The sequence below is a fragment of the Tamandua tetradactyla genome, chromosome 11, assembly GCF_023851605.1.
Source record: "Tamandua tetradactyla isolate mTamTet1 chromosome 11, mTamTet1.pri, whole genome shotgun sequence".
In the NCBI taxonomy this organism is placed as follows: domain Eukaryota; kingdom Metazoa; phylum Chordata; class Mammalia; order Pilosa; family Myrmecophagidae; genus Tamandua; species Tamandua tetradactyla.
Window position 1 is genome coordinate 29,053,546 of NC_135337.1, and position 144,179 is coordinate 29,197,724.

The following is a 144,179-nucleotide window of genomic DNA, read 5'->3' on the forward strand; positions in this document are numbered from 1 at the left end:
GGTGAACTCAACCTATTCTATTCTGCCAACTTCCCAGAAGTCTACTGGAGCCCTTTATAAGAGGATAAAAGAACTCTAATTGCAAAACCATGGTCTACATAACTATAAAATAGTTATTTCATCAATTTTAACAAATGTACCACACTAAAGCAAGGTGTAAATAGGGGGTATATAAGAATTCTGTATTTTCTGCAAACCTGCAACTTCTCTAATAAAAATAAAAGGAGTACAGTTAATATTTACAAATTCATTAGAATGCAAAGTAAGTTGTTTAACTGGTTAAATTAAAATAATTTAAGTAGAATTTTCACTGTATTTCAAGTTACAAAAGTCTGTAGGTTCCAGAGGAGGAAATACAGACTCCACCCTCTCCATGGGGTATGCAAACGCCACACTGTAAGAAAGCATGCAGGATGGAATATATAATCATGTGATCATCTTTGTAAAATACAATGTCACAAAGATGAATGTACAAAAATCAATTGTATTTCTAAATAGTAGTAACAATCAGAAAATGGAATGCTATAAAATGCCATCTGTAAATATAATCAACAAACATCAAATATCTAGGAATAAAGCTAATGAAAGATGTGTAACACCGTTACACAGAAAACTAGAAGACATAAAAATTAAAGAAGACAAATAAATGGAGCAATCTATCATGTTCAGGGATTAGAATTCTGCAGTTGTTGGGTACTTATGTCAATTAGGTCAAGTTAGTAGTGTTGATCAAATATTCTTTATCTCTGATTTTTTTGGTCTGTTTTGTAAATTACATGAAGTATATTAAAGTGTCCCTCTACAATTCTAAGTTTGCCTACTTTTCCTCTAGATCTATCAGTTTTTGCTTTATGTGTCCAGAGGCTATGTCATTAGGTACACAAAAACGAAGAACTGTTACAAACTACTCTTTGGCCCTTCTAACACTATGAAATGCCCCTTTTTATCTGTGAAAGTGTTTATTATATTAAAGTCTATTTACTTTGCCTGATATTAGAACACTTCTCTGAGGACTCATATCCAGAATTATATATATAAAGAATCTCTATAAACTCAATAGGGCAATTAAAAAGGGGGGGACGGTGGCACTCTTAAATGCGTACTTCAAAAAAGAGTATATACAACTAACAAATAAACATGACATAAGTTCAACCCCATTGGTTGCATTAGGGAACTACAAAATGAAATCACAATGATTTATCATTATGGCAAAAACCAACCAACCAAACAAACAAACAAAAACCCCACAAAAACACCTGAATAAATAATTTTGATGGGAACGAAAAATGGTTCAATTACTTTGAAAAACCGGTTGGCAATACATAACAAAGCTGAACACATTCCATTCCAAAAATGTATATTATGTACACCAACAGAAATGTCTAAGAATGTTTATAAGACTATGCATAGTATCTTCAAACTGAAAATAACCCAATGCCCAACAAAGGTAAAATGAATCAAATAATGTCTAATAATAATTAAATATTACACAGCAAGAAAAGTGAAGTAACCATTGCCACACTTACAATGGATCAGCCTCTCAATTTGGAGGGAAAGAAGCCATACATGAAAGGGCATCTAATACATATGAAGTTCAAAACAGGCAAAACTATTTTGTGAGAGAAATTAGAATAGTGGCTTTTAGGGGCTAATTATAGAAAGAAAACATGGAAGAAGCTTTTGAGGTGTGGCAATGTTTTCTTTGATTTGGGAGGTTTTTATGAACGTGTACATTTTACAAAATTCCATTGGGCTGTACCTTTAAGACTTTCCATATATATATTTTTATATATATGGAATTTATGAATTGTACATTTTACAAAATTCCATTGGGCTGTACATTTAAGACTTTCCATTTATATATATTTCATATATATAAAAACATTATATAAATATATATAAAAATATAAAATATGTATATTTAGTTTATTTTACAAATTTAAAAAATCATTTAACCACATTGAGAGGATATGACAGGAACACAGACCAGTAAGGAATGCGTAAAATTGATAAATCAAGGAATAGCTATATAGGAATAGGATTTTAAAAATGAGAAGTAACTACCACAAAAACAAAGAGTCAAAAACGTTGGTAGCAGAACTAGGGGCATGTAGGGGGGACTATCTTTCAGTATTTTGGTGCTAGATTTTTTAAGTGACATGAATATCAAGTTTATGGAAGAGCTCAGATGTTTCATTTCTTCATGCCCAAAAATGAATGATGTAGGTAAAAAAATAAACAGCTTCCTACAAAAGTGTTAGTTGATTTTAAAATCAGCATAAGTTGCAGTTTAAAAGTTAAAAAATCATATAAGGCAATGATAAACTTATCACCAGAGGTTAAATCAAATATTAATCATTAAGTGGGGACGGATGGGAGTGAAGAGGCAAAGCCTTGATACAATGTATCCTACTAACAGGTAACAAACAACCATAGCTGTTTAATCTCTATTTTTTTCATTATATAAAAAGTAGAAGTTAGATAGTAGAACACAAAATGATATACATTTGGCATACAGTGTACTGCCCATGGATGAAAATTCTTTTTCTTTAGTTTCATTCTCCAAGTTAAACCATTTCCCAGTGTAGTCTATGGAAGATATTAATAGGAATTATGTGGAAAAAAAGTGTTTCATGGTCAAATATATTTTGGATACACTGGATTTCTTTACTGTACGTCTTAGAAACTTCATTACGTTAATGTGCATTGTGATTCTGCAAGAGAGGAAGGTCTTCCTCTATGCCTCAAATAGTGGGGCTTTAATATTTGTTAAAGAAAAAGAAAACCAAAATGTCTTTTGATGGCAAGAATTTATTAAAGGAAAATTAGGAGACAGCTAGCAGAATACTTCTATCAGTACGTTTAGCGTAACTCAGAAATCTGAAAATCTCCAACTTCCCCATGCCTTAACATCTTTCCCAGGATTGATACTATTTTTTAAACTCTCCTAGCTATTTGTTAGCATTTGAGAGGTGTAGTGAGTTTTATCTTGCTTTTCTAAAAGAGAAATTCATACAATTAAAAACCACATTTGATGAAACATTCTTTTTTAAAGACAAAGTGGGTGTTAAGAGGACTTTCTGAATGTTAATTTATTTTGTTTTTCAAGTCAAGATTGTATGAACTACTCAGTAGTATGAACTACCAGAATAAAAAAGAACAACCAAAAGTTGTACAGGATATCTGATATTTTTTAATCCAAACAGAAATTCAATAAGTATACAAATTTGCTAAAGAATAGTGGTAAAAACCAAATGTTATGCATTATAGAATCAGTATGTCAAGTTTTACTTTGGTAGTTGGTGATTCTTACAGTTAATTCTGCAAAAACAAAAACAAAAACAACCTAGTTGTACAGAAACAAGAATATAAAATGCCCCTTTCTGAACCCCAATTTGATAAAAATGATTTCATATCTAGCTTATTGATTATACTTAATTTCAGTTCTCCCTGTGCAAATCATACATGTAATCATTAATGGTGGTTTGGTGAGCTGAAATCAATTCTCTTAGGATAGTTTAACAATAACCCAAATATAAAAAGGTTATTCAAGATTCATAGAGATAAACCAGTGCCTAAGAAACAGGTAATTCTCCCATGTGCATAATAATTTTATAACATATTTTTAAAACATAAAACCACAGTCAAAGATAGTGATAACACTGCATACTCAGTGCATTACTTCATGTAGTGCATTCCTGTAACTCATCTGGAGTTTAACACCGCATCACCACCACCCATTCTTTAGTAAACAGGCTACTAACATACACAAATCTGTCCAATTCTTTTAAAAATGTAAAAGTCTTGTAAGACTTTAAGCTTGACATGTAAAAATTTGTTTTAGTATCCCAAACAATGAGATTAGGTATGACATATAGTAACTTCCTCTTGTAAGTAAAACTGCACATAGACTTTTGCTAGCATCACTACAAAGAACCCTCAAGACAACCGATATAGCAGACTGAGAGGCACACATTTATTATTTAGCCAAAAAAAAAAACTGTATGGCTTTCTTGGAGCCAAATGTACTCCAAGATATAAGGAATAAGTATAACTGGCAGCTAAAGAAATTTGCCACTGTATAATAAATGCCATTATGCAATGATGTCAAACATTTTAATAACACATTATGATTTGTTTTGTCCCAGTACCACGGGGCACAAGAACATGAAACCCAAGAGTATCTTACTAGAATAGGAGAAGTGATGATCCTAGTTTTAAAGAGGGTTCTTCATTGAAGGAAAAGACAGAGCCATAAAAGTCAAATTAGCTGACTTCAAATGGTTTACACATCCCAGGATGAATCAGGTTACACTGATTTAAGCCCAATTTAATTTAGGCAGATTTTTAACCACAAGAATAAGGACATTCTTAGTACATATTAATAATTAAAGCAACATATACACAATTAGCAATATCCTATATAATATTAAATGTTTTAACAATTTCTTCTGGATTATTCTATATTTAGTTAATTTGTTGCCTTGTTTTTTAAAAAAACAAGCTGAATTTATTTTACATTGTACTTTGTATTTCTAAGTATATTCTGAAATTATTTCATTGAAGCAGGTAAAGTTCTTCAGATTCTAAGAGCCGAATTCAACTGTATCTTCTGTTATCTGTTTGAATTCATAATTGCCTCTGCCATCTATATGCAGGTAGTACTATGGAAAAGAAGAAAAAAAAATTCAGTAATTAAGAGGATTTCCTTTCTGTCAGGTTTTTATTAGAGGTTATTGCACAAGAAAATGGCTGAAAATGATTATTTAAGCCACTAAAAGCATCAATAGCTTATATTCTAATGCATACAATTCTCCAAGGTAAGGCTAAATGCCAACAATATAATTCTGCTTGGCGTAGATATAATACTTTACTTTACGAGAACTAAAATATAGCCTTTCTCATTATTTTGAAAGAACTGAATCCATAAGCAATCCATAAATTAGAATTTTTCCATAGTTTCATGACCAAGGAGCTATGCTAAACTGTGCCAGGTGGTACACTGCCCAGTAGCAGCCTTCATTACTCCCTCTAGCTGACTTTCTAGATCACTTCAAAACTGATTGTTTTATGATTTAGCAGGGTAGGGGGGAGCTATACAGTATGCCAACATAACCACTTCTCTGAAGACACTTAGCAAAACAGTTACAAAACCTTTTGTTTTATATTTAGTGGCTTATTTACAGAAAAGACCTAATGTCTTTCCACTTTCTGTACTATTTCTTAGTTATTTGACCCCCCAGTATCCTACTTCTTCACGTCACCCCTCCTTTCTATGACGGTTATTTTACTTTGCATCTGTACTTCCAAGTTCATAAACTTTTAAGAAACACAAAGGCTTAGCTATATTTTGAACTGACTTGATTTCTTGTTACTGAATTTCTCCATCAATTAACAAAAAAGGGACAAATTAGAATGTCATAAAATAAAAAAAAAACTATCTTTAAAAATCATTGTTTGACTTCTTCAGAACTGAAGGAGGCAAATTTCAAAGTGAACAACTCTTCAATGAAAATACTTTCCCTTATCTCTAAGATTTTTGAGCCTAGAGTCCAATCAGAAGGTGGCTGAACAGAATGCCTTTAAATATTGTTGAATTTAACTTTCAGGTATACACAAGATCTCTCTATAATAAGTGACAGCTATATATAACTTTGTTACATTTTATTAAGTTCTTTCATACAGGCTATCTCTTTTGATTCTCATGATAATTTATGAGGTAGGTAAGTAAAGAATAACTTTATTGATGCAGATATTCTAAGAAATGGTCATGATGATGAATATATAACTATATGACGATAGTGTGAGTTATTGATTATATAACAAGAATGGAATGATCATACGATAAGACTGTTTGTATGTGGTTATGTATCATAAATAAAAAATAAATTAATTAAAAAAAAGAAAGGGAGGGGTAAGGAGTATGTGTGAATTTTTTTCTGTAGTCTTTTTCTTTTTCTGAATTGATGCAAATGTTCTAAGAAATGACCACGATGATGAATATACAATTATGTGATGATAGTGTGAATTACTGATTATATATGTAGAACGGAATGATCATATGTTAAGAATGTTTGTGTTCTTTGTTGTCATTTTTTTAAATTTAAAAATTAGTAAAAAAAAAAAAAACAATAACTTTATTATACAAAGGAAGTAACTGAGGTTAAACACATTGGTGCTTGAACCCAAGTTTCCTGACTTCAAATGCCATGTTCTTCATTTTATCACTTATTTTATATTTATAATCTAAACCATAAGGATCTTGAGGATAAAGATGGTATTTTGTATTTTTTGCAACAGTTAGCACAATACTTCGCAAAAAAGATGCTCAATTCTGTATAAACCTTGTGGCAAGAGATATCCCTTACCATTGTTTCATTTTTTTCTAAAATCCTTTTACCTAAAATTGTTGTATCATTAAGGAAGGGAGGGAGAAAGGGAAGGGAGAAGGGAAAAGGAAAGAAGGAAAAAAGAAACATGTAAAGGAGGAAAGAATAAAGTGAATTAAACTGGGTTTATTTTTAGGGTTTGAGCATTTTACAGTAGAACTGAAAGGAACTGCCACACAGAGATGGGCACTGTTAGAGCCACAGAATAAGTAAGACATTTGTACCAATGTAACCTTACCATAACATCATCTTTGTAAATTACTAGACTATCTAAGGAATCCTATTTTATTACAAAACTGATAAATTACCTGAAAATATTAACTTTCCCCCTTTCACTCCTAACCTCTAATAAAAATATCCCTAAATCTTTGGCCATTTAATCCTTTTTAAAACTCAACCTTTCTGTCCATACTGCATTGGGAAAAAGCTTGTGATAAGATTATACAAATTTTAGTTACTTACTATATGATAATCATTTGTAAAACTGGAGAAACATTAACTGATTCTCTAATATCTTTCTTATATAACATTGGATTATTTATGTACTTTATGACTGTTTTGTAGCTTTCAAAACTGACAACTATAATAATATTTAAGAAAATCATAAAGTATTTTATATAAAACCAAAATACTGACAAAATCACCTTTCTTCCTTAAAAATATAAGGGAATATATATATCAACAAATCTAAATCCATATTCACCTGAATACACATATTTAAATAAAGCAAACTTCCACTGTACCATATATTTCTTCAACATAAGAAATACAAACCTCGTGGTGTTTCCAAAGAGACTTTCTATGTGACACAGTGAAGAGGGTGATGCCAACCTAATGCAAAGAAAACAATTAAGGCTTACATCAATAACAGAGATTCATGAATTAAACTAGTTACATATTTTACACTGTGAATAATGATCCTCTTTAGTGGCTAAGGACAAAAATCAAGGTCAAAAGAGAAAAAAATTGCAACTGATACCAAATGTTTACAATAATGCAAACATCTGGGCCTTCAACCCCATAATAAAGTAGGTGCTGGTATTAAGTGTATTATTTCGTTTTGGGCAGGAAATATATATCCTAGCACACCTCCTATTTTATTAGGACAAGTATGTGAAAAGAGTACAAGGATGATAAAAGCACTAAAAAGCCAAAATTGATAAAAATTAACTCAGTGTAGCACTCTCTATAGTCAATTTGCTTTTCAAACACAGTCATAATCTTTTCTAAGAAATCTTATTTTGGAGTTTTAAGATCTGGAAATGTATTATTTAGTACCCCTAGAGGGTTCCAGGGAAGAATCCTGTGATATAACATGCTTCTGCAGCTACATATGTTCATTCATATTAACTGAGATGAACAGGTTAAGTATCTCTCTGGAACTTTGTGTGTGTGTGTGTATGTGTGCATGGTCCGGGAACTGAACCCAGGTCCTCTGCACGGAAGGTGAGCATTCTACCACTGAACTACCCGTGCATCCATAAATATCTTCTGTTAGTTCAGGCCAGGCTTTGCCACCCAGTGAATTTGCTTCTAAATTATGAAAAGAGCTTTCTGGATTTTGGATTGTAAGGGTTTATAGCTCCATACTTTAGATTTTCAAAAAAACACTAACAGACACAACTGCAGACGCAGTGCTCTGGACCAGTGGTTCTCAACTGAGGGGGTGGGGGTTGACTTGGGGGGAAATTTTGCCCCTCGGGGGTATTTTGGGCAATACCTGGAGGCATTTTTGTTGTCATCACCCAGGGTATTACTGGCATCTAATGGGTATAGGTCAGAGATGTTGCTAAAAATCCTACAATGCACAAGACAATCACTCACAACAAAAAATTCTCCAGCCCAAAATGTCAACAGCACCTAAGGTGAAAAACCCGGCTCTAGATCACTGTTTCTCAAAATGGATCCCTCAGTACTGACAGATACACACTAGGGTATTTCCATTGTGATTTCTAAATCGTATTTTTATCTTGATGATAATCTTTGAAAGATTAGCATAAGGATATTCTGCCACGGGATTTAAGTACACATATACTGACACCAAGTGATGACGAAGTGACATCACTTAAAACTTTTAAGTGACAGAAGTTGTCTGACTTCCTTGTGATATAGTTCTGAAATTACTTAGGAACTGTATGATAAAATAAATATATTATCAGTATTAATAAAACATACATTTCACTGTACCACATTTACCTAATTTTCAAAGCGTTAATTGTGAGAGCATATTTAGCTTCTATTTTTAAAAACTTAAATGGGTTGAATCAATATTATAATGGATAGATGTTATATTCCAAGTCGAAGACAAAATAGAAGCAATCATACAAAAGTAGAAATAATGATCAAAACATTTTCAAAATGGTGTGAAGGGGTCATTTTTAGTACTAACTAGTTCCTTTTAGAAGCCTAACAACAAACTGTTTTGCTGAATTTAGAATTTTTTTCCTGACATCTTCAAAAACAGAAAGCTCACTTCAAATATTTTTTATACATAGTGTTAATAATAATTGGATCAGATCTCTACTTAAGGCAGGGACTCTTTATATTAGCATTATTTAAGTCACAACAAAAAGCAAAACTCAAAATATAAGATTTGAACCTCAGACTACATCCTTCCATGTTTAGACCTCAAGAGATGGTTTAGTTTCAGAAAAATAGTATCAAACCTCTCTTTAATGCTGCAATTTTGAAATTGTTTAAGTTCTATCTGCATTTAATTTGTAAATTTATATTGGTTGTGTAGTTGGAAATGACCTCTGTGCTTAAGGAATTTATACCTCATTTAGGTTTGTGCAGGTTCCACTGGGAGTCCCATAAGGATTTTCTTCCTTTAAATGGAACCTGTACTTTACAGGAGAATTGCAATTTTATGAGGGCATTTATATCTATAGTTAGAGCATAAGAGAACATTGCATGGTCAAAATTGCCACTGAAGATCCGCTAAATCACTGATCAAATATAGACCACATGGTTTTAGGCATACAACCCTTGAAGTCTACATTTCTAAACTTTCTCAGTTCAGAGTGCTCTTAGTATTAACAGTAATTTTTTTTTTTTTACATGGGCAGGCGCCGGGAATCGAACCCGGGTCCTCTGGCATGGCAGGCAAGCGTTCTTGCCTGCTGAGCCACCGTGGCCCAACAGTAATTTTTTTAATGGTATCCCTAAGCCAAAAGAATTACCTAACAGTTACATTTATTAAGTAGTTAGACCCATACAACTTAATAATAGTAGTTCACATGGTATTTAACCTCAAAAATGTAAACGATCCTTAAATGAAATAAACTAGACAAAAGAGGACAAATATTGTATGATCTCACTAATATGAAATACTTAGAATATGCAAATTTAGAGTAAGAAATTAGAATACAAGTTACTGGGGCAAGAGTGGGGAGGGGAGTGGGAGAGTTAATGCTTAATTGGTACAGAGTGTCTGTTTGGGGTAATGGAAAAGTTTGAGTAATGGATAGTGGTGATGGTTGCACAAGATTGTAAATGTAATTAACACCACTGAATTATACAATTGAAAGTAGTTAAAAAGGAAAATTTAAGGTTGTATATATGTTACCAGAATAAAAAATTTTAGAAACAAAACTCATAGAATTATACGACAAAAAGAGTGAACCCTAATGTAAACTATGGACTATAGTTCAAAAATTATAATATTGTTTCATCAGTTATAATATAGATACACACTAAATCAAAATTAATAATGGGGAAAACTCTGCATATGAAGTGGAGAGGGGGGTGTGTTAAATGAGAACCTGGTACTTGCTACATGATTTTTCTGTCAACTTACCAATGCTGTAATAAATAAAATTTTTTAAAGTAACTATCCTGTAGCACCTATGCAGGATACAACATACAGCACTATGACACACATATTAGGAACCTCAGCCTAAAAGTAAATGCATAAATGGAAAATGGTTATAGTAATAAATAGAAAATAATTCCATATAGATACAGAATTCAGAAATGAAAGAATTCAAGGGTTTTCCAGTTTAGAATACTTAAGGAAACTGAAAATTCCAAATTGCTGGCCTTTCCTGTTCGTTCTTTTTATTACTTCTACATATACAGTCAATTCTTTTTTTCTATTTTTCATAGTCAATATTCCCCAGTAGTCCTCAAATAATTCTAATTTCTTTCTCAAGGGCATCAGCAAAGCCAACATCATTCAATTAGCCAGTAACTTTTTTTTTACCTTTTTCAAATGAAAACATTTCGCCATAATGTAAATTTTTTTTAATTAATTAACGGAAAAAAAGAAATTAACCCAACATTTAGAAATCATACCATTCTACATATGCAATCAGTAATTCTTAACATCATCACATAGATGCATGATCATCATTTCTTAGTACATTTGCATCGGTTTAGAAGAACTAGCAACACAACAGAAAAAGATATAGAATGTTAATATAGAGACAAAAATAAAAGTAATAATAATAGTAAAAAAAAGACAAACAACCAGACAGACAAAAACAAAACAAAACAAACAAACAAAAAAACCTATAGCTCAGATGCAGCTTCATTCAGTGTTTTAACATGATTACTTTACAATTAGGTATTATTGTGCTGTCCATTTTTGAGTTTTTGTGTCTAGTCCTGTTACACCGTCTGTATCCCTTCAACTCCAATTGGCCATTATCTTACCCTGTTTCTACCTCCTGCTGGACTCTGTTACCAATGACATATTCCAAATTTATTCTCGAATGTCTGTTCACATCAGTGGGACCATACAGTATTTGTCCTTTAGTTTTTGGCTAGACTCACTCAGCATAATGTTCTCTAGGTCCATCCATGTTATTACGTGCTTCATAAGTTTATTCTGTCTTAAAGCTGCATAATATTCCATCATATGTATATACCACAGTTTGTTTAGCCACTCGTCTGTTGATGGACATTTTGGCTGTTTCCATCTCTTTGCAATTGTAAATAATGCTGCTATAAACATTGGTGTGCAAATGTCCATTTGTGTCTTTGCCCTTAAGTCTTTTGAGTAGATACCTAGCAATGGTATTGCTGGGTCGTATGGCAATTCTATAGTCAGCTTTTTGAGGAACCGCCAAACTGCCTTCCACAGTGGTTGCACCATTTGACATTCCCACCAACAGTGGATAAGTGTGCCTCTTTCTCTACATCCTCTCCAGCACTTGTCATTTTCTGTTTTGTTGATAATGGCCATTCTGGTGGGTGTGAGATGATATCTCATTGTGGTTTTGATTTGCATTTCTCTAATGGCCAGGGACATTGAGCATCTCTTCATGTGCCTTTTGGCCATTTGTATTTCCTCTTCTGAGAGGTGTCTGTTCAAGTCTTTTTCCCATTTTGTAATTGGGTTGGCTGTCTTTTTGTTGTTGAGTTGAACAATCTCTTTATAAATTCTGGATACTAGACCTTTATCTGATATGTCATTTCCAAATATTGTCTCCCATTGTGTAGGCTGTCTTTCTACTTTCTTGATGAAGTTCTTTGATGCACAAAAGTGTTTAATTTTGAGGAGCTCCCATTTATTTATTTCCTTCTTCAGTGCTCTTGCTTTAGGTTTAAGGTCCATAAAACTGCCTCCAATTGTAAGTTTCATAAGATATCTCCCTACATTTTCCTCTAACTGTTTTATGGTCTTAGACCTAATGTTTAGATCTTTGATCCACTTTGAGTTAACTTTTGTATAGGGTGTGAGATATGGGTCTTCTTTCATTCTTTTGCATATGGATATCCAGTTCTCTAGGCACCATTTATTGAAGAGACTGTTCTGTCCCAGGTGAGTTGGCTTGACTGCCTTATCAAAGATCAAATGTCCATAGATGAGAGGGTCTATATCTGAGCACTCTATTCGATTCCATTGGTCGATATATCTATCTTTATGCCAATACCATGCTGTTTTGACCACTGTGGCTTCATAATATGCCTTAAAGTCAGGCAGCGCGAGACCTCCAGCTTCTTTTTTTTTCCTCAAGATGTTTCTAGCAATTCGGGGCACCCTGCCCTTCCAGATAAATTTGCTTATTGGTTTTTCTATTTCTGAAAAATAAGTTGTTGGGATTTTGATTGGTATTGCATTGAATCTGTAAATCAATTTAGGTAGGATTGACATCTTAACTATATTTAGTCTTCCAATCCATGAACACGGTATGCCCTTCCATCTATTTAGGTCTTCTGTGATTTCTTTTAACAGTTTTTTGTAGTTTTCTTTATATAGGTTTTTTGTTTTTTTAGTTAAATTTATTCCTAGGCATTTTATTGTTTTAGTTGCAATTGTAAATGGGATTCGTTTCTTGCTTTCCCCCTCAGCTTGTTCATTACTAGTGTATAGAAATGCTACAGATTTTTGAATGTTAATCTTGTAACCTGCTACTTTGCTGTACTCATTTATTAGCTCTAGTAGTTTTGTTGTGGATTTTTCCGGGTTTTCGAGGTATAGTATCATATCATCTGCAAACAGTGATAGTTTTACTTCTTCCTTTCCAATTTTGATGCCTTGTATTTCTTTTTCTTGTCTAATTGCTTTGGCTAGAACCTCCCACACAATGTTGAATAATAGTGGTGATAGTGGACATCTTTGTCTTGTTCCTGATCTTAGGGGGAATGTTTTCAATTTTTCCCTATTGAGGATGATATTAGCTGTGGGTTTTAGCCAGTAACTTTTTTTTTTTTTTTTTTACATGGGCAGGCACCGGGAATCAAACCCGGGTTCTTGGGCATGGCAGGCAAGCATTCTTCCCTGCTGAGCCACCATGGCCCACCCAGCCAGTAACTTTTTGACTTATGACTTTCATTTCATCAATTCATGGTAAAAACAAAAGCAAAAAAATGTCAATATCATTCATATTTTATCCACAGACTTGTGTTGACTATTTTCAGGTTTGACCACATGTCCTATTATGAGCCACACTTAAAGAGAGTAATGTATCATTTGCATTATTATTTTTCTCTCTCTTTCCTTTAATAGTGCATGTAATTGAATGCCTGGTATTATATGCTTGTTTAATACAAAGGTATTCTAATCAGAATGTGAAACATTGGTTTAGAAATGAAAATTAGAAATAACTAACATGCAGCAAAAAGAAAATACTACAAATATTACTAATGCCTGTAAATCTGAAAAACAATATGGACAAATATATAAAAATTATAAATTACTCAAATTGATTCAGGAACAGAAAATAAACTATTAAAGAAATAAAATCAGTAGTTAAACCCTTCCTACAAAGATGAATGTAGCAAATATCACTCTTTCATCATTATACTTATGATTCTCAAAGTTTAATGTGCATTTGAATCATCTGGGAATTTGGTTAAAATGCAGTTTCCATTCAATAGGGCCTCAGATTCTACATTTCTAATCAGATCCCAGCGGATGCTGATGCTGTTGATATGTAACCACACTTTAAGTAGTAAGAATTTATACTACAGATACATTCAACAAGAATTTGTATATTATTGTAAGTTTCCAAAGTCCTAAACAAAATGCATTGTCTTTACAATGTTCCTAGTAACCCATTTACTTACAAAGAAACTATAAAACGGTTAAAACATATAATGCTGACATTCTCAAAATCTTACAGAGTACAGGTGTTGGTGACAATTCCTCACAGAAAAAAATCTCAGACTATGATAAATTATTAGGAAGTGGAATCAATGTAGACAGCCTTAGACTAGGCTACCAAAAAAAGAAGATTTGGTAAAATATTGTCCAGGCAAAAGAAGAAAATGGATAAAATTACACAAATTGCCAAATGATTATTGTCAAGTTTCCTTGATAAAAACCAAGTGATGTTTATGTAAAGTTACTGGAACAAATTAAGACAGAACAGTATGGTAACTATAGGTAATGAGGTAAAAGGGAAATAGATTTAAATATATTATTTGTTTCATCTTTAAGAAGTGGCTAAAGAGAATTATATGTAGAATTCAACTATTATAATTGTTTTTCAATTTCTCATATTTATTAATTATCAGTTAAGAATCTTTATAAGGGCAGGTCACGGTGGCTCAGCAGGTAAGAGTGCTTGCCTGCCATGCCCGAGGACCCGGGTTTGATTCCCAGTGCCTGCCTTAAAAAAAAAAAAAAAAGAATCTTTATAAAAGCAAGATCTCATCCTTTGAGAGTAAATTTGTTATTTAGCATTTTTGGGATTTTCTCTTTGGCTAGACATCTGGATGGACACAGAGTCAAATGGGAGGGGTGAGGTGAACCCTCAAACTGAGAACCTGTCACACTTACCTTTCGACAATGACTATAAATGTAGCCTTCCACATCCACACTAACCGCACTTGTGCATTCGTCCAAAATGGCAAACTGGGGTCTGTGATAAAATAATCTTGCCATCTGAAGCATTGAAAGATAAGTATTTTGTGTAAGTTTATGCAAACCTAAAATGTAACGAGCTAAACTAAATTTATTTTTAATTAAATATGTATTTACAGTCATGTAAAGCAAATATGAAAATTATTACTCAACTATCTGCTTTTCAGAAACAGAAACTGTATACATAAACCTAATTGTTTAATTGTCCTGAACAAAGGGGAAATGTAATACATGGGAAATATTTATTGATAAGAGGAAAACAAAATCTCATTGCTTAAGATTGACCTGAGATAAAGTGGTTTTTAAACTAACATTGAAGAAAGTCACTAAATAACAAGTTTGGAGGGTATATTATTTAATCAAATCTTAGCATCCAGACTATATAGATGGATTTCAGGTACAAAAAAACATTTTATTACTTGAGTAATGGTACAAATTAATATTCCCACCAATAATTTTTTAGTTCACCTGTTTTGCAGCCGGGGGTCAGTACTGGGTTTGCTAATTTTTAAAAGCCTTTCTTAATCTCATAAGAGAAAATTAATATCTTACATTTCTTCGATGTATCAAAAATGCTGAACACTTTCCCATGTTTTTTCCCATAAGCATTTTATTTTCTGAGAATTGTTTATTCTGATCCTTCGTCCAAAATATTTCAATTTATCATCTGCTCCAGACAATTATTTCCATGCTTCTAAAACTAATGGACACTTACTTATTCTTACCCAATTTATCTTCTCTGTAATTTTCAACTAGTGACCTCTCCCTCATTTCTGAGAAGGTAACTATGCATTTCATTTTCCTCTCACTTCTTAGGCTACTTTCTCAGTTTCTTTTGCAGCACTTTCTTTTCTACTTAAACATTAAATGTTGGGGTTCCTCAGAGCTAATTCCTAGATCACTTTCTCTTTTTTCTGAAATAGTGCTGCCAAGTGTGCCGCACCCCCACCCCCAATTCATGTCTACCCCAAATCTCAGAATGTGACCTTATTTGGAAAAAGGGCCTTTCTAGAGGTAATTAGTTAAGAAAATATCACATTGGATTAGGGTGGGCCCAAATCTAACAACTGATATCCTATAAAAGGCCATGTGAAGGCACAGAGACATAAAGGGAGAAAGCCACTTGACAAAGGAAGCAGAGATTGGATTAATGCATCTAGAAACTAAGGAATGCCAAGGATTGCCGGCAACCACTAGAAACCTAGAAGGATTCTTCCCTAGAGCCTTTGGAGGGTACATAACCCTGCCGATACTTTGATGTCAGAGTTCTAGCCTCCAGAACTGCAACAGAAAACATTTTTGTGGTTTCAAGCCACCCAATTTGTGGTCATTTTTATGATAGCCCTAGGAAACCAATAAACTAGTGATTTCAAGTCTATTTATATTACATTCTTCCAACTCTCAATATATATATATCTAGCCCATACTTCTCTTCTAATTTCCAGATTGATATATAAAAATTCCTATTTGACCTTCCTACTTACTAGATTCCCAAACTTTAAAGTCTAAAATTCAAATGGATTTTCTAGATTTTTCCCTCTATAATCCATTCTTTCCCTTACCTTTGAACATTTCTGAAAACCCTCCTATCAAACAAGCTAGAAACCAGGGGCTCTTCTTTACCCTTCCCTTCCCCTTCTCTCTCCAATCTCCCTCCAATTCTTACCCACCAGTTTTCAGTCCATCCATCAGTAAATCCTGTGCAGTTTAAAGTCCACTCACTTTTTCCCATCTCCACAATCATGCACTTAGCCCAGAACACAGTCATCTCCTGCCTGAATGACTTCAAATAGCCTCCTACAGCTGCTTTAGCTCTTTTTTAATCCATTCTCCACATAACCAGAGAAAACCATTTGGAAAATGTAAATCAGAGAATTTCATTCTTCCCCATTTCCCAAACAACACTATTATGGTTCATCTGTTTTGCAGGATCCACTCCCACCTTACTCTTTTTTCAAAATATTCTCTCATTTCTATAGTCACAGCCTTACATTTCTTATCTTCTCATAAAATCTACTATATCCATACCTTCATACAACAGTCACAGGATCCTTAGTTAAGGAAATTTATTATTCTTTCTCTGAGTTTCCATTGTGTCCATTTATGAACCTTGACTTATCGTTCTATTTCCTTTGAAGTCATAAGTACAGGAATTTAAATTTGTTTTCTTGGAAGTCATAAGTACAGGAATTTTAATTTGTTTTCTTGGAAGTCATAAGTACAGGAATTTTAATTTGTTTTCTTGGCTTGTAGCTATTTCTACATTCACCTTCTAAACTGACCCTAGAAATATTCAATCATTTAACATATTTATCCCTCAGATCAACCTCCATTTTGAGCATGGTTGACATCTCTCTCTCCATTTTGATTCATTCTTTACTCTAGATTCATCTCATGTTACAGCACTAGCCAGGAAAACTAGAATATTAGGTTCATATCAAGCTCATATAGAATGGCTATGGTTTTTGGAAAAACAATATACAAAATCAGGGAATAGGAGGCAACAAAAAAGGGAAACAATTCAACCTGAAAATAAAGGGTGCGCAATTCTGCTATAATCCATTTCTTTTAATTTTTTTTTTTTTGGCTGTAGTTTTCTCTAACTTTGAAAAATAAAAAATTCTCTGAATATACTCAAGCTATGGTATGTCATGTGTAAAAATGACCCTCAAAATTATACCTCTTAACAGGGTACCCAAAGTATCATTCTTAACATGTAGTGTTTAGTAGTCATGTCTTGTCATCTCTGAACTTTTATTATCATCATTTGAGTGAATCCACAATGTAACAATTGCTAAACAAAAAGACTGAAATACAACTTTGTGCTTTCATTAATCAAAATATTAGACTACAAGAGTGACTTCATGCAACTAGCTATATTTATGAACAATTCTTCTGAGCACACTTACTGCCATTCTTTGTTTTTCTCCACCACTGAGTACATCCATCCAATCCTGAACACTGTCCCAGCCTCCTTCACGTTCAAGGATGTGACCCAACTGGACATTGTCTAAGTATTCCTTCAGTACCTTTCAGGAAAATGATTGAAGATGAAACTAAGCTTAAGATAAACCAACTTTCTCCACCTTGCTTTATAATTCTATTGTTAATATCACTTTGAGGCACATTTCACAAAAGAATATGACACAAAGGTAGCACTGAATCTTTCAGTTCCTATGTACATTAACTTTGACAAAATATATGTAGCAGCTTAAAGAGAATAACATCACTATGCAACACTAAAGGACTGGGACAACTAGAAAACAAACCACAGTATAATGATAAGGTTAAATACTTTAAGCAAAATGGTTATCATCTTACCTCAACCTGGAAAGTGGTAATTAATGAGAAGCTAGGATAAACAACCTAGTGTTTAAAATACTACTGATTAAGATAAAGAATCTGAAATAGAGTATTTCTAGTAGGTCTAGCATATAAACACTCCCTTACCAGGTCAGATATCCCCTTCCCTTTCTGATCTTCTCTTCCATCTGGATATATCACTTGATCTCGAAGTGTTCCAAGGGTCATATAAGGTCTCTGACAGTAGTAGAGCAAAAGTCATTAGAAGTGAATTTTTTAAAAAATAAAAAAGATCTTTAAATCAAAGATTTTGAAATAACTTAAAGTTTTACCTGAGGCACATAAAATAACTTTCCTCTTTCAGGTTTAGTTAGTCGTCCTCCAAAGAGAGGCCATAACTATAAAAGTAAAGAAGTGGAGATAAGCGTTTGTGAATTTAATGATGTGGTAGATAATTCATTAAAATAAGACCAGAAAATTCTGAAGCCAATCTGTACTTACTTCACCAAGAACACGGAAAAGTGAACTCTTTCCACATCCATTTGGACCACAAATTAGAACATTGGCCCCAGATCGAACCTGAAATGGAAATTAGTCTATGAGTTTACTTATTTTACTAAATAAGAGTGAATATATAATCAATGGACATTTTCTCAGAGTCAAATGGCTCTCTGATAATTATAAGCTTTCTATTTTGTTTGTAAACATGCTATTAAATGGTAGAAGCAGTGGAGGGATATGGTAGTGGAACCTTTTAATTTTGTTTACTTCTAATTTTTATTCAGTTACATTTTTTTTAAGTGAAGATGTATTATTTCTTAACTTGGTGAAGATATATTTAAAGTTTTTTGTTGCTGTTGCTGTTGTTGTTTCTTTGCACAGGCAGGCACCGGGAATTGAACCTGGGTCTCCAGCATGGCAGGTGAGAACTCTGCCACTGCACCACCATTGCCTGCCCAAGACGTATTTAAAAGCCACGATTACTTGATGTCATCAATTTAATCTCAACCTGAACACAAAGAGCTAAAGCTTAAAAAAATTCCTTGTTATTTTAAAAAATAATAAATATAGGTATATATACAAACACAAATTTAATTTTTAAAAGAAAGCTGAATCATACTATATATATATATAGTATATATACATATACATACTAGATATACTCCAACAGTATATACACATACATATATACTCCAACAATATATATACAATATATATACATACGTACATATATATATATATATATGTACGTATGTATATATACTGTTCTACAACTTGTTTTTATTATTTAGTAATATATTGCAGAAATTCTTTCAGGTCAAGTATATTCAGATCCCTTCACCCTTTTTTTAATGCCAGCAGTACATTCCATAGTAAGGATAACTCATAATTTATTGAAATAGTCTCCTTTTGATAAATATTTAGATTGTTTGCATTTTGCTCTGCTTTTAGATAATACTGCAATGGATCTCTGGGCAGTAAATTAACTTATGCACTAATGGGAAATGTTTCTACAAATTAGATTCCTAAAAATTAGAATATTTACAAGTGCCACCAAACTGATATGTAACAATGTAAAGAAAAGAACAAATGAGAAAACATGTAAAGAGTATATAAATGCTAGGCTATGGATGATCTTATAACTGTCTAATCAGCCCTGGAAAGGATCATTAAACTTAGGTTCTCATTCTAGCTGACACCATTAAGCAGCAGTGTAGTACAGCAGGAAAGAAGATGTCAAAAAGATATGAGTCACACCAGCTATATAATCTGCTGTTGACAAAAATTTTAAACTGTCAAGTCTCAGATTCCTATTATTCAATAAATGCTTACTGAATGTTCTGTGTCAGGCTCTGTTCCAGGCAACAGGCTTTACACTAGTGAATAAAGGAGACAAAAAAATCCCTGCCCTTATCAGTTTACCATTGTAGTGGGAAGAGACATACAATAAGAGAATACTTGTCAACCATAAGTATATTCCTAACATATTATTTAATTAAGTGCTATGAAAAAAAAAGCAGATCAAGGTAGTGGATGGGTAGAAGTTGCATTTTTAATCATGGTGGTCAGAGTAGGCTTCACTGAGAACTAAGTAAAACTTTGAAAGAAATAAAGGAGTGAATTAGGACTTTATCAGGAGGAAGACTGAGCCTTCCTCATCTCCATCCCCCACCCCCAAAAAAGCCAATCAAAAGGCACTGAGGCAGAATAGGCAAAAGTGTGTCTAGTTTATTTAAAACAAAAAAACAAACAAATAAAAACAGAAAGGAGGCTGATTTGGCTGGAAAACAATGAAGAAGAGGGAAAAGTAGCAGGAAATGAGCTCAGGGAGGTAGGGTGGTGGCAGGCAAATCCTATAAGGCATTGTAAGCTACTGAAAGGTCTTTGGCTTTTACTCTAGTAAAATGGAGATCAGAAAAAAATACATATATTTGGCAAAGGGGTGAATAATTAGGTCCATGTTTTAACAGAAAGGACAAAGCGGAAAAAAGGCTTGGTAGAGGGGACTATGAATCCCAATCGAGGCATATTCTTGGCCCTGATTCACAGGCCCTGATTCACAGTCCTGTGGTGTGAACCCACTGTAAATAGGATCTTTTGGAGATATTATTTTAGTTAAGTACAGTCCAACAGAGTGAGGTAGGTCTTACTCCGGATTACCAGAGTCCTTCAAAAGCAGAAGAAATTCAGACAGAAAGAGAACGCCATGGGAAAGAGTTGGAAGTCGTCAAACAATGGAACCTGGAAGAGAAAGGAGAGGACATTGCCATGTGACAGGAAAGCCAAGAACCAATGTCAGCGAAAGAAATGTCAGCCAGCCAGAACAGTACAGACCCTAGAAGAAAGCAAGCCTCCTGGTCTCTGAAACAATGAGACAATATATTCCTTTGTTTAAGCTAACCCATTGTGGGGTATTTGTTATGGCAGCCTGGTAAATTAAGACATACAGAGGTCAATTAGGAGGCCAATGCAATATTGGCAAGAAAGGATGGCACTTTAGAACAGGAAGTAGCAGTGGATATAAGATATGATTAGATTCTTAATGCACTCTATTTTGGAGGTAGAGCCAAGATTATTTTCTGATGGACTGTTGTGGATATGCGAAAAAGAGAGACATCAAGGACAATGCCAAGGTTCTTCATTTGGAAGAACAGAGTTGTCATCAACTGAGCTAATGAAGACTGAAAATAGAGTAGATTTTAAAGGTGCAGGCAGAAGTTCTGTTCTGGACACATTAATTTTGAGATGTCCGTTAGATGTACAAATGCAGATGCTGAGTTGCAAGTTGGATGTAAAATTCCTAGTCAGCTCTAGTTTCAAGATGTAAAGTCATCAGCACAAAGTAGGTGCTTAAAGCCAAAAGATATGATTAAATTACCAAAGAAATGAGTATAAAAGAAAACAAAAGAGCTCTAGATGAAGATTAAGTGAGGAAGAGTTCGTAGAATTTCTATCAGTTGTTTCAATTCTTTCAGTGAGGGAAAAAACTAGATCATCAGCTGAGAGTAAAGAAGGAGCTGGTGATACTGGAAATTTGAGAATCAGAGAGGAAAAGATAAGAAGTAGTGGTATTGAAGGGTGAGAGAATATATGAGCTAGAAAAATTAGTATAATTATATAAAATCAGAATAACAGGATATCTCATGGAGATATTTCAAAAATAAAATAAGACTTTTTTTAAAAAAATAAAGGATCTAGCATAGTGTCTTACTCATAGAAGATAGTTAATAAACAGTAATTTCATTATTAATTAGCTGGGTAACCTCTCTAGGTCTATTTTCTTATAAGCAAAAGGGGGGGTTGGAGTAGTTGATTTTTAAAGTATCTCCTAGCTCCGAAGTTCTGACTATAATCCATGTATAAACACAAGAACCAACATTTATCTAAGCCAGTCAATTTAAAAGTCAATGTTGGTCTAGCTGAGAAAGTATGACTGAAAATATTACTTTACAGGTAAAAATCATACCTTAGACAGTGATCATCAGATTCTCAACATACCACAGCATACTAAGACCAAATAATAGGGTTGTGAAATCTGTATCTGTACACAATTGAGGAAACTACACATTTTCAAAATAAAGCTTTGATGATTTTTCTGTTGTCTTCAATATATAGTAATTAGGAGTCTCAAATTTTATAAATTAGATGAATAAAGGGGAAAAATTTAGTTAACTAGATAATGAAGATGTTATCATTTATAAGTTCTACTATTAGTGAGATTACTTTAAAAGTCATCTTGAAAGATCATATTACAATATTAATTCATAATTACTTTTCAAATGACAGTTGAAGTTATTGATGCTTTCAGAATAAAACAATCAATAACATTTACATTGTTTACACTGCTATATATTATAACTAAGTTTGTTCAACTTTGAGAAACATTTTTTAGTTTACTTTTCAATGTGCTGCCAAAAAGTTTTATTTCAGAATAAGCCTCCACAAAAAGGTTTTGACTTACAAACCTACTGTAAGTTTATGTGTCAACTTGGCCAAGATATGGTACCCAGTTAATCATTTGGTCAAGCAAGCCCTGGCCTGACTTTTACTGTGAGGATGTCTGTGTACTTAAATTATCAGTAGGAGGACAGCATCTATGGCTGATTACATCTACAATCAACTGAGGAGACTGACTTCAATAATGAGAGAAGTGTGATTCAATTAATTGAAAGCTTTAAAAGGAGAGTGATGATTTCAGCACTCAGAGAATTTCCATCCGTACTTCAGTCAGCCAACTTCTACTGGGAAATTCATCAGAAACCATCATCGGAGTTCCCAGTTTGTAGCCTGCCCTATACAGAGAATTTGGACTTGCCCATCTCCACAGCCAATGAGACAATTCTTATAAAAAACTCATAATATTTATAGGTATCTCCTGTTGATTCTGTTTTCCTAGAGAACCCTGACTAATACACCTCCCTTAAAGTTTAACTATAATGCCACAACTTACACAAACCAATGTTAGAGAATAACCTATTCTGAATGACTTTTTTTTTTATTATTAATTAAAAAAAGAATTAACAAAACAATTAGAAATCATTCCAATCTACATGTACAATCAGTAATTCTTAATAACATCACATAGTTGCATATTCATCATTTCTTAGTACATTTGCATCGATTTAGAAAAAGAAATAAAAAGACAACAGAATAAGAATTAAAACAATAATAGAAAGAAAAAAAACAAAAAAAACAAAAACAAAAAACCTATACCTCACTCTGAATGACTTTTTAGCTAAGTGAACTGATCCTTTTTGTAAGAAACTCTTTAAAGGACTCATTTTGAGGGACTTCTTTCTAAACTATTACATATTTCCTTGTCCTGTAAAATTGAATATACTGAATATTACTATTTTTGATAACACAAAATTATTACAGATTCAGAAAACTATTAATTAAATGGCTCCCTACTACTACACTTTACTTGAGTAATGTCAGCTGCTACCTGAATTATGGTTTCTATGTGGTTTTCACTGGTATTAGTGTTATTGCCTCCAACAATATCTCTCCACACTATTTGTTATAATATACTAGGAAACCAAAGCCAACTTTGTTCTTATGTGTGTAAGTAGTAACTAAACTTACTGAAATCCTTAGGTATTCTTTTCTACTCAAATGTCTTAGACTCAGCATTAACTTTTCTTTATGCCAAGACTTTTGGCAGTGCTGGCCAAAAACCTTCAATTATGACATCAGCCATGGTAAGCCAGTGATGATTTTTTCATATTAAAGACTTATAAAAACATATCTTTTCCTGCGTTGAATTAAGAGTAAAATCCCAGGGTAAGTGAAACTGAAAATTAAGCTCTTAATAACAGTGTATCATAGGGACTCCTGGATCACTTTACTGGGATTAACAATGCTTTGAACTATCACATTTTTACCAATAAAAATCATCCCTGAGACATAATACTCTTTGGTAAGTTCTACTTCCCATGAAATTTACTATAATAATCATCATCAAAAAATTCTACCTATAATGGTTAAGTAAAAGAGAAATTATATAAAAGCATATTTCTTATTAAGACAATGAGTTCTTTAAACACTATAAATACATATTACTAAAATGGTAAAAATTCAATAAGTTTAAGAACATTATTTTAATCCCCACATTATAATCTATAAATTGTTATCTCTTAGGGTGTCATCAGTCTATATATCTCAGAGATGACTTTCTAGATACATTTATGTCTGTACTAAGAAATTTTATAAAGGAATAAGATATCAAATCTATTTTCCCAAAGAAGTTTATTGAATAAGGTAACCAAAAAGTCACATGAATCATAAAGTAGTAAACATTTGTTTTTGGTTGCAAAGTCTCAGTTTTGTCACACCTCTTTCTAGCCAAAAGAAATCATCATCTTCAAGTGAGCCAGATGGGTAGAAAATAATTGAAGTTACAAAACATTGAAGGATGTATGTTGAATAAAGGAAGGTTATGTTAAGAAAGACAACAGGAGAGGGAGGCAGTGCAAGATGGCAGCATAGGTATATGTGAGTTTTAGACTATCCTCTAGTAAACAGGCAGGAACTGTCTGGAACAACTGTTAGCGGTCTCCTGTGACTGGATAACATTGCACTCCAGTTTGGAAGAAGTAGAAGGGCCAAGATCACAGCACAAAACTGTTAGTCTTCTGAGCCCTGGAGGCTGATGGTCACCCCCCACTGGTACTGTGGCCTGTCTTGGAATTACTTCACCCCCACCAAAGGAAAAGAAGCAGTTTTTACTAGGATCAAGGGAAGGTAGTTCAACCAAGCTCCAATTATGGAATTAATCAACAAATCAGGACTGCCAAATACAAGCTCTGAGCACAAACAAACCCTGGAGCAAGCATGAAAGGAACCTGAAGGTTTCTCCCTAGCAGAGAGGAGGTGGGGCTGAAGAGAAAGAAACAGAACAAAACAAAACAAAAACAGAGGCTCTGGAGTTGGTCCAGAATATGGAAAAGGGCTGTGCCCAAGAAAAGGGGCACAAAGAGACAGGTACCAACTTCAACTCTTGACTGGCAAACCCAGAGGGCTGGGCACTACTTTGCCAAAGGAGCACAAAAGTGATTGGAACAAGTAGAGCTAAGGAAACACTTCTGTGATCTCTGGAGCCAGCCTAAATAGTAACTTCTAGGTCTGTAATAGTCTGACACCTGATCATATAAAAACACTCATTTTACCTTTTCTTTTTAATTTGGCCTGTCATCTTCCCATCCGGTTAATAAAACATATTTAATCATTATCAATACTCAATTGACATGAAACTTGGGTGAGTGGGCATCTTTAGTGCTACTGTATGGCTCTTTCAGTGTTTTAACCAGTATTAAGTTTCTATTTTGTTTTTATAGTTATATATATATACTCTTGCACTGTTAAAACAATAACATGTCTTTTTTTTTTTTCAGTTAAAGAGACTAAAATTACATTTAAGTAGTCATTTTAAATTCGAGATTTCAATGAACTATATCTTTTACAGCTTTTTCAAGTGGGACTTTTTTGGCAAACATTTTTAAAATAATTATGTTTAAATTTTCAAAGTCCCGTTAACTAAGAAAAATATATTTCTAAGAATTTCAAAGACTTGCTGTTGAAAGCAATTCTGGGGATTCAGAAACTAAGTCTAGCCTTAATATTATTTTAAATATTTAGAAAGCAGTTTTTAGTGCACATTTTCAAAAGGATTTAAGTTTTTATAGGATCATTCAACAACTTACTTCAAAATTAAGGTCTCTGATCAATATATCTCCATTTGGCGTTGCTAAAGGTACATGATCAAATCTACAGAGAAAATTAACAAAAAGTTTTACAGTAAACAATAAACAAATGTAACCTGAAAGAGAAAGGCTACTATAACAATAAATGTTTATAGTGCCAAAGAACTTTTTCTGTACATACTTTATAATGTTATCTGCAATGATGATTTCTCCAGCACCAGGTATTAAGGGAATGACTTGTGATCCTTCAACACCTTAAATGGAAAATGAGTATTAAAGTATTATATTATGTCAGCAAAAACTTAAAATTATAACCTAATATTCATATTTACCCCTTTCCTGTTGTGAAACCATTGTGCGTTCATATTTGCCACGATTTAAATCCTTTAATACTTGCATCAATTCTGTAATCCGAGCAGTAAAACTAAAATTAAAAGAAAAAAAACCATAATCAATACTCCAAGGAGATCATACCTGCTATTTCATGTAAACCTAACTAAAGTTTCTAAAATTATAATTTAGCTTAAATGAAATAACCTAAAAGAATCTCATAAACAAAAATTATTAATGATGATATACTTACGTTTCAGTAGGAGGGTAGAGTATAGAAATGAGAGAAATTATTTCATAGGATTCCCCAAATCAACAGATACTTCATTAACAGACATATCAAGCAGGTTGTTTGCAGCTGGAATTTTTAGGAAGTTTCTAAACGATCCTACAAATAGACTGGTGCATTCCATAAATCCAAGAAGTATGGATCCTGAGTTCTGGTTGGAATAACCTAGGAAGCCATGTATACAACTGGCCTATTTGAGAAATTCATTTATTATGTGTACACAAAATGTATGTTGCCTCTCTACAAACATGAAAGAATTACACTGGTTCTCACTTTGAAGAGGGGGAAAGATGAAGAGTTCTTAATATTAGATGTAATACCCTCTGGCATAGAAAGGTATCAAAACTAATATCAAGAGGTTGGTGAGAATAAGAATGACATGATGGTCAAAGAGAAGACACTGCCTCAGAAGAGCAAAACCGGATTTTTCTGTGAACAACAAGCAGGAACCTCCTAAAGGAACAGAGGCACTCTATGTGCCATGATCAATAAGGCAAATAGCAATAGGTGGGAAGAATATTAGCATTCTCATGAGGAAAAAACTCCTCATAGTAGTTTACAATTCCCTCTATCTTTCCCTGAAGACCTTAACTGCCAGAGGGAGAGAAGAGGGAATAAAGAAGAGGAAATATGAAGATCAATCACAGACCTGGGAGAGATCTTAGGCTACTGAATTTCTTCAGGTGACCCAAGAGAGCCTCTTTTGTTGCTCAGATGTGGCCTCTCTCTCCAGCCAACATGACGAGCAGTCTCACCACCCTCCCCCTCTCTGCGTGGGACATGACTCCCAGGGGTGTGGACCTTCCTGGCAATGTGGGACAGAAATCCTGGAATGAGCTGAGACTCAGCATCAAGGGACTGAGAAAAACCCTAGTATGAGATGAGAATTAACATCAAGGGATTGAGAGAACCTTCTCGACCAAAGGGGGAAGAGTGAAATGAATCTCAGTGTCAATGCCTGAGAGATTCCAAACAGAGTCGAGAGGTTATCCTGGAGGTTATTCTTACGCATTAAGTAGATATCACCTTGTTGTTCAAGATGTAGTGGAGAGGCTGGAGGGAACTGCCTGAAAATGTAGAGCTGTGTTCCAGTAGCCATGTTTCTTGATGATGATTGAACAATGATATAGCTTTCACAATGAGACTCTGTGAATGTGAAAACCTTGTGTCTGATGCTCCTTTTAGCTACTACATCAACAGAAGAGTAGAACATATGGAATAAAAATAAATAATGGGGGGAACAAATGTTAAAATAAATTTAGTTTGAAATGCTAGTGGTAAATGAAAGTGAGGGGTAAGGGGTCTGGTATGTATAATCTTTTTTTTCTCTATTATCATTTTATTTCTTTTTCTGTTGTCTTTTTATTTCTTTTTCTAAATCGATGTAAATGTTCTAAGAAATGATGAATATACAACTATGTGATATTAAGAATTACTGATTTATATGTAGAATGGAATGATATCTTAATGTTTTGTTAATTTTTTTTAATTAATAAAAAAAATTAAATGAAAAAAAAATCTCTTCAGGTGACAGAAAACCTGAAATTTATGGTGCTTTTTACATTGTGTTTTTTAGGCAAGTGCCATACTCTTTATATTAGAGCTTGAAATAACAAAATATTTAATTCCACTGAATGGTCTAGAACAATTTTACTACTAGCCAATACAACAATATTTACAATTGCTCCTACAGATACCACAAGTTGAGTACCACTGACTTCCCATTTTTTCCCATTCAAGTCAGTATCATATTTGTTCATCTGTTTGGCTAGGATACTAGTATCAAATATCTAAGAAAAAAAATTATGTGGGAGAGGGGATCTGTTCATTAACTGAATTTTCTGTGAATTAAGAAAAGATTGGTGTGATTCAATACTTCTCAACTCATCAAACACCAGTGTCCATGGAACAACAGCTTGAGAACCACCACTTTAGCTCAAAATAGCCGTCTTACAGAAACATGAAAAGTTCACTGTCAGAAAAAAATATTCTTCAATTTTCTATCAAAACCAGATTTCTGAAGTAGGAAATGAGGCTTCAATAGTTCCCTTATCTTAACCTCAATTGGGTGCCTTCATAAGGGATACTATATTTTTAAAAATAGTTCTTTACAATTGTTCATTATTACTAAAATCTTACCCAGCCAATCTAGTCATTTCACGACCAGCCAAAACTATTCGACCCAGAGCTTGAGACATTCGTAAAAGCATTCTTCCACTCTGGTAGTAATCCTTAAATAGAAATAAATGTGGTTTTCACTTACATTTCTAAGATTAAAAACAACGTGCTAAGCTTTCTTTACTTTTATTTTAAAGTTTTCGTTACATTATTACTGTGATCTTACCTCCAGAAGTTCCGAATGTGTGCTCTCGACATGTCGAGGATGAGATAAATCCAGGAAAGGACGACTAACAACAAGGTAACCCACTACAGTGGCAAGGTCTGAAACCAACAGTAAAGATTCAAAACGTTAAAAAAAGTTCACTTTCTCCACAAATCTCATTCCAGCATCTCTTTTAAAAGATACTTACACTTAGCAATTATGCTATCAATGAAGCCCATAGAGAACCGAAACAAAATGAAATTATGTAGGTGCTCCACCTGGCAAAAAGCAAAAACAACAATAAAAATGTATTTTTTCTCTATATAAGAAAACAAATGAATCTACTATGAAGCTAAAACAAACTTGTGTTAATCATTTAGTCAACAAATATTTACTGAGTGCTTATGATTTCTAATTATAATGTACATCAATCACTCTTTGTTGAGCACACTGCTGATTTGAATGGCAGGTGTCAAACACTTCTTGAAACCATTTTTATGCAGAGTAGAAATTACACAGATTGTAATAATGTGGTGTTCCTTGCATGTAATGGTACAAAGCCACTGTATTCATAATACTGTCAGATATATATACCCCCAAATTGACAAACAACAAAAGCAAAGAAGAATGGAGGGATAAGTGAATTTGAGATCGGTACTCAATGTTTTGCTTTATTTGGAGACACCTTATCTGTGCTTTCTCTAAGAAAAAGAGTTTGCTCTGAACTGAATGATAATGTAAATTAATGCCATATAGCTTAAATCTCCAGCTTTAATCTGAGAATGCATTATCTCAAAAATACAAATCAAAAATGGTTTTTTCATTCTGGATGTTTAATGTTCTTCAATCTTTCACCTTATCACATTTATTAAAGGCCCTGCATGGTCGGGTACTGGACTCCTCCTTCAGCCACATCTGCTTCTTCTTTGCTCCTTCTCACTGAACTGCAAAAACACTGGTTTCCTAAACATGACTTAAGACTTTCTTCTTGCTGGAATAGATTTTTCCTCGTGCTGGAATAGTTTCTTCCTAGATTTTAACATTTTATGACTAACTCCCTCACTTCACACAGATTTCAGATGAAATGTTATCCCCTCAAAAAACACCTCCTTGGCCATCCTATTTAAACAACAGCCCCCATCATAAGCAATTCCTTTATCTTGGTCTATTTTTTATCACAAAATTTAGTACTACCTGAAGTTATATAAAATATCCAGTTTTTTACATACTTACTGTCTCTTCCACTAAAATGTGGGCTTCCTGAGAACAGAATAATTTGCTCTTAGTATCCTCCACAACTAGAACAGTACCTGGAACATTTATTCAATGAATATCATGTGCCAAGTATTGTGCTCAATGTTGCAGATAAAACAATGAATTGAACAGATCAAGTCCCTGAGCACAAGGAGATTAAATTCTAATGAAAGAGGCAAACAAGCAAACACACAAGATAACTACAGATTGCAATATATGCTCTTAAGGAAACAGATGACTACGACGGAATAACTGAAGGAGGCCATTTCAGATAGGTTAATCAAAGACAGCAAGGCTCAATAAGTTGTTAACATTTGGGCTGAAACCTAAAGGAGAAGAATAAGCAAGCCATGTGAAAAGCGAGCTGATGACCAGCATTCCTTAGGAACATTACCGTACGCATTTTATCAGTGAGCACTCTAAAAATCAGAAAGTTCAGTCATGTTAAATATTGATAAGGGAAAAACCCAGTTCCTGAAATAATGTAAAACAACTTTTTAAATCTTTTTTAATCAACTGAAATATGTTTTTAATTTCATAAACTTCCACTAAAGTGTAAACTCCTTGAAGGATAAATTTTGTTCTTTGTGTTCAACACAATATCATTAGCACCTAGAACAAGCATTGGTACCTACCTGGCATGAATAATGAAAACAATGTTTATATTCTAAAACAGGGGTCGGTAGACCACAGTCCATTGTCCAAATTCAGTCTCATGCTTATTTTTATAAAATGATATTAGAACACAGTCATTTCCCATGTCAGTGTTGAAATCATCAGAGACTGTATGAGGAGCAAAGCTTAAAATATATACTAGCTTACCCTTTATAGAAAAAGTTTGCTGATCCTACTCTAAATAATAATCTTCACTGATTATTATTGTCATTAATGTTACAAGAACAAATTCTTTGTGTGAGAATCACTGAATTTATCACTGAGGACTCCTAAGCAATCTTTTCAAAGATACACAGATGATTATTTTAAAACCTACCCAATTATCCCAATTGTATAGATTAATAAATTCATATGATAGTTTTTAATCTCTCATTTTTTTATTAAAAGCACCATAAAATCCTTTATAGCTATTTAAAAATAAATATCTTAAAGATATGTATTATATGCATATGTATACATACATACATATATATATATTTTTTATTAGGCATGTGTAAACAGATTGTGCATAAGCCAAAAAAAAAATGTCCGTAAATACCATGAGCTTCAAGCATGTAATCTTACCAGTTTTCGGAAGACTGAATGGATTGTCTGCTGTTCTCTTTTATTCCCATTGTAAAAAGCAATTTCTTCACTATTAAAGAAAATAATTTCATAGTTAATTATAATATTACCTAAGCCTGCAAAAATATTTGATATAAAGTGTTTAATGATTGAATGTTTGCATTTAATTGGATACTTTTTGACTAATAGCTTACCTGGTACATATTTTACCAACATAAAACTGAAGAATTATTCTTTATGAACTTCACAACATATTTCCACTGGCTAAAATACAAAACTACAGATTTCCTATCTGCCTGAACCCCTCAGAGACACTGAAATCATACTTCCTGGTATTTGTGCCTGGATCAGTGTTACTGAGTTCTGCTTAGGATAGAAATCAAACTAGTTACATAGTTGCAAAAATCAATGTTTCAAATACATTTCACACTTTTGTGTGATGCGGGTAAAGAGGCTCCCCTTTTTTGAAGGGGTTAAAGAGAGTCTCCTTTCATAAGACACTTCATAATTAGTATTTAAAATATAAAAGCAATTCTTAAAAATTACATAGCTCCCTCCCCCTTGGATCCAGAGAGAAGAGGGGAAAAAAAGGAAATTTTTCTATTTGGTTCAATTAATGTTATATAATTCCTAAGCTTGAGGTATTATACTCGGGTTCACTGTATTTACTTATAATTACCACATATATTTTAAGAAAAGTATTTTCCTCAAAAAAGTATATACATGCTTTTTTTTCCTTTGTTGAAATAACCATGAGTAACAGAAGAGACTTTCCTAAATTAAATAAAGTTGATTTAAAAGAGGAAACAACTTGTCAAAGTTATCTCCATAGTTAAATGAGATACTCTATAATAATGATAAGCTACCATTACAAAATACCTACCAAGTGCCAGGAATGTCTTAAGTACTTTTTATATAAACGGCTCTCAATTCATGCTTCAACTCTCTCAGGTAGGAATGTTAAACATAGCTAATGACACCCGCCTGTCTGATTTCAGGGGGAAATCTCTGCCCATGCCTCCTACTGGCCAGTATGGCCATGTTTTGTTTTGAAATCCTGCTCCAGCTCAGCTGATCAGAGCTCAGAGATGCACACCAGACTCATAGATTGCACAGCAATCTAGACCACAAGTAGCCTAGCTGGAAAAGATGTGCTCAGCTAATTCTTAGGAATCTGAAATAAGGCATGGAAAGAAATCGCCATGACATACTGGAAGGCAGAGCTGGGACAGGCATTACAAACTACAATAGACCCAGAAAGGAGGAAGAAGAGAAGACAAAAGCTAGAAAAATAGGTAGCAATGCCATGACATATAAAAATTCAGACAGAAATGTAGGTAAGTCCTGACTGTTTCACAGTGCCAGTTCCCAGGAGGCCTGGGTGCACAGTCGTTCTTATTCTTGGGACCCCCACAAACTCACAACTACGCTTTTTTTGAGGTGGCTTGAATGGGTCCACAAGAGCCACAAGAATCTCGACTAGAAAAAAGGGCACTTAATAACTGAAAAAACAGGTTCCAAGTAAAGTAAATTTACAAAGCTATCAAATGAAGGAGCCAAGGTTACAACTCATAACTGACCCTAAAGTCACAGTCTTTCTATTATACTAGTATGATATAACCTTCCCAGCAAAGTACCTATTACAACAGAGGAAAGTAAATATTTACATAGGAGTCTAGAAGACATGGCTGAAGCAGACTTCAATAAACACCCATTATTTCTTTAAAGCATCTTTTTTCCCTTAAAAAATTTTATATGAATTTAAACTAAGTGATGATACTGTGAACCACTGATTGCATACTTCGGATGCACTGCATGGTGTGTGAAATATAACTAAATAAAACTACATTAAAAACATTCATGTGAATTTAATATTCTACTCAACAGGTAACCAAATTTTTCAGACAAAAACAAGTTCCATACAACCTAACCCTTCAAGTAATATTAACTTTCCACAAAGATGTATAATGTTTTCCCTCTGCTTCACATTTTCCTTAGCACAGTGATACAGTTCCCCAGGGTATGAGAACTCCAGGTTAAGAAGCACAGTTCTCTATCTATAATTACTTTTCTTGTATCATTGTACCTTCTCTGCACATCTAATCATATGGAAGATGAGGTAAACATTCTCTTTCCCCTGAAATGAGTCATTTTAGCCCCAATCCAAAACCTGAAAGAAACCTTTTAAACGACATAAATACACAAGTCAAAGAAGCTCAACGAACTCCAAATAGAATAAATCCAAATAGGTCTTCTCCAAGACACATACTAATCAGTCTCTCAAATGTTGAAGAGAAGCAGAAAATCCTGAAAGCAGCAAGAGAAAAACAATCTATTACATACAAGAGAAACCACATAAAACTGAGTTCAGACTACTCAACTGCCACTATGGAGGCAAGAAGGCAGGGTATGATATATTTAAGATTCTGAAAGGGAAAGACTTTCAGACAAGAATTCTGTACCGAGACAAGTTGTCCTTCAAACCTGACAGAGAGATTAAAATTTTCATAGATGAACAAAAGCTAAAAGAATTTGTCAACAAGAGACCAGCCCAACAAGAAATACTAAAGGGAGTTCTGCCAGTTGAAAAAAAAGACAGGAGAGGGAGGTCTGGAGGAGGGCACAGAATTGAAGAGTACCACTAAGGGTAACTTAAAAGATGAGAAAGAGGGAAAACAAATAAAATCCAAAAGAGAAGATGGTGGATTCAAGAAACACTTTTCAGTAGCAATTTTGAACACTAACAGACTAAACTTACCAATTAAAAGATGCAGATTGGTAGAATGGGTTAAGAAATACAATCCAGCTATATGCTGCTTACAAGAGACTCATCATCTTAGATACAAGGATACAAAGGGACTGAAAGTGAAAGGATAGAAAAAGATGTTCCACTCAAGTTGTAACCAAAAGAAAGCAGGAGTAGCTATATAACATCAGACAAAATAGACTTTAAATGTAAAGATATAACAAGAGACAAAGAAGGACACTATATATTAATTACAGTGACAATTCACCAAGAAGAATTAACAATCATAAATGTCTATACTCCCAATTAAGGAGCTCCAAATTACATGAAACAGACACTGGCAAAACTCAAGGAAGTGATAGATGTTTCACCAATAATAGTAGGGACTTCAGTACACCACTCTCCTCTATAGAAAGAACAACCAGACAGGAGATCAACAAGGAAACAGAGAATTTAAACAACTTGATAAATGAATTAGACCTGACACATATATAGATCATTACACCCCAAAGCACCAGATAGACATTTTCTCTAGCACTCATGGAACATTCTTCAGGATAGATCATATGCTGAGGCACAAAACAGGTCTTTACAAATTTGAAAATATAGGAATTATTCAAGGCACTTTCTCTGATCACAATGCAATGAAGCTGGATCTCAATAACCACCAAAGAATGAGAACATATGCAAATATATGGAGATTAAGTAACACACTCTTAAACAACCAGTGGGTCAAAGAAGAAATTGTTCTTAAACAATTTTTTTTTTTAATTTAAAAAAAAAGAAGAAAATGTTAGAGAAATCAGTAGTTATCTACAGACTAATGAAAATGAGAATATAACATATCAGAACTTATGGAATACAGCAAAGGCTGGGCTGAGAGGGAAATTTATTGTCCTAACTACCTATATTAAAAAACAAGAAACAGCAAAAATCAATGACTTAATTGCTCATCTGGAAGAACCCAAAAAAGAACAGCAAATAAACCCCAAAGCAAATAGAAGAAGAGAAATAGCAATGATTAAAGCCGAATTAAGTGAATGGGAGAACAAAAGAACAACAGAATGTATTAATAAAAACCAAAAGTTGTTTCTTTGAGAAAACTGATAAAATTGATGGGCCTCTAGCAAGACTGACAAAGGAAAAAAAGAGTGAGAATACAAACGGAAAAAAAAAATCAGAAATGAGAAGGGGTGTGTTACCACAAACCCTGAGGAAATAAAAGAAATCATAAGAGGCTACTATGAACAACTATATGCCAACAAACTAGACAACTTAGATGAAATGGACAAATTGATGGAAACACACAAACACGCAACACTGACTCAGGAAGAAACAGAACTCAACAAACCAATCACAAGAGATCCAATCAGTCATCAAAAATCTTACTACAAAGAAAAGCCTAGGGCCAGATGGCTTCACAGGGGAATTTTATTTAACATTCCAAAAAGAACTAACACTAATGCTGCTCAAACTTTTCCAAGAATTTGAGGAAAAAAGGAACACTACCTAACTCATTTTATGAAGATAGTATCATTTTTAGACCAAAACCAGGTAAAGATGCTATAAGAAAGGAAAACTTAAAGCCAATCTCTCTAATGAACATAGATGCAAAAATTCTAGCAAATTGAATCCAACAATGCATTAAAAGAACTATATACCATGACCAAGTGTGGTTTATACTGGGAATGCAAGGATAGTTCAACACAAGAAAATGAATTAATGTAATACAACACAATAACAAATCTAAAGGGAAAAATTACATGATCATCTCAATTGATGCTGAAAAAAGCATTCGACAAAATTCAACATCTTTTTTCTGATAAAAACACTTCAAATGATAGGAATCAAAGGTAATTTCCTCAATATGGTAAAGGGCGTATATGACAACCAATAGCCAGCATTGTAGTCAATGGAGACAGACTGAAAGCATTCCCTTTAAAATCAGGTACAAGATAATGATGCCCACTGCCCCCACTGTTATTCAACATTGTGCTAGAAGTTTCAGCTACAGTAATCAAGCAAGACAAAGAAAGAAAAGACATCGAAATTGGAAAGGAAGAAGTAAAACTTTCATTATTTGCAGATGACATGATAGTATACTTGGAAAATCCTGAGAAATCTACAACAAATTTACTTCAGCTAATAAATTCAGCAAGGTGGTGGAATATAAAATTAACATGCAAAAATCAGTAACATTTCACAAGCAATGACTGAACTGAGGAGGCAGTTAAGGAAAAACTTCTAATCAAAATAGCAACTAAAAGAAGCAAGTACTTAGGAATGAACTTAACTAGGGATGTAAAGGACTTGTACACAGATAACTACTTAACATTGCTAAAATAAATCAAAGAAGATCTAAATAGGTGGAAAGACATTCCCTGCTCATGCAGAGGAAGGTTAAATATGGTTAAGATGTCAATTCTAGCCAAATTGATCCACAGATTCAAATACAGTACCAATCAAAATTCCAACAATCTATTTTAAAGACTTGGAAAAGCTAGTTACCAAATTAATCCGGAAGGGAAAGAGACCCCAAAGAGCTAAAAGCATCCTAAAAAAGAAGAACAGGGGGACTTCCTGGAAGATGGCGGCTTAGTAAGACGCGCGGATCTTAGTTTCTTCTCCAGGACACCTACTAGGGGAGTAGAAACGATACAGAAAGCGCCCAAAGCCACAACAGAGATAAAAAAGACAGCGTACCCCATCCTGGAACGGCTGGCTGGCTGAGAGAAGCAGCTCGGGTGAGATCGCCGAGGCGCGCGGGCCTTACCGGGCGGGGTGGCAAGCGGCCGGAGTTACTCCCTTCCCCCTTCCCGGGCCGGCTGGGAGAATTGGAGAGGTGGTCCCCTGAAACCAAGGCGACTGCCGCCCACACCACGCGCAGCCCCCGGACCAGCTGAGAGAATTGGATCGGAAACCCCCAGGCCGCGGAGAACGGTGACGGGTGGGGGAGGCCCCTTCCAAACCCGTGACTCCCGGGGAACGTGCACTCTCTCGGGCGGGCCGCTGCCGCTGGCGCCCTCCCGCCACGCTTGTTGCCCAGGGCCGACTAGGAAATTCGGACGGGCTCTTTCCCTGGCTGCGGCGACCAGCAACCCTCCCTGCGTTCGGACCCCGGGCCGGCTCAAGCCGTTTCGGCTAGCGAACCCCCCGGACGGCGAGAGTTTTCCAAAGTTTAAGGTCCCACAGCACCTTTTACTGGTGGGACCCGCAGACAAACGTGTGCCACGAGCGCCACCTACTGGGCAGGATAAGAAAAACAGAACCCAGAGATTTCACAGAAAAATATTACAACCTTGCTGGGTCCAACACCAAGAGAAATCTGAATAAATGCCCAGACGCCAGCAGCAGAAGATAACTGTCCACGCTCAAAAGATTGAGAATATGGCCCAGTCAAAGGAACAAACCAATAGCTCAAATGAGACACAAGAGCTGAGACAACTAATCCTGAATATACGAACAGAAATGGAAAACCTCTTCAAAAATGAAATCGATAAATTGAGGGAGGACATGAAGAGGACATGGGCTGAACATAAAGAAGAAATAGAAAAACTGAAAAAACAAATCGCAGAACTTATGGAAGTGAAGGATAAAGTAGCAAACATAGAAAAAATAATGGATAGCTACAATGATAGATTTAAAGAGACAGAAGATAGAATTAGTGATTTGGAGGATGGAACATCTGAATCCCAAAAAGAAACAGAAACTATCGGGAAAAGAATGGAAAAATCTGAACAGGGTATCAGGGAACTCAAGGACAATATGAACCGCACAAATATACGTGTTGTGGGTGTCCCAGAAGGAGAAGAGAAGGGAAAAGGAGGAGAAAAACTAATGGAAGAAATTTTCACTGAAAATTTCCCAACTCTTATGAAAGACCTAAAATTACAGATCCAAGAAGTGCAGCGCACCCCAAAGAGATTAGACCCAAATAGGCGTTCTCCAAGACACTTACTAGTTAGAATGTCAGAGGTCAAAGAGAAAGAGAAGATCTTGAAAGCAGCAAGAGAAAAACAATCCATTACATACAAGGGAAACCCAATAAGACTTTGTGTAGATTTCTCAGCAGAAACCATGGAAGCTAGAAGACAGTGGGATGATATATTTAAAATACTAAAAGAGAAAAACTGCCAACCAAGACTCCTATATCCAGCAAAATTATCCTTCAAAAATGAGGGAGAAATTAAAACATTCTCAGACAAAAAGTCACTGAAAGAATTTGTGACCAAGAGACCAGCTCTGCAAGAAATACTAAAGGGAGCACTAGAGTCAGATACAAAAAGACAGAAGAGAGAGATATGGAAAAGAGTGTAGAAAGAAGGAAAATCAGATATGATATATATAATACAAAAGGCAAAATGGTAGAGGAAAATATTATCCAAACAGTAATAACACTAAATGTCAATGGACTGAATTCCCCAATCAAAAGACATAGATTGGCAGAATGGATTAAAAAACAGGATCCTTCTATATGCTGTCTACAGGAAACACATCTTAGACCCAAAGATAAACATAGGTTGAAAGTGAAAGGCTGGGAAAAGATATTTCATGCAAATAACAACCAGAAAAGAGCAGGAGTGGCTATACTAATATCCAACAAATTAGACTTCAAATGTAAAACAGTTAAAAGAGACAAAGAAGGACACTATATACTAATAAAAGGAACAATTAAACAAGAAGACATAACAATCATAAATATTTACGCACCGAATCAGAATGCCCCAAAATACGTGAGGAATATACTGCAAACACTGAAAAGGGAAATAGACTCATATACCATAATAGTTGGAGACTTCAACTCACCACTCTCATCAAGGGACAGAACATCTAGACAGAGGATCAACAAAGAAATAGAGAATCTGAATATTACTATAAATGAACTAGACTTAATAGACATTTATAGGACATTACATCCCACAACAGCAGGATACACCTTTTTCTCAAGTGCTCATGGATCATTCTCAAAGATAGACCATATGCTGGGTCACAAAGCAAGTCTTAACAAATTTAAAAAGATTGAAATCATACACAACACTTTCTCGGACCATAAAGGAATGATGTTGGAAATCAATAATAGGCAGAGTGCCAGAAAATTCACAAATACGTGGAGGCTCAACAACACACTCCTAAACAACGACTGGGTCAAAGAAGAAATTGCAAGAGAAATTAGCAAATACCTCGAGGCGAATGAAAATGAAAACACAACATATCAAAACTTATGGGACGCAGCAAAGGCAGTGCTAAGAGGGAAATTTATTGCTCTAAATGCCTATATCAGAAAAGAAGAAAAGGCAAAAATTCAGGAATTAACTATCCATTTGGAAGAACTGGAGAAAGAACAGCAAGCTAACCCCAAAGCAAGCAAAAGGAAAGAAATAACAAAGATTAGAGCACAAATAAATGAAATTGAAAACATGAAAACAATAGAGAAAATCAATAAGGCCAGAAGTTGGTTCTATGAGAAAATCAATAAGATTGATGGGCCCTTAGCAAGATTGACAAAAAGAAGAAGAGAGAGGATGCAAATAAATAAGATCAGAAATGGAAGAGGAGACATAACTACTGACCTCACAGAAATAAAGGAGGTAATAACAGGATACTATGAACAACTTTACGCTAATAAATACAACAATTTAGAGGAAATGGACGGGTTCCTGGAAAGACATGAACAACCAACTTTGACTCAAGAAGACATAGATGACCTCAACAAACCAATCACAAGTAAAGAAATTGAATTAGTCATTCAAAAGCTTCCTAAAAAGAAAAGTCCAGGACCAGATGGCTTCACATGTGAATTCTACCAAACGTTCCAGAAAGAATTAGTACCAATTCTCTTCAAACTCTTCAAAAAAATCGAAGTGGAGGGAAAACTACCTAATTCATTCTATGAAGCCAACATCACCCTCATACCAAAACCAGGCAAAGATATTACAAAAAAAGAAAACTACAGACCAATCTCTCTAATGAATACAGATGCAAAAATCCTCAATAAAATTCTAGCAAATCGTATCCAACAACACATTAAAAGAATTATACATCATGACCAAGTAGGATTCATCCCAGGTATGCAAGGATGGTTCAACATAAGAAAATCAATTAATGTAATACACCATATCAACAAATCAAAGCAGAAAAATCACATGATCATCTCAATTGATGCAGAGAAGGCATTCGACAAGATTCAACATCCTTTCCTGTTGAAAACACTTCAAAAGATAGGAATACAAGGGAACTTCCTTAAAATGATAGAGGGAATATATGAAAAACCCACAGCTAATATCATCCTCAATGGGGAAAAATTGAAAACTTTCCCCCTAAGATCAGGAACAAGACAAGGATGTCCACTATCACCACTATTATTCAACATTGTGTTGGAGGTTCTAGCCAGAGCAATTAGACAAGAAAAAGAAATACAAGGCATCAAAATTGGAAAGGAAGAAGTAAAACTATCACTGTTTGCAGACGATATGATACTATACGTCGAAAACCCAGAAAAATCCACAACAAAACTACTAGAGCTAATAAATGAGTACAGCAAAGTAGCAGGTTACAAGATCAACATTCAAAAATCTGTAGCATTTCTATACACTAGTAATGAACAAGCTGAGGGGGAAATCAAGAAACGAATCCCATTTACAATTGCAACTAAAAGAATAAAATACCTAGGAATAAATTTAACTAAAGAGACAAAAAACCTATATAAAGAAAACTACAAAAAACTGCTAAAAGAAATCACAGAAGACCTAAATAGATGGAAGGGCATACCGTGTTCATGGATTGGAAGACTAAATATAGTTAAGATGTCAATCCTACCTAAATTGATTTACAGATTCAATGCAATACCAATCAAAATCCCAACAACTTATTTTTCAGAAATAGAAAAACCAATAAGCAAATTTATCTGGAAGGGCAGGGTGCCCCGAATTGCTAAAAACATCTTGAGGAAAAAAAAAACGAAGCTGGAGGTCTCGCGCTGCCTGACTTTAAGGCATATTATGAAGCCACAGTGGTCAAAACAGCATGGTATTGGCATAAAGATAGATATATCGACCAATGGAATCGAATAGAGTGCTCAGATATAGACCCTCTCATCTATGGACATTTGATCTTTGATAAGGCAGTCAAGCCAACTCACCTGGGACAGAACAGTCTCTTCAATAAATGGTGCCTAGAGAACTGGATATCCATATGCAAAAGAATGAAAGAAGACCCATCTCTCACACCCTATACAAAAGTTAACTCAAAATGGATCAAAGATCTAAACATTAGGTCTAAGACCATAAAACAGTTAGAGGAAAATGTAGGGAGATATCTTATGGATCTTACAACTGGAGGCGGTTTTATGGACCTTAAACCTAAAGCAAGAGCACTGAAGAAGGAAATAAATAAATGGGAACTCCTCAAAATTAAACACTTTTGTGCATCAAAGAACTTCATCAAGATAGTAGAAAGACAGCCTTCACAATGGGAGACAATATTTGGAAATGATATATCAGATAAAGGTCTAGTATCCAGAATTTATAAAGAGATTGTTCATCTCAACAACAAAAAGACAGCCAACCCAATTACAAAATGGGAAAAAGACTTGAACAGACACCTCTCAGAAGAGGAAATACGGATGGCCAAGAGGCACATGAAGAGATGCTCAATGTCCCTGGCCATTAGAGAAATGCAAATCAAAACCACAATGAGATATCATCTCACACCCACCAGAATGGCCATTATCAACAAAACAGAAAATGACAAGTGCTGGAGAGGATGCAGAGAAAGAGGCACACTTATCCACTGTTGGTGGGAATGTCAAAGGGTGCAACCACTGTGGAAGGCAGTTTGGCGGTTCCTCAAAAAGCTGAATATAGAATTGCCATACGACCCAGCAATACCATTGCTAGGTATCTACTCAAAGGACTTAAGGGCAAAGACACAAACGGACATTTGCACACCAATGTTTATAGCAGCATTATTTACAATTGCAAAGAGATGGAAACAGCCAAAATCTCCATCAACAGAAGAGTGGCTAAACAAACTGTGGTATATACATACGATGGAATATTATGCAGCTTTAAGACAAGATAAACTTATGAACCATGTAATAACATGGATGGACCTAGAGAATATTATGCTGAGTGAATCCAGCCAAAAACTAAAGGACAAATACTGTATGGTCCCACTGATGTGAATGGACATTCGAGAATAAACTTGAAATATGTCATTGGTAACAGAGTTCAGCAGGAGTTAGAAACAGGGTAAGACAATGGGTAATTGAAGCTGAAGGGATACAGACTGTGCAACAGGACTAGATACAAAAACTCAAAAATGGACAGCACAATAATACCTAATTGTAAAGTAATCATGTTAAAACACTGAATGAAGCTGCATCTGAGCTATAGGTTTTTGTTTTGTTTTGTTTTGTTTTGTTTTGATTTTACTATTATTACTTTTATTTTTTTCTCTATATTAACATTCTATATCTTTTTCGGTTATGTTGCTAGTTCTTCTAAACCAATGCAAATGTACTAAGAAATGATGATCATGCATCTATGTGATGATGTTAAGAATTAATGATTGCATGTGTAGAATGGTATGATCTCTAAATGTGGGGTTAATTTCTTTTTTTCTGTTAATTAAAAAAAAAAAAGAGAAGGGATAATTGGAGATGAAGGGATACAGACTGTACAACGGGACTGGATATAAAAACTCAGAAATGGACAGCACAATACTACCCAATTGTAATGCAATTATGTTAAAACACTGAATGAAGCTGCATGTGAGGTATAGGTTTTTTGTTTTTGTTTTTTTTGTTTTTTTTTCTTTCTATTATTGTTTTAATTCTTATTCTGTTGTCTTTTTATTTCTTTTTCTAAATCGATGCAAATGTACTAAGAAATGATGAATATGCAACTATGTGATGTTATTAAGAATTACTGATTGTACATGTACATTGAAATGATTTCTAATTGTTTTGTTAATTCTTTTTTTAATTAATAAAAAAAAAAAAATAGATGCAAAAAAAAAAAAAAAAAAAGAAGAACAAAGTAGGAGGATTAACCTTTCCCGACTTCAAAAAAACTTTTACAGCCACAGTGCTCAAAACAGCATGGTACTGGCACAAAGACAGAAGTATTGGAGTGCAGAAGTGGACCACCAAATCTACAGTCAACTGCTTTTGACAAGGCCCCCAAATCCACTGAATTGGGACTAAATAGTCTTTTCAATAATTTGGCATGGGAGAACTGGATATAGCCAGAAGAATGAAAGAAGACCCTTGCCTTACATCCTATACAAAAATTAACTCCAAGTGGATCAAACACCTAAATATAAGAACTAGCACCATAAGGCTTCTAGAAGACAGCAGGTAAACACATTCAAGACTTAGTAAGAGGAGGTAGCTTCCTAAACTTTACACCCAAAGCACAAGTAACAAAAGAAAAAAATAGATAAACGGGAACTTCTCAAAATCAAATGCTTCTGCACCTCAAAAGACTTTGTCAAAAGGCAAAAAGGCAGCCAACTCAATGGGAGAAAATATTTGGAAATCACACATCGGAAAATGGTTTGATATCTTGTATATACAAAGAACTCAACAAAAGAACAAACAATCCAATTATAAACTGGGCTAAAGTTATGAATAGGCATTTTTCTGAAGAGCAAATACAGATGGCTCAAAAGCACATGAAGAGATGTTCATTTTCTTTAGCTAGAAGGGAAATGCAGATTATGACTACAATGAGATACCATCTCGCACCTATAAGAATGGCTGCTATTAAACAAACAGGAAACTATAAATGTTGGAGAGGATGTGGAGAAATTAGGACACTTATGCACTGTTGGTGGGAATATATAATGGTATAGCCACTATGGAAGACTGTTTGGTGGTTCCTTAGAAAACTAAATATCGAATTGCCCTATGAGCCAGCAATAGTACAACTTGGCATACACTCAGAAGAGCTAAAAGTAATGACACAGACATTTGCACACCAGTGTTCATAGCAGCATTATTCACAACAGATAAGTGGATTAACAAAATGTGGTATATACATATGATGGAATATTATGCAGCAGTAAGTTCAAATGACATCCTGAGCACATTGACAAGATGGAGGAGCCTAGAGGACATAATGCTGAGTGACAGACGTAAAAGGACAGATACTATATGACTCCACTTTTATGACCACTGTAATGATAAAATCACAGGCTTTTAATACAGAATATATGGGACTTAGAGATACATAAAAGATAGAGATGGGTGAATGGTTAGCTAATGAGTTTGAACTCTAATAGATATAAGTGAAGGTAGTTCTCTAGTAGGTCCGTAAGTACTATAACCATATTGAAGATGAACAAGATTGAAAGGGGTTGTATAGACGTAGCACTAGAAATATAAATTAGGTCTTGCAAAAACTACTTCAAAGGTATTTTGTGTACAAAGAGTGTTTAAGTCCAGGGTAAAGGGAGAAAACTGCTATTGCATGCTATGGGCTATGTTTAACAGGAAAACATCAGCAGTACCACAGTGACAGCAGGGGTAAATAATAGGATGAGGGACAAGAGTTAAGGGAAAAGTAACAAAGGCATTATACCAAAACTGAATGTCAAGAGGTGGGGAGACTGGAAAAGGGGAATGGATTCTGTGTAGAAGAAAAGGAAATGTCTTCAGATACAGTATGGTAGCAAAAGCATGTCAACACAATTAGGCAAGATTGTATGATGTTAAAAAAACTGTTTAAAAATGAACAGAGAAAAACATGTGCTAGAGAGAATGTGGAGAGAGATGTACCTATATTCACTGTTGGCAGGGAAATGAGAGGTCTAGCCCCTTGGAGGGCACTGTGGTGGTTCCACAAGAGGCTAGGGTTGAGGGTGCCATACGATCTTGAAACCTGGTTGCTCAGTATATACCTGGAGACCTGAGCGTGGGGACACGAGTGGACATTTGCACACTGGTGTTCCGTAGCAGTGTTTCAGATCCACAATGAATGGAGGTGGCCTAAGGGTACAATAACTGAAGAATGGAAAGGGAACTATGGTATATACATACAATGGACTACCGAAAGGGCACAAGAAGGAATGAATTTGTGAGGCATACAACTAGATGAATGAACCTTAAGAGCTGTATGTCGAATGAAATGTCAGGACCAAAAAGACAAATATTATCATGCCTCAACCATATGGAGTATAATATAAAAATTTGGTGAACTAAAGTCGAGAGCATGTGTTATCAAATTGAGACAAAATAAAGTGTCAGTGGTTCAGAGATTTCAAACAGAGTTAAGAGGTTATCCTGGAGGTTATTCTTATGCATTATACAGATATCATCCCCTTTTTAGTTTCTGGTGTATTGGAGTGGCTAAAGGGTAGTACCTGAACTGTAGAGTTATGTTTCAACAGCCCTGTTTCTTGAAGATGATTGTTTAACGATATAGTTTTTACGGTATGACTGTGTGATTGTGAAAACCTTGTCTGATGTTCCTTTTAACGAGGGTATGGACATTTGAGTAAAAAATATGGATAAAAAATAAGCAAATAATAGGGGGAAAGGTTATAATAAATTGGACAGATGGAAATACTAGTGGTTAATGAGAAGGAGGAGTGAAGGGTATAGTATTTATGAATTTTTTCTTTTTTATTTCTTTTTCCAGACCAATGCAAATGTTCAAAAAATGATCATGGCGATGAATACACAATATGTGATGATATTGGGAGCCACTGATTTTATATCATGTAGGGAATGTTTGTAGATGAGGAATGCTTGTGTATTTGTATGCTGTTTTATTAATAAAAATATTAAAAATAAATTAAAAAAAAGAGTTAAGGAGAGGTTTAGATGTCCTATTTGGTGAGGGTGTGTTTATTGGTAATCTCTTGGGAACAATGAAATTATCTAAAATGGAGAGTGCTGATGGACTGTGACCTTTGGACATTATACATGATGCCCAATGAATGGAAGTGGCTGAAGGATACACTGGCTGAGAAGTTAGATTAGTGAACAATGGTGTATACACATGATTAAATATTCTGCTGCTACAAAAAGGAACAGACATGAGGCATGCAAAGATGTGAATGAACCTATGGGACATTTGCTGAGGCAAAATAAGCCAGAAATTAAAGAACAATTTTTGTATGCTCTCCTTTAGAAAATGCTTATAAGAAAACAGGAGCCTAATTGTAAGCTTTTACAGCAAACATTTAGTCTAAAGAGATAATTATTATTTCTGGATTTTGAGAGGCTGTTTTATATATCTATAACCTGGTATTGAGGGATAAGAATGAAGCTGATCAGGTTGGGATTAAAGTAATTCAGAACACAGGGGTAAGGAAGACATTGTCTATATTTTAGAAATGTACCTATTCTTTGAGGACACAGGAAGAAAGGTTTATTTTGTCCAGAACCTCCATTTTCTGTAGCACATAATCTAACTCAACCTACCTGTATAGCTCATTTGAACAACTGAAACACAGGGAATCCAGAATAAGAAAGAGGTCCTTTAATCCTGTATAGCTTACTGTAATGCCTGGACACATCCTAGAATACATTAAGCAGAGAATCAAAAAGTATTGGCAAAGTCCCTTGAGGGATGGAAGAAAAAATATGGAACTATTAAATTTTACCATCAGGGAATTCCCTGATACTGTGTCAAACTTGTAGGGACACCCAAACCAACAGGCCAAGCCCTTGATCTTGAGGCTTACTCTTGTGAAGCCTACGTTACTTAGGTAGTGGAGAAGCTTAGACTACCTACAGGCATGTCCAAGAGTTACTTCTGGAGGACCTCTTTTGTTGCTCAGATGTGGCCTCAGTCTCTCTAAGCCCAGCTCTGCAAGTGAAATCATTGTCCTCCCCCCTATGTGGGACACAACATCCAGGGGTGAAAAGTTTCCCTGGTGGTGTGGGAAATGACTTCCAGGGATGAATCTATCTCTGGCACCATGGGATTAGAATTCCATTCTGACCAAAAGGGGGAAAACAAGTGTAACTAATAAAGTATCAGTGGCCGAGAGAGTTCAAATAATCAAGAGGTTGCTCTTAAGCAAGCATCAGTTAGACACTGCTACCTATCATAACATGCCAAACCCCAACCAGGACCATCCAGCCAACCCTAAAAAAACACCTAGGCAATATCTAAGATTCCACATACTAGAGTAACTTTCCAGAAACCTACAACCTCCAGATGGGTCCCTAAACAGGTAAGTCCCGAAACCAAGGGGGCCCAGCCTCTCTAGGACATCAGCTATTTCCATCTCCCTACCCCATATTATTGATAGACCCTTCCAACATGAAAAAATTAGAATGGCCATAGTCCAAATACCCCTAAAGAGAGGGACAGAAAGATTAAAGGTGATGGTGGAATTATACACAGAAGGTAAGATTTAACAAATGAATATGATTGCTGAATCATTAAATTGATGTCTCTTTTAGTCTCCAGAATCTTAAGAGTAGCCGGAAGTAAAAACCTAAAATTGTGGAATTACAACCCATGCCAAACGCTGAAATATGTTCTACAATTAATGATAGTGCTATGCTTTGAAATGCATTGTTTTTTTTTTTTAATATATGCTATTTTTCACAGAAAAGAAAAAAAAAGTCGATTTGTGATGATGAAAAAATATTTGTTCCTTCTAGCCTCCTATATTGTGGAACAGCTGGAAGGAAAAATCTAAGAGGTTCATATGAGCCCATGAGAAACTCAGGGATCTGTCCTATAATTACTTGTTGAAGAGTGCTTTGAAAACTGTTGCTTTTTTCTTTCTTTGCTTTGTATATATATTATATTATACAATAAAAAAGTTTAAAAAATTTGTGGGTGAGTTTAGATATTTTCTTTGAAGAAATAGCGTAAGTAAATTTGAATTTGCATTGTATTTTCACTATGTTTAAAGAAAAATTAGTCAGTAAAAGATATGAAGAAGTCAATCATGGATACTAAATAGTTATCAAGAAGAAGGGTTAGAAATGTGGAGGATTACTGTCCTCCATAAAACTGTCATGGTCAAGTTCATGTGTCAACTTGGCCAAGTGATGGTACCTGTTTGTCTGGTTGGGCAGGTGCTGGCTTGTCTGTTGCAATGAGGACATTTCATAGAATTAAATCATGATCATGTCAGCTGCATTCAAAGCTGATTCCATTTGCAGTCAGCCAAGGGGGAGTGTCTTCTGTAATGAGTGATGCTTAATCTAATCACTGAAAGCCTTTTAAGGATTCAGAAGAGACAGGCTCTCTTCTTGCTTCAGTTGGCAAGCCTCTCCTGTGGAGTTGGTCCAGACCCTCCATTGGAATCCTTAGCTTCACAGCCTGCCCTGCAGATTTTGAACTCGGCGTTCCTGTGGTCATGTGAAACACTTTTACAAATTTTATATTTGCGAGTGTTCCCTGTTGATTCTGTTTCTCTAGAGAACCCTAACTAATACATAAAACTAACACTGTTGTGCTGGTTTGAAAGAATTATATGCCCTAGAAAAGCCATGTTTTAATCCTGATTCCATCTCATGGGGGCAGCCTTTTCTTCTAATCCCTATTCAATAATGTAGTTTGGAATCTTTTGATTAGCTTATCTCTATGGAGATGTGACCCGCCCAATGGTGGGTATTAACCTAGGATTAGAGAGAGCTGTGACCCCACCCATTCCAGGTGGATCTTGATTAGTTTATTGGAACCTTTTAAAAGAGGAAACATTTTGCAGAGAGTTTTTTGAGAGAAACAGAGCCATGAGAAAGCCATAAGAACCATGACAGCCCATGCAGCAAGAGACCTTTGGACATGAAGAAGGAATACATCCCTGGGGGAGCGTCATGAAACAAGAAGCCTAGAGAGAAAGTTAGCAGATATTCACCAAGTGCCTTTCCGGTTGAGTGAGAAACCCTGAACTTCATTGGCCTTTCTTGAGTGAAGGTAACTTCTTGTTGGTGCCTTCATTTCGACATTTTTATAGACTTGCTTTACCTGGGACATTTTCACGGCTTTAGAACTGTAAACTTCCAAGTTAATAAATTTCCCTTTTAAAAGCCATTCCATTTCTGGTATATCACATTCCAGCAGTAGCAAACTAGAACAATCCTTCATAATGTATATTTCCAAAACAGGTAAATACACACACACACACACACAATACCTCAGTAAAAGCTTTACTAAACTTCTAGAGTCAACTGAGATGGCATCAATATTCATAAAAATGAACTTTTAATACCACTTTAATACATTTCTCCTTACCTGTTTGTGATGAGTCGGGAATTAACATATCTATATTCTCCTTCATACTTTTGCTCAGTTATTGTCATCTTACCAATGGGTCTTCTAATTCGAGTTAAGAGTAGCCCAGAGATAAGCAAGTAGGCCATCATACTTGCTGGGCCCTATAATTTTTAGGAGAGGAAGATATATAGAGTTCAAGGAAATTGTAGCAAATTCACTGGATGCAAACATGTACAATTTCTAATAATTAACCACAATGACTTTGAGAGAAATTGTTTCTTTGATTCATAATTTCCCCTCGGTTGTTTCCTTTATGCAAAAATACACACTGGGCCTCTTTACTTTTATTACTTATATCCTTCTCCTCCTCCAATCACTATAGCCCATTTCTGGCTATGCTGATTTGCTCACCTAAAAACTGCTAACTGGGTGAGCCACGGTGGCTCAGCAGGCAAGAATGCTCGCCTGCCATGCCAGAGGACCCAGGTTTGATTCCCGGTGTCTGCCCATGTAAAAATAAAACAAACAAAAAAAAACTAGCTGTTATTAAAAAAAAAACAAAAAAAAAAACCTCTGCTAACTGCAGCCTTAACTACTCTAGAGTATCACTTAATACTCTTCTGTTGGAACCCTTCTCGATATTCTCCTAAGATTCCACAACAATTCTCAGGTCTCTTTTGTATTATCTCTTTAAATACTAATATTCTCTGAGGTTCCTTTCTGAGCTCTATTCTCATCTGAAATTGACATCTCTGATCCCATGATTTAAAAACTAAAGACACTATATTCATATGAAACCTTTATATCTTCACCTGACTTACTCCACAGATACCTCAAGCTCAATTCTCAAAAAAAGTTCTATCTGCTCTTTCCTTCTTGCACATCTTGCCTCCACCTGTTGTACTTTCCATAACTTAGTAAATGACCTCATCACCCCTTGACCATTCCGAAAGAAGCTTCAAGCTTATGTTTACAATCTTATCATAGGCCCTTCTTTCATTCCCATACATATCCTATGCTCTGACAAAATGAGCTGTTTCCAGAACATGCCATTAATTGAGGTTGTTCTTATGTCCAACAACAAGCCTGCCATACTTAATGGATGTCTATTCATCTTCCCTAGAGCAGCTCAAATATCACCTCCAATTCATCTGGGCACAAAATATTTTATTCAAACTTCTTATATTAGAACTTATTACACTGAATTAAAATTGAATATATATCTCTTTCACTAGATTGTGAATTCCTAGTCACAAGGAATTGTGTTTTATTTATTTTTAGTTCTAAACTGCCTAGCACAATGTGTGTGGCACATGGAATGTGCTTGAGATATTTTTAAATTAAATACAATGACTCAATGCATTTCAACAACTACTACAAATATAGGCCGACTAAACATGATCTCTACCTTCAAAAAATGCAGAATGATAAAACGGGAATACATGGAGACACTCAATTTTAGGTATTAGAGAAATGTAATAAGTAACATAAACACATTATAGCACAGAAGCAAAGGGATCAGGCCTATTCACTTTCTTATAGCAAAAGAAGCTATGAGAATGATTAAATGTGGATCATGGGATAGTAAAGGATTAGAAAGACAGATGAGAAAATTTAAATAAACTGCTTTCTACAGAATTTTGAAAAGTCACAAAAACCACTATATAAATTATTAATCAACTCTGAAATGCATATACATGCAAATATACATATATATATAAAAAACACACCATCATGATTGTGTTATAAACATATAACAATATTACATATTAAATGACTAAAGTTAAACTTCAATGAGAATGCTCACAGAAAATATAAAGATCATTCTTACTATCACAAATATCAGAGATGGGATGATAAGGCTCACGGATAGTCAACCATTCATATATTCTAAAATATTCTTGAAACTCTTATAGTAACTCTACAGGTATTCCTGATATTTTTAACATTCAAATCTCATATTAAAATGGTTGTCTCTAATCTCTTTTGAGGCGTTACTTTGCAACAATAAGCGTATGTATGCTTAATGTTTAAGCACCCCTGGTTATTAGCACCACAAAATTTTTCCAAGTATGTGACTTAAGGGAAGTTAAAATCAAATTGGAACACTGTTTAAAATCTGTAATATTAGTTTATAAATGATCAGACTTTGTAAATACATCTTATAAAAATACATTCTTTAAGATATACTAAAGTCCTTATGGATCATCCAAGCTATTCATAACACAGTATTATAGTAATTCAAAAGACAGAATAAAACTCACCTGAGCCCCAATCGCACTCGTTAACCTGAAGATATATAAAACTATGTCTAGAAATGGCTGCAAAATAAATATTAAAATGCAGAGATTTAAAACCAAAGAACTAGACTGCCTAAACTGGTAGTTAATATACATTAAATAAGTTACTGAACATTTAACTAACATCATAAACATGTAAGTTCCCACTGTATAAAATACCAGTAAGTACATAACAGACATAGTTCTTGTTCTCAAGAAACTCAAAATGTAGTGGGGGAAAAAAATAACATATTTAGAACCTGAACAATGTCTACTGACCATCAAGTGGGAAAAGCATTTATCACTATCCACCAATAAAAGTAGCTCTACTGTGATAATTAATCACTAGTGACATAGTAAATTCTCAATGTAAAGGCATTGAATAAAATGACACGAGTCATCTGCTATCAGTTTTTTGATTCTTATGCATCTTCACATGTAAACTGAGACTCTTCCTGCTTTAATATTGTTCAATCCTATTACACAATTCAGATATATGACAACATCTGTATATTTGAATAACTGAGTAAGTCTATGAGTCTAATTTTCTGGTAGATAAATGGCAAGGTTCTAAAACTAAAATAATACAATAATGGACTACCCCTCACACATGGAGATAATTCTACTTATGCACCATCCCTGGCATGTATCTTGAAGTGTTTTTCAAGAAGTTCAAATTGTGTTCATTGTTTATAGTTTAGTCCCTTTCTGACTAATAACCACACACTAGGAAAGATGCTTGGTCTATTAACTGGTTTGTACTAAGATCAAACCTTTTGGGGGGGGAGGAGGGCGGTATTATAAATTATCAAGAAGTTAGACATACTTGTAAAATTCAAGTATATTTAAACATTGACAAAAATGATGACTCATAATTTAAGTCATAGTTCAACTAGATGTTTAAAACAATAAACATACTGTGATACAGAAGCATCAAATTAATTGTTAATATTCTTCTCTATTGCAATTTTGAGAAGACATGAGCTATACACTTATTCAAGTGTCAAAATATAAAAAATACCTAAAAATGTCTACAGAATTACATAGAAAGTTTTATATACACCATCCCCGACATACACACACAGAGAAAATACTTTAAAATGTAATAATGGGTGAGAGAAGAAAACTGAATTACTAAACTATAGTTGTCAGAGTTCCTATGGTTTAGAATCAGTTAGCAAAGGCTTCTGGACTGCCTTATTAAGAAGAAAGTTTGGCACAAAATGGAAAGGTATCTTAGTAGGGGGCATGTACATGTTGGGGGAAGCTCTTATAGATACTGATCACCTTTCTAAGAATTGCCCACCTTCCCTTTAGCCACATGATTGAAGGAAGAGCAGTCCTGTCCTTACAATGTGACCAAGCTCCTGGCATATAGTTTTTTATCCCAAGACTGGATACCTGGCTTAAATATGCCAGAGGTAAAGATACTATAATTGGTCCACTTTGAGACTGACTCCCATCCCAGACCAAGGGCAGGTTATGTGGATTGGAAAGGAAAGTGGGACATTTCAGATGAAATATGGAGGGGAAGCTGGGTAGACGATCCTATAGGTTCCCACTACATGTCCTAGTCAAAGCAGGAGGTAATGGCAAAGACAGTAACTTAATAGTAGACTATAGCAAAAGTTGTAAGGGTATGTAGGATAAGATGAGTAAGGCAATTAAGAACTGGAAAAATTAGCAGAAAGAGCCATATGCTAAGAATGAAACCAAATAAAATTAGAAAACTGAAATAAATTAATACCATGTGTGATGGTTAGGTTCATGTGTCAACTTGGCCAAGTGATGGTACCCAGTTGTCTGATCAAGCAAGCACTGGCCTAAGCATTACTGCAAGGACACTTGATGGCTGGTTAATAACTAGAAAGTCAACTGACTGTATCTGTGGCTGATTAAGTCTACCCTCAACTAAGAAGTGTCTTCTACAATGAGAGAATCCAACCAGTTGGATTTAAACCAATCAGTTGTAGACTTAAGTGAGAAAAGAGAATTTCTTCAGCCAGCCAGCCTCTCTTGGAGAGTCATCAATGCCCTCATCAAAGTTGCCAGCTAGTGGCCTGCCCTACAGAATGTGAATTCATGCATCCCCACAATTGCATGAGAAACTTTTTATAAAATCTCATATTTACAGATATCTCTTGCTGGTTCTGTTTCTTTAGAGACTAATGACTAATACACCATGTGAAAAAAGTTTTAACTACTATTAAAGAATCTATCAGGAGTATTAGAACTAGATCTATTAGAATACAGAGGAAGAGAAATGGGCAAGAAGGAAGTCCTAGCCTAATGTTATGGATAAGGAATCAGATAGTTATCTCTAGCACTTGCCAGAAACACACAGATCAAGAGATGAAAAAATCAAATTTCTACTGTTTAACTAAAACAACCTGCAAAATTCTTAGTAAATCTTTATGACGCTACAAAGTACCCCACAAAAATAATCTACCAAGAATAAAATACACTTAAATAACTGTAATTAGAACTATTACAACAACTAATTTTCTTATAAAAACATTAAATATTATATGTTCCTCTTGGATCTACCAAGTCAATTCTATTTAAATGTGCTTAGATTCAGAATTCAACAAATTAACAAATATTTCTTTAAAAAATAGAGAGACTTACCTTACTAAGATTTGAATACAGATCAACTACACTGTTACAAAACTTTTCTACATCTTGTGTCAGCAGCTGGTCTGGATTAGCTATTCTGTTGTCCAGATTTCCCATTTTGTAATATGTGAACGCTCTAAAACAGCAATAAGGAAATAATTTTTAAAAACAAAAAGAAAATCCACATTACACTAGTGCAAAGTCATAAAAATAGAAAGTTTGGAGACAGAAGAGGCCCTAAAAATTGTTCTAATTTAGTTTAGAGATGAGGGAACAAGTCCAGAGAAAGATGACTTGATAAATAAAGGAAGCAGGTCTAGAATCCATATATCATCTCTGCTTAGAGATTGCTCCCTATATACTTTTGCCTCTTACAGCAGGTTTCTTGGAAAATACATGCAATAAAAAGAAAAATGTTTCTATCAGTATCATAAATATTATTGTTCAATTTAAGTACTTTTAATATAAAAAATAGGTAATCACTTACTGGAGATATTCCTCATAGAGGTATTTAGTGAGTCTTACTCGGAAGCACAATTTGAGTTCATTTAGCCCAAACTTCAAAAAGTTATTAACCAGGGAGATCTAAAACAAGCAACATAAACAAACAAATATTATTGTTTTACTTCATTTCTAACCTATTAGATTATAATTTATTTCTTTATCATTTTTTATGCCCCAAATCCTATGATTTTTATAACTACTAGCTCAAATTAATATTGTTCAGATCTGTTTTACTTAGAATTTTCAAAGATAGCGAGAGTATGCTAAACCAAAAGCAACTGCTTCAATGATCCTGATACGTTGCAAACTTTACTTGAAACTTAATTTTAGAACATGCTAATATTATTATTTTGAGAAGCATCTTGCCAATTCTTTTTTTCTTTTTTTTTTGTAGACAAATAGACAAATCTGTTGCCTATCATCCAATGTAAAGACTTGCTTTGGGGTGTCTTGACATTTATGTTTTTATTTTCTCTTTCCTACCTCAGCACTGTAACCCCAAGAAAATGGAATTATATACACACTTTATTCACACTTAAAAAAAAATGTTGTTTACTAGATTATTTTTAGACCCATCGTTACAACTTTTTTCCATTATTATATTAAAATGAATCTTTCTATGGTTCTGAATTCATGTTCACAAAAAATTTTCTCGAGTAGTTGTTATAAAACACAAATGATTCATAACCTAACTAATATAAGTGTTTCCAAATTCCTATTAGTTGATTTCCCATAGCATTAACAATGAATAGTTGCTTCTTTCTTTTTGACATAAATTAATTTATTTAGCATTTCTTGCTGGATCTACTTTTGAGTCCAAATTTTTCCTGCAATTATGATGAGGGATTTCACCCACACCCATGCCCCATAACGAAAATCTGAAACGCTATCAAGTAGACCTGCACATATTGAACAGCCAGAGAATTTTTTCATATCTAGGAAAAAGTTACTACTCCAAAGTACTTTGTGACTTTAAAAAACTTAATTCTCATGAGTTTCCTAAGCAAATGGTAATATTTCCACCCTAGCTGCCCAAACTGAAAATGTGGCAGGTATCCATGATTCCATAACTCCTCTGTCTCTCTCATAACCAGTCATCAGGACCTATTTGAGAATTTTTAACTCAATACTTTTATAACCTGTGTTAATTCCTTCCATTTAAAATCACAATTCTAGTTTAATCGAACACCATCATCAAGAATCAGGAATATTTTCACAATGCTCTATGAAGCCTATCTTTTTACGGTCTATTCTCTCCAATTTAGACAGAGTTCTTTAAATCACTGATCTAACTATGACATTATGCTGCTCAAAGCCCTTAGAGGAATCCTTACAGCCCTAACAATAAAAAGTCCTAATTCCTTAACGGGACATACAAAGTCCTTCCTAATAAGGCATATGTTTATCTCTCTAGCCTCATCTCTTAGCTGGTATGCTAAATACTCTCATTTTCAATTCCTACCTGGCTACCACTCTTCTTTTACAAAGAACTCAGGGCACATATGACCTTTCCTGGAAAAGTCTTCCATAATCCCTCTAGCTCTAGGCTGAATGTCCCTCACACGTACTTTGACAAAACGTATCCCAGTAATTGAAGGGCAGTTGTTGACTTGTATGTCTCTTCCAGTACAACATATGATCCCTGAGAGCAGGTACTGTGTCTTCATCATTATATCCTCAGTACCTAGTGTGGTGTCTGGCATATGGCAGGTTAAATAAATATTTGCTAAGTAATGAGGAGTGTACAGACATTTCTCAATGCAGTATAGGTCTACAAGTACAGTAACAAAATCACAGTAGTATCTAATTCTGTGACAACACTTTTTCCTTATCTTAGCCAAAATGTCTAACTGCCAAGTGTGGTGACAGAATTCCCATCAAACAAAAAAATCATATTTAACAAAAGGGCTCACTTAACCTATTTCATAGATTTTAGAATTAGAAAAGAACTAATTCAAATGAGGGCAACATCTCCAGTGGTCTAGTGGTTAGGATTCAGCGCTCTCAAATGAGAGCAACATGACCCAGAGCGAACAAACGCCTTACCCAAAGACAAGGTTGTATAATACAAGGCTGTACGTTGAGGCAAAGTCTCCTGTATTTAAGTTCAAGGCACTTTGCACTACACTAGCATTTTCAAACCATGCACAGGGCGGGACACAGGGAATGCCAATCTTAACAATGGTAATGGTTCATGTCAAAGAATTGGGGGTTAGGTGCATCCTTAGAAATGATTCTGACACTTTCTTAGTTGAAGAACATTATACATTTTCAATAATTTAGGACAAGTAGCTCTGTTTAAAATATGTTTTGCTATCATTACATTAGGGATCTTTAAAAATTTATAGAAATATTTTTGAGGCAGCTCTAGGATGATAACAACATTTAGATCATTAATGAAAACTGGAGGGGTCAGGGGGGAGAACTTTTGTAATCTTAAATCCAACCTTATTTACTATAGGGTTGATAACTGTTACCCTAGCACTATATATATTAAAAAAAAAAAATTCCAGTCATTTCCAGTAGGGAAAATACAGCTGGAAACCTCTGCTATGGTATGCTCTCCATCAGGTAGTGAGTGCACCCTTCCTTCACCTAGGAGTGGTTCCCTAAACCAATGCCTTGTAACATCTTTCTCTCTATTTCTGCATCTCACCTTTGCTCTAGTGACCATTAAGCTTTCAGAATGGACAGACTGAGTCTCCTCTAAAAGCAAAAAAAGCTAAGAATTTCTGGTACTAAGAATATTACCTACCCCCACCAGACCAAAAATTCACTCTGTCATCTACTTACTTCTATTACCCTATGGGATTACACCACTAACACCTGCAAATATTTATCAAGAAACAATTATCTTGGTAAATTTTGGCAATTTCTTTGAAACTGCCTCCACCCCACTGGAACCACACCTGTAATCTGTATCTCTACCATTTGCTATTTGTACAAGTGACACAATTCTCTACACTCAGAAATCTAACCAAAACCTTCAATGTTTTGGTTCTACACACTTAGATTGGATTTTTGTTTTCGTTTTATAAATAAATGCTTATTTCCCTCATTATAAAATACATGATTTTTTAAAGAAAAAATTCTCAAATCAGCCAATTCCTCCTCAAACACAACGAATAGGAACACTTCATATTTATTTCTAGTCTTTTATGCATAGGGCTTTTTTAAAAATATACATTAACTTTTTACATATGATATTTTTAACAACTTCAGATCCTCAGTTTTTCTCCATATTCCTACTCAGTCTCTTAATGAAACTCTGGTCTTCTGCTTAGCCTCAATTTGTTTGTTATTTTTAAAAGGTCTATTTGTTATTTTAAAAGGTCTAAAAACCATGAATTCCCTTCCTAAAGCTTTATTAAACCGGAATTTCTAACATACTTTTATTGAATTGGACTATATAATCCAGCTTCTTTTCATCCCTCAAAAATTCAAAATACCAAAATCCTTATAGTGGGAATAAAATAGAAGAAAAATAAGAACAAGTTATATTTGAGGCCAAATATAGACCTTTATTTTTAATAAATTCAGATGATAAATTCCAATTTAACTTATACTAAACAAGTGGCTCAATTTACTCTAAAAGCTTATGAACTGTCTAAAGCAATGTTTTTCAACTAGGCTGACTTTGCCCCATCCCCACTCCCAAAGGAACATTTTGCAATGTCTAGAGACATTTTGGCTATTGCAACTTGGGGGAAAGGGAGGATGCAGTGCTATAGCATCTAGTGGGTAGAGGGCAGGTACACTGCTAAACATTGTACAGAGCACAGGACTACTCCCCACAACAAAGAATCATATGAACCAAAATGTCCATACTGCAGAGATGAGAAATTCTATCCTGAAGGTAAAAACAAAAAGTCACCCACAAACATTCTATATAACATAAAAGATTTAAACTGAAATGTTCTATAAATTTCAAAACTAAACTGAAAATAAGAACTTAATATCATCAATCTTCAAAGAATTCAATAAGTAAAAATCCTTAGAGATTTTAATAAAATGCTAAGGTCCCCCTATGTAAACAAGATTTTAACACTTACGATAGGCATGGCAGCGATGAAGTTGAATAAGTACCTCTTGAAATCTTTTCTGCTACGACCAATGATACCACTGCAAACCACCACATGCAATGCATTAGTTGCAAAACAAAGAAAGTATAAACACTAAGAAAACTTCTATAAACCTCTGGAAATTTTTACTAAATCAAAAAAAACAGTAAGAAAAAAAAGGTGCTAAAAAAACATTATCTTGAAAAACGCATATGCAACTTTTAATATTTTATCATTTTAAATAGCTTCCCTGAACCCACTCTACAAACAGCAAAATTAGGAAGAATGATAACAAGTTATTTCTTTAGTAAAAATAGCAATTTTAAAAAAGGCTTAAGTTGTATAAAAGGGTTTAAATAACAGAAAATCAATTTACTTTATAGGCTTTATAATTTGTTTTTAATTATATTAAAATCCTGATTCTCGTCTGTGTGAATTAAAGGTAGGGAGATGGACTAACGAGGGGTCGGCAAACTTTTCTGTCAAGAGCTGAAAGTAAATATTCTAGGATTTCTTGGCCATAAAATCTCTCTCCCAACCACTCAGTGCTGCCATTGTAGAATAAAAACAGCCAAGAACCGGTGTGGCTGTGTTCCAATAAAATTTTATAAAAACAGAGGATAGCAGGATTTGGCCATAGTCTGTCGATCCTAGGACTAAATGATGGATCAGAGTAGATTAGTGGGGTTCTTCAGAGCCTCAAAATGGTGCAGTCAAGGTTTCAGGGCCCTTAAAACACTTCAACTAGACAAGCTCTAGACAAGCTCCTCTTTTTATGGTTTTATTTTTAGTCTGTTTTACATATTTATTTATTTTTAAAATATACATAAAGAATTTATTTAAAGTGTTCTATTACTTTAAAGAAAAGTTTGAAAATTACTGTATCATATAAGAAAGGATCTTTGAATTTCATTTATCATGATCTAGTAAATGATTTATTTGATGACAAAGCACTTTTTTCAAATAATGATTATTAATATTTCTAAATGCAAATAAACTGTATTTTGAGAAACACTGAACTAAATGATTTAAATCTAGTTCCCCACAATGAATGACTGGTATATGATGGAGAAATACTTTTGCCTTCTACGAAGAAGCGGGCAAATGATGCCAAATAACATTAACTGGTCTTCTAGAACAAAGAAATTTCATGGTCAAAACATTTGGGAAGCAAATTTATTAAAAGTTCCCCAAAACTTTTAACAAATAGCATATGCTTTAGTCTCACACATAAGGTGACATTTTAAAATATTAATACCATCTATTTTCAGCACCCTGCAATAATGACATTCCTTTGTTCTTCCTCATGTAAAAACATTTTTAAAATTTGTACATTGTACAGTTCACTATTATTATTATACACTCTAGGCATGTATTGTAACTCTCTAAGATTTGTAGCATATAGCATTTCCTCTGCTGTAGCTAGTATTGCACAGTAAATACTTTGAGAAATGTTGCTTCAGACTGATAGAAAAATGATAGTTTAATTTTGATATAATTCCTAAAAAGTTAAAAAAAAAAAAAAGATGAAATGGCAATAATTGAAAATAGAACCACAAAAAAATGTCGTTTACAGCAGTAAGAATATTAGAGACATCAAGCAATGAAAACAATACAAAAAGTTTAAAGGTCTTGGCTGAAACAGTTTGAGCCAAATGTCACAAGAAACAAAAGTCAAAGTTCTTTAGTGCTTGCTGCCAAAGCTGTGAAACACATAAAAGTATAAAATCTTGGTAAATCACATGCCATCATATGCAATGGTTTACCATTGGATTTGCAGCTATAAATCTAAAAAATGGTTTCCTGAATAAAGCCTTATTTCTGCTTATTATCCCACTGCAAAAGAAAAATAATAAGAAAGTAATTTGACAGTGGCCCTAATCATTATTACTTCTAAAATATATATTAAGATCTTTATAAAAGATAGTTTAGAAATTTTAAAACACAGCTTATAGCTAAGCAGATGAAAATATATCTTTATGATACAATAGTCGCAACAGCGAATGAAGGATTCTCCTTCATATCATGAAATCTATAATTACTACTTTAAAGAAGGAGTTTGTTCTACTAAGATTGGCCCATATTCCAAAGTCATTAGCCACTGCTAACGAATAAACCTAAAAGATGAAAAGGATAATAAAATGAAGTACATTAAGAACCATAAGAAATTTCTTTGAGACTCTTTTTAACAGAAATACATGAATCTAAACCTACCTTAGAAGAGGTAAAAGACAAAGACAGATAAATGTATTTACAAGATAGATTTAGAAGCAAGTAAATTTTTCAAATAAACTTGGCCCATATTATGAATTCATAATATTTTAAAACTTTTAATTTGACCAAATATTAAAGATCTCATACAATGCAAAGACTGAGAGAAATATTTATTAAGGAGAAATTTAACAATTGTTGAGGTTAAGTACATAAGAAAATCCCTGGTATTATTCTTGTAACTTTTCTGTAAGTATCAAATTGTATCAAAATAATGTTTTTATAAAGGCTATTTTAGAAATTCATAGAAAAAATAGAAAACAAAAATTTGTTTAAACTCTCATAACTAAATTTTAGAAAGAGTATCCAACAGGTTGATCACTCTACCTGGTAAATTACACACTGGCTAATGCGACATCATCAGCTCCTCTACCTCCTTCATTACCAATTAAATTAACGCATCACCCAGAACATAAGTCTTTTAGAAAATTAAAATGAGCACCTATTTAATTAAACTTGGAATTTCCCAATTTAGAAGAGTTAACATTATTCTTTTTTTAGTGAAAACTGTTCAAGTGAGAGTGTGTGTGTGTGTGGGGGGGGTAATTATAGGGAAACTGTACTTTCTGTAAGTTTTTTCTGTAAATCTATGAGTACTCTAATAAAAAAAGAATAGAAAGAAAACAATTAGTCTTTTTGGAGCACAAAAGCATGGAATCACAAAACTTGAATGAAACGAGAAAAAGGTAGGGTGGATGGGTGGTTCAGTGGTAGAATGCTTGCCTTCCATGTGGGAGACCAGGTTTGTTTCCCAGACCATGCACTCCACCTCCCCCCACCAAAAAAAAACTGAGAGAGAGAGAGAAAGGTTTTTAAATATTTTCTGTAATACACCATTACCGTGCAGGATTTTTATATTTAGTATATGATTGGTTCTATACAGGTGATACTGTTCACAGAGGATTTAACTTGTGTATTTTGGCCACAAGGCATTCTGAAAGCCATATTACAAAATAAATTCTATTTCCCCTTAGAAACAATGCTGTAAACGAAAGGGAGTTGTACTTCTATCAACAGATATGGCATTTAAAATCACAGAATTTAAAATACATCAAAGGAAAAGAAATAAAATTCCTGTAATAAGTGGAAAAAATGCCTTCTCTCCACCAATTACACAAAAAGCTCAAATCACTGTTGAAAAAAAAAATTACTGTTGAACCCAATACGTAAAAACAGAACTTAAGAATAAAATTAATTCCCCTGAAGTTGATAGGCTTGCAGCAATGAACAAATATTTCAATGATGTTTTTAGGTTTTTGCTTCTAGTTACTCTAAGGAACTGGAGGCTAAAAGAAATATTAGTATAATGATTCAACACTCACATTCATTTGTTAAACCCAACCTTTTCTGTATAACTCCACCATCACCTTTGACCTTTCTCCCATTCTTTAGGGGTATTTGGGCTAAAGCCATTCTAACTTTTTCATGTTGGAAGGGGCTATCAATAATATGGGGTAGGGAGATGGAACTAGCTGATGCTCTGGAGAGGCTGGGCCCTCTAGGTCTCAGGACTTATCTGGTCCAGGGGTCTTCTGGACGTTGTAGGTTTCTGGAAAGTTATCCTAGTGCATGGAACCTTTGTAGAATCTTATATAATGTCTTAGGTGTTCTTTAGGATTGGGTGGAATGGTTTTGGTTGGGGTTTGGCAAGTTATGATAGGTAGCAATGTTTAACTGAAGCTCACATAAGAATAAACCTCCTGAGTAGCCTCTTGACTCTATTTGAACTCTCCTAGCCACTGATATTTCATTAGTTACACTCCTTTTCCCCCTTTCGGTCCGGATGTATAGCCCTTCACTTTTAAATATAAACACACAGCCAAGAATCACAGATTACTTGAGGAAGGCCTCTAATATGAATGACAAAGGCCAGAACAACAAACAAACAAAGAAACATGAAGGAAACAAACACAACAGGAAGCTAAAGAAAGCTTAAAAAAAAAAAAAAAGTTTCAAAGATGAAAAAATATTGCATACTTGAAAGAAGAATGATAGCTACCCATAAGAAACATCCAAAGACAGTTCTTGGAGATTCAAAATCACAAGAAATAAAAATTCATTGGAGAAGATGGCTGACTAGAGTAGCTCGAGGTTAGCCCTGTTCCAGAGAAAAGTTAGAAAAGGGACAGGAGGGCGACTGAGGTGGCACAAACATTCCAGAAAGAACTAACACCAATCTTGCTCAAACTTTTCCAAAAAACTGAGGAGACAGTTTACGTAACTCATTTTACGAAGCGAATATCATTTTAATGCCAAAACCAGATAAAGATACTATAAAAAAGGAAAACTACAGGCCAATCTCCCTAATGAACATAGATGCAAAAATTCTTGATAAAATATTAGCAAATTGAATCCAACAGCACATTAAAAGAATTATACATCATGACCAAGTGGGGGTTATATCAGAATGCAAGGATGGTTCAACACAAGAAAACCAATTAATGTAATAAAGCAAATTAACAAATCAAAAGGGAAAAATCACATGATTATCTCAATTGATGCTGAAATAGCATTTGACAAAATTCAGCATCCTTTTCTGATAAAAACACTCCAAAAGATAGGAATCAAAGGTAATTACCTCAGTATGATAAAGGAATATATGAAAAACCATTAGCCAGCATCATACTCAATGGAGAGAGACTGAAAGCCTTCCCCCTAACATCAGGTATAAGACAAAGATGCCCATTGTCACTGCTATTATTCAACATTGTGCTAGAAGTTCCAGCTAGAGCAATCAGGCAGTACAAAGAAATAAAAGGCATCCAAGTTGGAAAGGGAGAACTAAAGCTCACATTATTTGCAGATGATATGATGCTATACTTGGAAGATGCTCAGAAATCTACAAAAACATTACTTGAGCTAATAAACAAATTCAGCAAGATGGTGGAATATAAAATTAATGTGTAAAAATCAGGAACATTTCTATACACAAGCAATGACCTAGATGGGGAGTTAGTTAAGGAAAAAATTCCATTCCAAATAGCAACTAAAAGAATCACATACTTAGGAATAACTTAACTAGGGACATAAAGGACTTGTACACAGAAAGCTACATAACATTGCTAAAAGAAATCAAAGGAGATCTAAATAGGTGGAAAGACATCCCCTGCTCATGGACAGGCAGATAAAGGTTTGATTTCCTGTATACATAAAAAAATCATACAACTCAAAAACAAAAAAACAAACAAACCCATTTATAAAATGGGCTAAAGATATGAGTAGGCATTTTTCTGAAGAGCAGATACAGATGGCTCAAAAGCACATGAAGAGATGCTCATTTTTACTGGCTATAAGGGAAATGCAGATTAAGACTACAATGAGATACCACCTCACACCTATAAGAATGGCTGCTATTAAACAATAAGGAAACTATAAATGTTGGAGAGGATACATAGAAACTGGGACACTTATGCAATGCTGTTGGGAATGTACAATGGTGCAGCCACTATGGAAGACTATTTGGTGGTTCCTTAAGAAACTAAATATCGCGTTGCCTTATGACCCAACAATAGCACTACTTGGTATATACCCAGAAGAGATGAAAGTAACGATACAAACAGACATTCGCACACTGATGTTTCTAGCAGCATTATTCACAATCGCCAAAAGATGAAAACAAACCAAATGCTTATCAACAGATGAACGAATCAACAAAATGTGACATATTATATGACGGAATATTATGCAGCAGTAAGACAAAATGATATTTTGAAGCACATGACAAAATGGATGAGCCTTGAGGACATAATGCTGAGCAAAATTAGCCAGACACACAAGGATAGATACTGAATGATTCCACTTTATGACCAGCATAAAGGTATAATCAGAGGCTTATAATAAAGAATATAGGGGACTCAGAGATACATAGAAGCTAGAGATGGGTGAACCGTTAGCTAATGAGGTTGAACTCCAATGTGAGGGAATCAATAGGATCAAAAGTGATTCTCTAGTGGGTCTAGAAGTAATATTACCATATTGAAGATGAATAAGATTGAAAGGGGTTGTATAGATCTACGTGTCTCATTGACTCACATTAGAAATAAGAATGAATTTTCATAAGAATTACTTCAAAGATATGATTCTTGTATAAAGAGTGTTTAAGTACAGGGTATGGGGGAAAACTACTATTGCATGCTATGAGTTATGTTCAAAAGGAAACCATCAGCACTACCACAGTAACAGCAAAGGTAAGTAATGGGGGGAGGGACAAGAGTTAAGAGGATGTTTAGATTACCTATTTGATCAGAGTGTGTTTAATGGTTTTCTGTCTCTTGGGAACAATGAAATTATCTAAAATTGAGAATGCTGATGGACTGTAGACTTTGGGCCTTCAACATGACGCCCGATGAATGCAGATGGCTGAAGGATGCGCTGACAGAGAAGTAGAATGACGAATGATGGTGTATACTTTTGAACAAAGGTTGTGCTGCTACAAAAAGGAACAATGTCGTGAGGCATGCAACAATGTGAATGAACATGTGGGACATTTGGTAAAACAAAATAAGCCAGTAACAAAAAAACAATGGTATGGTCACCTTTAGAAAATGCTTATAAGAAAACAGGGGCCTAGATTCTAAGCTTTTAGAGCAGACACATTAAGTCCGGAGTGGTGATTATTATTTCTAGATTTTGAGAGGCTATTTTATATATATAACCTGATATTTAGAGATAAGAACGAAGCCCAACAGGTTGGAGTTAAAGTAATTCAGAACATAGGAGTAAGGAAAACAGTGACTATATTTTAGAACCACACATACTCTTTGAGACCAATGGAAAAAAGGTTTATTTGATCTGGAACTGAAATTTTCTGCAGTGCATAATCCAATTAAACCTATCCGGATAGCTCATTTGAACAATTGAACACAGGAAGCATAGAATAAAAAATCCTGTATACATTATTGTAAAGCCTGGATATATCCTAGAGTATATTAAGCAGATAATCAAAAAGTATTGGCAAAGTACCCTGAGGAAGGGAGAAAAAATATGGAACTATTAAACCGTACCATCAGGGAATCCCGATACTGTGCCAAACTTTAGGGATACCCACACCAATAGGCCATACCCTTGATCATGAGGCTTACTCTTGTGAGGCTTATGTAAGTAGTAGGACAATATATAAGATTCCACAAGGGTTTCAGGCACTAGAGTAACTTTCCAGGAACCTACAACCTCCAGAGGGTCCCTGGTCCAGATAAGTCCTGAAACCTAGCCCAGCCTCTCCAGAACATCAGATAGTTCCATCTTCCCACCCCATATTAGTGACAGACCCTTCCAATATCAAAAATTTAGAATCACCATAGCCCAAATACCCTTAAAGAGAGGTATGGAAAGATCAAAGGTGATGGTGGTATTATACATAGAAGATAGGATTTAACTAATGAATATGAATGCTGAATCATTAAATTTATATCTTTTTTTAGCACAGTATTTTAGAGCAATAAAAACCTAAATTAAAAATCTAGAAATAAAAACTTAAAATTTGAAATTATAACCCATGTCAAAGTCTGAAATATGTTCTACAACTAAAAAAAAGAAAAAATCACTGGATAAGAATGTTGAAGAAATGTCTTGGAAAGTAGAATAAAATGTCAGAGATGAAAATAGTAGAGACATGACAAAATAGTAAGATGATCAGTCCAGGGGAATCCAATATCCAACTAGTAAGATTTCCAGAAAAAGTACAAAAAAGATAGGGGAACAGTTTTCTTAAAAATACAAGAAAACCTTTCAGAATAAAGGACAGATTTCAATATTGATAAGGGCTCACCCAGTGCCCAATAAAGGAGGAAAAAAAAAATCCATACTAAGGTCCAGTGAAATTTCCAAACACCAATAATATAATATCAGAAATAAAAAACACCTATAAAAGCTTCCGTAAGGGGTGAAAAAAAAAAAAAAAAAAAACAGATCCTCTATCAAGGAAGGACAATTAGAATGGCATTGGGCTTCAACACCAAACATGGGAGCTAGATCAGTGGTTATTCACCATGGCTGCACCTTAAAATCATCTGGGAGGCTTCCAAAAGTGATGGCTAATATAGACTCAGAATCTCAAGAGGTAAGGCCCAGGCATTAATAGTTTTTAAAATTCTCCAGATGACTCTAATCATCTTGCAGTCAAGATTGAGAACCACTGAGCTAGAAGACAATGGAGTGATGCTTTCAAAATTCTAAGGAAAGTGATTTTTCAACTGGGAATGCATAAAAAAAGCTAAATTATCAGTCAACTATAAGAGTAGATGAAAGACATTTTTAGATCTACAAGGTCTCAAAAATTTATCTTGTATGCATCCTTTGTCAGGAAAAAATGTAGTGGGTTGTAGTGTCACATCCACATGGAAGCTCAGAATGAAACCTTATTTGAAATTAGGGTATATGCAAATATAGTTAGTTAAGATGAAATCATACTAGATTAGGGTATACCCAATACCTACACCAATTAACTGGTATCCTTAAAAGAGGAAAATCTGGACACAGAGGCACACTGGGAGAGCACCATGTGATTACAGAGGTAGAGACTGAGTGCTAGGGAAGCCAAGGAACCATCAAAAGCCAAGGAACTATCAAAAGCAAGGAAAAATTCTCCCGTATATTCTTCACAGGGAGTATTACTCTGTAACATCTAACCTCCAGAGCTCAAAGAAAAAAAATAGGTCTGTTTTTTTAAGCCATCTAGTTTGTGGTAATTTGTTACAGCAGCCCTAGAAAACTAATAGCGACTACATCCCATCTGCCAAAATGAGAAAGTAAACTGAGAAAGAAGAAAACAAAAGATCCAAAAAAACAGGTGGTTATCTAACACAGAAAAGAAAGATGAAAGAAATTCTCAAGATATAACAGCGAGTTCAACATGACAACATGAGCCTAGAGGACAACCAATCCTTACAAGAGCAGAGAGACAGGAAACTAACTACAAGAGGTTTGGCTGGGGGTGGAGGTGTGGGTAGGGCAGAACTGGAAACGAGGGGATGAAGTCAACAAATGATCTAGTGTTTAGCCATATTACGATACTGAGAAGATTGTACTGTGCTGTCTCCCAGCTAAATTAGTGAGAAGTAGGCAAAAACCTAAAGCACACAGAAAACTGGTAATTTATAAATGCCAGGAAAAACAAAAAGTTGTATATAGAAAGAACTACCAAAGTACACTATGTTCCTCAGCTGTAAACAACATCTCCATAGTTAAAATCATGTAAACAAAAAAATTCTGATTTAACAAAAAAGCTGTGGTATAACAACACTGACAGGATGAACATGGCATAGGTAGGAATGAAAAGAGGTAAATTCTCATTTTCCAAAGTTGGAAATCAATACATACTCTCTAAAACTGAAAAATCTGGAAATGATAATACAGTTGTGTAATACAGAAATGCAGATAAAATAACAGAAAAAACATTAAAAGAAAGAATAAAAATGATGCCTCTGAGGAATAACACTAAGAGTGGGGCAGAAGACAAATGTGTTTTTAAATGCTGTAGGACTTTTAACATTAAGCTATGGTCATGTATTGTCATTTATTACTTTGATTAAAATAAAAAGGCATGGATGGAACTGACCAGAGGTTTTGGGGAGACTGTGTTGAATGTAAGAGCCTATATACTTTACCAATATTCAGTTAGTGGTTAAGGCTTTACTCCTATGCAGATAAATTCCTTTGTTTGCCTCAAGTCAAAACCCTGAGCATAATGCATTCTTCCTCTTCTTATAAATCCTCTAAAAAGCAAATGAAGGATCCAAGAGGAAAAAACTTTATTCTAAAATTTCAGGCATTTTAAGTACTACCATTTAAAAAGTTATCTTAGATTAAGCATTTTAAGAAATTTTCTGACAAAACAGTGCATACAAAGGAACAGAATTCCAAGAAAAAAATTTTAGCTATGACATGAAATTGGTATCATTAGGAATAAACTCTTCACTATCAGATAAGAAATGGATATAACAACCTAAGATATCCCAGTTGTTATTTTCTAATTTTTTAAGTTCAAAATTATCAGTTATAGCAGCTGAACAATATAATACATAGAAAGAATATAATGAAAAAATATTCAAAGCATTGGTTGCAGGAACTTCTGTGAAGTGTCTATGAATTTTTCCCCCACTAATAAATATCAAATGTATTCCTTGAAATGCTTTGATATTTTCCTCCAGTTTATCTCATTACTTTCAGATATCCAACTTGACTTTTTACAACCCCATTACAGCACTTGTTTTATTGCATTTTAATTTTCTGTTTATCTCTAATCCTCTATAAGCTATCACTTTGTCAAGGTTTGGTATAGGATCTTCCCTGCTCACTGCTATATCCCTATAGTGTAGCTCAGTGTCCAACACATGACAGAAACTTAATAAATTATTTACCGAATAAATGAACAAATACATAAACTTAAGTATCTTCTACCCAATTTCGAATCTATTTATTGCTAGTTAAAATAATGCTTAAATATGAGACAAATCAGTATTTCATGCACATTTCATACATACAGGGAAAAAAGTACCTTTCAATGAGTGTCCCATTTTGAATCATCCAAACATCACAAAACGTTCGAGAAACCAGCATAACAGCAATAAGTATCAAGTAACCTGTCTAAAATAAACCAGGTACAGTAAATTAAATAAAAGTATTTTAGAAAGTTAAAAGAAACATTACCTTGCTGAAGATTTCTGGTTTCTAAATTCAAAGTCTGACATTTTATCTATAGACAATTTTCAATATAATTTAAATGGATTTTTAATATACAACTGGAAAAGGCCTTATGGATCATTTAATTTAACCTTCTCATCCAGAATTCAAAAGTGAGCCCCACGCAAGTCAAATATACAATTAGTCAATGACAGAAGATAGGAGTATAACTTAGATTGCCTGACTTGCAGTCTATTGTGATTATCTTATATTTTTATATTCAAATTTAATAAAGAAAAATAGCAATAACATCAATGTACAGTTAAACAAATAACAAATATTGAAGCCTAAAATTTTTGTCTAGGTAGAATAAGTTTGGTTTAATTTGTTAGAAAAATCTGTAAATAGTGCCCCTGCCTTCAGAAAGTTTTCAATTTAGTTATAAGGGAAGATTAGCATGTAAAAAAAATAATAATAAAACAGATCAATGTAGGCAAGCACACTGTATCACTTCATGTGGCTGGGTAGGATGGGAAGGTTTAGTGTAGCAAGAGTTGTGGCATTAGAAAATGAAATAGATAAAGAAGAGAATGAGGATTAAAGGAGAAAAAATGAAGGACTTAAAAGAAAATAAGAAATAGATTAAAACCATATAGGTATAGTGTCACATATCCCAGCAGAGTTTCAGCAAAATAAAACTGCTGCAAGCTTCTGGATAGAAGTTAAAAAGTGATTTTAGGAGAATGTTACTTAACCAATGGTGTGCAAGATGGTTAATGGAAAGGAGATGACAGGTTGGGCAACTAGCAAGAAGTCAGTAAGCTCTCTATATAAAATGAGATTATACCCCCCTCACCCAACACACCTATAAATCAATTAATATATATATATATATATACTATATGGTAGTTTGAAGTTGTTATGTACCTCCCAGAAAAGACCACATTCTTTTAATCCATTCCAGTGGGTGCAGACCTATGCAGGTGGGACATTTGATTAGGTTATTTCAACCGAGATGCGGCCTGCCTTTTTCAGGGTGGGTCTTAATCTTCCTACTGGAGTAATTTATAAAAGGATAAAATTTACAGGGAACTAAGAGATGAAAGAGGCTCACAGAGAAGAGCAACAGAGAAGATGAGAGGGGAGCTACTGAAGCCAGAAGCTGAAAGCAATCAAACTCAGGAGAGAAGGACCAGCAGAATTCACTATGTGCACGGCCATGTGACAGAGGAGTCTGGATTGCCAGCAGTCTTTCTTTAGACAAGGTATTGTCCTATTGATGCCTTAATTTGGACATTTTAATGGTCTTAGAATTGTAAGGTTATAAACTAATAAATTGCCATTCTTAAAAGTCAGTCCATTCCTGGCATATTGCATTACATCAGGTTTAGCAAACTAAAACAGATTTTGGTACCAGAAAAGTGGGGTGCTGAGTTTGCAAATACCAAAAATGCTAGAATGGCTTTATAAATGGTGTTCCAGTTTGCTAGCTGCCGGAATGCAATACACTAGAGACAGACTGGCTTTTAATAAAAGGGGATTTACTTTGTTAGTTCTTCAGAGGAAAGGCAGCTAACTTTCATCTGAGGTTCCTTCCTACGTGGGAAGGCTCAGGGTAATCTCTGCTGGCCTTCTGTCCAGGCCTCTGGGTTCCAACAACTTTCCCGGGGTGATTCCTTTCTGCATCTCCAAAGGCCTGGGCTGAGCTGCTTGGGCTGTGCTACACTGTGCTCTCTCATTTAAGCACCAGCCAATTAAGTCAAACGTCATTCATTGCAGCAGGCACGCCTCCTAGCCAACTGCAGATGTGATCAGCAACAGATAAGGTTCACGTACCATTGGCTTATGTCCACAGCAACAGAACTAGGTGCCTTCACCTGGCCAAGCTGACAACTGAATCTAACTACCACATGTCCACCCCTGTTAACTTGGCAACTACACATATCACCTTAAACAATATTAAGGTGGAAAAAAAATTATCTCTGGCTGTGGATCTGTGACTCTCAAAATAAGTTGTCTGGTGCCAATATGCAAAGGAGGGACAGTCACAGGATCCACAGGGAGAAGGAAGGCCAGCAGAGACCATCCTGTGCCTTCCCCACATAACAAAGAACCTCAGATGAAAGTTAGCTGCCTTTCCTCTGAAGAACTAACAAAATAAATCCCCTTTTATTAAAAGCCAATCTGTCTCTGGTGTGTTGCATTCCAACAGCTAGCAAACTAGAACAGATTTGGTACCGGAGAGTGGGGTGCTGCTGCAGTTTGCAAATACCAGATATGTCGAAACAGTTTTTTGGATGACTAAGGAGAAGATTCTGGAAGAACTGTGAAGAGAATGATGGAGAAGTCCTGGAGTGCTTGAGGAGACGGCTGGTGTAAACGGAACCACTGCCAACCTGGACAAAGGTGGACACAAAAGGGAGATATTGGAGTTTGCAGAGTGAGAACCATGGAAGCTTGGGTCTGACACCAAGAAACCTCGGCCAGGAGAGTGGACCCACCCATATACATGGAGAGGGTGAGTGTTCTAGTTTGCTAGCTGCTGGAATGCAACACATCAGAGATGGATTGGCTTTTAATAAAAGGGCATTTATTTTGTTAGTTCTTCAGAGGAAAGGCAGCTAACTTTTATCTGAGGTTCTTTCTTATGTGGAAAAGCTCAGGGTAATCTCTGCTGGCCTTCTCTCCAGGCCTCTGGGTTCCAACTACTACAAATGGGTATGGGGAAAATTCTGGAAAACTTGTGAGGAACCTGATAAACATAGCCCAGATTGCTTTGAAGAGACAGTTGGTAGAAATATGGACACTAAAGGTACTTCCAACGAGGTCTTAGATAGAAATGATGAATGTGTCATTGCAAACCAGAGGAAAGGTGATCCTTGTTTTAAAGTGGCAGAGAATTCAGCAAAAATGAGTCTTGATGTTGGGTGGAAGGTAGAATTTGGAAATGATTAGCTTGGATATTTAGCTGAGGAAACTTACAAACCAAATGTAGGAAATTCAGTCTGGTTTCTCCTTGCAGCTTATAGTAACATGTGAGAGGAAATGGATAAGCTGAGAATTCAAGCAAGATGTCTTGCATACAAAGAAACTGGAAACTGATGGATCGAAAAATTCTTGAGTTTCTGGAAAGTTAGTCCCCAGAGGATAGCGCCCTGTGATAGATTCAGTTGTCAACTTGGCCAGGTGAAGGCACCTAGTTCTGTTGCTGTGGACATGAGCCAACGGTACATGAACCTCATCTGTTGCTTATTATATCTGCAGTTGGCTAGGAGGCATGCCTGCTGCAATGAATTATGTTTCATTTAATTGGGTGGTGCTTAAACGAGTGAGTGCAATATAGCACAGCCCAAGCAGCTCAGCATACCTCACCTCAGCACTCGCAACTCAGCCCAGGCCCTTGGCAATGCAGAAAGAAATCACCGTGGGCAAAGTTGTTGGAACCCAGAGGCCTGGAAAGAAGGCCAGTAAAGATTACCCCGTGCCTTCTCACGTAAGAAAGAACCTCAGTTGAAAGTTAGCTGCCTTTCCTCTGAAGAACTAATGAAATAAATCCCCTTTTATTAAAAACCAATCTGTCTCTGGTGTGTTGCATTCCAGCAGCTAGCAAACTAGAACGTGCCGCATGGAGGATTTAACTGAACGTGGAACCAGTCAACCATTTCAGTGCAAGTCAGGATTGGAAATGCAGTTATCCAGAAAAGATCTGTAGAAAATCCTGTCATCTGATGGGTTGGAAACTGTGTGCTGCATGCAAAACTGACAAACTTTTTGCAAGATCTTATGAACAGAACAACTATCAGCTTCAACTAAAAGGGACAGAAAAGGGACGGATTGAGGGAAAAATTACTACAAAGGCAGAACCATGGAATCTGAAGTCTGGGGTAAAAACCCCTTGGAACAAGAGAGCAGACACATCCATGTACATGGAAAGGGTGAGTTTGCCCAGCACTTGCAGAGGGCAGGGACTGGGGAGAGTCTGGCTGCCATCCCACTGTTCTGAGGAGGTTGAGCCAGAATAGAAATGATAGAGAACCTGGTCACCACTATGATGTTTGAGGAAGGTGGGGCCTAGAGTTCAACCATCACCCAAATGCTGCTTGAAGAGGGTGGAGCCAAGAGCATGGCCCTCACTCCAATGTTCAGAGATGTTGGAGTCCTCACCCCAATGTCTGGAGAAAGAAGAGCAGGGTTGCTGTGGGAGCCCTTGGAAAAGATGAGGTGCCATTCTATCAAAGGCCAAGTATAAAATTTTATTCTATAAATGGCTTTCAGATCCAGAACTCTAAGTTTTCAGAACTGAGTCTGGTGACACCTGTTTTCCTTCCAATTTCTCCCTATAGAAATGGAAATGTTCAGTCTATGACTGTTCCTCCTTTGTATATTGTAAGCAGATAGCTTGTTCTAAGTTTCAATGATCCATACAGCCTGAGAGAAATTTTGCCCCAGGACAAACCATACCTGCAACTGATTTTGATGAGACTTTGTACTTAATATTGTTACTGAAATTATTTAAGGCTTTTGTGAAATTGTGATGATGTGAATGTTTTTTGCATATGGAAAGAACATGTCTTTTTAGACTCCAGAGGGTAGAATGTGATAGTCTGAAGCTGTTATGTAGCCCGGGAAAAGGCCATGTTCTTTTAATCCAACCCTGTGGGAACAGACTATTGTAGGTGGGACCTTCTGATAAGATTATTTCAATTGAGATGTGATCCACCTCATTCAAGGCGGGTCTTAATCCTTCTACTGGAGTCCTTTATAAGAGGATAAAACACATACAGAAGCTAGAGATAAAATTAAAAGAACGCATAAAGAGGACCAGAGAAGCTGAGAGAGGAAGCCACTGAAGCCAGAAGTTGAAAACCACAAACTCGGGAGGTAAAAGATGTGCAGATGTCACCATGTGCATTCCCATGTGGGAGAGGAATCTGGATTGCCAGCAGGCTTTCTTCAGAAAAGGTATCATTCTGTTGACGCCTTAATTTGGGCCTTTCCTGGTCTTACGATTGTAAACTTGTAAGCTAATAAAACCCCATTGTTAAAAGCCTGTTCATTTTTGGAATATTGCATTTCATCAGTTTTAACAAACCAAAACCACCTCATTTCTATTTTCTGTGATTTCTATGAGAGATTTGTTTCACTTTCTTGAACAGAGGTTGAACTTAGAATTTTATTCAATCATTTTTTCAATGACAGCATGCAAAATGATTCTGTGGCATGGCTAGACTTGGACAAAATTGGACGGCAGGCTGACTTTGGCCCTTTTACCTCTCTTACTAACTCCCTGGGCCATAGTCAATGTCTAACCTTCATTTACAGTCAGCAAACCCTTGCTAAATAGTTAAATGAGCATTATGCTGGAACTGATAATGGGGTAATATACAAATCTCTCCAGAGACGCTTGTATTTTAAATAAAGATTTTTTCAAAGTCAGGCTGTAGAAATGAGAAAACAATTAATTATGCCTGGGGAGTCACAGGAAACCTTCACACAGAAGATAATGAGTATTAACCTATTTTTTTAATGTATTCATTTTGTTTGGAGGTGGAAGCAGTTGTCACAGACATGACTGTCATGAACAAATGAAAACAGGGAAGCAAAGAGCTTGATTATAAAAGAGCAAAGAATCTTCCAAGCATATGATATTGAAAAGAAAGCCAAAACCAGTTTGTAATTTACCCAATAAGAAAAAAGAAGCCAAATATTTTTTATTAGGGTCTTAGAAAGAAAACTAGTGGAAAGGAGAAGGAGTAAAAAAGACCAACTAAGAGATTATAATAATCCAAGTAAGAGACAGTAACAACAGAAGGAATGAAAGGAAAGATCAATTTAAGAGAAACTCAAGGACATTTGGAAAAAATGTTTAAATTATAGGGGATGGGGGAAACACAGGTTTTTAAAGTATGAGTGTGATCTCATTTTTATTAAAATATATATTCACACAAAACAATAACATATAGCAGTTCTGAGTGGGAGGCTGATAGGTATCAAGAAGAAAATACTACCTGCATTTTCCAATTTTTCTTCAAGAACACTTATTAACTCTTTCTAATTAAGAAAAAACAAATGTTATTCAATAATTTTTAGAGTTTCTCAAGAGAGAACCAACAGAACATGATGCTGAGGGGGAGGAAAGCAAATCAAATGTGATGAAGCAACATGAGTCCTCTTCAAGAACTGAAGTGCTTTTGAAACATCTCATATTCTTGCTATTAGTATATTAAAAGTTTAAGGTTCTTGTATTTTTTTCCTTAACTTATGATCATTCCATTCTACATATATAATCAGTAATTCACAGTATCATCACATAGTTGCATATTTATCATCATGATCATTTCTTAGAACATTTGCATCGACTCAGAAAAAGAAATAAAAAGACAGCAGAAAAAAATTCATACATACCATACCCCTTATCCCTCCCTTTCATTGATCGCTAGCATTTCAATCCAAATTTATTTTAACATTTGTTTCCTCTATTATTTATTTTTATTCCATATGTTCTACTCATCTGTTGACAAGGTAGATAAAAGGAGCATCAGACACAAGGTTTTCACAATCTCACAGAGTCACACTGTGAAAGCTATATCATTATACAATCATCTTCAAGAAACATGGCTACTGGAAAACAGCTCTACATTTTCAGGCAATTCCCTCCAGCCTCTCCATTATATCTTGACTAAGGAGGTGATATCTATTTAATGCATAAGAACAACCTCCAGGATAACCTCTCGATGCTGTTTGGAATCTCAGCCATTGACACTTTACTTTGTCTCATTTCGCTCCTCCCCCTTTTGGTCGAGAAGGTTTTTTCAATCCCTTGATGCTTTGAGTCTCAGCTCATTCTAGGGGTTTTCTCAATCCCTTGATGCTGAAGCTCAGCTCATTCTAGGATCTCTGTCCCACACTGCCAGGAAGGTCCACACCCCTGGGAGTCATGTCCCATGTAGACAGGGGGAGGGCAGTGAGTTTGCTTGTTGTGTTGGCTGGAGAGAGAGGCCACATTTGAACAACAAGAGAGGTTCTCTTGGGGGTGACTCTTAGGCCTAATTTTAAGGAGGCTTGACCTATCCTTTGTGGGGTTAAGTTTCACATGAACAAACCCGAAGATTGGGGGCTCAGTCTATTGTTTTGGTTGTATGCAACGCTTGTGAGAATATCAAGAATTCAACTTGCGGAGGTCAAATTTTCCCCCTTTCTCACCATTCCCCAAAGAAGACTTTGCAAATACTTTTTTATTCACTGTTCAAATCACTCTGGGATTTATCGGGACATCACTCTGGACCAACCAACAAACTCTCATGCCCTACTCAAGGTTCCACATACTTATGGTGTTCAAATAAGTGTCTACGTAAGTTATATTAGGAAATGCACTAGTCATAATACAAATTTTGTACCAAATAAACATTTTTTGCTTTAGTCTCACACATAAGTTAAAATTTAAAATATTAATTACTATCAATTTTCAACACCCTGCAGTAATGACATTCCTATGTTCTTCCTCATGCAATAAAATTTTTTAAATTTGTACATTTAGTCACTATCATTGTACACTCTAGGCATTCCTAGATTATACCATCTCAGTCTTTACCGTCTATCTTTCTTTCTGATTTCATTTGTGCCCCCAGCCCTCCTCCCTCCATCACTCTCACATTCAGCTTCATTCAGTGTTTTAACATAATTGTATTACAGTTAGGTAGTATTGTGCTATCCATTTCCGAGTTTTTGCAATCAGTCTTAAGGCTCTTTTTTAATTTGAACAATGGAAGACATTATGTTTTTGTGTTTTTTTTAATTTTTTTTTATGAAATGTCATCTTTCTGCAAGACAATTGATATATCATTACAATAAATTCCATTTAAATATTGTGAATGTGCCACTTTAATGTGCAAGTTTAGACTGTATTGCAAGGAATAAATAAGACCCATGATGATATTTTACAATCAGATCTTCAACTAGGCAGTTGATTTCCGTAGCCTAATCAACATCATATAGGGGGAGTTGACTTCAGTCTTCAATTCACTTGCACAGACCGCCTTAGATACCTTTGTTGTTGGAGTTTCAGACCAAAGCGCCACTTTCATTTTTAGTTCTTTATTCTGGGCTTCAAGTATGTTTATTTTTTCTTTCAGGTTTTCAATTCTTTTATCTTGTTCTTTTACATTATTTTTTAATCCTTCCATCTCCTGGATGACACAGCGCAGGTTCTGATGTTGGGAGTGAATCACAAACTGCAGGTGAGAGATCTGCTCCTGGAGAGTGGAAATCTCCATCTGAAGATCTTGGCAACTCTTAGCATATGTAGCGTTGGATTTGAGTTGCAGCAGCTTGTTTTCCAAAGACACTTTTCTTTCTAGCAGTGTTCTCTTTCCATTTCCATTCTCTGGACAAAGTTCTCCAATTCTGTGATCTGACTGTGCTTTTCTTTAAGCTTTTCAGCAACTTGATTCAAATTTTCAACCTGTTGCTTCAGTTTCTGTTCTTTTTCAAGCTTGTTAACCTGGAGTAAGTGTTTACTGTCCTCATGACTTTTCCTAACTTCTTCAGACTGGTTTTGATAGTTCTCAAATAGTCTCTGTGTCACATTTCTCAAGGCCGCTGCTTCTGCTTCTCTGGAGGCTTCCAGCTTGATTTTCAATACTTCATTCTCTTTGTTCATTTCTAAAAGCTGCAGATCTTTCCCTTTCATCTTTTCCATGAGTAGGTCCAAACTGCAACAAGAGGGATCCATTTCAGATTTGGAGCCATTCTGAATGTTTTGAAAGCACTTTGCCTCCACTTTGTCATTTTTACTGTCACGTTCTACTTCCTCTTTAAATATTTGCTTTCGGATCTTTTTCAGGGTAGTTCGAATCTTTTTCACATACTCGGTTTCTTCGATAATATGAGCTGATGTGGACTCATACAAGGCAGAATTATCTTCTTTCATACCCCTTGGAGAAACTTCTGTGGTCACTGTGACTGTTGTCATTGTGAAGCAGTTGAATTCTTGGCGATGGCTCAGCGAGCGCGGGGTTCTGGCGCGGCTCCTCCTCCGGGCTCTCTCGACATTATGTTTTAAGAAGATAAATTTGGCAGGAATGATTAAAAAGGGGAGATCCTGAAAATGAGACTAAAAATGAACACTAGAATATCCACCCAAGATGGGGAAGAAAAGTCAAAGGAGATGGTATTTATAGTTTGGATAAAAGAGATGATGATGTGGTGATTAAAGATGGAAAATACAGAATTATTTTAATAATTAAACATGCTTACCAAGTAATACTAAAGATAATTTTGGTAAAAGGGCAGAGGAAGAAACAATAAAGCATTATTCCTACAACCAGCCCATTTCCTGAAAAATACTTTGAAGAATTCAGATATCATTTTGGGTATTTCTTTTCCTTTTTGTCTCATGGGCAGACACCCGCAATCAAACCCAGGTCTCCAATATGGCAGGCGAGAACTCTGCCACTGCACCACCGCCTGCCCCATTTTGCATATTTTTAAAAACATTTTTAATCCTCTGTTTTTGCTCACCTAACCCTATTTTACCCAGTAAAATGTACATCGCCCACAGTTTACTTCTTAAAATATAAAAAGGCAACTTACAAACATATTTTGTCTTAATGTCTCAATATAATAAAGACTTGACTTTTAAAATTTAATCTTGTTTCTATTACCAGTATTTAAGTATAATAAAGCAACACCATTTAGGGTAGCTACATTGTGGTACTCTAGTATTTCAAATAAAATATAAAGAAAGAATATTTCCTATATAAGAGGCAGCCATTTAAAAACTAGCATTGAATAACAAGGGTACTTACGCAACAGGTAGTGATTTAAAGACCAAAGTCAGTAGTCTTCATTACTTACATAGAAAATATTTTATTTCAGCAGTATAACCAAAGTTTTATAATATGATTTTATTGTTCCGACTCATGTAACCTTGAAAGTTGAACACTTAATATAATTTCATAAGACTTACCTCTTTACAAAACATTCTAGGGACCATGACTTTCAGAATCTGTGTGAGCCTTAAAAAGAACACCTTGTCCACCACAATGCGCTCTTTTTTCCTCTCTTTCTATATTAAAAAAAAAAAAAGAAAGAAAAGCCTTAAGAACCATATTTTACCTAAGTCAATATAAAAACTGAAAATGGATACTGCAATTAGAGAGCAACAACTTTTACTGTTCTTCATGTTTAAATAAACTTTCAAGAAAATAAGTCATATCTAAAAACTGAAGGAAACATGAAGCTCTGGACCCATGTGAATATCTGGGAAAAGACTGTAATTAGGAAAAAAAATTGCAAGTGCAAAGATACTGAAGTGGAAGCCTGCTTAATGTGTTTGACAGGACTCTGAGTAAGGGATAGTGGGAGGGGATAAGGTCAGAGACAGCTAAGAAATAGTCAAGTACTTACTGATTTTTCATTATTGATTTCCTGATTAACAGCAGACTTTTTTTTTTATTTAAATCCTGAGCAGGATTTTCCCTGACACAGGGAAACTTACAGGAAACTTTTAGATTCCTAGATTTACCATTTAGCATTTCCAATATGCACTCTGCCAATTCATTCTCTTTTCCTCATAAATTCAAAGACAGACAAGGTTCCTTCACTCATGCAGTTCACATTCTAGTAGGGGAAACATAGATTTAAAAAATAAATAAATAAATGATTACAGATGGACTAAACAATGCCATGAGAAAAAGAGGAATGGTTCAGACAGAAAGCTCTCTTTGAAGAAGTAACATTTAAGCTGAGAGGTTAAATGAATTTCTAATTCATGAATTCAAATTAAATGAATTCACAAATTACGCTGGGGAGAAGGGGAGTGGTAAAGCACAAAATCTCAGTGGCAGGAATAAAACAGGTATGCAGACCGAATAACACGATGGTATTGTTGTCAGAGCAAAGGGTACAAGAATGAGAGACACTGAAGAGGCAGGCAGAACCTTCATAAAGGGCAGTTGCCTTGAGGGCACAGTAAGGACTCAGAAATTATTCTCAGTGGTCAAGAAAACCACTGAGGATATTTAAGAGCAGTCATTAATCTCATCTCCCTCAAAGATTCCTTCATTTTCCGTCGGTCTATGAAAATGGAGGTATAAAACCATTTGTAAAGACAAGAAAAACATTATATGAATCAAGTACGGTGGAGTCTATTTGCTTTATTACCAATGAACTATCTGGGAAAACAGGCAGGAGAAACATTCAAATAGGTAAAAAACTCCAGGAGGACCCCATCCCTACATGACCATCACCGCCATCCCACTCCTATTATCCCAGCTCATTTATTTGGTTAACTAGTAGCTTCTAATAAATAAATAACGATGAATAGAGAAAATTTCATTAGATCAACTACAGTGTAAATATACTGTAATTAAATTAACTAATTTGATGAACCTTAGTGAATTTAATTATAGAGTTAGAATAATAATTCTAATTATTAGAATTATTAGTAATTAATATTTTAATTACTTTTTAATTACTCATTTAGCATTTCCAATGTGCACTCTGCCAATTCATTCTCTTTTCCTCATAAATTCAAAGACAGACAAGGTTCCTTCACTCATGCTAAGTGTACTAAGTGCTTTATATATATAATTCCATTAAACAGGTACTAAGTAGAGAACAAAATTGTGGACAGAAAGGAAGTCTGAAACTGTGTTTGAAAAGGTTAGATTAGGAAAACTAAGTATAGAAAGAACTAAATACAACTCAATCTTAATCTAAAACTGTTGGAACAGACTCAGCATTTCAGCTCTTTCAGGAGACTGCAGACCTCATTCTACTGAGCTACAGGCCTGGTCTACTTCATTCTTAGAAGCATGCATTCATTCACTCAACAAATACTTGGTGCCAAGGCACTGTTCTAAATAATGGAGATATACCAGTAAACAAAGACTTAAAGCCCTATTCACAGTGCATTTAACAATCTAGTCTATTCTCAAACCAAACCTTACAATTTTAATCTACATCTTTTATTTTCCAAAACTGAAAAAATACAAGAGAAAAGAATAAAGAGAAGGAGATATAAACCATCTACCATCTATTTTTTTAAATGGTCAAATATCTACTCTCATGTCTTTCCTTCTCTCAGCCCCATCTTTCCAAATTCAACCAAACCTTACAACAAACTCAACACAGTATTTACCTTTATACTTTTTGAATTTTATAACACATGCATTACCTATTTCAAAGTTAAATAAGTATTTTAAAATCAAATCAACTATCTATACTATCCCTAACCCCATGCCCCTCCAAGGTCAATATACTCTTCTCCATTTCTAGCTTGGACCTTCGATAGAATAATTATCTGGTGAAATAGCCATCCTCTGACTTAAACAGAGGGTTACCTATTTCTACCTGCCCTAGAGAAACCAAGGCAAACAATGAGGAAGATTTAAAAAAAAAAAAAAGATTGACGCACTATAAAATATTAGCAGCTAACTAGTATATAATTAATTCCTCTTCCCCCTTTTCTTTTGTTCCTGTTGTCAGTGCCATCATTTCTTAAGCTGTCAGAAAGATGACTTGATTTTCATTGCATTTCAATCCATGGAAACTATATTCTTCTTGAAGTCATCATAGTATTTTCTGCAAAGAAACATTTGGATTGAAGGGCTGGATTCAGATAGAAGAGATGCCAAGATGCTCTACCATTCTTGATACATAATGAACTTCATACCTGAAACCAATCTAAAGAAGAATACCTACAGAAACAGAACATTTCATAACATCATTAGCCTCTCCAAAGAAATCATCTTAAATTCATAATTAATTTTCCCTACCCCTAAACTTTCCACTAAATTTTTTTAAAAAAAAGAACAAAACACTTTGGTGACAAAAAGAAAACCAAACCATTGGATAAAGGCCATTTGAGAAGTTAAAGTAATAACCAGAAAAAAATGTTCCTAACATTCAGGATATGAAAAGGTCAAAAGACAATAAGAAGTTCCTATTAATCTAATAATCAATTTAGAAAGGTGAAATGAACTAGATTGACTGAAAAAGAAAAATGTTTCAGATAATACATAAAAGTCATACAGTGCTGACAAGAATGTAAGCATTCTTTCTGCAGCATATGCAAATTAGTACTACTACTATACAATATCTATCAAAATGTAAAATAAACACAGACTTTAAAATGTAAACTAACCCAGCAGATATACTTCTGAGAACTGATCCTATAGATATTCCTACATACATTCTTAAAGACATAAATGAAAAAACATTACACTGGTCATCGACATAAAATTCAAAATAACCTATGTTCTAGTTTTCTATCTGCTGGAATGCAACACACCAGAGATGGACTGGCTTTTAATAAAAGGGAATTTATTTCATTAGTTCTTCAGAGTAAAGGCAGCTAACTTTCAACTGAGGTTCTTTCTTACACAGAAAGGCACACGGTGATCTCTACAGGTCTTCTCTCCAGGCCTCTGGGTTCCAATAACTTTCCCCGGGGTGATTCCTTTCTGCATCTCTAAAAGCCTGGGCTGAGCTGCGAGTGCTGAGATGAGGTATGCTGAGCTGCTTGGGCTATGCTATGTTGAGCTCTCTCATTTAAGCACCAGCCAATTAAATCAAACAATTCCTTATTGCAGCAGGAATGCCTTCTAGCAGACTGCGGATGCAATCAACAACAAATGAGATTCGCATGCCATTGGTTCATGCCCACAGCAATAGAACTAGGCACCTTCACCTAGCCAAGTTGACACCTGAATCTAGCTACCACAACCTAAATATACATAAATTATGGTAAATCTATGTAATGAAAATTCCATACAAATATAACAGTGAAAGCAGCTCATATTCAGATAAAGGAATACTACTGAGCAGTTAAATTAAATAGATCTATAGCTAACAACATGAATGGATCTAAAAAATTGTGCAGACAAAGGAGTAGAATGGTGCATACAATGATTCTATTTACAAAATTTTTAATTCTTACTATTTGGACACACACATACATACCAAAATTTGAAAACATACAGTGGGATGCTAAATACCAAATCCAACAAAGCAGCTAGCTACCTCTTAATACTATTTCTCACCTTCTATTAAGCATTTTTCTCCTTAAATCTGAGGTCTTTTGAACATTCTCTTCCCACCACATCCCACCAAAGATTATAAAACATTTCAGTAAAAATTTTCTTTTTAAAAAGATTTTTCTACCATAAGTAATCATTCACTGTAGAAAAATAAAAAAACTCTGATGAGCAAAAAGTGAGTAACCTATAACCTATTATATTTGGTATGTAGAGAACCAGATTTCATTTTAGCATGTATACACGTGTGCACACATGTACAATTCTCATAAATTCTACAAATGTGGTATCAGACTTATTTTTGCCAACCATTTAATCTAACCTAAATTTTTTTGGTTCATATTATACAACCAGCAAATAAGTATATGCTCAAACAATGTTTATAGAAAAAAATGGGAAGGAGCAATACAAAATTGAACAAACCTAGCTGCCCTAATGAGTTTCATTATGTCCTAAAACTTGTAATTGAACACATCTAGCTGACTGAGTTTCATTTTGTCCTTAAACTTGTAAAGATGATAATATGCACATAGGTTTGATAATTTAATATAATGGAGATAACTAAGATTTGATAACTCAGATATAATTTAAATATGAAAAGATCATAGAGAGAGACATGTGCCAGAAGATTGGAATTAGGCACATCTTGTCTGATTTTTCAAAGACTGGGAAAGAGAAATTATGGAAACTAAAGAAGAGCAAATTTGATATCAATCTCCAGTATATTCAGAGAAGAGGTACTAATATGGAGAGTTTGGGAAGACATAAAAGATACTGGTCACTAAGAAGCCAGCATGAGTTTACTAAGACTAAGTCATATTGAACTATTCTTAAATTTTCTTCTTTGTTAAGGATATTATGAGTAGATTAGCTGACCTGTAGAATAAATTCCATGAGGACAGGTACTTACCTTTACAACTGTTGTTATCTCCAGAGCCTAGAACAATGCTATGCATATATGAGGGGTTTAATAAATATTTGTTGAAAGACTAAATTAATAAATTGCGGTTTGGCTCAACCGCTAAGCTATCGGGGACCCTCTACTCCTCAGCTTCTCACTGCTTGCTAGACGACACTGCCGCACGCAGAAAAGGGGCTCGAGCCGGGGGTCTGGGTCCAAGGGGCGCGCGCAGGAGACCTCGCTGCGGGTCTAAAGGACTGGAGGCCGAGTCAATTAAGGCATGAAGCGAGGTAGCTTTATTGTTGGTAGACGCTTATGCCAGGGCCGCCAGAAGCTAAAGACCACGAGGCTTGACAGAGCCCTGGATTATATACAGTTTGAGGAGAGGCGGAGTTAGGGTGTGGCCTCCAGGGGAGGGTAGCCAATCACACAGGGAGGACGGATGAGTGACTGTGACCATAGAGATGCTGTTCCTGAGTGTACCCATAGCAGAGGATGTTGGGTAGGTGGAGGACTAAGGAGAAGGCCAATAGGGTTAGAGAGACAAGGCTGCATCATCACTAGTCGCTGGTGAGGCTTGTAATTCAGAGGCTTAGAAGAACCGGACGTGCCAAAATGGCAAGGGAGGGAGAGAAAGAGACTAAGCCACCAGGCCAAGAATAAAATTATGCCACAATAAATGAATCATAAATTTACCAAGGGATCTGATATTTTTAATTCTTATGACTTTAATGGAGAAATAAGGACCAGATTTTGCTACAGGTGAATATATCACAGCGGGATAAACCATAATAAAAAAAAACAGATTAACAGATGCCACAGGATAATTTTCTACATTCATCCCTAGTCCATACTATCAGCAATTTCGAGGAAGAAAGAGCAAGCAAACGAAATTCATACCTAACATAAATTAAATCTGTACCTAATATCCTAGAGGTTAGAATTACACTCAAAATTACACTAATAGTATAGCAAGTGGATCAAACTCAATAAGCTGATATTTACAGGGATAAATTAGTGTTATTTAAAAGAAATGAACTGTTATCATGACCCAGCAATTCCACTCCGAGGTAAACACCCAAGAGAAATAAAATTATGCATCCACACAAAAACCTGTACATGGATGGTCTAGCAGCATTATTCAGAATAACCAAAAAATGAAAACAACTTAAATGTCCATCAACTGACCAAAGGAATAAACAAAGTATATATTCATACAATGGAATAAAAAGAATGAAGTACTGATACAGGATAAAATGAACCTTGAAAACATTATGCTAAGTGAAAGAAGCCAGTCACAAAAAAGACCACAAATTGTATGATTCCATTTACATGAAATGTCCAGAATAGGAAAATCCATAGAGATAGAAAGTTTATTAGTGGTTTCCAGGGGCTATAGGGAAGGGATATGAGAATGACTGCTAGAGGGTATGGGGTCTCTTTTGAGGTGATGAAAATGATTTGGAATTAGTAGTGATAAATGCACAACTATGTGAATATACTAAACCCACTGAATTGTACACTTCAAATTACTGAATTCTGCGGTTTGTGAATTACATCTCAATAATATAATTTTTTGTTATTAAAACAAGAAAAAAATCTTCATCCGGGAGATCCCAGGTTCGATTCCCAGACCATGCACCAAAAAAAAGAAAAAAAAAAAAAATCAACTGACAAATACAAGATTTAAGGGATCTATCTATCAAGAGAATTGTTCATCAGAAAGATGCCCCAAGGCTATAATTTACCATTATCTTCACTTAATGTAAGCAACAGTTATAGCTAGAGAAGTAAAAGCAATTTTAGCCTGAATTTTAGCAATACGGTATTCAGATCAATGGGAGTAGTAGTAATGATGTATTCCATGCTAGTTAGACCACATCTAGACAACTGTGTTCTATTCTAAGCACAATGTCTAGGGACACTAACCAACAAAGGTCCAGAGAAAAATATACGTAGGATTGAAAAAATATCAGAAACACATAATAAGGAGCACTGGAGGAAAAAAGGTTTGTTAAGCATGGAAAAAAAAAAAAGACTTTGGGAATAGAACTTTATTCAAACATATGATGGAATAGAATTTTTCCTGTTTATTAGTGTCATGGTTAGGGACACGTGTCAACTTGGCCAAGTTGTGGTAGCTGTTTATCTGATTAGGCAAGTTCTGGCCTGTCTGTTGCAATGACGACATTTCATAGGATTAGGTCATGATCACATCGGCTACATCCACAGCTGATTCCATTTGTAATCAGCCAAAGGGGAGTGTCTTCTACAATTAGTGATGCTAAATCTAATCATGGGAAGCCTTTTAATGAGGACTCAGAGGAGACAGGCCCCATTCCTGCTTCGGCTGGTGAGCCTCTCCTGCGGAGTTCATCCAGACCCTCCATCAGAGTCATCGGCTTCACAGCCTGCCCTGTGGATTTTGGACTCTGTGTTCCTGCGGTCACGTGACACATTTTTATAAATTTTATATTTGCAAGCGTTCCCTGTTGATTCTGTTTCTCTAGAGAACCCTAACTAATACATCTTGGTAGCGGGAGTGGTTCTTAAGAAAAAGAATCTTAAAAATGGGTTTTTATGAATGGTTTTCTACTCTGACTGGACTCAGAGACACTAAGGACTCTGATTCCCATAATCAGAATGACACTCCCAATCCATGGAGTGAGTTGGCAAAGGAGATAGTTAAAATATCATCATTCGATTTTCCTAATGCTTTGCTTGTACGAAGCCAGACTCTGGGGGATAATGTTTTTGACACCTTTACAGAGTTTTGTAGAAATAAGAGTTATAGAGATGTTGGTTGGTTGTTGTTAGATATACTGTCTACATTAAGGGGTGAAAGGGATGGGCTTAAGCCTTCAAACGAGAAGCTTAAGCACAGTGTGAAAGATGTAGAGGTTTCTATGAATATCCTGGAGGAAAATCTTATTTCCTGTAGCCGTAGACTTGAAATCTCTGAAAATCAGACTCAGAATCTTATTGTTAGAGTAGCAACTTTACAACATAAACTGAAATCTCAGTCTTGCATGGTGTCTGCCGTTAAAGTGAGGGCATTGATTGGAAAGGAGTGGGACCCTGAAAAATGGGATGGTGGAATATGGAATGATAATGATATTGGGGGCGAGGTTGAAACCCTAGGCCATGCTGAGTCTTCTCTAGATAACCCTGTAATAGTCTGCCCTGAGGACATAGCCGCCCCACCTCCAGCCTGCCTTGAGGAATTGGCCACCCAACCTCCTCCTGAAGGGATTAGCCCTAGAGTGATTAATCCTGTTTCACCAGATGAAACTGAAATGAAGGCCCTGAGGCAAATGGCTTGGCAGATATTTCTAATTCTTTTCATGACCCACCCCCACCACCCCTCATTTCTTCCAGACCTATAACTAAAGTCCCAACAGGCCCCTAAAGGTGAGGTACAAAGTATCACACATGAGGAGGTATGTTATACTCCAAAAGAACTGTGTGAGTTTTCCAATTTATATAGACAGAAATCAGGGGAATATGTGTGGCAATGGATTTTAAGAGTGTGGGATAATGGTGGGAGGAATATAAGGCTGGATCAGGCTGAATTTATTGATATGGGCCCACTAAGCAGAGATTCTGCATTCAATGTTATAGCTAGAGCAGTTAGAAAAGGTGTTAACAGCTTGTTTGGGTGGTTGGTTGAAACATGGATCAAAAGGTGGCCAACATTACCTGAGGTTGAAATGCCAGAACTGCCCTGGTATAATGTAGATGAGGGGATCCAGAGGCTTAGAGAGATTGGGATGTTAGAGTGGATTTATCATGCAAAGCCTACTCTTACACCCCAGGAATGTCCAGAGGATGCACCTTTTACCAGAACAGTGAGAAATAAATTTGTGAGACTAGCACCATCATCCCTCAAGAGCTCTGTGGTTGCACTTCTCTGTAGGTCAGATATTACTGTAGGAACTGCTGTCACTGAGCTGGAATCCTTAAACACAATGGGGATGATAGGATCCCGAGTTGGCAGAAGCCAGGTGGCAGCACTTAATCACCAAAGACAGGGTAGACGTGGGTATTATAATAGACAACAAACTCAAAGGAGGCATCAAAATTATATGACACGCAGAGATTTGTGGCATTGGCTAGTAAATCATGGGGTGCCTAGAAATACAATAGAAGGGCAGTCTACTAAATTCTTGTTGGAGCTGTATAAACAAAAGAGTTCTAGGTCAAATGAACAGAAGTCTAACCTGAATTACAAAAACACAGTCACAGCCCCTTAATCAGTTTCCAGACTTGACACAGTTTACAGACCCAGAGCCCCTTGAATGAAGGGGAGGCCAGGTCCCTTTAGGGGAGAAACCTGTTACACTGCCACTTTCTACAGCCGAAGGATAAATGACTTTCAGACTTTGAAATCCAATGGTGTTTGCCTGCAGGTTTTCCTTCCAGTTTCGCCCTATGGATCCGGTGTTTATCCTCCTTTGCATATTGGCATCAGATAACTTGTTCTGAGATTCACAGGCCCACACCAAGAAGAGAAGTTTTTGCACCTGTTTAAGGTGATGCTTGAAGTTGCCAAGTTGACAAGGGGTGGACATGTGTTAGTTAGATTCAGTTGTCAACTTGGCCAGGTGAGCATACCTAGTCTTGTTGCTGTGGACATAAGCCAATGGTACATAAACCTCATCTGTTGCTAATCACATCTGCAATCAGCTAGGAGGCGTGTCTGCTGCAATGAGTGATGTTTGACTTAATTGGCTGGTGCTTAAATGAGAGAGCTCAACATAGCACAGCTAAGCAGCTCGGCATTCCTCATCTCAGCACTTGCAGCTCAGCCCAGGCCTTTGGAGATGCAAAAAGAAGTCACCCTGGGGAAAGTTGTTGGAACCCAGGGGCCTGGAGAGAATACCAGCAGAGACTATCCTGTGCCTTCCACGTAAGAGAGAACCTCAGTGAAAAGTTAGCTGCCTTTCCTCTGAAGAACTAACAAAATAAATCCCCTTTTATTAAAAGCCAATCCATCTCTACTGTGTTGCATTCTGGCAGCTAGCAAACTAGAACAATTAGACACAATAGAATCAATCACAAGAAGCTAGGGTCAGATAAACGCATCATTGGTTGGAACTAAATAAGAGCTGTGACTGCCTCGTAGAGTAGTGAACTGTCTACTGAATGAACAGAGTCAGGTAAATACTAGAAAATATCTGTCAAGGATTCCCATTTCAGAAGGAATTCCTGTGATTTATGGTGGATTAAGTTCCCATCTATTCTAAAACTGTATAATTCTATCCTAATTCAAAATCATATAATAAAATAAATGAAATAAATTCATTAAACCCCAAGGAGTAAATGATTTAAAATTTTACCTCATTGGTCTGTAATGGTGGTTTTCCATTTTTCTTACTGCAGAGGGAAAAAAAAGAGAGAGAGAGACAGCTTAACTTTATTTGTAAAGGGTAACCATCATTAAACTACTCTGATATCAAAAGAATATTCTAAATTCTCCAAATGGGCTTCCTCTTTTTCCCTATCATACTGAGATACATGTTAAATAATAACAGGACAGCTGTCTCTTACTGTTACTTACAGAAAGTACTCAGAAAATTTTAATTACTACTATTATGTAACAGGTATTATGTTTGGTAATTTTACATATACACGTATGCAAATACACATATGTGTTTTACAAATCCTCCCATGGAGAGGTGGAATCTGTTTCTCCACCCTGGAATAAAGGCTTGATTATAAATTGTTTTGGCCAATGGGACATTAGCAAACTAACACAAGCAGGGGCTTGAAAAATGTTTATGTACTGGGGACCCTCTTTCTTGCTGATGGAAATCTTTCCACAACCATGTAAACAAGCCCACACTATGGATGAAAGACTGTGCCCACTCTTACCACTTCTATTCATTATTGTTACTAGCGGACTCAGCCAGCGAAATTAAGACAAGAAAAACAGAAGGAATATAGACTGGAAAGGAACAAGTAAAACTATCTTTATGATTATGATTAACTAGAGGAATACAAATGAAAACCACAATAAGAAACCACTACACACATTCACTAGAATGGCTCAAATTAAGAAGTTTGATTATACCAAGTATCGCTGAGGATGTGGAGCAACTGGAACTTTCATACACTGCTGATGGGAATATAAAATATTACAGTCACTTTAAAAATATTCTGGCAGCTTTCTAAAAAGTTGAATATATAACTATCATACAACCCAGCCATTCAACTACCAAGTATTTACTGAAGAGAAATGAAAGTATATGCCCATACATAGACTTATAAACAAATGTTCACAGTAGTTTTATTTTTAGTAGCCAAAACATGGAAACAACCCAAATGTCCATCAACAGGTAAAAAGATTACGGAATAACCATAAAATGTACTCAACAATAAAAAGGAATAAACTAATCAATACATATAACCATATGATGAATCTCAAAATCATATGCTGACTGAAAGCAGTAGACAAAAATTATATAGTGCATGATTCTGTGCTGGTTTGAAACTGTCATGTACCACAGAAAAGCCTTGTTTTTCTAATCCTGATTCAATATTGCAGGGTAGACCCTCTGATTAGGTTGTTTCCATAGAGGTATGACACACCTAATTGTGGTCATGTCCTTTAATTAGATTACTTCAATGGAGATGAGACACACCCAGTTGTGGGTATGACCTTTTGCTTAGATGGAGATGTGACTTTGCCCATTCAAGGGGGAGGTCTTGATTAGTTTACCTCAAAAGAGCCAACACAGATAAACATTTAGGAGAAAGCTCAGACACAGATGTTTGGAGATGCAGAAGCCAGGAGCAGAGAGAGCCAACAGAAGCTAGACAGGAACAAGAGCCCAACATATGTCACTGTGTGTCTTTCCATGAGATGCTTGCTAAGAGATGGAACAGATTTTTTCCCCAGAGCAGCTAAGTCAAGACAAACTTAGAGAAAGTCACTGGAATCAGAAGTTAAACGCAACAGAACCAGGAACAAGGACCAGCAGATGCCAGCCACATGCCTTTCCATGTGATAGACACTGGTCTTTCTTCAGAGTCAAGGTATCTCCCCTTGGATGACTTAGTTTGTGCATTTTTAAGGCCTTAGAACTAAAACCTGTAACATAATAAATTCCCTTTATAAAAACCGATACATTTCTTGTATATTGCATTCCAGCAGCTTCACCAAACTAAAACAAATTTAAGCCCAACAGACATCACCATGTGCCTTTCAATGAAATGCTAACCAAGCCAGAAAGAACCTGAAGAGAGCCATGGAAAGCTAAGAGAAGAAATCCAGAGTTACCCCAAAGAAGCTAAGAAAGAACCAGCTCGCCATGTGACTTTCCAGGTAACAGAAGAAACCCAGATGCCATTTGGCCTTTCTTCAGAGTCAAGGAATCTTTCTCTGGATGCCTTAATTTGGACATTTTTATGGCCTAACAACTGTAAATTTGTAACTTAATAAATCCCCTTTATACAAGCCAATACAGTTCTGGTATATTGCATTCTGGCAGCTTTAGCAAACTAAAACAGATTCTATGTATAGGAAATTCTATAGAGCTACTAAAACTAATCTATAATTAAAGAAAGAAGATCAGTGATTACTTCAGGCTTGTGGTGGTGGTGAGGGAGACTGACTACAAAGGGGCATGTGGTAACTTTGGAATGAAGAAAATGTTCATAATCTTGATTGTAGTGATTGTTTTAAAGATGTTTACTGTCCTAGTTTGCTAGCTGCCAGAATGCAATATGACCAGAAACAGAATGGCTTTCAAAAAAGGGGAATTGAATAAGTTGCTCGTTTACAGTTCTAAGGCCAAGAAAATATCCCAATTAAAACAAGTCTATAGAAATGTCCAATCAAAGCATCCAGGGAAAGATACCTTAGTTCAAGAAGGACAATGAAGTTCAGGGTTTATCTCTCAAGTGAGAAGGCACATGGCAAACAGAGTCACGGCTTCTCTCTCATCTGGAAAGCATGTGGCGAACACGGCATCATCTGCTAGCTTTCTTTCCTGACTTTCCTTCACGAAGCTCCCTGGGAGGCTTTTTCCTTCTTCATCTCCAAAGGTCGCTGGCTAGTGGACTCTCAGCTTTGTGGTGCTGCAGCATTCTCTGCTCTCTCCGAATCTCGAAACTTATCAAGACCCACCCCAATGGGTGGAGACATGTTGTCACCTAATCCAGTTTAACAACCACTCTTGATGTAATCACATCTCCAGGGAGATGATCTGATTACAGTTTCAAACATACAGTATTGAACAGGGATTATTCTGCCTTTACAAAATGGGATTTAGATTAAAACATGGCTTTTCTAGGGAACATACATCCTTTCAAACCAGCACACTTGCATATGTCAAAACTCATCAAGTTGTATACTTTAAATATATGTAGTTTATTACACATGATTTATATCTCAATAAAGCTGTGAAAATATTTGCCAAAAACATAGGAGAGACCTTTTCCTAAAAATACAATAGAATAGTTACTTCATTTGCTCTTTATAGCTGGAGGGGAGAGGGAGTTAGAGCTAACTGTTTCTTCATATTCCCAGTAAAATGCATATGGTTAATAAGCAGGACATTCCTGTAAAGATGGAAGGAGATCAACTCTCAGACTAGGATAAAGTAACTGCCAAGGATTAATACTTAATCATGAAAACTATAATCAGAAGTTAGTAAGGAGAACAGCAATTTTTACCCTAGAGCTTTTCTTACTCAGTTCATTTTATCTAGGTCAGTGTGTTCCAACTTGGGTAATACATGAACCTCTTGTGAAGGAAAAAAAAATTCTTACAGATCACCTGCATTGCTTTCAATTATTTTGATACTTTTGGAAATATGTATAAGCATCATTTTTGCTTACAGCTCTGGGATAAGAGAGTAGAAGAAAGTATTTGTGTGTTGTATGCACCAACTGATGTTCAAGATTTTTTTTTAATAACTTTCATTTTAAACCATTAATTATGCCAATTATTTTCTTTTTTAAACAATGAATTGGTTTTAAATCACTACTACATTAATGATGACAGGCCAATCTATTTATTAGTGGCCCCAAAACAAAATTCTAAAAATTAAAATATTCAATGAAAATGCCATAGTACTTACTGCTAACAAAACATTGCAAGTTGGTACTTACAGAGATAAATGAGGATCCATGCAATGCAACTACTCACAAAAATAACAACAAATAGGAGGGTAAAAACGAAATAATGAAAAAATTCAAAAAAGGGCAAGAAAAGAAACAGAGCAGAAAGGGCAAACAACACAAAATAAGATGCTAGGTTTCAAACAAAATGAAATTATAATTATGCTAAATTATAAAAGACTGAATAAGTGATCTACTGCTATTAACAAAGTACCCCAAAACTTAACAACTTAAAGCAATAAAGATTTATTACTCAATTTCTGTGAATCTGGGGTGCCTTAGCTGAGCGTGCTTGGTTCAGTCTCTCATGTGGCTGCAACCAAGGTGCCAGTCAGGACTGCAGTCATCTCAAGGGTTGACTGGGTAAGCTCACGCAAATGGCTGCTGGGAGGCTCCAGGTTTTCACTGGCTGTTGGCTGACGATACGTTCTCTGGCGCGTGAGCCTCTCCATAGGGTGGCTTACAACATGGCAGCTGGCTTCCCTTAGAGCAAGTGAGAAACCAGTTTTCTTGCAACCTAATCTCTGAAGCTAAAGACAGTCACTTTTGCCATATTCTATTCTTTAAATATGAGTCATTAGGGCAAGCCCACTTGCACCCACTCAAGGGGTGCAAATTACACAAGATCACTGGGGGCTATGGAGCTGCCTAGCAAAATGACCGGCCACACCAGTTAAAAGATAGAAATGCTATTCAATCATAAAAATGAAGTACTAATATAGGACACAACATGGGTAAACCTTGAAAACTAAGTTAAACGAACCCAAACACAAAGGTCAAATATTATATGATTTCATCCATTTAAATGTCACGAATAAGCATATCAGACCCTCTCATCTATGGACAACTGATCTTTGATAAGGCAATCAAGCCAACTCACCTGGGACAGAACAGTCTCTTCAATAAATGGAGCCTAGAGAACTGGATATCCACATGCACAAGAAAGAAAGAGGACCCATATCTCACACCCTATACAAAAATTAAATTAACTCAAAATGGATCAAAGACCTAAAGATTAGATTGAAGACCATAAAACTGTTAGAAGAAAATGTAGGGAAATATCTTATATATCTTATACTAGGAGACGGTTTCCTAGACCTTACATCTAAAGCAAGAGCATTGAAGAAAGAAATAGGTAAACGGGAACTCCTCAAAATTAAACACTTTTGCACATCAAAGAATTTCGTCAAGAAAGTAAAAAGACAGCCTACACAATAGGAAACAATATTTGGAAACGATATATCAGATAAAGGTCTAGTATCCAGAATTTATAAAGAGATTGTTCAACTCAACAACAAAAAGACAGCTGCAGCATTAGAACCCCTTTCTGGGGTGTCCTTGAAGGACAGTGGTGAGGGGATTTCCTCCCAGTGGGCAGAACTTAGAGTAGTGCACCTGGTTGTTCATTTTGCTTGGAAGGAAAACTGGCCAAAGGTGCGTTTGTATACTGACTCATGGGCTGTTGCTAATGGTTTGGCTGGATGGTCAAGGACTTGGAAAGACCATAATTGGAAAATTGGTGACAAAGAGGTCTGGGGAAGAAGTATGTGGATAGACCTTTCTGAGTGGGCTAAAACATGAACATATTTGTGTCCCATGTGAATGCACACCAGAGGATTACTTCAGCAGAGGAAGGTTTTAATAATCAAGTGGATAAGATGACCCGTTCTGTGGATACCAGTCAGCCTCTTTCCCCAGCAACTCCTGTCATTGCCCAATGGGTTCATGAACAAAGTGGTCATGGTGGTAGGGATGGAGGTTATGCATGGATTCAGCAACATGGACATCCACTCACCAAGGCTGACTTGGCTACAGCCACTGCTGAATGCCCAATTTGCCAGCAGCAGAGACCTATACTCAGCCCCCAATATGGCACCATTCCCTGAGGTGACCAGCCAGCTACATGGTGGCAGGTTGATTACACTGGACCACTCCCTTCATGGAAGGGGAAGCGATTTGTTCTAACTAGAACAGACACATACTCTGGATACGGATTTGCCTTCCCTGCACGCAATGCTTCTGCCAAACCTACCATCCGTGGGCTTGCAGAATGCCTTATCCATCGTCATGGTATTCCACATAGCATTGCTTCTGATCAAGGAACACACTTTATAGCAAATGAAGTGCAGGAATGGGTACATGCTCATGGAATTCTCTGGTCTTACCATGTTCCCATCATCGAGAAGCAGCTGGATTGACAGAACGGTGGAATGGCCCTTTGAAAACTCAATTACAGTGCCAACTAGGTGGCAATACCTTGAAAGACTGGGGTAGTGTTCTCCAGGAAGCTGTATATACTCTGAATCAGCATCCACTGTATGGTGCTGTTTCTCCCATAGCCAGGATCCACTGGTCCAGGAACCAAGGGGTGGAAGTGGGAGTGGTACCACTCACTATTACCCCAGTGATCCACTACGAAAATTTTTGCTTGCTGTCCCTGTGACCCTGAGCTCTGCTGGTCTACAGGTTTTAGTTCCAAAATGGGGAGTGCTTCTACCAGGAGAAACAACAATGATTCCATTGAATTGGAATCTAAGACTGCCACCTGGTCACTTTGGGCTACTTATGCCACTGGATCAACAAGCCAAGAAGGGGATTACATTATTGTCCGGGGTGAATGACCCTGACTATCAGGGGGAAGTAGGACTGCAACTACATAATGGAGGTAAAGAAGAGTTTTCTTGGAATATAGGAGATCCCCTAGGGCATCTTTTAGTACTACCATGCCCTGTGATTAAAATCAATGGAAAACTGCAACAACCCAATCCAGGCAGTACTACCAATGGCTGTGAAACTTCAGGAATGAAAGTTTGGGTCACCCCACCAGGCAAAGAACCACAGGCAGCTGAAGTGCTTGCTGAGGGTAAAGGGAACATGGAATGGGTAGTGGAAGAAGGTAGTGATAAATATGAACTTCGACCACGTGATCAATTACAGAAATGAGGACTGTAATGCTGTTTTGTTCATGTTATACTATTTAAGTTGTAAGATATCAAGTTTAAGAATGAATATTACCCAAGGATTTACACCCTATTCTGGAGAGATTTCACGTGTTTCCAGTTATATGCAGGACAGTTGAGTATTGTTAGGTGAAAGAAAAAATGTATTTTTTATTGTTTTTTATTTAGAAATTAGGTATGGTTTAAGGTGGTATGTATAGCTGCCAAGTAGACAAGGGGTGGACTGTCATGGTCAGGTTCATGTGTGAACTTGGCCAAGTGGTGGTACCTGTTTGTCTGGTTGGGCAAGTGCTGGCCTGTCTGTTGCGATGAGGACATTTCACAGAATTAAATCATGATCATGTCAGCTACATCCACAGCTGATTCCATTTGTAATCAGCCAAAGGGGAGTGTATTCTGCAATGAGTAATGCTTAATCTGATCACTGGAAGCCTTTTAAGGAGGATTCAGAAGAGACAGGCTCTTTCTGTTTTGGTTGGTGAGCCTCTCCTGTGGAGTTCATACAGACCCTCCATCAGAATCGTCGGCTTCACAGCCTGCCCTGCGGATTTTGGACTCTGTGTTCCCGTGGTCACATGAGGCACTTTTATAAATTTTATATATGTGAGTGTTCCCTGTTGATTCCGTTTCTCCAGAGAACCCTAACTAATACAACAAGAAAGAGCAAAAATCGAGGACTGAACAGCAAACCTGGAGGAACCTGAGAAAGAACAGCAAACTAACCCTAAAGCAAATAGAAGAAGAGAAATAACAAAAATTAAAGCTGAGATAATTAATGGGAGAACAAAAGAACAAGAGAAAGAATCAATAAAACCAAAAGTTGGTTTTCGAGAAAATTAATAAAATTGATGGGCCACTAGGAAGACTGACAAAGAAAAAACGAGAGAGGATGCAAATAAACTAAATCAGAAATAAGAAGAGGTGGTTACCACAGACCCTGAAGAAATAAAAGAAATCAAGAGAGGATACTATGAACAACTATACACCAATAAACTAGACAACTTAGATGAAATGGACAAATTCCTGGAGATACATAAACAAGCTACATTGACTCAGGAAGAAATAGAAGATCTGAACAAACCAATCACAAGTAAAGAGATTCAATCAGTCATCAAAAATCTTACTACAAAGAAAAGCCTAGGGCCAGATGGCTTCACAGGGGAATTTTATTAAACATTTCAAAAAGAACTAACAGCAATCCTGCTTAAACTTTTCCAAAAAACTGAGGAAACAGGAACCATACCTAACTCATATTATGAAGCTAATGTCATTTTAATACCAAAACCAGATAAAGATGCTATAAAAAAGGAAAACTACTGGCCAATCTCCCTAATGAACATAGATACAAAAATTCTCAATAAAATATTAGCAAATCGAATCCAACAGCACATTAAAAGAATTATACAACATGACCAAGTGGGGTTTATACCAGGAATGCAAGGATGGTTCAACACAAGAAAATCAATTAATGTAATAGCACATTAACAAATCAAAAGGGAAAAATCACATGATCATCTCAATTAAAAGCATTTGACAAAATTCAGCATCCTTTTCTGATAAAAACACTCCAAAAGATAGGAATCAAAGGTAACTACCTCAATATGATAAAGAAAATACATGAAAAACCAATAGCCAGCATCATACTCAATGGAAAGAGACTCATAGCCTTCCCCCTAACATCAGGCACAAGACAAGGATGCCCACTGTCACTGCTATTATTCAACATTGCGCTAGAAGTTCTAGCTAGAGCAATCAGGCAGGACAAAGAAATAAAAGGCATCCAAATTGGAAAGGAAGAAGTAAAATTCTCATTATGTGCAGATGATTTGATACTATACTTGGAAGATTCTGAGAAATCTACAGCAAAGTTACTTGAGCTAATAAACAAATTCAGCAAGGTGGTAGAATATAAAATTAATGTGCAAAAATCAGTAACATTTCTATACACAAGTATTGAGCTGGCTGAGGAGTCAGTTAAGGAAAAATTCCATTCAAAATAGCAACTAAAAGAATCAAATACCTAGGAATGAAGGGACATAAAGAACTCGTGCACAGAAAACTACATAACATTGCTAAAGGAAATCTAAATAGATGGAAAGACATTCCCTGCTCATGGATAGGAAGGTTAAATTTAATTAAGATGTCAATTCTCCTCAAATTGATCAACAGATTCAACACAGTACCAATCAAAATTCCAACAACCTACTTTGAAGACTTGGAAAAGCTAACTACCAAATTCATCTGGAAGGGAAAGAGACCCCAATTAGCTAAAAGCATCCTTAAAAAGAAGAATGAAGTGGAAGGATTAACACTCCCTGACTTTAAAACCTATTATAAAGCCACAGTGATCAAAACAACATGGTACTGGCACAAAGATAGAAGCATTGACCAATGGACTCGAATTAGGAGTGCAGATATAGACCACCAACTCTATGGTCAACTGATTTTTGCAGGCCCCCAAATCCTCTGAACTGGGACAATTGGTGTTTTCAATAATTGGGCATGGAGTATCAATAGCCAAGAGAATGAAAGAGGAACCCTATCTTACACCCTACACAAAAACTGACTCAAAGTGGATCAAACACTAAATATGAGAATTAGCACCTTAAAGCCTCTAGAAGAAAATGTAGGGAAACATCTTCAAGACCTAGTAATAGGAGGTAGCTTCCTAAATTTATACCCAAAGCACAAGCAACACAAGAAAAAATGGATAAATGCGAACTCAAAATCAAACGTTTCTATACCTCAAAAGACTTCGTCAAAAAGGTGAAGAGGTAGCCAACTCAATGGGAGAAAATATTTGGAAATCACATATCAGACAAAGGTTTGATTTCCTGCATATACAAAGAAATCATACAACTCAACAACAAAAGAACAAACAATTCAATTATAAAATGGGCTAAAAATATGAATAGGCATTTTTCTTAAGAGCAAATACAGACGGCTCAAAAGCACATGAAGAGAAGATCATTTTCACTGGCTATAAGGGAACTGCAGATGAAGATTACAATGAGATACCACCTCATACCTATAAGAATAGCTGCTATTCTGTTGCTGGGAACGTAAAATGGTACCACCGCTGTGGAAGGCAGTTTGGCAGTTCCTCAAGAAGCTAAGTACAGAATTGCCATATGATCCAGCAATACCATTGCAAGGTATCTATTCAGAGGACATGAGGGCAAGGACACAAACGGACATTTGCACACCAATGTTTATAGCAGCATTATTTACAATTGCCAAGAGTTGGAACAGCCCAGATGAGTGGCTAAACAAACTGTGGTATATACATACGATGGAATATTTATGCAGCTGTAAGACAGAGTTATGAAGTATGTAACAACATGCATGGACCTTAAGGACATTATATTGCATGAGATTAGCCAGAAACAAAAGATCAAATACTGTATGGTCTCACTGATACGAATTAATATAAGTGAATGAACTTGGAGAACTTCAGTTGGGAGTAGAGACCATCAGGAGATAGAAATAGGGCAGATACTGGGTAACTGGACCTGAAGGGGTACAGACTGTGCAATGGACTGATTGTAATAATTCAGAAATGGATAGCACAATACTACCTAACTGTAATACAATAATGTTAGAGCACTGAATGAAGGTGAATGTAAGAATGATAGCGGGAGGAGGCCTGGGGGCACAAATGAAATCAGAAGGAAAAATAGATGATAAAAACTGATATGGTATAATCTAGGAATGCCTAGAGTGTATAATGATAGCGACTAAATGTATAAATTTAAAAATGTTTTTGCATGAGAAAGAACAAAGGAATGCCAATACTGCAGGGTGTTGAAAATAGATGGTATTTAATATTTTATAAGTTTAACTTATGTGTGAGACTAAAGCAAAAAATATTTATTTGGTACAAAATTTATATTTTGACTAGTACATTTCCTAATATAACTTGTGTGGACAGCTTAATTGAACACTGTAAGTACATGGAAGCTTGAGTAGGGCATGAGATTTTATAGGTTTGTCGAGAGTGATACCCCAAAATAAATACCAGAGGGATTTGAACAGTGAATAAAAAAGTATTTGCAAAGTCCCCTTGAGGGAATGTTGAGAAAGGGGAAAAATTCAACTTTCCCAAGTGGAGAATTCTTGATATTCTCACAAGCAGTGGAGACAGCCAAAGCAATAGGCTGAGCCCCCAATCTTGGGGTTTGTACATATGAAACTTAACCCCACAAAGAATAGGCTAAGCCTCCTTATAATTAGGCTTAAAAGTCATCCCAAGAGAACCTCTTTTGTTGCTCAGATGTGGCCTCTCTCTCAGCCAACACAACAAGCAAACTCTCTGCCATCCCCCTCTCTACATGGGACATGACTCCCAGGGGTGTGGACTTTCCTGGTAACGTGGGACAGAAATCCTAGAATGAGCTGGGACTCAGCACCAAGGGATTGAGAAAACCTTCTCGAACGAAAGGGGGAAGAGCAAAATGAGACAAAATAAAGTGGCAATGGCTGAGAGATTCCAAACAGAGTGGAGAGGTTATCCTGGAGGTTATTCTTACACATTAAATAGATATCACCCTTTTAGTTAAGGTGTAATGGAGAGGCTGGAGGGAACTGCCTGAAAATGTAGAGCTGTGTTCCAGTAGCCATGTTTCTTGAAGATGATCGTGCAATGATACAGCGTCCTCAAAGTGACTGTGTGATTGTGAAAACCTTGTTTGTCTGATGCTTCTTTTATCTACGGTATGGACAGACGAGTAAAACATATGGATTAAAAATAAATAAATAATAGGGGAAATTATGTTAAAATAAATTTAGTAGATTGAAATGCTAGTGATCAATGAAAGGGAGGGGTGAGGGGTATGGTATATATGAATTTTTTTCTGTTTTCGTTTTATTTCTTTTTCTGAATTGATACAAAGGTTCTAAGAAATGACCACGATGATGAATATACAACTATGTGATGAAATTGTGAATTATTGATTATATACGTAGAATGGAATGATCATATGGTAAGAATGTTTGTGTTTGTATACTGGTATGTTTAATAAATAAAATAAATTTAAAAAAAAAAGAATGGCTGCTATTAAACAATCAGGAAACTATAAATGTTGGAGAGGATACAGAGAAACTGGGACACTTATGCATTGCTGGTAGGAACGTACAATGGTACAGCCACTATGGAAGACTGTTTGGTGTTCCTTAGGAAACTAAACATCGAGCTGCCCTATGACCCAGCAATAGCACTACTTGGTAATACCCAGAGGAGCTAAAAGCAACGACACAAATGGACATTTGCACACCGATATTCATAGCAGCATTATTCACAATCGCCAAAAGATGGAAACAAACCAAATGCCCATCAACAGAAAAGTGGATCAACAAAATGTGATACATACATACGCTGGAATATAATGCAGCCGTAAGACAAAATGACATCCTGAAGCACATGACAAAATGGATGAGCCTTGAGGACATAATGCTGAGTGAAATGAGCCAGACACAAAAGGACAGATACTGTATGATTCCACTTTATGACCAGCATAAAGGTATAATCAGAGACTTATAATACAGAATTCAGGGGACTTAGAGATACATAGAAGCTAGAGATGGGTGAACCATTAACTAATGAGGTTGAACTCCAATGTGAGGAGCAAAAGTGATTCTCTAGTGGGTCTAGAAGTAATAGTACCATATTGAAGATGAACAAGATTGAAAGGGATTGTATAGACCTACGTGTCCCATTGACTCACACTAGAAATATGAATGAGTTCTTGCAAGCATTATTTCAAAGATGATTCTTATATAAAGAGTGTTTAAGTCCAGGGTACAGGGGGAAACTACTATTGCATGCTATGAGCTATGTTCAAAAGGAAACCATCAGCACTACCACAGCAACAGCAGAGGTAAATAATGGGGTGAGGGACAAGAGTTAAGAGGACATTTAGATTTCGTATTTGGTGAGGGTGTAGTTATTGGTTTTCTTTCTCTTGGGAACAATGAAATTATTTAAAATTGAGAATGCTGATGGACTGTGGACTTTGGGCCCTCTACATGATGCCTGATGAATGCAGGTAGCTGAAGGATGCACTGATGGAGATGTAGAATGGCGACTAATGGTGTATACTTATGAATGAAGGCTGTGCTGCTACAAAAAGGAACAATGTCATGAGGTATGCAACGATGTGAATGAACATGTCAGACATTTGGTGAGACAAAATAAGCCAGAAACAAAAAACAACAATGGTATGGTCACCTTTAGAAAATGCTTATAAGAAAACAGGGGCCTAGTTGTAAGCTCTAAGAGCAGACACATCAAGTCCAGAGTGGTGATTATTATTTCTGGACTCTGAGAGGCTGTTTTATAGCTATAACTTGATATTTAGAGATAAGAACGAAGCCCAACAGGTTGGAGTTAAAGTAATTCAGAACACAGGAGTAAGGAAGACAGTGTCTATATTTTAGAAGCACACATACTCTTTGAGACCAATGGAAGAAAGGTTTAAAAGATCTGGAACTGAAATTTTTTGAAGTGCATAATCTAATTCAACCTATCTGTATAGCTCATTTGAACAAGTGAAACACAGAGAGCACAGAATAGAAAGAGGTCCTTTAATCCAGAGGGCCTTTAATCCTGTATAGATTATTGTAATGCCTGGAAACATCCTAGAGTATATTAACCAGATAATCAAAAAGTATGGGCAAAGTCCCCTGAGGGAGGGGAGAAAGAATATAGAACTATTAAGCCTTACCATCAAGGAATCCCCTGATACTGTGTCAAACTTTAGGGACACCCAAATCAACAGGCCACGCCCTTAATCATGAGGCTTACTCTTGTGACGCTTATGTGGGTAGTGGAGAAGCTTAGACTACCTACAGGCATGCCTAAGAGTTAGTTCTGGAGGACCTCTGTTGTTGCTCAGATGTGGCCTCACTCTTTTTAAGCCCAACTCTGCAAGTGAAATCATTGCCCTCACCTCTACATGGGACATGACATCCAGGGGTGAGTCTCCCTGACGACATGGGAGAAGGCTCCCAGGGATGAATCCAGACCTGGCACCGTGGGATCAACAATTACATCCTGACCAAAAGGTGGGAAAGAAATGCAATTAATAAAGTATCAGTGGCAGAGAGAGTTCAAATAGAGCAGAAAGGCTACTCTGGAGGTTGCTCTTACCCAAGCTTCAGTTAGACCTTGCTACTTATCATAACCTGCCAACCCCCAACCAGGACCATTCCAGCCAATCCTAAAGAACACCTAGGGCAATTTATAAGATTCCACAAGGGTTCCAGGCACTAGAGTAACTTTTCAGAAACTACGACCTACAGATGGGTCCCTGATTCAGGTAAGTCCTGAAACCTAGCCCAGCCTCTCCAGAACATCAGATAGTTTCATCTCCCTACCCCATATTAGTGACAGACCCTTTCAATATCAAAAATCTAGAATTGCCATAGCCCAAACAACCTTAATGAGCGGTATGGAAAGATCAAAGGTGATAGTGAAATTATACAAAGAAGAAAGGACTGAACAAATGAATATGAATGCTGAATCATTAAAATGATATAGCTTTTAGTGTCCAGTATTATAGAACAGCTAGAAGTAAAAACCTAAAATTGTGAAATTGTAACCCAATTCAGTCTGAAATATGTTCTACAACTAATTGTGGCACTGTGCTTGGAAATTTATAGCTTTTTTGTATATATGTTATTGTTCACAAAAAAAGGAAGAAAAAAAAGTCAATTGTGATGATAAAAAGTATTTAAGCCCTCTAGCCTCCTATATTCTGGAGCAGCTAAAAGGAAAAATACGAGAGGATCATATGATAGTCCATGACAAAGTCTGGGATCTATCCTATAACCACTTTTTTAAGAGCACTTTAAAAACTATTGCTTTTTTACTCCTGTGTTTTGTATATATGTTATACTATACATTTAAAAAGTTTAATTAAAAAAAAAAGAACATTTCAGTGTGGGCCAGTGTGGCTCAATAAGTAGAGTTCTCACCTGCCATGCGGGAGACCCGGGTTCATTTCCCAGTGCCTGCCCATGCAAAAAAAAAAAACACATTTCATTTTATTAATCTTTTCAATGGCTTCAATTTTTAAGTTATTTCTTAAACTTTTAATTTTCTTAAAAATTAAATGCTATGTTTACATTTTCTATCTGTTTGTATTTCAGATCTAATTATATTTTATATAATTTTAATATCATTTTTAGCTCTCATTGAGCCAAAACTGAAAATAAATTTTAACAGCAAACTATTAAGAGTACCATGAAACCAGCACCTTTAAACATTACTAAATACAGTGTAAATGCATACAATGCTTGCAAATTAATTTAAAAGCCTTAATCCTTTTTTAATAACTTTTTTACTGCATAATATAACATATATACAAAGCAAAGAAATAAAAAAGCAATGTTTTCAAAGCACTCTTTAACAAGAAGTTACAGTACAGATTCCAGAGTTTGTCATGGGCTACTATATGATCCTCAGATTTTTCCTTCCAGCTGCTCTAGAATATAGGAGGCTAGAAGGCATAAATATTTATCATTACAATTGACTTTTTCCTTTTTATGAAAAATAACATATATTATAAAAAGCAATACATTTCAAAGCACAGCACCACAATTAGTTGTAGATCATATTTCAGAGTTTGACATTGGTTACAATTCCACAACTTCAGGTTTTTACTTCTAGTGGCTCTAAGATACTGGAGACTAAAAGGTATCAATGTAATGATTCAGCAATCATATTCATTTGTCAAATTGTATCTTCTCCGTATAACTCCACCATCATTTTTGATCTTTCTATCCCTCTAAGAGTGTTTGGGCTATGGCCATTCTAATTTTTTCATGTTGGAAGGGTCTGTTACTAATATGGGGTAGGGAGATGGAGCCATCTCATGTTCTGAAAAAGCTGGACCCTCTAGGTTTCAGGACTTATGTGGTTCATGGACCCATTTAGAGGCTGTAGGTTCCTGGACAATTATACTAATGCATGGAACCCTTGTGTAATCTTATATATTGCCCTAGGTGTTCTTAAGGATTGGCTGGAATGGTCCTAAAAGCTTTAATCTTTTTACTCTCTAAGTCTGCTATTAAAAATCTAGCCTCAGGGGCCACGGTGGCTCAGCAGGCAGAAGCGCTTGCCAGAGGACTGGGTTTGATTCCCGGTGCCTGCCCATGTAAAAAAAAAAAAAAAAAAAAAATCTAGCCTGAGGAAAAAAAAAGAAAAAAAAGACCACACATAAAAGATAGTCTTTGCTACATACAATACTGAAAAATTGAAAATAACCTAAATGTACAAGAAAGAGATTATAAATGGAGGTTTATTCAAAACAGACAATCTTATAGGCATTTAAAAATGCTAATAAAGAATTCAAATCATAAATATGTATATGTCAAATGAAAAATAACACAAGTTGATATGTAGTATTATTACAAGCAAGTTAAAAGTATGCATAATAACAGCAGGCAGAGTTCTCACCTGCCATGCCAGAGACCCAGGTTCGATTCCCGGTGCCTGCCCATGCAAAAAAAAAACTAAAAATAAAAAGTATGCATAATAAAAAGGAAACACCATAACATGCTAATACCATATTAATCAAAGCTAAGATACATTAGTAGTTAGTCAATTCAAAGATGCTAAGACGTGAAAAAATGTACACAGTAGAATCAATAAAATATGATAGCAATTATGACACATAATAGAAGTGTTTCCTCCTTTTTTTCTAGTATTCAAATTCTCTATAGTGTGTATTTATTTTGATAACGCATAAATATTTAATTTTTAAACTATTAAGCATTAAAATAGTATTTGATTTTAAAACAACTATTTAGTTATAGTTCTACTGATTAAAGTAAAATAAACTTATAGATACATTTTCTTTTGCCTTCTGAGTAGACACTGTCTTCATAGGTTTAAGAAATTGCACGAACATATTTTAAACAGTAATATGCAATGATATATACATACACCATGTTAACGAAATTATTCACCTAGAGAAATTGCCTCATTCCACATAATACATTTATTCTTAATACTAATGAAAAGAAATATCAAGAACTCAAAATAACTTCTTAAGCACAAAGTAAACCACAGCATACACTTTCATGTCTATCATTATAGTTGAAGGACAGTGGTATGTGAGATTTCTATGTCTAGCATAGTAAATGAACTGATTATGCTTTGATGAGTTTTATTTTCAATTTTATACTGTCTTAATTTAAGCGAGTCCATTCAGGGACTGTTACTCTAGCAAAAGGATAAGAAATGCATGTTTTAAAAAAAACACCAGGTCTATGAAGATTATATTCTTAACAAAGATGCTTAAAAACAAAAGTGATTTCTTCATAAAATGAAAGTCATGTTCTTAAGCAAAGTCCTGATGCCTAAGATTTTGTAGAAATGACTATAAATGCCTTTTTTCAACAACTCTAATATTCCATAAAAATCTTTCCAATGGGCGTATAAATAACAATAGGGAAATGCAGTAAACCAGATTGCATATAGTTTCATTTAATATGGTATATTTAATTCCAAAGAAAATGGATGAAGTTTCTATCTTTCCTCTTCATAATCTCAGCCCATATTTTATTCTAACAGATTACATGATGATATTTACTGGATGAGTTTGATGTTGATCCTGGGAAGAAACTACAATTTATCTAAATGGATAGTATGGCTTGGATACTTTGAAGGAAGAATTAAATTCTAGGAGTTCTAAGAGCATGACCAAAAAGTCACCCCTACTGAGCTCATTTTCTTCTCTTAAGGAGTTAATGGATCAAGAAAACTCTATAAACTTAATTTACTATGTCACAAAGCATTTGATGATACAGCACATCAGGAGTCTGCAGTCTTTTTCAATTAGAAGAAAGCAATGCCACATCCAGCTTTGGGGTCTCATCTTCACATGTGCATGACTAGAAAAGAAAGCCCCTTCCCTACTAGCTCCAGAAGAAATATCCCAAAGAAGGACTCTGACTGGCCTAGTATGAATCATGTGCCTAGCTATGTACAAAATGCCAAGTCTGTTACTAGAAGGAAAGATATAAAAAGGTGCTGATAAGTTAAAGATGAGAACTAATACAATATACAAAAGGAGTCAATTAATAGATAGATTATACCAATATAACTAAACCATTCTAACAGAGTTTCGGGAAGACGGTGGAATAGGATAGGTCAAGTTCACCAACTCATACAACTCAACAACAAAAGAACAAACAATCCAATTATACAATGGGCTAAAGAGATAAATAGGCATTTTTGTGAAAAACAAATACAGATGGCTCAAAAGCACATGAAGAAAGGCTCATTTTTCATTGGCTATAAGGGAAATGCAGATCAAGACTACAATGAGATATCACCTCACACCTATAAGAATGGCTGCTATTAAATAAGAAACTATAAATGTTGGAGAGGATGTGGAGAAATTAGGACACTTATGCACTGCTGGTGGAAATGTATCATTATACATTTACAGCCGCTATGGAAGACAGTTTGGCAGTTTCTTGGGAAACTAAATATCAAGCTGCCCTATGATCCAGTAACAGCACTACTTGGTATATACCCAGAAGAGCTGAAAGCAGTGACACAAACAGACATTTGCACACCAATGTTCAAAGCAGCATTATTCACAATTACCAGAAGATGGAAACAAACCAAATATCCATCAACAGACAGGTGGATCAACAAAATGTAGTATATACATACACTGGAATATTATGCAACTGTAAGACAAAATGACATCCTGAAGCACATGACAAGATGCATGAGCCTTGAGGACATAATGCTGAGCGAAATAAGCCAAACACAAAAGGTAGATACTGCATGACTCCACTTTTATGATCAGAGAAAATGTAAAAACTGGAGGCTTATAATACAGAATATAGGGGACTTCTAGGTAGAAGCTAGAGATGGATGAACAGTTAGCTAATGAAGCCGAACTCAAATGTAAGGTAATAGAAGTGAAGCAGTTCTCTAGTGGGTCTATAAGTACTATTATCATATTAAAGGTGAACATGATTGAAAGGGTGTGTGTATACCTATGTGTTCCACTAATTAACACTAGAAATAAAATAAGTCCTTCAAGAACTACTTCAAAGGTATGATTCATGTACAAAGAGTGTTTAAGTCAAGGTTCAGGAGGAAAACTGCTATTACATGCTATGGGCCATATTTAACAGGAAAATATACAGCATTATCACAGCAACAGCAGGGGTAAATAATGGGGGGAGGGACAAGAGTTAAGGGGAGGTTTAGATTTCCTATTTGATGAGGGTGTGTTTATTGGTTATCTTTCTCTTAGTAACAATGAAATCATCTAAAATTGAGGGAGTTCATAGATTATGGACTTTGGGCATTACACATGATGCCTAATGAATGCAGGTGGCTGAAGGATGCACTGAGAAGTAGACTGGTGAACAATGGAGTACATATATGATCAAATATTTTGCTGCCACAAAAAGGAATGACATTTTGAGGCATGCAATGATGTGAATGAACCTGTGGGACATTCGCTGAGGCAAAATAAGCCAGAAACAAAAGAACAATTATTGTATGGTCTCCTTTAGAAAATGCTTATAAGAAAACACAGGCCGAGATTTTAAGCTCTTAGAGCAGACATATTTAGTCTAGAGTGGTAATTATTATTTCTGGATTTTGAGAGGCTGTTTACATATATATATAATACAGGAGTAAGGAAGACAGTGTCTTTATTTTAGAACCACACCTACTCTTTGAGACCAAAGAAAGAAATACTCATTTTGTCTGAACCTAAATTTTCTGTAGCATATAATCTAACTCAACGTGTCTGGACAGTTCATTTGAACAATCGAAACAGGGAGCCAAGAATAAGAATGAGGGCCTTTAATCTTGTATAGCTTAATGTAATACCTGGATACCCCCTAGAGTATATTGAACAGATAATCAAAAAGTATTGGCAAAGTGTTCTCGCCTGCCATACCAGAGACCCGAGTTCGATTTCCAGTGCCTGCCCATGCAAAAAAAAAAAAAAAAAAAAGGTATTGGCAAAGCCCCTTGAGGGATGGGAGAAAAAATATGGAACTATTAAACTTTACCACCAGGGAAACCACTGCTACTGTGTCAAACATTAGGGACACCCAAATCAATAGGACAAGCCCTTGATTTTGAGGCTTATTCTTGTGAAGCTTATATATATAGCAAAGAAGGTTAGCCTACCTATAGGCAGGCCTAAGAGTTACTTCTGGAGGACCTCTTTTGTTGCTCAGATGCGGCCTCACTCTCTCTAAGCCCAACACTGCAAGTGAAATCACTGCCCTCCCCACTAGGTGGCACACAACATCCAGGGTTGAAAGTCTCCCTGGCAGCATGGGATCAACAATTCCATCCTGACCAAAAGGAGGAAAAGAGTGTGACTAATAGTGTCAGTGGCTGAGAGAGTTCAAATAGAGTTAGTTGAGAGGCTATTCTGGAGGTCACTCTTATGTAAGCTTCAATTAGACATTGCTACCTATCATAACTTGCCAAATCCCAACCAAAACCATTTCTGCTAATCCTAAAGAATACCTAGGGTAAAATTCTATAAAGGTTCCATGTACTAGGGTAACTTTCCAGAAACCTACAACCTCCAGATGGGTCTCTGGACCAGATAAGTCCTGAAACCTAGAGGGCCCAGCCTCTCCAGAGCAGCTAGTTCCATCGCCTTACCCTGTATTATTAACAGTCCCTTCTAAAATGAAAAAATTAGAATGGCCATGGCCCCAAAACCCCTGTAGGCTGGGACAGAAAGATCAAAGGTGATGGTGGAGTTATACAGAGAAGGTACGGTTTAACAACGAAGATGATTGCTGAATCATTAAATTGATATTTCTTTTAGTCTCCAGTATCTTAGAGCAGCTAGAAGTAAAAACCTAAAATTGTGGAAGTATAACCCATACAATATAACTCTGAAATCTGTTCTACAAATAATTGTTGGGTTGTGCTTTGAATTTTATTTCTTTTCTGCATATATCTTATTTTTCACAAAAAAGAAAAAAGTCAATCATGATGATAAAATACTTATTCCTTCTAGCCTCTTATGTTCTGGAGCAGCTAGAAGGAAAAATCTAAGATGATGGTATGGTAACCCATGACAAACTCTGGGGTCTGTTCTGTAACTACGTGTTGAAGAGTGCTTTGAAAACTATTGCTTTTTTCTTTCTTTGCTTTATATATATGTTACATTATACAATTAAAAAAAGTTATTTATACTATTCTATATGTAGCCCAGTCTAGTAATTTTCTTTTAATTTATTAAGAGCTCTTAGAGAAGTAATACTAATTAAATGTGCAGGATCAAAAAAAAAATTCAGAGGGAGAAAGTGATGTGCTCAAACAAATAATAATAAGCATTATTTAATTTATAATAATAATTATAAATTATTTATAATTCCTTTATAAGTATAAAGGAGACCAAGAGTCCAGTGGAAAATACCCATTTGCTGCTCACATGAATGGAACATATAATTTTTGTTTTAGAAACAGGATGTCCACTCCGACTCCAAAGATAGTGATGTTCACCACTGATATGGGGGAAGAACCAAAAGGACAAGACATCGAAACAGAAGCTCACCAGAACAAGCTAGTAGTGACTACTGCACTAGCAAACTCATTTTTTGGTTTCTGCCTAACTTTGGAAGTGTCTATTAAAGCCAAGTCTCTGGGTAGTGCAGCAAATGGAAACACTTTTACCTTCTCTGCTGGCATGTCCACCTTCTCTGCTCTTGGCAAGTAGGAACTGTGTATTCCCGCAATTGGAAACATCTGTATTTCTCATGTCAAAAGGTTAAAGCCTCTTGAATTTCACTGCAATGACATACAGCCATTGTTTTATTTTTGGTCAGTGGCATTCTGGGCCACTATTTTTTAAATGTAATTTTATTGAGAAATTTTCACACACCATATAGTCCCATCCAAAGTATACAATCAGTGGTTCATAGTATAATCACATAGTTGTGCATTCATCATCATGATCATTTTTAGAACATTTGCATTGTTCCAGAAAAAGAAATAAGTAGAAAAAAGGAAAACCCCAAACCATCCAAAACCCCTTTCCCCACCCTCTTACTGACCACTATTATTGGACTCTACTCAATTTTAAGACTTACAATAGAGGTAGGTTAAGTAAGGCAGTGCAGTATTGTCATAAATACATATATATGTATGTATGTATATGCATTATGTGTGTGTGTGTGTATGTGTGTATCAGTGGAACAGAACAAAATATCCAGAAGCAGATCCATACAAACATGGGCAACCAACTTTTTTTTTTTTTTTTTTGTCATATAGGTTTACAATCATTATCAAAGACCAGCACTACCAGATTACAGTTCAACAACTTCAGGTATTTCCTTTTGGTTATTCCAAAACACTAAACTAAAAAGAAATATCTATATAATGAGTCAGCAGTCACAGTCATTTGCTACATCCTAATTTCTCAGTTACACCTCCTCCCTCTTATTTGATCTTTGTTTCAAACTTAAAGGAAAAATAAACTTAATAAGAAAAACTTTTATAGAGACTCAGACAGAGCCTAGAACATTCCCTAGGATTTTCAGAAATAATGTTGGTTGGAGCTTGGCTTGGGTCACTATTTAATTAGTATACTGAATATCAGCATTAGTACTAGAGTTTAGTTTTTGTTTTCCTTGAGTCTTTCATTTTTGGCACATGTGAATTTTGTATAAAATGAAATGATTCTTTTGGTCTTTGACAGCAGGTTTAAAACTAAAAGAACATCTGGTTTTAATGATGACGAATATACAAAAAAAAAGAACATCTGTTTTGTTGTGGGGATGATCCAGATTATGTTGTGACTCATGTATATCAGTTAATTGTACTTTTTCTTTTTTTATCTTTGCGAGGGGAAACCTGCAAGTAACAAAGTCTTACATATTTAAATTTGTTACAGGGTCTCATGTTTGGGATAAACAATTTTTTTTTAACTTGGGTGAAAACACCTGCAACAGTTTTCTGATAAGGTGACTGTATTGTGAATATAGTCACCTTATCAAAAAACTGTTGCATGTCAATTCTTTTGTGTGTGTGAAAACACTTCAACACTGAATTAAAAGATATAAATTTAAAATTGGTTGTATACCTAATGTGCTCCAGGTTCAGTAAATAAACAATTCTTGTTCAAAATTAGTTTTTTTTAAAAAAAGCAAGTCTCAGAAATTTATAAAAATGGTATCCTTATAAATTTCTGTGACTTGCTTTACGCATGCACATAAAAGAGGCCCAGCTCCTAAAGAGTTTATAATATACTTAAGGAGGACACATTTGCACCTGCAACAAGAAAAAAAGAATTGTTATTTAAAACAACAATAACCACAGTCCTAAAAAATGAGCATCTCAGAGTTAAGAGTCATTCAACAAATATTTTTTGAGTGCCTACTATATGCCAGCCAGAGTTCTAGTCACTGAGGCTATTGCAAGGAACAAAACAGAGAAAACTCTTGCCCTTGTGCAGCTTACATTTTAGCAGCAAAGACATACTATAAACAAAAAATAAATACGTAAAATAAATAGTACATTTGATAGTGGTAAGTCCTAAGGAAAAATTAAAGTTAGAAAGGTAGCTAGAGAATATATAGAAAGAGTGCTATTATAAATTGAGTGGCAATGGAAGGTGTCACTGGATAAGACATCTGACAAAAGACTGAAAAAGCAGTGTGGATATCAGGCGGAAAAAAAACGGTCAATGATGCCCATGTGCCACAAACTGAGAACAGTAATTAAATAAAATCAGTACCCGCTTTCCTCCATTTTTAATCTGAAGACCATCTGAGGATTCGAATAGGGCCAGCCCCTATAAAATCCATTCACGGTCCATCCAGAGGGTCTCATACAGTTCCAACCTCTCATCTGACTCACGGTTGCACTTTGCAAAGCGCTCAAAGGGTCCGTGAAACGGAAGAAAACGAAGCTAGCTCTTCCCAAAGCATTTGAAAGGAACAGACAGAAGCTGAATTTGAAGTCTGCAGAGAGGTTAGTGAGACAGAAGTGCAGGGAGTAGAACTAGATATGTAAGGGTCGCTCGGTGGAAAAGAAAAGCCCAGCAACAAGCCACAGGGCTGAGGCCCAGGAGAAAAAATGGTCATTGGGAATGTCGGAAGAACTTCTAAGCAAAAGAATGCCTCAATTTTAAGCTATTCACTATGCTGGGATATAATTCTTGTTGCTGTTCCCAAACTTTCAATAAAACTCTACTACAAATAACAACAAAAACAGTTTAAGAGATGTGGGTATGTGGGATCTGAAAGAGAGCAGAAGCAAAGTGTAACTAAGAGAACGACAAGCTCCTGAAACCCCTCAGAAATATTTGAGGGAGCGAGTTTATAGACTGGGGCTTTAAAAAGTATGAAGGATCACCCCGTGAGCTGGACAATATAGGGAGGCCCTGATGGCCAACACTCAGATTACATCCAGTCCAACAAGGAACGGGTACAAGACAGGTACCCAAATGTGTCCTACAGGTTAAACGGAGTGATCACCACTGGCTAGAGTTGTTAAATAGCAGTTAATGGACAGGGTGATGCTGATCCAAGCCTTAAAGAATGAGGAGAGGTAGAGAACAGAGGATACAGAGGGGGTATTCCAGATATGACTAACAGCACGAACAACGCTCTGAAGCCAGCCACAAGTATGGCCTGTTCCGAACACTGCAGAAACTGGCCAGTTTGGAAGAGAAACCCCTTGGCAAGCAGTAGCATGTAAAGTCAGCCGAGTATGGTGAGACCAGATTGAGACCCAGGATGAGAAATCGGAACTCCTATTTGACAAGCTCTGATAGGGAGGGAAAGAAAATGCTTTGTTGTTGTTTTTAAGATAGCAAAATACTGTGGCAATATAGACTGCTGCTTCCTCTGCCTTCTAAAATTGGCCACTGATTTCCCATTACACATCTCATGTTATATACTTTTACTTCTATTTACTATTACTTCTATGAAGATAATGCCTCTATTTATGTTTCTCTATTCATGTCCAACATCTCCAACTCCCTCTTGAGCAATTAAAAGTTTCTTATATAAGGCTTCCTTAAAAGTTCTTTATTCTGGGTGGTGCGACGGTGGCTCTGTGACTCAGTGGCAGATTTCTTGCCTGCCATGCCGGAGACCTGGGTCCGATTCCCGGTGCCTGCCCATGGGAGAAAAAAAAGAAAAAAAAAAGAAAAGTTCTTTATTCTATATCACCTGTCCACCCTAGAAACATTTACTGAGTATTTATACCATGACAAGCACAAACTAGGGATTTAAAGATGACACAGTCTATATACCCTCAAATTCAGTCTGGAATAGGTAAGTACAGAGTGGTACTTGCTAGAGTAGATGAGTTCTTACTGAAGAGTATCATGAGAAGGCAATAGTGGCTCAGTGGCAGAGCTCTCCCCTGCCACGCTGGAGACCCAGGTTTGATTCCTGATGCCTGCCCATGTAAAATAAAAAAAAGAGTACCATGAGAGCAGAGGACTACAGTCTGGAGATGAGAAGAGAGAGAAAATATCTAAGAGAAAGTGCTGACTGAGCTGAGTTAAAGGAAAAGAAGCGAGAGGATGAAAGTTGTAATCAAACTGCAGACTGGATAGAGATGTCATAGAGAATGGGAAAAGAGGGAGGCAAGGATCAGATCACAAAAACCTTTCTCTTAGGCTAAGACGTCCGTATTTTAGAGGAACTGAAGGATTTCAATGACAGAATAACACTATTACATCTGCCTTTATTTAAAAAAAGAAAGAAAACTTTGGGTAACAGTGGAAGATGAATTAAAGAAGCACCACAAAGCTTCCTTTTATCTTAAAATGCAACAAAAACTTGATAAAGGCTACTACAATATTAAATTTCTTTTCAGTTATCCTTTCCCATCCCCTTTCTTGTCTTACCAACTCATATCCTTCATAAGGCCTTCTCTAACTCTTCCCCAATACATTCATCTCCCCTTTCTCAGAATTTCAGACACATCAGTATATCTGTACACATCACTCTGTCATCACCTATTATTTTAAACTGCTTTGTGTTTAATTTTGTCCCTAAAAAAAATGTAAGCATCCTGAGAAATGACGTCTTTATTCTTAAAATGTAGGTGTACTTTACGTATTTCATGCGTTTATATATATATACATATACACACACACATATACATATAATTATGTATGTATCTGGGTATGTATATGTGTGCATCCCTTAGACCCCAGCACAGTAATACAGCATTCTGAATACATGGACCCTTTTATTCTTGAATTAAAAGATTACACTCTTCTCCATAAATAATGAACAAAATAAAAATAAATTTTTGATTAGGCAAAACTAATCTAAGGTAAAGAAAAAGCACAGTGGTTGGTAGGTGTGGTCTGAATGGGACTGAAAACAAAGGAACTTCCTGGGGAGATGAAAATGTTCTAATTTGTTCTAGGGGAGCAGGAAAAGATATAGATGAAGCAAGAAAGTTGTAGGTCTTATTGGATAATGTATACATGTATCACATTATATTATTCTGTTTACTTTGCATACATTTAAAAATTTTCCATAATAAAAGATTAAATATATATTCTATAAATATAATATTTATATATTATTTAACTGTATTTTTAAAAATCGCAGTAGCAAAAGTAAAAAAAAAAAAGAAAATCCAGAAAACTAAATTATTCCTTTTTTGAACGTTTGCAATATTGATACATTATAACTTTTAAAGTGGTTTTACCTCTATTACCTAGTCAATTCTGAGAGAATATATATTCTGAGACAAACCTGCTGTTAGAAGAAGGAAGAGCAGTCAGTTTCCTTAACTAAGCACTAGATATTAAAATTAATTAGCTCTGCTACCAAAGAAAACCAAAAGGCTAGGAAAATTTAGTTAGAATGTTCTAATCTTTGAACTCTGATATGAATACTGTGATACTGAAAGATACACATAAGATTTTGGAAGTATGCTATCTATAAAGATGGACTCAACGCCATTCTTGATGATTCAAAATAAACCATTTTATCTCAGTAAACTTCAAGTTTATTCTCTCATAATTTGCATTTCCCTCCCACAAAACATTTAATGGTTAAAATATTTTCCCCACCATGCCAATGCAAAAGATTAACAACAATCTCTTGTTTGGTAAATTAACTGTTGCATAATTTAATCCCCCAAAAGTTTCCTGCTTCTCCAAGTATTTTACAATGGCAAACAGCTAAAATTATTTAATAAGACATATTCTATCGCACTGTTTTACTACTATTTCTGTAGTAATTTCTGTTTTACTACTATATCTGTTTTACTACTATTGCTAAACTTTTCCCACTAGATTAAATTTAAATTTTTCCTTACTCAAAACTAATCTGGTGCTAGAAGTTGGGTCAGGTTTACCTTGAGCATAGGGAAGCATTAGGGGAACTTTGGAGGGTGCTAATAATGTTGTTTCTTCATCTGGGAACTGATTACACAAATGTGTTCTATGTGAAAATTCTTTGAGCCCTACACTTATGTCATGTATACTTTCCTATATATATGTTATACTTAAATTTTAAAAAAAAGTTCTTTAAAAAAAATCCTAAAAATAAGTCAGAGCTGTTATAACTCCTGAAACGAAAAAAAAAAAATGCCTCAGTGAAGAGTGAGTTGTCCACTGTAGTCCCCTCCCTCATATTAAAATGCCTACCCTATGCACTGAAGCATTTCTCTGCAAAAAAAAAAAAAAAAAAAAGTAATTCAAATTTATTTTAGAACATTTAGCATTTCTTTTCGTTGGCATATTCCCAGATAACAAGAAAAAAGTCTTCCATTTGCAACTGGAAGAAAGCTCAAAGACCATGCAACCCAATAGAAAAATGAATTTTGTATTTTTGAGAATTAATCATTTGCAAAACAAAATGAATAAAAGGAAAGTGATTAGGTACTGTATAGTCCCAACTAAGATGCAAATTACATTCAACTTTGATAAGTGGAATTAGGAAGGAAAAGAAAGATCATAGCTTCAGACTTTAGTAAGATAAGGAAAATAGGAGGAGGCTAGTAAGAACTTCATTTGAAGCGGTCTATGACCTAGGTGGTCCCTGTCATTGTTTTAGTCCAAATTCTACTATTAATTAGATATTCTGGGTAAGTTAAAATCAGTAGGCAACAGTACCTACCCAGAGATATGAATGAAATAAAATGCATAAAAGCAATATACCACGATTTAATATAAAATATCCAATGATTGACAAAAGTACCTGGGAAGTTACCTCTTCTCAGTCACTTGCTGAAGGCAAGTGTAGTCGCCCAGCAAATAAAAATACTGTTATGCGAACAGTACATGTTTGTAATCCTGCAAGTTAAGTCAATTCTCTCTTTTCCTTTCTCTAATCTTACAAACCCTCAAAGTTAAATCTAAACATTAGAATTCTCTCGCCGCGGAAGTAGTAATGGAGTATAATCAATTACAAAAAAAAAGAAAGTTCTTGATCGTCACCTAAAATGCACTTTCACCTTTCACCTGCAAGCCGAAAGGAGCCGCACCGCACCCAGGTGGCGAACCTTGCTCTCCTAATATCACATGACCGATTAAGCCTTTCCGGATGAAATGACAGGGCATTAATTAACTGGGGGCGGGGGGGGCACTCCACTTTAGAAGGCAATTTTGCCAAGTGGGCCCAGGGTAGTTCACATGAAAAAGCATCCTCGCGACTTTCAACAGCAGCTAGTCGGGAATCGAGCCAATCCCGGTGACTTAGACAACCACCGTCCCGCATGGCGAGTCCTAAACCCATCCTCAAATCACAAATCCTTGTCCAAAAATACAAATCTTTCATGGCATGTCAGATGAGATGACAGAACTAGAACACATCCAGAAAGTTGATACAGAAACAAGAAGGGCTGGAGAAGCGGGAAGACACCGCTTCCCCCCTCCCGCTTGCATCAAGAGACGACAAAACTCGGAGAAAAGACGCAGGTTTGCTCGCAAGCTTAGGAGAATGATCTGCGGTCCCGAAGGGAGAATGAGCGAGCCGGAGAGGCCAGAGGCCGAACAAGCCGGTAGGGACCGGGGAACGACGGCGCCGCGGCGACACCAGGACACCCTGACATTGGAGCCTGGCAGTACTCGCAGTCGGCACTCTCTCCGCCTAACCCCACCGGACACAGGGACCAGCCGGGCCGGGAGAAGAGCGCGAGAAGAGCGCCCGCGCGGGCCCAGGGAGACAGCCTGGCCACGGGCCTTCTTACCCGTGCAGGCCGAGGGCGCGGCGCCGCCTGTGGATCAGCCAGAGCAGCAGGAGCACCGCCCCGGCCAGCGAGGAGTTTCGCGCGGTCAGGTACTTGCTGAAAGCCGCCATGGCACCGCCGGTCCGTGCGAGCCGGGAAACGGGACTAGGCGGCTACTACCTTAGTGTCGGAAGCGCGGGGCAGACTGGGAGGAGAAGAGCGCGGGGAGGGAGGGCGGTGCCGGGCGCGCGGGACCGCCCCCAGGCGCGCGCCGCCGCGCCTACCGCTCCGGAGCCCACCTCGGACTTTGGCTCGGCGGGAGCGCGCGCGGGCGTCTCAGAGGCCGGAAATGTCCCGGGACGCGCTCTGCGCACGCGCGGAGCCCTGCAGAGAAGCCGGGACTGCGAGCTCAAAGACATTGCCGAGTCACCCTTTCCTGCTTCACGTGTCTTCCAGGTGTGGCTGCTGCCCTCCCCTCACTCCTTTACCCCTCGGCCCCGCCACACACACACACCCAGGTTTTCACAAGAACTGGAAGAGCGGGCCTGGCCTGTGCCTACCAAACATTTGGTGGGACCAGCCATGCCACCTGCATGTGATAGGCGGTTTCCACCCTCTTAAAGGAGATCAAGAAAGGGTGCGTGCCCCTCTAGAGCATTGATGCAAAACTGGGTGCACAGCCAGTACTAGGATGATCACAAAATAGTGGGAGCCCCAAGGAGGATAGGGAGACTTGGAAAGAAAGACTACAAAGCTCATTTTCCAAGCCAGTGTTTTCCAAACCATGGATTGTAATCGCTGGAAGATTGTACAATCAGTTTGGTAGATCAGGACCACTATTTTGTTGTTACTATTATTCTAATGGAATCGCAAAGAATAGAACACAAAAATCTCAGTGTATCCACTTACTAAGGAATTGTTTTGAGAAATCTTTAGTCTATTTTTTAATAGGTATTTGTCCCGAGCACAATATAAAATATTTCTTTATGTGGGTCTGGAAAAACAAAAAGTTTGAGAAGCACTGTCCTTTGCAAAATGACATTTGGAAATAATCGTACATTGTCTTCCTGTTGGCTTTACTCCCAGAATTAGAAGGGCATTACAGATCACTGCATTCTTCCCCTGTCTGATCCTCGGATGCAGAAATTTTTATTCCTAGCATTTACCCTGGCATAGTAAGTTGAATCTCCATTTTCAGTTGAGAAAACTAGAGAAAAGCCAGTATGTCAACCAGAAAATAAGTTCATAAAACCTTGCATAAAACACACACGCGCATACACGTTAAAGCAGTCCATGAAATGGAGGTTTCCTAGGTATTTTCTCAATGTTGGTTGATGGTTGCCTAATACAGAGTTACAAGAAAACAGTAAGGAGGGTGTAGGGTGAGTGTTTTGTGTGTGTGTGTGTGTGTGTGTGTGTGTGTGTGTGTGTGTGTGTGTGAAATAGAAGTGTTCAACCATCAATTCAAAATTATGCTGGATGGAACTTTTACTAAATTCTCCATTTGCCATGTAGACATTTTCGTGACCTCATATAACAAGTAATTAGGCATGCCTGGCACAGAGGATACAGGATGAACAGATCAAAACCCCATTCTCCAGGGGCTACAGAAAAGAAGTAAATGGGAAAGATATAAATATGTTAAGTGCCTGGTTAGAGATATGAACAAGGTTCTATGAGCACAGAAGAGAAAATGCTTTGTTTTTTCTAGAGCTTTCAATTAAGGCCTGACAGAGAAGGTGGCTTTATAGTTGAATTCTAAAGGACCAGAAGAGTCTCTCAGGAGGACAAGGGGGAACTTACCAATTAATGGATTGTGTGGTGATGTGAATGTGTTAGGAACCTTGGGAGAAAGTGACTGTGACATCTTGGAGTTTAAGAGTGAAGGAAGGCATGAAACGACGGTCCAAACTATAGTCTATTCAGGAAATAGATTTCAAACCCTCTAGAGGAAGATAGGTATGACTCCTTAAACAAGATATTCTAAAAGGTAACTTTGCTCAAGAAGCATGGGAGCTTCTAAAAAATGAAGTTAGTTATATGACTCACCTTTAGCTATTGATAACACCTATCTGAAAGAGATCACCAGGGACAAACCTATAACCCAACAACGTTACATTTATTAACTTCCTGCAGGAAGGAACACCACACAGCAGAGGAATTGTGGGTATGTCCCCCAAAAAAGGAAGAAATGGGGATTATTATACTGTTAAAGAGAAGGAAAGGAGTATAGGTAAAATTAAATGAAGTGGTGTTTAATAGACTCAAATCAGATCTGTATTGAAAGGGGTTAATATCGTCCTAGGCTGAGAAATAGACTCCTCAGTCTTTTTGATATTTCAAAATATTTCTTTTGAAAATATTAATATTATTGTATACTCTTATGTCCAAAAACCCTTCAAATGAACCTGCACTATAAATTGAGGTCACTTCTCTAAGGCAGAATGACTCAACTGTTTCTGTATTCCAGGCAAGAATGGATGTTATGTTCTTACTGATATGATCTTGGGACAATAAAGTTTCTGATAGCCTAGGATTTTAAAGAACAAGATTCTTCAGCACCATAGCCTTTAATATGATTACCCAAAGCAATTTTCCAGGTTCACACTTTAGAATACCAAATAACTGAGAAAAAGAGAACAACGTGGTTGCTTGGGAGATTTCCAGGAGCTCTGATTTTAAAGCAACTCAACCTACTTAGAAGCAGGAAGGAGAGGGGCATACAGAGGTAAAGAATCCAAAAGCCCCCTAAAGAGATGTATTAGCATACCTCCAAGATCATCCCCAGTGATCCTCATCTCCTGATATTTATACCCTATGTAATTTCCTCTGGGATATTAATGTGTGCTGGTGCGTGACTTCTGCGGTCGGATTATAGAGAGTGCTGTGGTTTCCTCCCTGCCCTCTTGGATTGCTTGCTGCTGAGGCACCTATCTTCCATAGAGAACACTCAGACAGCCTGGAGTGTTGCCAGTGTCTTTCCAACCATGTGAGTGAGCCACTTTGGAAACAGATCCTCCACCCCAGTCTAGCCTTCAGATGACTGCAGCCTCGTAAAATACCCAAAGCCAGATTGCTTAGCCAAGCTGCTCCCAAATGCCTGACACACACAAATTGTGGGTGATACGAAGTGTCTATTCTTGTTTAAAACATTAAATTGGTGGAGGGGGGGCTTAATCTATTAACAGCAGGTATAATTTGGGTTAAGCCTTGAAAACAGATGGAAGATGTGATTTAGGAGAAGATATAATAGGAGCAAAGATATAGAGACAAGAAGATGGAAAACAGATTCAGGCAGATGACTGAGTCTGCTATGGCTGGAGTCTAGGGTTATGAGGGACGTGAAATGAGAGGAAAGTTAAAGTGTTTAGTTGAGGTCAACTTGCAGAGAATCTAAAACAAGTTATCAAATGGGATTTTTTTTTTCCTGCAAGTAAGAGCAAGTCATTGCAGATTTGGGGGAAAGGTAATGACCTTAGTTTTTATTTAAGAAAGGCCATACTAGTGGCAATGTGTAGGATGAATTGAAGGAAGAAACACCAGAGAGATCAGTTTGGAAACTCCTCAAATAATCCATGTAAAAGGTACTAAACAACTGAGTAAGGACAGCATAGAACAAATAAGGAGGAAAGGACTTTGTGGATTCAACTTGTATAGGGTTGGGTGAAATTGTTAATTGATAGGAAGAAAATTTTTAGGTTGAGTCTGAGATTTCCTGGCTGAAAACCTGAGAGAATGACTATTTATTTGAGGTTAAAGTCACAGAAGTGGCACAAATGTTTACAGGGGAAGATAATGAGATGCAAATGAATAACTACCTCACTAGCTCCTCCTCACCAAGATAAGCTCCAAGATCCTTAGCATCTCACACGAAGCCAGTAATGCCTACCTCTCGAATCTCCTATTTGGGCACTCCTCCCCTCCAACAGAGGTATTCCATCCCTACCCCAGTAGATAAACAGTAGGGTTTGACTATTTATGCTATTCATTTCTGTAATCATCTCTTGAATATGCTCTTCTTCTACCTGAAAAACAGTTCCTTCCTGTCCTAACATCCTCATTCCTAATTCCATTCATCCTTCAAAACCTATTCCACACAGTCTTCCCTGCCCACCAAGTTAATCATTCTGTCCTTTGTCCTACTTCTGTATCGTATATTATTGTATTCATTTGTAGCTGGGTATCTGGAGAAGTAGATCTTAAAACTTTTTTTAGAGAAATTGCCTGTCATTTTTCTGAATATAACACCTCAAGACTTAGGCTACAGATCATTTTTGCTTAGAAAAGAGCCATGTGAGAAGCCTCTCTTGGTATAAATGGATGGACAGTAGGCACATTGCACTGGGAAAAGTATGCGATGGGACATCCTGACAGGTCTGCTTTTCCAAATATGCCTAATTAGTCCAAAATGGTATTAGGAAAGATTACTTAGGAGAATCTCCTGGTAGAGATTAACATCTGCTTCTCTTCCCTTTCGAGGGTCCATCTCTTTAGAACCTTTCGTATAAACTGAGATAGTTGTCTTGCTATCTGCAGACCCTACAGAGGAACCCTTCAGAAGGAAATGGGAAGTCTAGGCTGTGAACTAGTTCAACAACAAAGCCTGCAGGCCACAGAGAGAGGTAATTCCAGCAAGGTATAGGCTAAGTTTTGAAATGCACCCTAATTCAATCACCAGGAACTACCTAAGTTCTTTCATCACAATGTCCCAACTTTTGACCTCTCTACAGCCTGTGCATCCAAGATATCGTGGCAGGTTGCAAGGATACTTGGAACCATGAAGAATCAATTTGTAATGGCAACATCAGCCAGTAGTCAAGTATTTGGGGTAGCCAAAAATCAGATCAACAGACTGCTTGAATTCTTCAGTTTCCTCTATTGTCTGGAAACAAATCTAATCTCTTTGGGCTGAGTTATTTCCTAGGGTTTTGGGAAATTAAGTGAAAGAGGCAGTCTCAAAAGTGAGATACTGGATTTACTGATAAGGGTCCAAATTAAGCAATTAATTGGAAAAATAAATGATATTTGATTTGATCCCAAACTAATAAAGCAGGTCATACTGATTAAAACATTGCACCACACTATTAAACTCTTTTGTTTCTTTCAGGTAACGAATGTATATAATTCTTTATATACACTCAAGCCTTGATACAGTATTGGCATTTAGAGACACTCAGTGAATGTTTGTTAAACTGAACAAATTGTGAGTTGCTAAGAAGAGTGCCCAGTAGTGATGCCTGGTAAATAATCAGAAAAACAAAGTCTAGCACTTCAGAAAAAGATCAGCACTAAACATATATTTATATAAAAATACTTATTTAGGACCTGTTATATGTCAGAAACTGGGTGGAAGTAGTAAGCAAAACAGAACACTCTTCACCCAGAACAGTCTAATACTGGAATAGATATTAGCCAATCAAATCATTATTAAAATTCCAAATATGATAAGCGTTTCAAATGTCGAATTAGAAAAATATGTATTGATTTAGAGGTTTTCCACATGATAAATAGATGAATACTTGTAACTGAATAAGATCCAAAGGGAAGAATGGGCAAATGAGCAATGAGATAGAACCCTGTGAAACCTGTATTTGAGGGGAAGAAGAAGGAAGAGGATCCAGGAAAGTAAAAATAATTAAAAAGGTAGTATGGAAACCCGGAGGTATAGGAGCAGAGAAGTTAAGGGTAAAGAGTGTTTCAAAAAGGGCTACATTCTGCAAAGTTTCCATGCACGCTGATTACTTTCCAGAAACCCACAACCTCCAGATAGGTTTCTAGGCCAGATAAGTCCTGGAACCCATAGAGTTCTCCAGAACATCGACCAGTTCCATCCCCCTATCCCATGTGATCAACAGCCCTTCCAAAATGAAAAAGTTAGAATAGGCATAGCCAAAATAACCCTAAAGATTGGGAGAAAGATCAAAGGAGAACGTGGAGTTATACAGAGAAGATAGAGTTTAACAAATGAGTATATTGCTGAATCATTGTTTTGATATTTATTTTAGTCTCCTGTGTTTTAGAGCAGCTAGGAATAAAAACCTAAAATTGTGGAATTGTAACGCATACCAAACTCTGCAATCTATTCTACAACTAATTGTTGTAGTGTGCTTTGAAAGTTATTGCTTTTTTGTATGTAAGTTATTTTTCACAATAAAAAAAAGAGCATCAAAATGTTGATTTGAATGTCAGTAAATTTCAGAAGTTTGTTCTTTTGTGAAACCTTTTCTGTGATCTGTTTTTTCTCTCCTTGATGTCTCCACTGTACCCTGTACAGATTTCTGTCATAGCTCCTGAAATTTTTATTTATTCGTATGGCAGTAACCTTCATGAGAGAGGGGTCAAATCTTATTTTTCTTTAACCCTGTGCCATCTGAAAAAAATTGGGCCCATACTTCATATTCCAAACAGAATAAAGAGAATACATTCAAAACTACTCAAAGAATGAAATAAAAAATAGAAATTTTTATATAAATAAATTAATAAAAAATAAAATAAACCACAAGGTATTAGAATAAATTATTAAAGAATTCTGTATGAAATAATTATAATCTTGATGCAGGGAAGGCTGTTCTACTTTGCTAGCTGCCAGAATGCAATATATGAGAAACAGAATGGCTTTTAACAAGGGGAATTTAATAAGTTGCTAGTTTACATTTCTAAGGCCAAGAAAATGTCCCAGTTAGAACAAGTCAATAGAAATGTCTAGTCAAAGGCATCCATCCAGGGAAAGATACCTTGGTTCAGGAAGGCCGACGAAGTTCAGGGTTTCTCTCTCAAGTGAAAAGGCACATGGCGAACACAGTCAGGGCTTCTCTCTCAGCTGGAAGGGCACATGGTGAACACGGCATCATCTGCTAGCTTTCTCTCCTGGCTTCCGGTTTCATGAAGCTCCCTGGGAGGCATTTTCCTTCTTCTACACCAAAGGTCTCGGGCTGGTGGGCTCTCTGCTTCGTGGTGCTGCAGCATTCTCTGCTCTCTCTGAATCTCCCATTCTCCAAAACGTTTCCTCTTTTATAGGACTCCAATAAACCAATCAAGACCCACTCAAATGGGTGGAGACATGTCGTCCCCTAATCCAGTTTAACAACCACTCTTGACTAAATCACATCATCCAGGGAGATGATCTGATTACAGTTTCAAACACACAGTATTGAATAGGGATTATTCTACCTTTTTGAAATGGGATTTTGATTAAAATATGGATTTTCTAGGGCACATGCTTCCTTTCAAACCAGCACGAAGGCCTCTCCAAATATTACAAAAATCTGGAAGCCATGAATGAAAAAAATTGATAACAATTACTAAAAAATAATTCCTTCATGACAGAAAGCACTGTAAACACAGTTGAAAGAAAACTGTAGGAAAAAAATTGCATTTCAGTTTATAGACAAGTGGTTAATTTTCCAAAGAGTATCTTTAAATAAGTTTTTTAAGGCTGAATAGAAAAATATATAAAGAATATGAACATGTAGTTCACAGAAAAAATAGAAATGCCTCAAACATATATAAAGAGCTTTTACATTACACATAAGACACAACATAATACTACACTAAGATACAATTTTCACCTATCAGATTGGCTAAAATCCTAAAGGCTAATAACACACTGTTACTTTCGTATTACTATTTCTAATAAGCAGATAAATTGCTACACACTCTAGAAAAACTATTGGACAATAGGTTTAAATAGTGGCAAACACACATAATCTCTAATCCAGTTATTTTGCCTCAGCGAATTGATTCTGTAGCGATGTACTCTCACACAAATGAAATGTCAAAGCTATCGTACATCTATGTTTCTAAAGGCAAAGAAATGGAAACATTCCTAAATTTCCACCTGTGGAAGACTGGTTAAATAAATGCAATGAAATAGACATTCCATTATTAAAAAAATGAAGCAGTTTTGTTTGTACTATGGAATAATCTCAAGATATAAAGTTACGCAAGAAAAATGCAAGATGTCGAATAGTGTATGTAAAGTGTGTTGGATTCTGTAATAATGGGGGCGAAGGAGTAACATTATACTCGTTTGCTTGTAGATGAATACAATATCTCTGGAATGATATTATTATGGATTGTATCATGTCACCCACAAAAGCATGTTCAAGCCCTAACCCCAGTCCTATGGATGAGAACCCATTTGTATATAGCGTCTTTGAAGATTTTATCAGCTAAGGTGAGGCCATATTGAATGAGGGTGGGCCTTAATCTGATATGACTGAAGTTCTTATAAGCAGAGGAAATTTGGACACAGTCAGAAGGAGGACACAGGCGTTGACAGAGGACAATGTGAAAGAAGCAGAGACTGAGTTGAGATTGCTAGAAAATCACCACCTGAAGGCTATAGACTTCAGAGAAAGCATGATTCTCTCAACACTTTGATTTTGGACTTCTTCAAAACCATAAGAGAATAAATTCCTGTTGTATAAGTCAACCAGCCTGTGGTACTTTGTTAAGGCAGATCTGGCAAATGAGGACAGGTCCATATACTCAAAAAAAAAAAAAAAAAATCAACAAATGGTGTTGCAATAACAGGATATTCACATAGAAAAAAGAGTAAAATGTAATCCCCACGATACAGAATGGCACACACACACCAAAGAAAAACCCAAAGACAGGTATATACAAAGTTGATAATATTGGTGGACTCCAGCTACGATAACTAAGTGAGCGAGTGTGAGGGATAGGGAGAAGACTTTTCATTGAATAAACATGTACATTTTGAGCTTTTAACCATGTGAATATGTCATCTATTCCATTTTTTTAGTGAAATTTAAATATAAAACAGAGATAAACCCAATCTTCTCAGACTTTCCTTCCTTTGGGGTTGTATTAAGCTTGGGGGTCTAATACATCACCAGGGCATTGTAGAGCCCCCTCCATTTATCAATGATTTGTCTGCAGTGGCTGTGACCACTCTGTATGGCTCTTCCCTTGGGATGAGAAGGACACAGCGATCCTCAGTGAGGCTGGGATCTACTGACCTAGCATCCTGCTGACCTCGAGCATCATTTAACTAAAGAACTCTCTTCCACTCTCTGGCAGGATCTTGCTAGTTTCCTCAAACCCCATTCTCAGTGGGTTTAAGCTTTGATCATCAAAAGCCATGAAGACCTCCTACTATGCCCAATGGAGGCAATGAAACACAGAGCTTGCTTTCTGAAGAGGAGAAGGAAAAGGGGAGACTTTAAGGAGGAAACATAAACTGATACCTTGAGATATGATCCTATCACACATGTATTGAGAACTTAAAAGGAATTTAAAAGAAAATAAAATATGGCGAGGGTATGTTTGTTGGTTTTCTTTCTCTTGGGAGCAATGAAATTGTCTAAAATTGAGAGTGCTGATGGACTGTGGACTTTGGGCCTTCTACATGATGCCCGATGAATGCAGGTTGCTGATGGAGAAGTAGACTGGCGAACGATGGTCTATACTTATGAATGAAGGTTGTGCTGCTACAAAAAGGAGCAAAGTTGTGAGGCATGCGACGATGTGAATGAACATGTGGGACATTTGGTGGGACAAAATAAGCCAGTAACAAAAGAACAACAATGGAATGGTCACCTTTAGAAAATGCTTATAAGAAAACAGGGTCCTAGATTGTAAGCTTTTAGAGCAGACACATCAAGTCCTGAGTAGTGATTATTATTTCTGGATTTTGAGAGGCTGTTTTATATATATATATAACCTGATATTTGGAGATAAGAACAAAGCTAAATAGGTTAACTCGACCCCTGTCTGATCCCTGGATTCTCTACCACTGAGGTTCTACCCACCTGAATGAGAAGGCTGCTAAAACTTGGCGTCCCAGTAAAACCCAAAGAATGCCAGAAAGTTTAAAAATAAACAGTTATAAAAGGGTCCAATGGAATATTTATTATTCATGTATGTAGTTCTAAATGAATGTAGTTCTTCAATGAATACAATTTCACCAATATAGCTGTATATTATAGTGATGTTTTGCGATAAGGAAGATGTAAATTGCCTGATAATAGAAATGTTGATCTAAATTGATTCCTATTATATTGTCTAATTGTTTATGTTATATATCAATGATCTATGAATAAACAAAAATATCTGTCAGGGAGTAATCTTACTAGAAAAGACTTAAACATAAAACAGTTAAAAATATTAGATGGCCTGTAACTATGTAAAAATGACTGAAGACAAAAATACCTTAGAAGTTTTAAGAGGGACCAATATGGATGAACAGAGTATGGGGAATAAAGGGGGCCAGGAGTGGATAATTGCAGATGGATGTGGTAGCAGCTTTTACCAGTTTTGTTTCTTTCTTTCTTTCTTTTTTTTTTTTTGCATGGACAGGCACCGGGAATTGAACCCAAGTCTCTGGCATAGCAAGTGAGAACTCTGCCACTGAGCCACTGTTGCCCCGCCCAGCCCTGTTGCATTTTAACACAGAAGGACTTGTGGTTTTTGTCTGCTACCAGGCCAATTCCTTCAAATTCATATCATCCACTTCCACCAGAGCTTTTTTTTTATAAAATACAAATATATTCATGCTAGTCCTTATCTATAATTCTTCTGCTACTCTCCATCACATTAAGAATGAAATACATATTGTAAGATGACAGAATATTTCCCATGACCTGATCCTTGCCTCCTCTTGTTCTCATCTGGCCATATGGAATTACTTGCAGTCTTTTGGTAGGATGTGCCCTGCCCAGCCTTTGCTGACTGGTTAAAGTAAATTCTAACATTTAATCTTCCACTTCAATTCTGATTTTTTTTTCGATCTTTAAGACTTGACTCAGTCAACTCTTTGAGTCTGTTTATCTCCTTTGCCCTGTTTTCTCTATCTCCATTGTCAAATCAATATAAAAATCCTCTGTGCTCACCTATAATAGTAGTTGTCACACTGTGTTGTCTTAGTTTATTTACTGGACTTCTATCTATCTCAGACAGTGAGTTCCTTTTGGGCAGGGATCATGTTTTTAGTTTCCTTGGCTGATCAAGTAAATACCAAAAAATGGTTTGGCCTAAAACAATGGGAATTTATTGGCTCATCGTTTTGAGGCTAGGGAAAGTCCAAATCAAACCATCATCAAGACAATGTTTTTGCACCTTGTGTCTGATGCTCCTTTTATCTATGGTACGGACAGATGAGTAAAACATATGGATTAAAAATAAATAAATAATAGGGGGGACAAATGTTAAAATAAATTTAGTAGATTGAAGTGCTAGTGATCAATGAGAGGGAATGGTAAGGGGCATAGGAAAAAAAATAGGGGAAATAAAGGCTAAAATATATTGGGTAGATGGAAATACTAGCAGTCAATGAGAAGTAGGGTCAAGGGGTATGGTATGTATGAATTTTTTTCTTTTTATTTTTTTTCTGAATTGATGCAAATGTTCTAAGAAATGATCATGGTGATGAATATACAACTGTGTGATGATATTGTGAGTTATTGATTATATACAAAGAATGGAATGATCATATAGTAAGAATGTTAGTATTTATATGTTGCTATGTTTAAAAAAAAAAGACAATGTTTTTGCACAAAGACTGTGGTATTCTGGGACTATCTGTCTATGATCTTTGGTTCTTAGCTTTTATGTCACATGGCAATGCACGTGGCAGCCTCTCCTGGACTCTCCCTTCTCTTCCAGTTTCCATTGATTTCAGCTTCTGGCTGCTCCTTCTGTTGCTTTCTCTATATATGTCTGAATTACATTATTATTATAAGGGACTCCACTAATAGGATTAAGACCCATCCTGATTGAGTTGGGCCACATAGTAACTGAAGTAACCTCATCAAAAGGTCCCATATCCTTACAGATGAAGAAACCGAGTTACAGAAAGGTAAAGTGACCTGCCTAATGTTCTACAGCTAATTAATGTTAGAATCAGTACAATCTTTCCTCTTCCCTCACTTGTTTCTATACTTTTTCCGTGTCCTTCCTCTATAATAAAGTTACAGAAGAAAGACCCATTCAGGCAATAATTTAATCATTGTTGGTATCCACTTGTACTAAGACAGTTCCATTTTAAAGTTATTAAATTGATGCTTTCTGATAAAAAAAAACTATCTAAAGATAAGTTTAAAATCACAATACAGATAACCAATGGCGATATAGTAAACAATTTAAGCACATAACTGCATATGACTTCCTTAAGAAAGCTATACATATGAAAGTTGACTTGATTATCAATTTCTGATCTTTAAGAGGGTTTGATTTTTTCTCTCTCTCTTTTTTTTTTTTTTTGGTTTGTTTCCTTAGGGAGTTAGGTCCACTTCTTGGTCTATTTATTCTGTCTTCCTCCTAATGCCCCAGGGGGTATCTCTTCGAACAGTTTTAGGCATTGCTTTATTTTTACTACAGGAATGGATGGATAGACCCTCTACATGGTAAAATAGCTGTACCTTAGTCCTACAGTTAGCCTCTTTCTTAATGTGGAAACTAAACTCAAGAACAAGGCAAGGCTGTCCACTATCACCACTATTATTTAACATTGTTCTGTAAGTACTAGCAATGCAATTATACTAGAGAAAACAAGTATAGGCATAAAAATTGGAAAAGAAGGGAGTCTATCTAAATGCCAATGACATGATGATATACCTTGAAAATCCTAGAGTAGGTGGAAGCCAATAGCTGCAAGCAAAATCCAGACTATCGCTTCTTTTTTGTGAATGAAGTTTGTTTAAAAAACTTAGTTGTAGGTGCCCATTTGTCTATGATTTGTCTATGGCTGCTATGCTACTACAACAGCAGAGTTGAGAAGTTATATTAGGGAACATATGACCCTCAAGGCCTAACATATTTACTATATAGCTATTTACACAAAAGATTTGGCAACCCTTGGCCTAGAGTCGATGATAAAATTAATTAAAACATAAAAGAATCATGCAAGATAGCAGGATATAAACACACAAATCAATAGCATCCATACACACAAATAACCATCAGGAGATAAAATGGTTGAGAAAACCCCACTTAAAATAGCAATAAAAAGATTAAGAATAAACATCATAAGCAATGTTCAAGACATATATGAAGAAAACTATAAAAATTCCTAAAAGACACAAAAGCAACTTGAACAAGAAAGACATCCCTTGTTCTTGGTTAGAATATTTCAACCTGATCAATGTCAGTTCTGCCTAAGTTAATTTATAAACTTAATGCAATTAAAAAAAAAAGCCAAATGAGCTTTTTAAAATAGAAGTAGGAAAGTTAATCCTCAGGGAAAATAAGCACACAAGCATAGCAGAAAAGGATACCAGATAATAAAAGATACAATAAAGCCTCTACACTTAAAACAGTATAGTACTGGCACATGAATAGACAGACCAATGGAATAGAACATTAAGTCCAGAAATAGATGCAACTACATATAAAAATCTAGCATATGATAAAGGTAGTATCGCATATCACTAGGGCAAACATAGTTTTTGCTTTTTTAATAAATGGTATTGGGACAACTGGATGACCATTTGAAAAAAAGATAAATTTAGATCCATTCCTCATACCATACACAAGAATAAACTCCAAATGGATCAAAGATCTAAATGTAAAAAATAAAACTAGGAATGGGGGACGAAAGGTTCCAAGATGGCAGCTTAGTGAGGTATGGAATTTAGTTCTCCCTCCAGAGCAGCTAGTAAATAGCCAAGAACAGTACAGAACAACTGCTGGGGCCATGTCAGTGACCGGACACACAGTGAACACCAGTCTGGACAAGAGGGACCAGCTGCAATCTGGCACAGAACTCTCATTAGATAGAAATGTAAGTCTTCTCAGGCTCCAGCTGCTCTAGGCAAGGATGGAATTAAGCTTGTCTGAGAGACAGAAGCTGGTCAGGTGAAAGGAATTAATTCTCTGGAGAGTATGCCTTCCCCAGGAGAGAGGTGGCGCCCAGCTCAGGTGGAATCCCTCCCTCAAGGAATTCAGACCCCAGGGACTGGAAAATTGAAGGAATTAAAGCCAGCCTACAACCTGTCCTCTGTCTCAACCACACCTTGGCAGGAAGGGTCTGCTGAAATTAAAGGCACCTCATCATTTTATGCTGGTGGGAAACTGCAGGCAAACAAGCACCACATGCTGGGCAGAATAGGAAAAGCAGAGTTTAGAAGCTTCACAGGAAAGTCTGTCAACCTGCTGGATATCACCCACAGGGAAGATGCATGCAGGTGACTCATTCCTCCTGAGAGGAGACCAGTCTGGTCTGGAGAAACCTGACTGGGGTCTATAATATCTAAGTAGACCCTCCTAAAAAAAAAAAAAAAAAAAGCTCCATATAGGCAGGGCAAGAAACAGAAAAATTCTGATCCGTTAAATAAAACCTATGCTAGAGGTCTAGAATAAGCTGAACTAAATGTCAAAGAATGGATAGAGAATGAAGCCATCCAGAAAGAAAATCCTAGGTAAAACAGTGAAAGCAATTTCTAGAATAAACTAATTGAGGAAATCAAATGCCTAGATGCCAGCAAAAAATAATGAGTCATACTAGGAAAATTGAAGACATGGCCAAGTCAAGGGAACAAACCAACAATTCAAATGAGATACAGGAATTGAAACAACTAATTCAGGATGTTCAAACAGACATGGAAAATCTCATCGAAAATCAAATCAGCGAATTGAGGGAGGATATAAAGAAGGCAATGGGCAAACACAAAGAAGAAATCAAAAGCCTGAAAAAACAAATCACAGAACTTACGGGAAAGAAAGGCACAGTAGAAGAGATGAAAAAACGATGGAAACTTACATTGAAGAGGCAGAAGAAAAGATTAGTGAACTGGAGGATGGGACATCTGAAATCCAACACACAAAAGAAAATATAGGGAAAACAATGGAAAAATATGAGCAGGGACTCAGGGAATTGAATGACAACATGAAGCACACAAATATATGTGTTGTGGGTGTCTCAGAAAGGGAAGAGGAGGGAAAAGAAGGAGAAAGACTAATGGAGGAAATTATCACTGAAAATTTCCCATTTATTTATTTATTTGTTTATTACATGGCCAGGCACTGGGGAATGAACCCGGGTCACTGGCATGGCAGGTGAGAACTCTGCCTGCTGAGCCACCATGGCCCTCCCATTTCTTATAGACATAAAATTGCAGATCCAAGAAGTGCAGCATACCCCAAACAGAATACATCCCAATAGACATACTTCAAGACACTTACTAATCAGACTGTCACTTGTCAAAGAGAAAGAGAGAATTTTGAAAGCAGCAAAAGAAAAGCAACCCATCACATGCAAAGGAAGCCCAATAAGACTATGTGTAGATTTCTCTTTGGTTTCAGCAGAAACCATGGAGGCAAGAAGACAGTGGTATGATATATTTAAGATTCTAAAAAAGAAAAACTGCCAACCAAGACTTCTATATCCAGCAAAACTGTCCTTCAAAAATAAGGGAGAACTGGCTGCTTGGAAAAGCCATCTTTGCATTGTTCCTTGTCCGGCTCCTGCTCCCCGCAGCCGCCTCCGCTGCCGCGCGCCACCACCACAGACCCCGGCAGGTTTATAGCTAGAGTCCCCGAACTCTCGCTTTCTTCTTAATCCGTTGCTTCTGATCACCGGCATGCCCCATCATGTCAGACGTGGCCGTGGATACCAGCTCCGAAATCACCACAAGGACTTAAAGGAGAAAAAGGAAGTTGTGGAGGAGGCAGAGAACGGAAGAGAGGCACCTGCTAATGGGAACGCTAACGAGGAAAACGGGGAACAGGAGGCTGATAATGAGGTAGATGAAGAAGAGGAAGAAGGTGGGGAGGAAGAGGAGGAGGAGGAAGAAGGAGATGGTGAGGAAGAGGATGGAGATGAAGATGAGGAGGCTGAGGCAGCTACGGGCAAACAGGCAGCTGAAGACAATGAGGATGATGATGTGGACACCAAGAAGCAGAAGACTGATGAGGATGACTAGACGGCAAAAAAGGAAACATTAAACTTAAAAAAAAAAAAAAGGCCACCGTGACCTATTCACCCTCCACTTTCCGTCTCAGAATCTAAACGTGGTCACCTTCGAGTAGAGAGGCCCGCCCACCCACCCACCGCGGGCAGCGCCACCCGCAGATGACACACGCTCTCCACCACCCAACCAAAACCACAACGTGAATTTGCAACAGGGGAGGAGAAAAGAACCAAAACTTCCAAGGCCCTGCTTTTTTTCTTTAAAGTACTTTAAAAAGGAAAATTTGTTTGTATTTTTTTATTTACATTTTATATTTTTGTACATATTGTTAGGGGTCAGCCATTTTTAATGATCTCAGATGACCAAACCAGCCTTCGGAGCGTTCTCTGTCCTACTTCTGACTTTACTTGTGGTGTGACCATGTTCATTATAATCTCAAAGGAATAAAAAAAACCTTGTAAAAAAAGCAAAAACAACAAAAAAATACAATCTTATTCCAAGCATTCCAGTAACTTTTTTTGTGTATGTACTTAGCTGTACTATAAGTAGTTGGTTTGTATGAGATGGTTAAAAAGGCCAAAGATAAAGGTTTCTTTTTTTTTCCTTTTTTTTTTGGTCTATGAAGTTGCTGTTTATTTTTTTTTTGGCCTGTTTGATGTATGTGTGAAACAATGTTGTCCAACAATAAACCGGAATTTTATTTTGCTGAGTTGTTCTAAAAAAAAAAAAAAAAAAAAAGAGGGAGAAATTAAAACATTTTCAGACAAAAAAATCACTGAGAGAATTTGTGACCAAGAGACCACTCTGCAAGAAATACTAAAGGGAACCCTAGAGGCAGATAGGAAAAGACAGGAGAGAGAGATATGGAGAAGAGTGTAGAAATGAATACTATCAGTAAAGGTAAAAAGAGAAAAAAAAATAGATATGACACATAAAATCCAAAAAGCAAAATGGTAGAAGAAAGTACTGTCCTTACAGTAATAACACTAAATGGTAATGGATTAAACTCCCCAATCAAAAGACGTAGACTGGCAGAGTACATTACAAAACAGGACCCACCTTTATGCTGTCTACAGGAGGTGCATTTTAAACCCAAGGATAAACATAGATTGAAAGTGAAAAGCTGGGAAAAGATATTTCATGCAAACAACAATCAGAAAAGAGCAGGAGTAGCTACACTAATATCCAACAAATTAGATTTCAAATGTAAAGCAACTAAAAGAGAAAAAGAAGGACACTATGTATTAATAAAAGGAACAATTCAATAAGAATACATAACAATCATAGATATTTATGCACCGAGCCAGAGTGCTCCAAAATTCATGAGTCAAACACTGAAAAAAGAAATAGACACCTCTACCATAATAGTTGGAGACTTCAATTCCCCACTCTCATCAATGGGTAGAACATCTAGACAGAGGATCAATAAAGAAACAGAGAATTTGAATAACACAATAAACGAACTAGACTTAAGAGACATTTATAGAACATTACACCCACAATAGCAGGATATACCTTTTTCTCAAATGCTCATGGATCATTCTCAAGGATAGACCATATGCTGGGTCACAAAGCAATTCTCAATAAATTTTAAAAGATTGAGATAGTACAAAACACTTTCTCAGATCATAACGGAATAAAGTTGGAAATCAATAATAGGCAGAGGGCCAGAAAATTCACAAATATATGGAGGTTCAACAACACACTCTTAAAAAATCAGTGGGTCAAGGAAGAAATTACAGGAGAAATCCGTAAATATCTCGAGGCAAATGAAAATACAACATATCAAGTTTATGGGATGCAGCAAAGGCAGTTCTAAGAAGGAAATTTATTGCCTTAAATGCTGATATCAAAAACGAAGAAAGAGCAAAAATCGAGGAATTAGCTGTTCACTTGGAAGGACTAGAGAAAGAACAGTAAACTAACCCCAAAGCAAGCAGAAGGAAAGAAATAACAAAGATTAAAGCAGAAATAAATGAAATTGAGAACACGAAAACAATTGAGGAAATCAACAAAACCAGAAGTTGGTTCTTTGAGAAAATCAATAAAATCGATGGACCCTTAGGAAGGTTGACAAAAAGGAAAAGAGAGAGGATGCAAATAAATAAAATCAGGAATGGAAGAGAAGACACAACCACTGACCCTGCAGAAATAAAGGAGATGAGAGGATACTATGAGCGACTTTATGCTAATAAACTAGACAACGTAGATGAAATGGATGACTTCCTAGAAAGAAATAAACAACCAGCATTGACTTGAGAAGAAATAGATGACCTCAACAAACCAATCACAAGTGAAGAAATTACATTAGTGTGCTATAATCAGGTAGTATTGTGAAATCAAGAAGCTCCCAAAAAAGAAAAATATGGAGCCAAATGTCTTCACATATGAATTCTACCAAGCATTCAAAAAAGAATTAGTACCATTCTTGCTCAAACTCTTCAAAAAAATTGAGGAGGAAAGACTACCTAACTCATCCTATGAAGCCAACATTACCCTCAAACCAAAGCCAGACAGATACTACTAGAAAAGAAAATTATAAATTAATGTCTCTAGTGAATATACATGCAAAAATCCTGAGCAAAATTCTTACAAATTGAACCCAGCTAAGTATAGGATTGCTGTATGATCCAGCAATACCATTGCTAGGTATTTATTCAGAGGAGGAGGGCAAGGACACAAGCAGACATTCGCACACCAATGTTTATAGCAGCATTATCTACAATTGCCAAGAGATGGAAACAGCCCAAATGTCCATCAACAGATGAGTGGCTAAACAAGCTGTGGTATATACATACAATGGAATATTACACAGCTGTGAGACAGAATAAAGTCACGGAACATGTAACAACCTGGATGGACTTTGAGATGTTATACTGAGCGAAATCAGCCAGAAACAAAAGGACAAATACCGTATGTTCTCACTGATATGAACTAACATTAATGAGTGAACTTGGAGAATATGAGTTAAGAACACAGGTTATTAGGAGATAGAAATAGGGTAGAGATTGAGTAATTGGAGCTGAGGGGATGCAGATTGTGCAACAGGACTGATTATAAAAATTCAGAAATGGATAGCACAGTACTACCTGATTATAGCACAATAATGTAAGTACACTGAATGAAACTGAATGTGAAAAGTATAGAGGAAGAAGAGCTGGGGGCACATATGAAGCCAGAAGGAAAGATCAATGATAAAGCCTGAGATGGTACAATCTAGGAATGCCTAGAGTGTACAATGATGATGACTAAATGCACAAATTAAAACATGTTTTTGTATGAGTAAGAACATAGGAATGTCAGTAGTACAGGGTGTTGAAAATAGATGGTCATTCATATTTTGAAACTTCAACTTCTGTGTAACACTAAAGCAAGAAATGTTTATTTGGTGCAAAATCTATACTTTGACTAGTACGTTTCCTAATTTAACTTAAATGGACAGTTTAATTGGTTTGTTCAGATTAGTGTGATGCGCTGATAAATCCCAGAGTGATTTGAACAGTTAATAAAGAAGTATTTGCATAGTCCCCTTGGGGGAATGGGGAGAAAGGGGGAAACATTCAGCTTCCCCATTTGGAGAATTTCTGATATTCTCACAAGCAACTGGGACAACCAAATCAATAGGTGAGCTGTCAATCTTGGGGTTTGCTCCTATGAAACTTACACCAGCAAAGGATAGGCTAAGCCTACTTAAAATTAGGCAGAAATCAAAAAACAACCACAAAAAATTAGACCTACTAGTCACCCCCAGGGAACCTATTTTGTTGCTCAGATGTGGCATCTCTCTCAGCCAACATGGCAAGCAAACTCACTGCCCTCCCTCCCTCTACATGAGACATGACTCCCAGGGTGTAAACCCCCTAGGCAATGTAGAACAGAAATCCTAGAATGAGCTGGGACTCAGCATCAAGGGATTGAGGAAACCTCAATTGAAAGGGGGAAGAGAGAAATGAGACAAAATAAATTGTCAGTGGCTGAGAGATTTCAAACAGAGTCGAGAGGTTATCCTGGAGGTTATTCTTGTGCGTTATATAGATATCCCCTTTTTAGTTTATGGTGTATTAGAATGGCTAAAGGGAAGTACCTGAAACTGTAGTGCTTTATATAGATATCCCCTCTTTAGTTTATGGTGTATTAGAATGGCTAAAGGGAAGTACCTGAAACTGTAGAGCTATTTCCAGTAGCCATGTTTCTTGAAGATGATTGTATAATGATATAGCTTTCACAATGCGACTGTGTAATTGTGAAAACCTTGTGCTGATACTCCTTTTATCTATGGTATGGGCAAATGAGCAAAAAATATAGAAAAGAAATAAACAAAGAATAGGGGGAACAAAGATTAAAATCAATTGAGTAGAATGAAATACTAGTGGTCAATGAGAGGAAGGGGTAAGGAGTATGGCATATATGAACTTTTTCTTTTTTCTTTCTTTTGATAGAGAGATGCAAATGTTCAAAAAAAAATGATCATTGTGATGAATACAGTACTATGTGATGATATTGTGAGCCATTGATTGCCCTTAAGGGCAATTAGCTTTGGTTTCTTCAACTACAAAGAAGAAGATAATAACACCTACCTCATGGGGGTATTGTGAGAATAAAATGAGATACATCACTAAAAATGCAAGCTCTAGTAATTATTCATTTTTCTTTTTCACCCCTCGGACACGACAAATTTACCTTCTAAACTTTAAGACTCATCATTCTCTAGGACATAGACTGCAGTTACTCTTAGGTTCTTCTGACTTATGGCTGCTTCACATAAAATAGCTCATCCAACCTGATTCTCTAGGACCCCATGAAAGGATCAGCTATTGAGATAGCATCCCACCCAGGGACTTCAGGCAACTCCTCATCTCTGCTTGTCTCCTTCCCTTCTCATTCCATAAACTATTCCTAATATGACTAGAAGTTGTTTGCTGTATTTATGGAACAATTTTATGTAAACTCTTCTTAATTCTAAAGTCACATGAATATTTATCAAAACGAAGGACTCCCCATTGACAAAGCACTATTATCTAGTATCACACAACTAGAAATTGGGGAAGCCAGGACTGGAATCTAGATTTCCATGATCTCAGAGTTTGAGCTCTTAACTACAATACATGTTGTTCAGGCAAGGCACCAAGAAGAGAAAGAAAGGATAGGCAGGAAAAACATGAGAGTCTAGCACTTGCCTCAAGTACCAAGTTTTACTTTTAATGGCTGCTGGGATTGGTTTCCAGATTTAAATACCTAACCTTGGAGTAAAGAAGGAAATGGCAATGGAAACAGAGACGCAAAATTGTTCTCTCTCACCCTCTCTTTCTCCACACACATAGAGAGACACATACACCGTAGATTCACAAAGAATACAGAAAAGGAGAAATGGAGCCACCACATGCAGTCACACCCACTTGCAGAATCACTTTCTTTCTCCTCTAGACATATTTAAGGCCAGCTTTCTATCTGGTTCTGTCTTGTCCAGGCCTGCGCTCAGCAGGGGCAAATCTGGTAGGGTGGAGATTGGTAGCTCTCCCCCCAAATAGGGAATGGTGTCTGGAAGTGTTTTGCTGCTCTCCACCTGCCAGCCAATGTCCCTGAGATAAATTTGTTCCCCCTGAGAAATCTTCCCTGACTTTTCAGTTATATACTCTAATAGCACCCCATAGTTCTCCATGCATGTTTTACTGTAATCATTAATTAACCCACTTGAATTAATTTATCTGACCAGTGCCTTCCTCATTCCTACCTAAGCTCCACAAACATAAGGATTTTTTCTCTTTGACATTGTATCTCCAATTTTCTGGACAGTAATCCTCAATATGTGTCAGTTAACAGGGCGCCATTGGTGCATTCGGCTGCTCCCTGTCTAGTTGGCATTGCTGTGTGATATTAGTCTGATTGACTTTCTGTCCTTTTCCAAGTTGGAATTAGCATCTGAGCCTGAACAGCAGCTGACAAGCCAAAGTTCTCACCACCCTTCACCTAGTTTTTTGCTAGGTTTTTTCTGTAGGACTGGATCCTACTTTCCTCTAAAGATGGTGAGAGCATACAGGTCAGGACTAAGGAATCTGAAATTGGATCCTAATACTAAAGAAAACCCAGCTCAGAAACTAGTTTGCCATTCTGCCTCTGCACCCTGGTTTGTAATTCTTTCTCTGCCGCACCTTCACCTGATAACCTTTTAGACTGTGTGTTCCAATTTCCTCAAACCTGGGACAAACGTGAGTCACGTAGATAATGAGACAGAGGACTGTACCATGCTAGATATTGTCCATGTGACACAATAGCAGTACTTTTTGTATTAATTAGCTTTTATAATTCTCCCTGCTAAAAAATATGTAGCCTTCTATAAAGAGCACTGGTGGCAGCTAATGTCTTAAGTTTCAGGTGAGAATATAACTGAATTGATAACACCCAAGGCATTATATGCTACCCGTTGGGACTTTGTGTTTTTCCCCTGCATGGGAAAAATCAGCTTTCCATATGGAAAAAAGGATAGTAGAAGATGTTAATGGGGAAAAAGAGATTGACAAATTGTGCCCTGGCTCTTAAAGGCTTCCACCTGGAATTAACACCTGCTATTTTTCCTCATATCCCATTGGTTAAAGCCATGGTTGACTTCAAGGCAGTGGGAAAGTACAATTTTACCAGTGCTTCAAAGGACAGATGGAAATACTTGTGAACAGCGCCAATCGCCACCACATACTAATTCTACCCATTTACTCAACCCTTATTTATCTCCAGAAATCCCCACATAATCATCTAAGTACATTACAATGAAGGAATAGATTTCTGTCAAGATACAAAGTTACCCAATCATTACAATTTATAATAATGATTCTAAAATAGAGATGTGGGTTGTGGTGAAGTGGTAAAACTATAGGTGCTTTAGTTTCCTCTAATTATTGGCTTTTCTGAATTATACATTTTCTAAAGTGACCTCGTATTTTTTTTTTATCATGGAAAACAACAACAACAACAAAAAACATATTATCTAACATAGGTGGATGAGGACCGAAGCAGCATAGAGAAAATGTTTATGGTATAGTAAGTGAAAATATCAGTATGTAAAATTGCATTTATTCCATTTTGATATGGTCAGGGTCATATGTTGATGAACTTTAAAATTCAACGTTTTTGTTTTTAAATGTAAAGTAAGTATGTTGTGGGCAGTAATGACGTGGTGTTCCTGACCAGGAGCAGGGCGGGCAGTGTGCTGAAACTACCAGTTTCAAGTTCTGTCTTTATTTCCAGCAACTCACCCAATGCTACCACTGAGGAGGGAACATGCTGTGCCAGGGTACAAGAGAAAGAACAGGACCTGGAACAAGTTCACCTTGTTTCTAATTCTAACTTTAACCATGGACATGATTTTCATTTACTCATCTGTGAAGTGAAGTTGTTGGATAAGATGGTCTCTTCATTCCCTCTGAGCTCTAAAATCCTTTAGATCATGTGAGGTCTAAGGGTCCTAATTCTCTGTGCTATGGAATGTGCAATATCTTACAATGTTCCTTCATTCTACCCTCAGGGACCAGCGTGATGACTCTAGCACATTATAGGCATTTTAATCAATGCTTGTTAATCTGAACTCACTTCACTGAATCGTCATAGTAATTCACCAGGCTAAATAGTGATATTCAAGATGTTTATTTAAGATGATCTTGGTAGAGGATGAGTTTACGGAAGTCTATCTGCTCCAAGGTCAAGGAATTCTTTCCACTACATATTCAAATTAATTTCAGTGCAGGATAATCTATTATAAAATTCTTAGGAACAGGATCAACTTTAATCTAAAATAAAAACTAGTAATTTTTTTTACAGGATTCTGTGTTATGAAACAGCAAAAAAAAATGGTTTGGTAGGAAGAAACAGGGATAGCCACAGCGTTGTTTATTTAAAATTAACTGGCCCCTCCTTTTGAGAGATAGGCAGATTAGTGGGGAAACAGGCCAACATGTATGCCAATGAGGGAAGGTTTAAAACATAATGCAAAACCACACATGCTTACAAAGTAAATAACTGTTATCCCTGAACTCTTCACCCTTTACTGATGTCAGTGATTAGAAACCTTGATTGGTCTCCTATTAAACTGCTTTAACTGAAGGAGAAGATGATATTGACTTTGTACATAGAACCAGATTAAGTATTTCTGATGTTTCCGTTCCCATCAGCCTGCTCTTCTTCGCAGCTCCCTCCTTTCCTTTCCGATAGGCAAGGCTGCTCCCTTTAGGTCTCCCTTTGGTTCCTAGTCCCATCTTTGTCCCCACATATGGCTTTGGTTCCCACTTTGTTCCAAACCCCACAATTTAAAACTCACTTCACCCCATTCAGACCCCAAGCAAAGAATTTAGCTGCCTGAGAAAGCTCTGTCCCAGTATCACACACTAAGGGCTTGATTTCTTTTCATCAGATAAATGCCTAATATGATGTGCCAGTTTGAAAGGATGTATGTACCCTAGAAAAGCCATGTTTTAATCTTAATCCCATTTTGTAAAGGCAGCCATTTCTTCTCATCCCTATTCAGTACTGTATGTATGGAACTTTAATTAGGTTATCTCCCAGGAGATGTGACGACTCAAGAGCGGTTGTTAAACTCTTGATTACTTTACTGGATTCCTATAAAAGAGAACAACAAGAGAGAAAGCCAGGAGATTCTGAGAGAGCAGAATGATGTAGCCATGAGAAGCAGAGAGTCCACCAGCCAGCGACCTTTGGAGTAGAAGAAGGAAAATGCCTCCCGAGGAGCTTCTTGAAACAGGAAGCCAGGAGAGAAAGCTAGCAGATGACACCATGTTCGTCACGTGTCTGTCCAGATGCGAGAGAAACCCTGACCATGTTCTCCATATGCCGTCTCACTTGAAAGAGAAACCCTGAACTTCATCAGCCTTCTTGAACCAAGGTATCTTTCTCTGGATGCCTTAGATTGGACATTTCTATAGACTTGTTTTAATTGGGACATTTTTCGGCCTTAGAACTGTAAACTAACAACTTTTTAAATTCCCCTTTATAAAAACAATTCTGTTTCTCGTATATTGCATTCTGGCAGCTAGAAGACTAGAACACATGGTATCACAGTACTGGATTCTTTTCAATAGTGGTCATAAACTTCTCTAATATATAAGTTCAAATGGCTGATCATTCTATCCCTGTAGAAGTGTTAATGGGAAATCGTCTATAATAGAGTCTTTCACCATGACAAGGTACCCTTACTTGCTTGGTTTTTTTCTTTTCACTGAATATTTTTATTGTGTATTTAATCCCTATTCTGCATCAGTTATTGTATGTAACCATCGCAAATCCTATGAAATTTGTATTATGCCCGGTGTTTGCTATTGTCTTTTGGTGATAGGTATTTATTCATTTCCACCCCGTTATAAGCTTTCCCCTGTTAATGAGGCTAGAAGCTTGGGATGAAATGGGATGTTTCTGGATGTGACTTAAATTCTGCCAGTGAGATATACACGAGATACTTGGAAGAAAGAGGGGAGGCAGAGGCATTCTTCCAAAAGCAGCAGAGGCAGACAGGGCAGCTATGGCTGATATGAGCTTTTGTGGCTCTGGCCAGACTGAGTGTTCTATCATTAGTCATCATCCTTTAGGCTGCAGAGGAGCTCTGATGTTGACAAGGGTTTCCTGCAGTTTTCTAATATTTCAGTAGCAGCAGCAGCAGTGTAACCTGACAGCAAGTGACTGGCTCCCT

General features: G+C 36.3%; 1 protein-coding gene and 2 pseudogenes across 6 annotated transcripts; 1 reads left to right on the plus strand and 2 right to left on the minus strand.

Annotated features, from left to right (window-relative positions):
- Positions 1 to 2,800: 2,800 nt before the first annotated feature.
- ABCD3 (ATP binding cassette subfamily D member 3) lies at positions 2,801 to 118,841 on the minus strand. 6 transcript variants are annotated; one of them, XM_077120200.1, is made up of 26 exons: positions 103,405 to 103,663; positions 93,751 to 93,980; positions 90,445 to 90,489; positions 89,711 to 89,747; positions 79,957 to 80,051; positions 79,399 to 79,497; positions 69,307 to 69,395; positions 58,533 to 58,602; positions 54,464 to 54,561; positions 53,989 to 54,112; positions 51,346 to 51,402; positions 49,100 to 49,242; positions 31,145 to 31,214; positions 28,860 to 28,929; positions 28,673 to 28,770; positions 28,468 to 28,559; positions 26,042 to 26,133; positions 25,891 to 25,963; positions 25,710 to 25,773; positions 18,508 to 18,585; positions 18,339 to 18,404; positions 18,154 to 18,243; positions 17,613 to 17,732; positions 14,620 to 14,724; positions 7,164 to 7,220; positions 2,801 to 4,664 (listed from the first exon to the last, which is right to left on the minus strand). In XM_077120200.1, exons 5-26 carry the CDS (start codon positions 79,957 to 79,959, stop codon positions 4,587 to 4,589), a joined length of 1,836 nt encoding a protein of 611 aa, XP_076976315.1. In that variant the 5' UTR covers positions 79,960 to 80,051; positions 89,711 to 89,747; positions 90,445 to 90,489; positions 93,751 to 93,980; positions 103,405 to 103,663; the 3' UTR covers positions 2,801 to 4,586. The 6 variants fall into 6 exon arrangements, with proteins under 6 accessions (XP_076976315.1, XP_076976316.1, XP_076976314.1 ...); XM_077120201.1 differs by lacking the exon at positions 79,957 to 80,051 and having other exon boundaries at positions 103,405 to 103,505; XM_077120199.1 differs by lacking the exons at positions 79,957 to 80,051; positions 90,445 to 90,489; positions 93,751 to 93,980; positions 103,405 to 103,663 and adding exons at positions 104,432 to 104,467; positions 105,915 to 105,973.
- LOC143650007 (coiled-coil domain-containing protein 68 pseudogene) lies at positions 72,992 to 79,383 on the minus strand (annotated as a pseudogene).
- A 15,330-nt stretch (positions 118,842 to 134,171) lies between the features above and the next one.
- On the plus strand, positions 134,172 to 134,503 carry LOC143649444 (prothymosin alpha pseudogene; annotated as a pseudogene).
- The last annotated feature ends 9,676 nt before the right edge of the window (positions 134,504 to 144,179 follow it).

Coding starts and splice junctions, on each gene's coding strand:
- ABCD3 (XM_077120198.1), bottom strand. CDS start 118,750: ATGGCGGCTTTCAGCAAGTACCTGACCGCGCGAAACTCCTCGCTGGCC. Junction 25,774..25,890: donor ATTGCAGATAACATTATAAA/GTATGTACAGAA, acceptor TTTTCTCTGTAG/ATTTGATCATGTACCTTTAG. Junction 17,733..18,153: donor GGAAGGGGATATCTGACCTG/GTAAGGGAGTGT, acceptor TTTTCCTGAAAG/GTACTGAAGGAATACTTAGA.